Raw genomic sequence first — 138,383 nt, 5'->3', positions numbered from 1 at the left:
GCGCAAACGAGAAACCTAAAAAACGCGCAAATGAGAAACCTTATAAATGCACAAACGAGAAACCTAAAAAACGCGCAAACAAGAAACCTAAAAAACGCGCAAATGCGGAAACGCGCAAATGAGAAACCTTATAAACACGCAAACGAGAAACCTCATAAACGCGCTATTGCGTTAACGCGCAAATGCGTAAATGCGTAAATGAATAACCACGTACACGATCAAAACGTACTAATTAGAAACCACATAGACGCGCTATTGCGTAAATACGCAAACACAAGTGTGTAACCACGTAAATGCATTTGTGCATTTGTTCGTCTACGTGTTGCCCTTTTTCGTGATTACTAATCAGCGCGTTTATGTTGTTACTCTTTAACGCGTTTTTGCGTTTACATGTTTACGCGTTAAATACGTTGTTTATACAATAGAGCATTTACGTGATTTCCAATTAGCGCGTTTTGATCGTTTACGTGGTTATTCATTTGCGCATTTGCGCGTTTACGTAGTTACTCATTTACGCGTTTACGCATTTGCGCGTTAACGCAATAGCGCATTTACGTGGTTACTCATTTACACGTTTACTCATTTTTGCATTTACGTAGTTACCTATTTGCTTATTATTGCATTAAGACATAAGCGTGGTTGCGCGTTTAGGCGTTTACTTGGTTACTCATTAGTCATTAGCACGTTTTCGTAAAAAATATGTTACTTTTATAGTTTTCTTTTATCATGTACAATTATTTAAAAATTTACATTAATATTGTTTATTTATTTTTATATGTATTAAATCTTACTTCGAATCTTAAAATTATTATTTTCTTTATTTATTTTCTATTAATAATTATATTATATAATTTAATAACTGTATATCCAACACAAGTTATGGTTGAAGAAGATAGATTATCGAAAATGTTATCTTCAATGATGATTTATGTTTATTCTTTCTCTTCGATCATTAAAAAAAAAAAAAAAAATAAATAAATATATCTCAATGTTAAATATAATTAGTTTGAGCTTAATTCACATACAGTATATCAAATGTTTAAATGTGTATTTTATTAGGTATTATTTTCTTATAAGTTATATTTCAAAGTCTGATTGCGGATAATACTTAAATCTATATATATTTATGTTTCTCAGTTTATCTATTTCTGCTCATAAACAATGATCATCAGGGTTGGGATTTTATAGCACTTAAAATTGCATAAATATGCGCTATAATATGATCTTATTTATCGCTAAATATGCGTTAAAAATTTGCAATAAAAACAACAAAATATGAAAAAGAAGGAAATTTATTAATTAATCACTATTACAAATTTGAAATTATTATAGGTTTTTTCAATTTTATTTTGATGGCGTTTCGTTGCTTTAATATGTTTATTTGTTTTTAAGTGCTGAGTTCTGTTAAATTTTTTTTCACTGTTCACTTTACACTCACATAATTGACAAAATAATACATATTGTCATCTACCTTAAACACTTCTTCGCTGAACTCGGATACAACATTATTCAGTTTATACGAAAGATATGATTTAACTTTTTGCATTTTAAAACAAAGTTATTACACATAAACGGCGAAAATATAACGTAACACGTTAGTACAGGCACACGAGACGACTATATAAAATGAATTGACTGTAATACAACGTTAATAATCGCAGTAGAAATCGACAAAAAAAAAAAAAAAACCAACAAAATTAGCAGATAACAAAAATTAGAACTAAATACCTAATACGAAATTATCGTAGTATTATTATTACACCTATATATTAACGCTGTACGGCATTGCATCATTGTAATCGACCTATTTACTTAATCTATAGGTACATTTACAATTTATTTGATAATTCAATTGACAAAAATTTAAAAACAAGTTTACTAAAATATAATTTCATAAAATTTTCACAGATTTTGATTCAAAAACAGGTAAAAATGCAAAAAAGGCTCAAAAAAACTCAAAAAAAGCAGTAAAAACTAAAGAATCGTAAAATATGCAAAATAAAAGCAAAATCAAATTTTTAATTTGAGTTCTTTGTATCATGAAACACATTTTTAGATAACTCTGCTATTTTTTAAGTATCTCATAAGAAATATGCAAATACTATAAAATCCCAATGTACATAGTATAATAGTGTATAAAGCTATCATTGAAAACCCAGAGCATAAAATGGTTCATCTGAAAAAAATTCTATTAAATGAACTTGGAGTTGGTAAATCAACAATTAATAGTACTATATTGAAATACCAACGAATAAAAACCGTTTCTTCATCAAATAAAAATAAAATCAAAAAAAAAAATCGAAAAAATGATTTTGAAAAATATGGTACCTATTTAAAAGTAGGTCACAATACATCAACTTTGGCACAATTGTGAAACTCCTACATTAATACATTGATCAAAATTCTTGTGGCTGTAAATGAAGAAGAAGATCTACCAGATTTTTCACCTACATTGTTGTTCAGATAGTTGAAATCTATGGACATTTAGGTACCAAATTAAGTCGAAATAGTGCTTTAATTAAAAAAACCGATATCATTCTTTGACGGAGAAGATATTTAAAAAAAATAAAACACTATAGAGAAGATGGTCGACTTATATATTATTATTTAGATGATATGTTGACGAATGCCAGAGAAGTAAATAGCAAAGTATTAGTTAACGAAAAGCATAACATTAGCTTGAATGGCATCTTCTGAGGGACTTTCAACCGGAGCAATAAATCCTACTGGCAAGGGAAAAGTTTGATCGCTAGTCACGTCGGTTTCGAAGATGGATTTGTTCATAGAGGGTTTTAGTGCTTCGTGTCAAAAAAAAAAAAAAAACACCCAAATTTATCACGATAAGATGAAAGGGGACTCTTTTCGTTATTGGTTTGAAGGTGTTTTGCCTAAACTAAAAGAACGCTGTGATTGTAATGGACAATGCTATCCTTACCACTCAATAAAAGTGGAGAAATGCCCAACTTCAATTTGGAGAAAAAAATGATAAAATTGCATGTTTTAACAGCAAAGGAAAGACAGTAGATAACACAATGCCTGTCGTAAAGTTGTTAGATGAAGTTAAAAAAATTAAACTACAGTACTCCAATAACTATACTCGTATTATAAAAGAAATGGTTAAAGACAATAATAAAATTGTCCTCATACTACATCCTTACCAACACGAGTTCATTCTAATAGAACTCGCATGGGTTGAAATGAAAAAAACATGACGGGGTCAATAAAAAAACATTCAAACTAAAAGATGTTAAAAATTTGATAGCTAGTTGAAGGTGTAAACAAAGTTAGTCCTGATGTATGGAAACATTTTATCTGTCACATTATCAGAGAAGAAGAAAAAGCGTGGAGTTTGAAAATGTGGTCGAAGATCTCATGTTAACAGAGTCAGTCTTGCATTCTTACTGTAGGCCACAGCGACACAGATGACTATGACAAAGACTCGAATAATTGTTGAATGTGAAATTAATGAAGTAACTCACTTTCTCGAATAATTTATTTTTATTTTAAATATAAACTATAAACGAAATCCCACGTGTTTAAGGGCAAAGTTGGACTGTATGTTCGACGATTGTCCGGTGACTGTCCGTTATCGACGGCGGTCGGTACCTCTAGTTCAAGAGACGATATAATATTTAGTTAAGTGTTTATTGCGCTAGTATCGAATAATAATGATGAAGTCTTTACAATACCTATCAGACACTGACTAAATTACATTAACGTAAATTTATTTTTGTTTTTATTTGAGTGTTTATATTACTTTGACTTATATTTAATACATTATTATTCTTATCATGTAATTAGTTATTTTTCTAATTAATATTTTATTATATAAAACTATATTACCATTTATTTTTTATATTTTTTTAAAAATGTACTTGGGTTTTCATTCTTGATAATTAGGTAAGAATTTGTAATTAAGCAAAATGTAATTCTAGTTAAGCACAACAATTGACATACGCACGTATTTTAATTATTAAAGTTAAATTGTTACGTGGTTTTAAAAATAATCACGTAAAATGTACTTCATTTTTTATCAAGGTGTGCGTATCGTATTAAAATGGGTAAATGGAAAATTTTAAAAATGTCGTGTTAAAATAAAAATTATATTTAACAATTTCAATAAAATAAATTACAACAACTTAAACGTTGTAAAATTACTTTTGTGTGCAGATTTAAAATTTTTTCATATAAGTGATCAGTTCAAAAACTTCATAAGACATTATTGACATCCGCGCGGGATTCATAATTAAAAAAAATAAATATTAGTATACATTTGTTTATCCATGAAAATATTTAAAATATCTGTTTGTTCAAAATAGAAGTAAGAATCAATGTATAAAGCATCTACCCAACACTCAGTATAGTTTAATTTAATTTTTTAATAAATAAAAACATTAAATTAAAAAAAATACACTTAAATAATTAAGAGTTTATTCATACCTATACTAAATACAATGATGTTTTAATGTAGCATAATTTAAAATTGTGTCGTGTGTCTGAATATCTAAAAAAAAAAAAAAAAATCTAATGGAAACTATATAAGTCACTGTTAATTAAATACCAAATACAGTTTGCAAATCATGTCGTAGATATAATATGAAGAATGAATGGTACTCAAGTTGATTTAATAAATTATTTTATGGTTGTTATAAAAGTATCTCACGTCGTGAAATGAGATGTTTCAATGCGTCAAAACACAAGCAATTGAAAATCAAATATTATTAATTACTTCATATCAATCGTTGGCCATTAAACGTATATATACCAGTGTACTTAAAGCCACAGTACCTACAACTGCAGATAGACTTTGCAATATAATGTAATATGAATGTCTATAAACAACGATTATTTTATTACTATAGAAACTCAAAGCTTCTCGCCTGTTTGATTATCATTTTTAATTGTATTTTCACGTTAAGTTCTGCGATTTTATACGTGTTACTGCCTTACAGACCTTAAACGACGGCACTTCATCTTTACAGTGGAAAATGACATTATATGGTCCGATTGATCGACGGATTGCATTTTATGGACATTCCAGATAGATTGTACATCACTAAAAGTTCTTAATAATTGTTCTTAGTGCAGAATTCAGCCTTTGATTTCATTAGTAATTAATTAATTGAAGGTTATCACACGTTATAAACTAAAATAAAGTAAAAGTGAAATTGTTTTAAGAAAATACATTTATATGTAGATTATAATATACATTAAATGCGACGATGGGTAAAATATAAAGTACACAAAATGGAATACAACGAATACCTGTAACCTACCGGTCATAATATTATGTATATAATATAATAAATAGTACCTATACAGAAAGTCTATAAAAACCAAATACGAAATTAACTCATTGAGTAGGTCACTACGGTATGCGTGTGTGTTTAATAATAAAATAAAATATAAAATGAGTGTAGACATATCATTATTAATAGGCTTGCAGTGCAAATAGTTTAAAAGTTGTGTATACCTATATATTATAAATATATTAATATTTTTTAGTGCATAGAAAGTGATGATGATAACAAATATATTATGGCAAAAAATTTCGAGTTTCTAGAGTTATTGGTATTTTTTGATTCCAGTAAAAATGATCTAGATTTTATCAAAATCCTGTGTTAAATAATTGTTTCCGATTTTTTTTTTTTTTTTAAATCACTCGAATTTTCTTCGTTTTACAGGCAAAGTACCGACTGGATTACTAGATCCGATTTAATATGAAAAATTACACTCATTAATGAACATTGAAACGTTATTACTTGACAGACACACAAAAAATCACCATTATAAGCCAATGGACATATTGACCTATTCAGAATCTAAAATCTATATAATAGTATATTCTATATTATTGTACCTATTATTATTATTAATGTCTAGTGTCAAGTGAATCAAAATATAATTATGTTATACAAGTTATAAGATGGAACAACTATGTTTACTGTTTTTCGCCAATTATACGCATTATATTCGCTTGTATATTGTCCCAATTTTGATAAATATCATAATAAAAGTCACAATTTATTATTAAATATATGAAAAAAAGCACCGAAATTTAAATATATCTAAATTATATTTACATGATTAACACGTTTATTTCATTTAAGCACTGTCACTTGCTAGACTATTAAAAAAACCTGTAATAATATTTACCTAAATAGTTACCTATACTCTTATCTAGTTTCATCAACGTGGCGAATAGTTAATACGTTTTAATTCGTTTTTTATTAATTGTTTACACGTACGTTTTTGAGCACGTACGTTTTTAGTTTTCATCATAACAGTTTTCAACCTAAGCGACTCGTACTTATGATAATTACTATGCGGAGCTATTTCGAGCAATTCCAACTGCGTTTAAGGTTACTGTTTTGTGTCTTATTACGCGTGACACAAATATAATATTGTATAATATAGTTTGCATAATATCATCATTGGATTATCCGATTATCTAGGTGGAAAAAAAACAAAATACTGAAATAATTATATTAACTTACGTGTACGATACAACTGTTACCTCACATAAAAAAAGAAAAGACTTGGTCAATGCGCAACGGTCAAATTTACCTATACGTATATAATGATATAACAAATTTAACTACCATTTTATATTTTAGGTTATTTAACGGATTAAAAAAAAAAATTATCATTATAAAATACGTTATGTAAACAAGCCAATTATTATAATATTTTTAATACAGTTTGAAGATTATTTAACTTTAATATTAATACTAGTATAATAATATTATTACTTGAACGCAAAAATATAAACATTAAATTATTTTAAATATGTATAATTTGATTAATGACGTGCAAATGGTGAGGGATAATGGATCACCCTATACTTTTTCTGAAATGTTTCTCTATTAAGCATCTCTCTCACTTCTATATGGGCGGAAAATTAGTATGTTCTTTCAGGAAAATATTATTAGTTCAACCCTCAACGGAGAAAAAAAAATCATGTGCGCTCTTGTAATGTTCACCATAATTATAAATATTGTGTAGTAATATACTTGATTAACCTACCACCATAATAATACAGAGCCAAACTCTTCACTCAACAGACGCATACATCATTCAAACGAAGACATATCTTTTTCTTCTTATATAGTTCGATTAATTAGTAATTATTTTGTTTGTATTATTTTTCTCATTTGATTGGATTTATGTGTATTTGAATTGCACCTAGTCAATCATAAATTAACAAGTATCGTTGAAAATTTGAGTAAAAGTAAGCTGGATTTTAATCGTTTCCGTTAAAACCATAATTTTCTGGTTTTTAAAGCACACAGATAGCTGATATTAACAAATCAGGCGCTTATAAAAATATTATATGATAATAATTTGGCTACTATTGTGTAAATAATGTCCAATGATTAAAATAAGAAATGACTAGTCGCTTTAATTTACCTAATATATAAAGCAGAATAATTTTCTACGTAACTATGATATTATTATAGTAAACGATTAAACTCAAATCCATCTAACACTGTAAAATTTGTACTTAGCGTTCACTCAATTTAGTTTTCTTATTCATTTGTATTTTTTTATATATTTAAAAAAAAATATTTAACGAATAATAAGAACTAAAATGTTATGAATATGCTACTGTGGAAATGTCTACGCGTGTTAGTTACTATTGGCTATAATCATATTGTAACTAGTTATTATTATTATTATTATTATTCGCAGTTGAATAATAACTTGAATCGATCGACCCATAAAAGTCTAAACATTTATTTTGACAAAAACACAAAAAAAAAACGAACAATTCAACCATACACAGCTTAAAAAAATTAACACTTGTATAACAGGAAATATTTTGTCAAAAAACTTCACCTGTGAACTTACCGACGGTATATATTATAATTTATGTTGTTTTATAGTCGTCGAAGAATCGCTTTGGCGGTGGATCAGAAATCGTGGCGATTTGACTGCCGCTGCGCACACAATACTGAGCTGCTGCGCGTAGAACATAATATTATTATACCTAAAATAATGACGATGATAATAATAATAATAGTAATAATTTTGATGATGATGATGATGTTATCGTCGGTGTACGAGTAGGAAAAAAATTTGTTCTAGACGTGTCGAGGACAAGATGGATCGAAAATCGCTCGACTCGGCCTAGCCATAACGATAATAATAATAATAATAATTTCCTTTTTGTTATTACGACGTACCTATATCTATATGTCGTGTTATATGTGCAATGCAGCAAATACGCTGTGCGGGAAAATGGAGAGAAAGAAAGCACTGCGCACCGACCGTAGGTACACATATAATAATATAATATAATACATAAATTGCGTATAACTTATAAGTACACGTACCTATGTATATACGATATACTTTGAGGTACGTAACTAAACTCGACATGTGTGTGTGTGTGTGTGTGTGTAAGTGTGTATGATAATTTATGGTCGTTGTCCGCGTGGCGGCTGCGAAATTTATTGCCAGTGCACACCTCATAAACGGACTTATCCTGGCGTTATTTGTAACGCTGCAATCATTATTATTATTATGCACGCTGCACGCGAACGATGACCGAGCGCCGTCCGACCGTTTTACGACCAATCCGCCGTATATATATATATTATGCACGCGCGTAGTATATACAAATAGCCTTCCGGCCACGGTGACGACCGTTTCGTTTTCCGCACGACCGTTTCCTCGCAGCAGCCTTCTGCCCACACTCGTAATCGTAGTGGCTATTACGACTCGGACGAGCGACGATATCGACAGAAGACTTGTAGGAAGTTCGATCTGTTAGCTGTCTTAAGTTATTTTTTTTTATTTTTTTTTTTTATGTCGCCGTTGGCCGTACCGTGAAACTATCACGTCATACAGGTACCTAACCGTAAAAATATTATTGTATAATATGAACCAGATAGTGGAGTCTTGAACCCATGACCCGCGAGATTTGTTTTTATTCGAGTCTTGGGAATATATTTTAAGCATTCCGTGTATTTTTCAAAACATTTTTAAACGTCAAATAAGTCAGTCATGTTTTTTATTACGAACGCACTCTGAAAAATTGTTTTTTAAGAGAATAGGTGCTTACCCCCCCCCCCCCAATACAATAGACTTTAACACAACTATGACGATGGACGAGCGGATAGCGTTTTGAATTACAAGATACACTTTTCAGAAGCAGTATTTGGAATTTTGATCTGTAAAAATAAAATCTCTGATTACTTAGTTCATTAATAAAATTATAAGCATTTAAATTTCAGATGAGTATAGTATAGTAGACTAACGTTTTGCGTGGTACCCCTGTACCAGTAGTTTTAAATACATAATATATAATGTATAAGTTACTCGTCCAAAATTTGATTTGTATATTATTTAAAATTATTCCAAAAAATGTTTTGTTATAAACGAGGAATTAAAAAAAACAGTAAAAATATATTATATGTTAAATGGATCATCCTGAATATCTTGTTCACTTTGATTCCTGCGAATATCATTATTGTATCGCAACGACGAGAGTTCCAGAAACAGTGTTATTATGTTAAACTAAAACCTATAAAAAAATTAAAAAATTCATCGGACAAGTCTCCGCCATACTGTGAGGGTCGCAATCAATACGTGTTTCCAGATTGGTAATAACTGGTAGCAATTGGAAAAACTCGACTCGAAAGCATTTTGTATACATAACACATCATCTTCGCAGTTTCTACTAGCATCTAGCATTTGATCGTATATATGATGATATACTGAAGTATAATACATATTTTATCATAACAGAGTGTCAGAAACCAAACAACAGCCAAATCGTGCACTAAAAATTCCTCTGATGATGAAAGCTATCATAAATAAACATTTTACGCCACTCTACAATATTATCATACCTATTTTTAAAGTCAATTATCCAATTATCCAGTTAAGCATACATAAAAAAAAAGAAATTGTATATTATTTATAGAACAATTTATAATTAAAACATATCTACGTATCAAGTATATTTTCACATTCATGTTTATTTGTTTTTATACATATACAGTGTAGCAGAGCACATTTTAACATATTAAGTAGGTGGCATGATAGTGCCACCTAGTGAAAAAATAGTGCCACTTTGTGGTTAATGAATGTACCTCATACTCCAGGTCACAAGTAGAAAACATAAAAGATACCCGATATGGACGTAGCGAGGATAACTTCAAACTAAATTCTATTTCTTATACGAAACTTGTAAGTTTTACTATAAAATTGAAAAAGCAACAACAAAAAGGGGGGGTCATCAACTAACCCCCCCTCCCTGATTAATAAAATCCTAGCTACGCCCATGATACCCGAGGTAAGTATTTGAGCTAATCTTTATAATTTATAGTGATTGTACCACCTAGTAAATAGTTCTTAAAAAATATACTCTGCAGTGTAGGTACTTGTAAATATATAGCGATATTAGTTCAAATTTCCGAAAAAAAACTATACTTTCACACATATAAAGTGTACGAACACAGTTATATATATAGCCGTATAGGTATTGTGTACAGTCGTGCATGTATAATATGCATTTTATGTATATAAAAATTCAGAAATTATATTTGGCTTTGTTCTAAAATTACAAGAAATTTTCTTTCAATAAATTCTCAAAAATTATAATTTTGAAATTAAAGTATTGTATCTTTTTACATTAATATAACAGTTGTTTTTTCTGCATATATTGCTTATTATTATATGTCTATCCAATGATGTTAATAATGATGATGAATGGCTGTCTATAGTTAGATATTATGATATTATTATTAATATTTATTGATAATGATAAAAAATATGACCGAGTACAAATTAAGTTGCACACTATCAGTTGATCGAATCAAGCAAGAATATAAAATGCAAAGTGCAAATATAATAATATGCTGTACAACTTAATTGAACTATAATAAATTATTTTAAATACATATATATATATATTTTATTTTCATTAACTTTTAATTATAAAATTATTGCTGCTCTACAAGTCACATTATTTACATTTTAACGACATTGTATATTTTTTTAAACGGCCGATAAAACATATTCATTCAAATGTTAATTCACCGTAAAAAATATATAACTATATAATCGTATATGTGAACATATTTTACGAATAATTGTAAACATTTCTTTAATCGTATACAGCGATTAATTAAAACGATAATGTTTACTAATAAAAATGAATACCGGTTAAACATTGTTCGATAAATTATAAAAAGTAAAGATTTTATTTTAAAATCATTTTACAGGTATAGTTATTATACTTACTATAAGAGAAAAAATAACCAGCCGAGATAGAGTGACCGGATAGTGATCGTTCATCAAATTGGTTAAAAAATTCACTAAAAATAACACAGGAACCAGAATTGTTTATGTACTTTGTGAATAGGTATTAGTCATTAGGTATACTAACAAATGTTAATTAGTGATGATATCATGAGTCATGCTGTTTAATATATTCTTACTAAATATTTTCAAAAAAAAAAAAAAAAAAATTGTCTACATGACCATTATAATAATTTTTATAAATACAAACATATTATTATACGTTGAACAGTTTTATACGTTTTTGTGATAACGTCATGTCATAACTATAAATCAGTAATATTTTGATTATTGACGATAAAAATGTTTAATTTTTTTTCTTTTATATTTCCCATTCGATTTTTTACTGTATACGTATTTATTCACTGATTAGTAATCAGAAGAGTAGCAGATCATATTATGGGATAGTTCAATTTTTCACAATATACCTACAATCAAAACTTAAATGACTTATTCGTGTCATAGCTACAACTATTACAGTAGTAACTTGTAGATTAACTGATTAATCAAGATATGGTATATTATCGATATCGAAATACTCCGAAAAATGTACGTTCTGTTTAGGAATATGTAATTAAAAATGTACATTTTAATTCCAAAAAATGTAAAGGTTAAACAATTAAAACGGATATAACAAAATATTTTATAAATAATGAGGGTTTTACGTTAAAAATATCACTTCCGTTTTGATATTAAGGTAAGAAATTAGTTCATACTAAATAAAACTACATCGAGTAGCTGAAAAACAAAATTTATGTTTAGTAAGTATATTATGATATATTAAGTATACCAAGTCTGTAATATATATCACGGTCGAGAGAGATTGGGCTTGGAGTAAGTTATTTTGACAACATGTCATGATTTGTACATGAAATATTTTTTCTGTACTTGACCGGGTTCCGGTTTTTGTATTTAAAAAAAAAAAAAATAAAGGTTTAAGCTATTCAAAAAACCGGTTTATTTTCTGTTCAGTTCCACCTCTGCATTGACTTATCAGTTATAATTATTAAACAAACGATCGACATATGAAATTACCGTTATCGCGGAACAAATGCAATCAATCGAGGATGCACATATTATTCACTGTTTGAAAATATGCATCCCGTCTTTTATGACATTTTTTTATACCTTGGGAACAAAAATAACAGTTTTTAGATTTTTATAAAAAATCGTCGTGATAAAACATGCATGTAATACCACACACTAATACAGATGTACGATAATTACGAAGATGATTGAAGAAGGTGTTTGTTGCCGTTAGTTACAGTTGTCCCGTTTGGACTTACTAACAGACACTTTCTCAGATATTCCTTGAATAATGATTTAAATGTGTACACAATTTTGTTACTCACCTGAACTCTGAGTAAAATTATCAGCATTTGATAATATTATAATCTTTTTCGGACAACAAAAGGTTATTTAGGTACCTAAACATTTTGAAAATAAAATTATTATTTTTCTCGTTTAGCGCTCAAACATGTACGTTTAAAACAATTAAGCAGCAGACGCTAAGGCGAAAAAAAAAGTTATTATTAATTTGACTACGCGCTCAGTTAGCGATCGTATAATATTATGGAGTGTGCAGATCTATGTGTATCAGTACAAACTTTAAGAGACACTCTGTACTCGTTTCAAAGAATAGCGCACACTTAGTACTGTCTATATAACACTAGTACTACAGGTAGGTTAAAAATGTTGTAATTTTTTTTTTAAACTGATATACTGTGGTTAAAACTTATGTAATAGTTTTTTTTAGGTTAAAAATATTATTTAGATTTTATTTAAAATGATATATTGTCGTGCAGATAGTATATGTATAAGATATTTTTTATTAATATTTTGGCACTGGTAAAAACTTGTATGATATCATGTTTATATATTATATTCAAGTTTGTCGATTTGGTTTTCTTCTAACTGTTTTATAGTATTTTTAATAAATGTTTTTTTCTCTGATATATTTGTTGGACGATTATTCATATGAGTACTTCTTAGTTTTATATAGGTTTTTTTTTTTTTTTTGTACATATTTTAGAACATCGATTAATACAAAAATATTGAGACGAGCACAGTAGAACATGGCGTTGAATTTGGAATGAAATGCATTACAGCTAGCTGTTATTATTAGTTCACACAGTAGTTGCTGAGTGTTTTGCCCATAATAAAGGAGGTTCATTAGACTCTTTTGAAATGTGTGTTTCTAGTATATAACCAGTAAATAGTTCTATTTTTTTATTTTTTGGTTGAATAGTCATTAAGTAATCTATGAAACACTCACATCGTCCGAATTCAAAAACGGTAAGCTAAAAATATATTTTAAATATTTACTAATTTCGGTATCTTTTTTGTACTCATTACTTAGGTCAATTGTCTGTAATTTTCGCCACTAGCTTCGGATTAAGCAGAATCAACATCCTTTCAGACTAATAGAAGGCCAGCGCTAAATGAATCGCCTTCTCAAAATCAGCAAAAACTATTTTCGCTAAAAATCTAATATTACGTTTATTACATTCAAATAATATGATGTGCAAAAAAGTCTTTTTGTATGCCTATGTCTTAGTTTTTTTTATTTGGAAGTACAAAAAATAAAAATAGTAAATAATTATTACCATTTTTTAAACCGTAACTGTTAACATTTGAGTAAACAATAAACCCTTTTTTCTAAGATCTTTTTTCGTATACATATTTGGGACGCAACAAGTGTGCAGCCTTATTAGTTATTAAAGTCAAAGTGCATATTATTGTAGTAATAATATTTGTATTGTATATTTAATCGCAAACGCGCGTGTGACGTAGCAGTAGTTATATAGTCACCGTATTGGTACACGGCTAGATCGCGTAACTTTTTACCGAGTAGGTACCTACCTATACTCGGCTCACCGTAAAGTGGTGGCGTGGTACAACAGGCGTATTTTTTTTTCTTTCTACCAGTATGAATTCTTTTTCTACACTACCGGGACTTATTTGAAATAAATAGAAGACAACCTGTTTTTTCTATTTCTTTTCTTTTTTCCTCTTTTTTTTTTCGTCACTATCCGACATTGACGATCGACATCATATTGAATCGTGTGAAAACAACTGCAAGTAATAGTGCATTATAAAAACATCACATTACGTTCATTCATTGAACTAGAAAGACTAGAAAAAATTAAAAGAATATGATATATTAAACAAACCGTAATCTGCAGCGATATATAGCAACGCACGACATGTCATGTGTGTTGGAGATAGCAATTTTATTCCTATATCTGCAGTGTGTCAAATAAACGGAAAATAAAAAGTGCGGGTTTATATTTTAATAATCATAATATATTTATATATTTGTATATTTTTCAACGGTTTTAAACACACACACACACATATATATATATATGTGTGTGTATACACATATTATATTATATGTAAATATTTGTTACAACTAAAATAGTAAAAATGTAAACATAACACTTAATAAAAATATATAAATTTGAGTTGTTTTTTCTTCAATAAATTCAAATAACAATCTTAAAAATTTAATAATATTATTAAAAATTAATAATTAACAAAAATATAATAGTAAAAAAAAAAAAAAAAAATATAATAGACAACAGTATTACGAAGGCGCATAAAATTATATTGGTAACTTACACACAAGATATTATAATATCATCTTGTTTAAAAAATAAAATATGTATTATTTTACCCTTAGTCTATTCATTATAATTAAACAATATTTAATGTAATCATATTATGTTCTATTAATATCATTAGATCTGTTTAAGAAAATAGTATGTAATAATCAAAACATAATAGTATATAATATTATAATATTTATAACGTATAACAAAAATATATTTATTAAAATTAAAACGATCGTAGGTATAAGTATTATAATTATATATTATAATCTAAAACATTGCCTATATTATTTTTATTATATCTGTTAAATAAAATTAATTATATCGTTGTTTGTATTTTTACAGATTTCATATTACGTATCGTCTTTTGACTAGCTTTACGATATTTTTAAGCACTCTGCGTGTACCGTATATAGATATATGCTGGTTGGATGCTGAACACATTGTTATCATTGTTACTATTCAGATCATCTATTCATAATTATTATCGTCATCGACATACGTTTGACGATACCTACATAGTATTAGAGTATATACATTAAACGATCTATTTTTATTTATTTATTTTTTAATCATAATTATCTAATACAATTTTAAGAAATATTAAAGAATATTGCTTGAACGCAAATCATTTATCATTAAAGTTTTTTTTTTTTTTATATATATACCTATTCCGTACAGAAACACCCCAAAGCAAAAAATTTATATAATTATATAATTATATTTCGTTCATACATACTTGTATACGCACATTCGAACTTTTACGTTCTTTTTATATGTATTTATTAGAATACGAAATTTTTTTTTTATTTTTATTATTTACAGCTGAAGTATAACCAAGATTTTATAAGCCCTGTTGGTAAACACAAGTTTCGAGATAGTAAACAAAATAACAACCGAAACACACGTTTACACATATTATTATCATGTTTTTATGTATATAAAATATAATATTAATATATATATATATATATATATATATATATATAATGATAATAATAATAATTGATATTTTTTCTTTTTTCGTGTCCGCGCACAGCGCAGCATCCGATGTGATGGCGGTGGCGCAGGGGAACCGGTTAGCGAGAAAACCGTATACTATCGAACTGGAAGTTAAAAAAAATAATAATACGCGCTCACAAGTGGGAACGTGAGTATGCGCGTGCGTGTGTTAAGAGTGAAAAAAAAACAAACCGTATGTAACGATTTCATCGACCGGTTTTCGTCCTGCACATACATCCAACACACACACACACACACTGGCTGAATCTAGAGCATCCTGCTCGACGCGTTTTAAATATTATGGTAATGCGAAATGCACTATTGGCCGATAGAGAAACCGTTTTCTAATATACCTACCTCTATACACGTACAGCCGTGTCGTCGTCCAATTCGTTTTGATACCAGAGCACCACCGAGTGTGTGCAGAACGTGATATCTCTTGAGATATTCTTTTCACCCTCGTTCCCACTTCGCTAGTCCGTGTTCGGAAGCGTTTCGTCGTTCCATGTCCGACCACGAGCAGTGAAATCAAAAAAAAAATCGACTTTAAGGTTGTCGTGACGATAGTAGTGCGATACGAGCGTGCTGCCCGTGGTCGAGGTGACATTTCCGCTTTTGAACGACGCGAGAAAATCGTTTGGGTATTTTGGGCCCGATTCCCCCAGCGCAACGCAGTGCGGTGGAAACGATTCGATTTTGGTGGCGTGATGTCTTGACGGACCACGCCAATCGAAATTCTGTATAATATAATACAGTCGCTGTCGCACGACAACACTGTGTACATAAAGATACATATACTTAACTCCTGTAGGTACGAATTTTTAAATTACCTAATATTATTTCAGATTTAATTCTTTTTAATAAGTTCTGTTGTGATCGAAACAATTAAAGCGAGTGGATCGCGGTGGGTAAAAATCGAAACTATACAAATATAACATAACATCATCCATAGTCGAAATATATAGATTAGCATGACATAATATACGTATGTCGTTATGGATTCAGCATTACGAGCATACATGCCGCTGGTAATATAATATCGTCAAAAGCTAGTAATACGTGGTAAAACCTTCGAAACGTTGATGACGCGTTACATACCTATATCCAATGCGAGGTGCTAATCACGACAATATCGTATTCACCCGTTATTGCTATCACAGAACGATCACGGCCGGTTGCGGGGGACAGCGAGTTTACAAAAATTCAATATAAATCTTATACGATAACATATTATGTAGATTCTACGACACAAAATATTTACACGCGGTAATGATAAATGATAAACTATAAAAAAACAATAATAATAAAAAAACTAATAATAATAATAATAATCATAAAATCCGTATTTAAAAACTACGTATAGGTACGCACGTACCCCAATAAGAATATACTAAAACATTGTATTAAAAATTACGTTACTCGTATTAAATAATTATATGTTATTCGTTACCTCGTCGAAAACCGCGGGGAAAAAAAAATCGAGGCGACACGATGTGTGTTGCGCGTACGCGAAAAAAGAAATTTAGCTTCGCGCGATGGAGATCCGACCGCCGCGCTCGACGGACTGCAGCAGGTACACACGAGTGTTCGTCGTCGTCTGGTCAACCGGGTCTCCGACGACTGCGAACCGCGGTAACCGTGGTCGCGGTATCGGCGGCGGCGGTGTGGCGATCGCGTTGGGAAGCCGCAGAGGCGGAAGGTCAGGTGCTGTTGACGCACTCCTTTTCGGCGGTCGCGGCCGCGGTGGACACGTCGGCGGCCGTGCCCGAAGACGATTCCGTGGAACCGGCCGACGAGGCGGACGACCTGGACGAGAACTTTTCGGCCGGTGACGCGTCGCCCGGCGAACCTCGGCGGTACGGGCACGAGGCGGACGTCGTCGACTGTCGCCGACCACCGCCGCCGCCGGCCGTATGCGCTGTCCGCCCCCCTGACCGTGGCTGATGCCGCGCGCGCGACCGCGGCACGGTGGCGACCGACTGCCGTCCTCACGCCGCCGAACGATCGGATTTCCTCGTAGGACTCGTCGCCGGCCCGGGGCCGCGGGACGAGCGCCTGTTGTAGCGGCCGCGGCGACCACAGCCTGACGAGACAGCCGGTCGTCCATATCGTCGGCCCGTCGGCCTCGTGCTTCTTGAGGCGGGTGCCAGGTGGGTTGCTGCCCGAAACACCGCTCGCACAGGGGACACTTGAACGGTTTCTCCTTGTTGTGTATGTTGCGCACGTGCCGCTGCAGGTTGGACGATATGCTGAACGACCGCTCGCAGTAGTTGCACTTGTACGGCTGTTCGCCCGTGTGCGTCCGCAGGTGCCTCGTCAGGTTGGCGCTGCGCGGGAACACTTTCTGACAAAACTTGCACGAGTACCTGTCAACAAGAGCGTCGTAGTTAGTGAAACGTATTAAACCGTTTTATTTTTTTTTCCGATCGCCAGCCGATTGATCGACCCTTTTCACATCGTCCGACCGATGACTGAGCACGGGAACGTGTCGTCGAACGACATGCGTAGAGAAACGCGCAAACACGTCGACGTGTTTGTTTATTTTTTCACGCGTCAAAATCGTTCATCTCCAATTCGTAAGAGTTATTGGTGAATTCAGAGGAAAAAACAAACGAATTCTGTACCCTTTAAAATTCAGACATAGTCGGTTATTCTGCGTGCATAATACGCATAACGATTTCAGAAACTTTAAGACGTATGCATATTGCATACTCGATGAGTGTGGTCGTGAACAACTGCTATATTATAAGCTATTATAACTAGATCTGAATGATCCGATCTTTAATCTCGAAAATTACATTAAATCATAGGTAGATCAATAAATAACATAACAGTACTAGTGATAATACGTTTTAAAAACAACATAATATAATATCTTTCTGTAGACAGACCGTTGTCAAAAAATTGATAACGTCACGACGAAATGGAAATATTCATAATTCTGTGCTCAATCAAGTCGTTAAAAAGAAAAAAAACAAGCCGTGCTCAATCGGATATCACTACTGCCGTTTCCCCCTCCCCCATCTTAATACTCTCTAGTAAAGGTCTCTCTTCCTACCATCACCGCCACCTTCGAATATGTTACATAGCCACATAGGTACATCGCGTATACCGGCGTGCATCCATATTTTTCTCTTCTCGACCTCACACTCTTTTACGCGAAAGGCGTCCGAGTTCCGGTTTTCCATCGCGTCCTCGTTCTCCTAGCTTTCACACTGTGCGCCCGTCGAAAAGCTGTCACACGCACGACTGCCCGTCATCCCCCCCCCGACCTCCAAGCCCAGCCATGGCCCAAAGTGCGTGTTCTACAGTTGGTGTTATCGACTTACCTGTCTTTCGGTTTGCCGGACGTCTCTTGGAACGCTGATGATTTCTGCTGTGGAGATCTGGCTACAGGTGGAGGCAGTGGCGGCGGCGGCGGCTGTCTGACAACGTCGTAGGTGGGCGGCGGCACGTGGTGGTGCCCGTTGAGCAGTGGCGAGTTGATGAACGGATAGTGCTGCGGCGGCCTGTGGTAACCGCCGCCCGTTTGGTAACCGGTTAGCGGAGGCATCCGGGACTTGTCACCCACGGTGCCCGCCCTGTATATGGCCTCCAACATCATGGGGTGAAGCGGCTGCGGCGGGAACAGTACCGGATAGTTGACCATCCGCTGGTGGTGATGCCGTTCGTCTTCCACGGTTATGCCACCGCGGCGGTGCTGCTGTTGCTGCTGCTGTTGCTGTTGGTGGTGTTGCAGCTGATTCTGGTTCTGGTGGTGCTGGGGTGGTTGGTAGTGGCGATGGTGATGAATGTGATCATCGGTTACGATCACTTCCTTGTCGGACGACGAACACGGACTGTGCACCGCTGCTCCGCGGTCGTTGTGGTCGCTGTGATGTGACCCGTATCGCTGCAGGCCCTCGGACGGTGGTCCCGGGCTGTCGACCTGGATATCTTCGGGGGACGGCGTCCTGATGATCAGGTTCTGGTTCTCGTCTTCCATCTCGTCGCCGCGACGCGACTTCTTGTAATCCACGCGCAGGTCGAGTGGCTGATCGTTGTTGCCATTACCACTGCTTTCGTACGGTTTGAACGCGGCCGGCGACATGCGGTGCGACCGGAGCGGCGATCGTGGCGACGACGACGGCGAGCTGCCGCCGTTGCGGGATAAGTCAAACGGCATCATGTCTTCGTCGTCTTCGTCGTCATCGTTGTCGGCAGCCGAACCGTCATCGTCACGGCTACGGCGGTGGTCCAGCTGGTCGTGGTACCGACGGTGACGGTGGTGAGCCGGGTACACGGAACCCTGTTTAGGCGAAACGCACGGAACCACTGCGGGCACGGCGACCATCTTGCGCGGGTTAGAATGCTTCTCGCGCATGCTGGACGGGTCGCGCGGATGCGCTACTGATGCGACCACGGGTCGTGGGTAGTAGGTGTACCACGCCGGAGGAGACGTGTCCACCACGCTCATTACTTTGGCCACGCCGTCTACGGAAACACCGAAAAAAAATTATTAACAAATTGTCGTTTCATATGGAATTTCATGTGGTAAGTATAATGTAGAACACACAATATCGTTTTAAACACACCCGACGATTATTATTACGCGTCATTGAAGTAAGTTTGAGGGGCAAATAGTCGGAAATTCCTAATTCGACATTCCCCAAATCATTTCGATGCGCAGGTGACATTAAACTCTGTAGAATTATTGTAATATTACACACGTGTCGCAGCCGTATAGATAATTTCGTTATCGAATTTTATCAAAAGTTAGGTTAGCACGATAAAAGTGTACGAGTTATAACATAGATAGTCACGAAATAATAGTGTTTGGTGGTCTATTTTAGTTTGAAACATTTAATAATCACACGGATCAACGTCATCGCACTTCGAAACAACGCGATCCAAATCGATATTGTTTTTCCATATTTTAATACCTATATATTTCTAAACATAGACGAATGTACCACAAATGGCACGTTATGCCATCGTCGTATCGTCGTAGTCGTCTGTGGGTTGAAAATTCGAAATTTATTTTTCTGCGTATAATATATATATAAATATATAACGCCTTGTCGATACAAAAATCCGAGAACACCATCCGATTCCGGGACGAGGGGAGTAGCAAACATAATGTACCCATACGTATAATAGATAGTAGATACATTATAAAATGTAATAATATAAAACGATTTAATAAATTCACCGCTCACAACGTGATGCAATGCGGCCGCCCGGTGCACCGGTGCACTTATGCTCTCTAACACAAACACGTCTATAATTATTGCTGTCTGGACGGACTATATATATAATATAACGACGAAGACGGCGGCGACAGACGACGAGACCAACAGCAATTTTAACGAGGAGCAACGCAAAAATTCGGTCCGTGTAAACCCAGTAGCCCGTCCGAGAATTATCACATGTCGTGTTTGAAAGTACACATACGCATACGTCGTCGTCGTGTAGAGACTGGAGGTACATCATACGGTATGTACTATAACAGACGTAGGTACATGTGTTGCGTGATATTATTAAATTCGCCAAGTTTGACGGGAACAGAGACGGAGGAGGAGAAGGAGAAAAAGAAGAAAAAGAAGAAGAAGAATAATAGTAAAAAAAAAATAAATAACTACTCGTCGTCGCTCTGATTTTCTCTTCACGTGTATTATATATACACACATACACGCACATATATATAATATACATTATATTATTATTGTGGAAGAAACTTCCAATTATGTAATGTTATTTGTTATTTTTTTTCCCTGTCTGAATGCGGATTACAATTTTCATTTTGGCGTTTTTATTTTTTTCACGTCGTCAACCGCGTGGACTTTTCGCTAACGAGCGCCCCGCGACGAAACTCGTTTATCGCAATTCCAAATCGGTTTCGGTCGAGATTAAAAAAAAAAATTTAAAAAAAAAACCTTAAAATACATATATGACAATAATAATTTAACCCACGACCAAATCCCAAGTACCCGCCGAACACGTAACCAGTATATTATTATATGTTTAGGTACTCGTATATAGTAATAAGGCTGCATGTACGTAATTGTACATGCGAGTTTTTTGGCGAATCCCGACGAAAACTAGACCGCGTTGCCTCCGCGAATCCGGAATCGCTACCCTGCAGCGGTCGATCGAGACGAGATCGACATGTCGATCGATCGATCGATCGATCTACGTCTCGTTAAATCAAACCGCGTATTATTCGTTATATACGCATAATATACATTATTTATTATTTGTCGTACGAACGTTTTTATAATATTGATAATAATAATAGTAATAATAATCATATAATAACTGAACCCCGGCGACAAAGACCCTATACATAATAGTGACGATATTTTATTTTGTGCGATGGAAAAGCTTTGTAAGCATTGGCAAAACGCTTGTCGCGAGTCATACGTTGAAATATCGTAGTGTATTTGATAATCCGATTTACTGTCAAAAAAAAAAAAAAAAATTACATGGTAAAATGATTGCAGCAGGTTTGGAGGATTCTATTAAGCCTTACTATAAGAAATTTTATAGTTAGCAATGTGTGTTAAAGACATAATATACGATACATGATTGCAGCGTAGGAGCAATACGTATGACCATAAATTCTATTCGCGAACGGGGATTGACCGTCGTTTTTTGAGCGTCGTAATATCCTACTATCCCTTCAACCGACTGACCTCGAACGGTACGCTTTTTATCTCGTTTTTCAGTTGATATAGTCTCGTAATCTCCATATTATTATACTTGCAGGTATATGTGCAAAAAAGAAACCACAACTCAAAAGACATATTTTTTTATTGTTTTGCATAATATTGAGTTATTGAAACCAAACTTAACTATATAATGTACAATAGTTTTTACGCGTTGCGTCGAGTGACGCAAACAGTGATTGTCGGCGATAAACATACGAGACGCGTGTCCTCCTGTTGGTTAACATTAATTCATCGTATAATATTATGAATCCCCGCCACAAAAGTGATCCTTTACCTCGTAGAGCCGATAGAAATGATTTCGAAAATATCGTTAAAAATATCAAAGTCGGTAAACGGTTTTTGAAAGTCAAGAGTTTTAGAGACGAGCCGATATTATGTTTTGTTCGTATACATTTTGTTTAGAGTGTTTAACTACGTATACGTCCTAATAATACGATACCTAATAATAAAAATATTATGTATCTATTATACAAACCACGCACCACATCATTAATATATTACCACCGCCCAACTGCTAGGATGGTTCAACCGAGTTGAGTATATATGCGAGATATCTATTGGAAAACATCATTTTCACTAACGTATTATGTTATTGATTATAATTTATCGTACGAAAAAGACACTATCTCTCGATAAATTGCACCTCGACAATAATATCCCGTCGACGGTACTACGACATGTGTGACTGACGTGCGCACTGTATACACTGAAATATTTAACTAGAGCGGCGCGCAAGGGTATTTACATTGTATATCTATAACCTATTGACCTAACCTGCCGGATGTGCTGCTATCAGGCTGCACTATTGGCATTTTATAGCGCGCGAGACTCGTACCATAATATTAAAAAGTTGATTTGGCAATGTATTTCAATGTTGTTCTATACTTAAATTTATTCGAGTGCATTTTATCTAGTTGAAATCATCGTTCCGTATTATCCACATGATCCGACGAAATTCTTGTTGTATCGTTACATAATCGTACTATGATCGTTTATTATAATATATGAATAACTAATAATTATACTCTACCTACGATTTACTACTGAATCATAATAATCGGTAAATAATATGTGGTTGCGCGTAATAATCTCATACGTCGTGATGAAAACAAAAAAAAATAAATAAATACACACACACGCACGCAAGCGTGTTTTTGTGTGTGGGTGAAACGAATAAAGTGAAATAAACGTAGTCATATTATACTACATAGTACATAGGTATTACGCGCGTGTATATAGGTAGAGAAGCGGCAAAGACAGAAAACAAGATGAACCGAGAAACTGAAACTTTTCGACAAACCGTAAGTAAGTAGCTGCAACTGCGTCGGTACACAATGCACGTCATTTGCAAGCGCTTAAAGCAAAATTATTAAAAAAAAAATTGTAGGTACCTCAATAATTGTTTGTGATGTAAAATTACGGAAACCTGCAGTGTCTCCGTTGGAAATATCAATTTGCAAGCATCTGTGGTACGTACACAACGCGTTTGTCGAAGTCAGTTCATTGACGGTCTATATAAACGTATTATATATACCTATCCACGTAAAAAATGCAAACACCTGGCGGGTACCAATATGTATGCATATACAATCGATGAACACTTTCAAATAATCGAGAAAATCGTTCCAAACACATAATGTTCATCCGTCGCGAGTTTCGTTTGACGATTCGTCGATGTCTGCTGCAGTAGATCGCTATAGGTATCTCGTGCAGCCTACGCGACCTTCGCAACGGTATCGAAGTTAACGTTATTGCAAAAAACGAAAACGATACACGATGCGGCAAAGACCGAAAACCGAAAGGAAGAAAAAAATACCCATAGAATAGTCACTCGGAATATTGCACTGCACTTGCACAATTGTTCTGCAGGTGCTGCTGCTACTGCTGCCCGGTCGTCTATGTAATATACGAGCGGCATTGTTGTCGGACAATTATTTTTATTATTGCCTATCGTACACCGTTGCGCACGTGCTCTGAGTCAGTTATTATTTTACTAGTCGCGTCGCGCAATAATACCATCGTATTGTACACGATAAAAATATATATATATATATATATATATATATATATATTGTATAGGTTATACGACACAATAACATAATGTACTTTACTAGATGATGAACACCGTATTTAAACGCTCGGCGGCGATCGTTACTCGCGCAATAATAATTATTACATCTGTATAATATACGGTCGATATATACCCGGGTATAGGTACACTATATATGTATATAATAATATATAATAAACTGCCGACGGATTTTTTTTTTCTCGCCGACGTTTCGTAACAACACAACAGCGACGATTATTATGTTATTACGTTATATACCTATGGTCATATTATTATCATTGTTCTTTGCGTTCGCGTATATTATTATAGTATTGGGAACTAGAACGGTTTGTATTATTAATATACACCTGTGATCGTTGTTGTAGTACCTATATATAGTGGTATATGGTAGTCGTTTATTCGCAGCTGTATGTACGCAGATAATAGGTAGTATAACGGTCGATATTGTCGGTGAGAACTTCACAATTGGCATATTTTGATGATATATTTTTAGGTCAGTATTGTAACAGTCGACGGCGGTAGCAATATTATTAATTATGCGCCGAGCTCCTCGCAATGAACGATTTTGGTTTTCGTCACAGTCCCCGAGGACCGGACGAGTGTCGAAATCAGCTTGTTATTTTCTTACCCCGACGATAATATTATAATATAATGATACTCAATGAAAACTGGAAGACGTCGTCGCACACTGTCGATCGGTTTTTGTATTTTGTATTATTTTTTTTTTTTTGCGATCACGTACTCGCCTCACGTCGGACCACGTACGTTGTACGCCACGTGTAACTTTCATTTCTGAATTTGGTATAAAATGCGATCGGTCTTATACCGTAATAATAGTAATAATAATGACTATAATAATAACATGTCGTTGAAAGAACGAAGGCAGTCTTCGCCACCATTGTATATACATCTTCGCATTTCGATGCGTTTGAAGGCGAAAACAAATATCAATAATACCTACGGTATATTTACTCGATACTCGAGAAAAACGAATGCGGAAAGCGAGTGGGAATATTATACGACATCGTTCGAAGCTATTATTACTATATTTTATATATCGTTTACGTACGTGTGAAACCGTTTATTTTGTTAAAATAATAAACTATGATTGAGGATTATTTTTATTCGCACTAAAAAGAAATTTAAATTCTGTCGATACTAAAAGTCGAGTTTAAAACCATTTTGGACCAAATTTTTATTTAATAAAAAATCAAATCTATTTGGACTGTCTGATTATTTAGGTTTTTTGTTGGTCTGTACAAAAATGTCAATAATATTTTGATTGAATATTGATTGAGTGAAATTGTTACATTTAAGTGCGAACAGTACTTGTGGATGATTACAATTTTTGATGAAACAAAATCCTACCTACTAACTTTCATTGCTAATCTATAATAATGAATACATTATTATCGAAGAAAATAAAATTTTACATAAAATAGCAAACGCAACTACCTAATAATTTGACAGAGATTTATTTAAAACATTTAACAAACGTCGCACCTATACTAACTTTACAGTTCTGTTCTTACACTCGCGTGTATCATAAAATTTATAGTGATGTATGAACATGACGCGGTTGCATGTACGACGAGTACGCGTATATTATTGTGTAGACTTCAAGAATATAAAACTCCGTCCCGTCCGAGGATCGATTTTGAGAGATGAAATAGTTGTGAGCCACCATAAAATAATACTCATTTACCGTGCACACGTGTAACGTATGGTCGTACAGTATATCATATTATACGACGTATGGAGGCACGCACGCGTCCAGACCGTCTGGAGGTAGATAAAGAAGTGTATTAAAGTTATTGCGTTATCGCCACGGCAGACATCGACGGTCGGCCGCCGTTCCGATGAGTATGAAACGGATATTATTGTAATAGATTGTTCATTGACCAGGCGCTATACCTACACAATAATTTACGGCGACGTGTATATAAAAACGATAGGTACTTATATCCATAATAATATAATATAATTATTACGTGCGCCCATGTAGGCTTATATATTATATATATTTTTACTGTATATACTACTATACGTATCTTGGGCGCACAAGGGTGCATATATTTTACACGTTCCGAGATTTATTTCATGCGCACGCGTCATAACAACAATAATATTAATATAATAGTATAAAAAATGCGGAGACGATAGAAGATATTGCCGCGTTTTCTCACACTGTTTCGCAACATTTTAATGGGTGCCAGTTAAAATCGCGTAAAGTAAAAATTCTATTACTTTTATTTTTTAAACCATAGGTATAACTCCGTAAGACATTTCCCCGTCCAATACGTTTCCCCATAAGACATTTCCCCATCCAATACGAAATAACTTTCTGTCATGCCGGTGACTTGGATAAAACCAAAAAATTGTCCGATATAGTGACCATTGACCCTATATTGGGCGAAGTAGGGCTAGATATCTTGTACGTAATCTTTACGGCTTTTTGTATTTCCAAATCGATAGCTAATTCTGACGGCCGTTGACTTACTAATCAAAGCTTAATACCGGACAATTCATCTCAAAATAACATATTTTAGGGGGTCATTGACCCCAGGGAAGAGGAGTCGCGATTAAGGCCATAAAATTTATTTCTATTTCATAGCACCCTATAACTTGCGCGAACACCGCTAGTAAAAAAAATATACAAACAAATGCATTACAGTTAAAAGTGGTGGAAATTTTAAATCTAGAATCTAAATTAAATTATACATCGTAATTTCCCTATAAACTAGATAAGTTATAATCCCAAGCTATTTATAATAAATATTTTATCAAATAGCCTATAAAGATATACATTATCGATATACAATATACGTAATTCTACGTATATACGTATAGGTTTTCTTACTTTTCGCTATTAGTGTTTTCGCTGTTAAAATATTTCGCGATTTTGAATTTTGCGATTTATTTTTCGCGGTTTTCACATAGACTCCGTTTTATTAAATACGTTGTCTGCAGAACGTTATGATTTGTTTTACTCTGCAAATAGTGCACATTGTAAATCTTACATCACGTTTTGGAGGTAAGCGACGTCCTGTGGCCATCGCTCTGCAATGACCGCGTTTCGTTTTAAAAAAAAAATTGAACCGAAGTCGTCTGAGGTAACCATATATACAACATAAAGTAAAAATAATATTATAATATGACGTCGCCGTACGATATGTTGAAAACCTCACTGTAAAATAAACGTGATATTGACTTTGGACGATATATTATTGTGTAAAACGACAAAAATCAAAAACTGTACCTATTATGCAACTGAAAATCGTATAATTTCAGCTGTAAATTATTACGCTGAAGTGACGAGCAACAGATATCTTACAACACTAAAGTTCGATATTGAATCTTTCCTCTTGTATTCACATTTTGGTAGAGTTTCCGAGGAAAACAAATCAATTTCGATACTACCGTGTTAACTCACTAGTTTCACCTCTGCAGTTGACCGGAGTGTTTGCGCCGAAACAGCCACATTTACGTTTATTATAATTTATAATATATTGTAATCTCGCTAGTTGCTCGTCAATAGATACCGCAAAGATACGCACTTATAATACAATTGAATTGTCCGCGGGCTGCGTTATACCCATAATATTCAGTGCAATACACTTGTAGATGGCGGCGTCGATTGCAAAGAAATTTTCGAGGAAAACCGTAAATCATATCGGAGCGTTATCGTTCGCTCGTAACTGCCGAATCAATCGTAGCACACATACACACACACACGTATAAGCGACCGAGTTGCCTTGGGGGTTCCAAAAACCTGGGCTCTTCCGAAGACGAATGTGCAAGTATAATATTACATGAGTAGAAAATACGTATATGTACTATACGCATAATGGTTATATGTATGTGTATAACGTATGCCTACTATAAATATATTATTATTTAAATCGTATTCCAAATAATATATTAACATGTAGGTACCTACAAAACGGTCTATACGCTTCGTTTTAATTCGGATGGGTCTTTGCTGCTGCTGCTGCAGCTATATCTCGGCGGTGGCGGCGACGGCGGTGGAGAGAAACGAGAAATTTACGACCCGCTACACGACGAATCTGTTCGACATGTCATTTACATATCGTTACTTCTAAATAACAACTGTTTTGTTTTTCCATAATATAATAATAATAATAATAATCACATACATATTATTATTATACACTCCGGTCCGCCGCTGCCCGATATTAAAACGTACGATTTTCGCCCACGATTCATCCACCTGCTGTATGGCGCGTTTACGATTTATTGCTGCTTCACGTCTCCTCGCTACAGAATCCGGTACACGAATGTCTGCGTGTGTATATAATATGTTGTTGTATAATGTATATTCATACATGCCGACACCACCGATGCAGAGAGGATTCACCCACAACCGCTTCCGATCGATTGGAGATTTTCATTACGTTTTTACTACTATGTATGATAATACGTTCTTTACGGCAATCTGTTTGTGAACTCGCCGCCGCCGCCGCCGCGAGTGACGGAAACAGCGCGCGTATCGTTCCGATTGATAAACAGTACGAGATTTTACCATCATACCGTTTAATTTAATTTTTAATCTTAACCCTGTCACGTGGGCGTCGTTATATATTATATTATGATATTATAATATTGTATATCATATAAAGACGAAAGCGGTAAGCAAAACGTGTATCTCGTATTATGCACAGTCGTCGGCTAAAAGGAGAAAGAGAAACGGTCATATATTATATATGTATTTGTATACTCGCTTCTTATACCTATATGTAGGATGGTTGTAGATCAAAACTACATCATTCAGGTCACGTGGTGTATACGACGACGACCGCGACGATTTCCCGTGTGTATTGGCTACTCGTATAAAATACCGTTTAAAGATCGACGTCGATGTATAGATTGATATTATATCGATCGAAAAGGGATATAAATATACATATTGTATTATATCATGAATAATATTTCCGTTCCACTACGTGGCCGACCAACGTAGGAGAAACACATTGGGGAAATCATTTGGAATTCCGCGATTTGGAAACAATACGCATACACACCTATACGTCATGGTAAATAATATAATATATATTCACATTGTTACCTGTAAATTATTATAATAACATGCTTCTGTTTCAGACACTTTAAGCAGATTAACGCTGTTCATAGTAGGATACCTAACCAAGAATCGAAATACGAAATTTTGTTTTGCATATTTTAAGTTTTTTATCATATATTAATCGATTTCGTTACTTCCATCCTGTTTTAATAGTAGAATTGTTAAAAAATAATAATAATAATGATTTAATTGAAAACATTTTGTAATTCCGTGTAATCATGATGTACGGAGTTTAACAACCTTTGATTATATTTTTTTATTTAAATTTTTGGTCAGTTTATTTTTTTGAAACATTTTTCTTGTGATTAGAAATTGATGTCACGACAACCATGTGGCGGCGTTGTATTATACTTGTGCAATAAAATAGGAAAACACAATATTATGTTACACTTACATATAATAATATTATCATCAAAGGTTAATTAAAAAAGAAAGTCGATAATTTATTTTTGAACCAGTTTCTAGTAGGCACTATTCCAAAACATTTTATTGCTCGGAGGCTTCCCAATGTATATTATAACATTTATAACGTATATAAGTTCGCAATATGACCACATTTGTATAATATATACATATTATTGGTATCTTTGGTAGTATTTTCTTAGCATTATTAAACGGGGTTTTTATTCATTATTTGATTATTATAAGGACACTTAATTGTATTATTATTAAATATAATTAAAATCGTTAATATTACACACACACATATATGTATATATATATATTAAAACATGTATATCCAGTAAAAAACATAATAAACTTGTGTATTTTTACGTAAATAGACTTCAAACAGTGAAATTTCACTGATGTACCTATATACTCTTCTTTCTATTTTTATGAAATTTCAAATGTCTTAATTACAATTTCTCCGCGTTTCATGATTAGGACGCTCGTCAACGTGATCTCGCACGATAACACCGACTACAATAATGGCGATGGCGATGATAACAACAACAATAATAATAATTATTATTATTATCATTGTTATTACTATTATTATTATATTAAAATCATTACCGAAGTCGTCGTGGGACGAGCGATCGGTGAGTTGTGAATGAACGGTTCTCGCGGCCGTGGCGACGTGCCATCAATCTCCGGTGTGTGCCGTGCTGTCAGCTGCCCGGTGATATATAGACCTCCTACTATACCTCGTATAATATCGTTATGTGCATGCACTCCTCCGCACTAACCCTTCCACACCACCCCCGGTCATCGGACAACACAGCCGGTGTACAGCGTATACGTATATTTTTTATATTGTGTACTGTGCTCTCGTCAGCTGCCGCGGATGACCTTTTTGCGCCGACGACTAAAGCTGCGCGACCAAATACTGCAGTGCAAGTATATGACATTATAATATTATAAATATATATATATGTATGTGTGTGTGTGTGTGTGTGTGTGCGTGTGTATCTATATCCGGTATATAATACGCCGAACGAAACGAAAAGAATACTGCGGTTTTGTGTAAGTATTATACACACAATGTGGATGTGTACATCCGCCAACCCATAGGTACATATTTGTATATACCTACATATATATATATATATATATATAGGATATACGCTCATGTACGTATATTGTGTACGCCAAAACATATTATATACGTACACTCGAAGACAACAATCCCCGTTCTAATGGTCATCACCAACCGAGGTTGGCAATTTAAATTCTATTCGTCTTAATGAGACCATTCGGCGGCGTACATTACCGATCGTTTTTTTTTCTCTCGTCCATCCCCCCGTCCCCCTTACAACGCCTCTTCGCGCGTCTTATCCACAATCGCCGCCGCCACCGCCGTTGCACCTGTGTACAAAGCATACAATACATGATATTATGTACGCGTATTAACTGCGCTGCTCACGAGGTTTCAAAATCATATCGTCATCTTCGCGTTTGTTATTAAGTACACGTTGATAGTTTATAGTTGATACCAAAAAATACGATATTATAATGCCGAGAAACTTATGTGCGAAAACGTTACACAACATAGGTATATCTTACTATTAAACGCGGTCGAAACGTATTGCTTTATCATTGAATGTGTACGCTCAAAGAGGAAGAAACGCGAAGACAACGTTCCGTTTAAATCACAACATAAAAACGTATTACTAATAATAATAATAACGTGTACCTCGCACTACGTATCTATATTATTTCCGCGGTTTATAATTACACCGCAAAAACTCGTTAGAAATAACAATCGGACACTGTATTATAATACGGAATTACGAGTGTTATTATACATAATATACCAAATGTATGTATTATTATAATATACCAATTTTAACGCGTCTGACGCGCATTAAAAACAGTTTACATATTCGGATCATCGACTACGATACAATAATATGACGATGATGATGATTTTCGTCGATGATCCGCAGTCATTATTCGCGAACAAACGGAAGATCGCGGTGGATAGTCTGTTTATCCGCAACTCTCTCGCACTTAAAAATTCAAAAATCGAAAACACTGTGATAATGCATATTATAATAATCTCACATGTTAGTTACGATATCGTATCTATACCTTCCTATAAAATAATAGTAATTTATTATAAACTGCGGTCGACCACATGCGCTGTGCACACTATATACGCTCTGAACACGTATAAATATATATCTGTATATAAATTATATACAGATATATACATACATTGATGTAATGTAGGTGCGTATCACATACGACGCGTCTCGCGTTATACATACAATAATAATAAATAGTCCTGTAAATAAAAGCGCGGCGCGTTCGCGGAATTCGAAATTTCCGCACTGCACCTCCACCTCCCCGCGACGAATCCGGACCAGCCCCGGCGGGCCTATGTAGTCGCGGTCATCTCTCTTATGGTAACGTGCGTATATCGTACGGAGGCGTTGCACACGCGAGCACATAATAATTTACGCCGCGACCACAATCCGCCCGGCGAGTTCACCGCTGAAACGTTCCGTATAATGTGTACGTAATATATTATATTGTCGAGTACGCCGCTGCCGCCGGTCCATCACACTCACGAGCTTACACTGCTGCAGACGTTGCCACACGTATATTATATGCCTACTACTGCATTAAAATATATTATATTATATCTCGCGGGATTGCAGTTCTTAGTGTACACGGCACGTACACTTAGGTAAAGGTACTACTATAGGTTGGTAAATATATATATAGTCGTAATAATAATACGGATTCGACGATCACCACGGACATACTTTCGTTTTCCCTCGCGCAGAGTCGTCTAATTGGTGTGGTGATTGATTTTTTCCTTCTTCTTCTTTATCTTCTTCTCCACCGCCACCACGTCGGGTTTCGTTTATTCCTCGTCATACATATTTATTGCGCGTAAACATGTCGCGGCCCTGTACGGAGCAGCAACGCGTTGAGAAAAAGGCGACGGCGCTAATGATGCGGACGCGCGCGAGAGAACACATATAACAACATATTATACCCACACGACTTTTGCCTCTTGCGCGATTTTTTTTTTTAAATGCGTACCTACATTTAAACCGAGACGATTTTTAATTCGACACGTTGTGATGAAATCGAACGGAGGCGGCTCTATACTCCGGCGGCGATGCACAGGTGGTTTCTCCTTTACGAGATTAACTCCTCGGCCACTTAACGACTGCACAGGCACACAACAATAACGATAATAATAATATATTCTTGAATTTCACGCCACATCAATGTAATAAAATATATACGTCACAATGGATGACACTCCGCGCATATAGATCACCACTGCAGTAGCCGCATTATAATAAGTTATTATTAATAACATATACTTTTGCACCACAGTCCGGAGTACCTATAATCTATATATATATATATTATATTATCGTATCGCATGGCGTTGTCGTGAGTACGTACGCACAATATAAGGGTTGAGTAAAAGACGAATTTCGATTATAAATAAAATATGTATTAAAATATTGTGTGTGTGGTGGCTGCGAGGTCGGCGAAACCAGTTCAGAAAACCCGCAGTCATGCGTCGCAATGTGTCAGAATGCGAATCGAATCGACGTGGATAAGTTATATTATTACGTACCAATAACACATAGGTACGCGTAGTACGCACGCCGAAACAGTGCTCTTCCTAGGCGGAATTTCTTCGGACAAATTTCACGATCCAAATTTCGACGTCACGTCATTATAGTAATAATACGATACATAATATTATTTTAGGCATTATTATGTGCGTTTGACGTAGTAGTGACGTTTCGAGAGCGACCGGTGATCTACGATGACTAGGCGTCGTTAATCGCGGGTATAATATAGTGTCGCGTTGTTTAACGTTACCAATATTAACATACTTTACGGATACCGCGGTACGGCGTGAAGGTTTTTCCACCGGATTATATGTATGGATGCGACTTGGTTACGAACATTTAAAATAAAAAATGCACAAAACGGCCCACCAGGGTCGTTCGTCCGTAGTCGTATCCGTCTCCTGCAGCATATAAGATTCCCGGACGCGATGACCGTTGCGGATGTTAAAGCGATATTATTGTAGGATAAATTATATTTTATAACGTGATTGACGTTAATTTTTTCGCAACGATCTGCACTTAATGCGCATATTGTAAATTTCATATTTTAACTGAACGGTGTCTTCAGCGCGGCGTGAATCGATCATTCGTCGGCGCGGTATTAACGATGCTAATAACAATATATTATTTGTATAAATATATTAAACGGCAAGTATGATAATATTTTAAATACGTACGAGTAATAAGCACATACATACACGTTTATACACGGTAAACGAGTTTCCGAAGAGCACGCACCTATATAGAATACAAATAATATATAATAATGTTATTATTATTATTATTATCATCATCATCATCGTGTTAATCATCGTAATTATTATTATTGCATTTTATATATTATGTTTTCGTCGTTCTAATAAGCACATCGCGTCGTTGCCGTTGTTTTTCAATTCAAAGCTCCCGTCGATTTTTTTATGGGGCTACTTATATTATGTTAATACCCGAGACGCGGCCGTTGTAGTTGTTTCGTATACGTATCGTTTGTTTGTTTTCCGTTCTCCGCCAACGACGAACACGAGTTTCCTCGGCCACGCCGACAGTTATTATCATTTATTAGTACTAGGTACGCGTCCAAGTATAATTAACATAATATAATAATATGTTCGTCGTTTGCGTGTAATATCGTCTTCTTCGCTGTCATATTATTAAACAGTTAAAGGTAAATCACAGGCAGGACACGCGAATATATTGCAGCACGACCGGCGAAAGCCGCTAGTTGCCTAAAACTATTATTAACTGTATAATGTTATAACATGCGTATTCAAACGGAAAGAAAAAAATAACAAATACGTACGTTCAATTATTTCTATACGACAAAATATCGCGTTTTATTTGGTACGTAGAAGCCGCGCGCATCAATTATAGATCTGGTATATAATATTATTATTATATATTTTATTATATTATAATAAAATATGATCCGTGAAGGCGACCACCGACTGATCGCATTTCGTCTGCTGCCGATATATACGGTTACACTGCGTCAATATTATGTGCATATAATATAATAAACACATAATGATAATAATAATAATAATAAAATATCGGTGGCGATTGAACGCGAAATCCGAACGACTTTGAGAATATTATAATATGTGCGGTATATATATATATATATACCTAAGAACTACCTATTTATTTTTTTATCCGTTATGAATTAATTAAACCGGACGGGAGCGTTGTCGTTTTGATGGAAAACGAATACGATGACCACGGCAATAATAATAATTTTTATTATTATTATTATTACTACATGCGACCGACCGACGGATGGACCGGCGACGCTGCGGGTGGCTGCAGATGACTAACATCCTGCACAAGGTGAGCGTAGAGACGACGCATTATAATTACGGTGCTCGCGACCGTTTTTCTCATTATTATTAATTTTTTTTATTTTTCGTTGTTAACGTACTTGCGCATAAAGTAAAACGTTATATTTTACGCAGCGCCGCTGCCACAAACTATTTATTATACGCGTGACGTACGTGCCTCCGGTATCCGTTTTGTTGGCGCGAGCGTTCGCGTAATTTATTTCATTAACCAACGCCTACTATAACACATAATATATACACACAACGGATCTGCATATCGCACACACGTGCGTACGCTCCTCCTGCCGGTAGATCACTACAGTCGTCGTCGTTAATGCGTGTAAACCGTATGCACAGTAAACAACTATAAAATATAGCAATAGGCATGTTTTTGTGTACCTATATTATTGGTATTTTTTTTTTTTTTTTGTATTGTCGTACTCGCGTATAAAGTGACGTGTGTAATATTAGCATGTACGGTACGCGCGTGACAACCGTTCAAGTCGTTCAATAATAAGAGACGCGATGAAAATGATAGAAAAAAAGATTAATCATCGTTGATGATAATAATAAGCGATCACAGTGATTTACGGCCACTCGGTTATTCGATCGTCACGAATCGGTTGTTGAAACGCTTAAGCCAAAGTCTAATAATAATTCGTTGTCGAGATTTCGCCGCAGTAGGTTATTCCTGTATTTAACGCGTCGTCTACAACTTTTGGTTAAAAGGACGACGACGATATCTCGTCTGTGAGCAAAGCCTATCAGAGATGTATTGCGGTAATTCGAGTAAAATAAAAAAAAAACATGTAAATATATAGATGTCCGTTTTTTTCTCTTCACCACGCTAAGGTGACTCCTGTTGCAGGCACTGCGCTGTCGCACATGTCGTTACGTTTACCTATACTACGTGCAGCAGCGCGGTTACGGCCCCGCAGTAATGAAAGCGAATTATATAATTACGTATAATTATTATTTTTATTATTATTATTATTCGAGCGTCGTACGTTATAATAATAATAATCATTTTTTTTTTTTAAAAAGATACACACGATTCCCGCGAATCAGACTCTACTGCAAGATTGGCGGCGTGTCGTCGTCGTCGTAGGTCACCGCATTCTCGGGCGTTAATTAACACGGGGCGTACAATACACATTATCGTGTACGCACGCATATTATACCTGTACCTAGGTACATTGCGATGCGTAACTATCCGCGTGAACTGCGCCAGCACGGTGGCGTGTTTGTGGCATGGCCATTTCTGCAGTCTGACCCTCTACGATCGCCAGTCTCGAGAGTTTATAACATCGTTATAACATATATTATTTTCATTATCATTATTATTATACCTACGCGTATAAGTATTACGTATTGATAATAATAACGAAATTAACTTTTTTTATCTTCACATCGTAGTTGTTCCTCGATGAAATCCCGTTCTGCCGCAGCCCTGCCCCGCCCTAAAAATTCTTAAATACGCCTCGACCACGAGCGTGCGCATAATATAAGAATGATTTTTAGATATATACGGGTTTGGTATATGATAATATACCATTACAACATTATAATATTATATTATATATATTTATATAGAGGTAATATTAATGATAACAGGCGCATAATGTTATAGTGCACCGACACTGCAGCTGTATATTATACTTAAACGATGCACTTCCGCATTATCGGGTTTATTTATCGTTACAGGTAACATCATAAAAACGCACGAATTCGATTCATCTCCGAACGTCGTGTATCAATAATTATAATCATAATATTACATTATACTCTGCCGTTTTCCGTTATTTATTTTCTTTACCACTGTTCCTCCAATGCGCGCACATCGAGCCGTGCACTTTCGCAGATAATTTACCGATCTATATCTATTACTCTCGGCGGACGACGCGTAATCATCACAATATATTATTATAATATTATACACCCATGAAAAATTTAATGAAATAATATTTTAAGCACATATACCGCGGCGGCACTTGTCCCACGACCAAACGCGCATACATAATAAATTGTCGTCGCGCACAACCAGTTTTTTCTTCATATAATATAATTATGCTTATGTTTGTTTAACATGCGTGTAAAGTATAAATAATTATTGTCTCATACGTATATAAATATACACACGTCTCTCATGTTCTGTTTATCTGTATATATACTATTCATTTTTATACATTGCAGGTATAATATATGACGTGCCGTTGTATTATATTACATGAAACCGTCCGATACTCTGCAGATACAATACATTTATATACATATTTGTGTATATTATTCGGAGTAACATCATGTAGAGCAATTATTGTTATAACCTGCAGATGGAAAGTGTGAACATACGCTATACTTACTGCAATGTGTGTCTTGTCGAGTCTAACAGGTTATCTCGCAGCGCACTGGAGTGGTTATGCAACTCTACATATTCTATATATATATATTATATATACTCGTATATATATATATATACCACCCACTCAGGGACTCTTAAAAAAGCTCGATTAAACAAACTGTTGTTGCAGTTGCAGATGTAGCTAGTATATACTGGTAAACGGCCGCTGAAGTCGTAGCGCTGCACATATAATTATGTTCATTGCACATTATAATCGTGTATTATATTGTATAGCTAGGCCTTGATTTATAATCAAGATAATATTTCCGGTTATACCGAACTTTAGAGATATCCGTATGTAAAAAAAAATAAATATTTTTAATGCATATCAAATACTTAAGTTTAAATTTAATCAATAATTAATTAGTTTCAAACTATATAACTGCTTCATGCTTGAGAAAAGCATAACGTCCAGAGTAGTGAAATCTGTGCTATATTCACAATAGATAATAAGGTTGTAATTCCGTTGTTGCCTACGTTGTTATGTTATATTGAAACAAAGAAGTATCTACTATCTACGCTTTATAGGTACTTGTGTATCTCTCAAACATTGAAGTGGTGCTCTACAGTAGTGTCGATTCTTCTAGCTGCTATTATACCTAGGTATTATAAACAACACGCGCATGCTACTCACATACCATAGGTACCATAAATTATAAAGACGCATCGAATAATAATATATAGGCTATTTATTTTCCAGCGTCCGACTTCTCGCCAGTTTCGTAAACGATATTCAACGGTTATTAGTTATTAGTATACTGATCATAACGATGTTCTGCAGTAGGATTTTGTTTGCGGGACTTCGTAATGATAATAATTTATATTATGATGTTATAATATATTACGTTGTGGTGCATCGATAAATCCGTTGGATATCGATTTGCCTTCAGTCCGACGTACAGCGGGTGCACGTATCGTGGTAATTAACACGCGCTAACCGATTTGCTCCTTCGTTTATAATATTATTATACGTCATTATTCTATGATCGATAGGCATACGAGATCGTTACGATAGTCGATAATTACGTATAGGTACACGTCGACGACGCGTTGGTGTGTCCCTGCAGTATTCGTATATCAATATACAACGGCGTTGCTGCTGTTTAACCGTCGACGTGCATTTTATGCATTATAATATCGCGATTAGAATTTTAACGCCATCGCTGCCGCAGCCCTCATAATCTATATTATTAAAATTACGTATTATGCGTGTGTATGCATAAGTTCAAGTATAATATTATTAGTATCGCTATATACTCGTATTATAGTGGCACTGCAGGTTTATGAGCGCGCGGTAAAAGCGATACTCGTTGCGGACGGGCGAAATCTCTTCTGCGGCGATTTAGTTTCGAACTCGTTTTTCAGTTAAAACTCGACCGAGGACGGTCTGCCACTATATATACGAGTATATATATATATATATATATAATTACACTATTTGCGTACGTTAATAAAGTATAACATTGTATCGTTACCACGGACTTCTTCATACTAGTCGTCTACTTGTCCGCCGATCAAAGCGACACATGTGTTTTTTTACTCGCGGTGCAGGCGATAATAATTATACATATTAAACCCACTGTATTTTTTAAATGTTTTATAAGTCGTGCGTGTGGCATTGCTATTGAAGATTTTACGTGTGCCGCAATAATATCGATAAACAATCTTCCAGGACAATACCTAAATATTATTTTGAGTTATTATTATTATCGTTTCTGTAAGACCGTCGGTTCGCGATTTCTGGAGCGGCCGAAATCTATGACGTCTATACAATAATGACGTATATAATATTATATATGTACTAAATCTATGGTGCGTGTGTGTGTGTGTATGTATAATGTATAATCGGGAAATCGTTTCGGTCGATTGCACGCGATCGAGCTGTGCGACGATTATAATAATAATAATTAACATATAGCTATTTTACAAACGCCGCCTTGTAAACGCGGACTAAAAGAAAATCATTGTGAGTGCGGTTGTTCTACACACACCACACAAACAAGAGCGTAAGGCGTATTATTATTATTTTAAACCGAGCGGCGTAATAATAATAATTCATCACTTTCTAAACGATTAATTGGTTTTCGGTTTTCGGTTTTGTTTTTTTTTTTTTTTATTATTATCATTTTATTTTATTTTTTTTTTTTGCATTTCGGTCGGCGTGCAAAACAATATTTATCACAGAAGTCGACACGGCAGCACGCCGGCCAAGAGTGCACACAATTTATAGCCGTGCATGGTACCTATCACGCGCATATTATTTATTTATTTACATGTATATATGTATAAAAGTATACTGCGGCTTGTAGAGAAGACGTCGGCGGCGAGTGAGAAAGCACGATGAAAGGATTTATAACGTATATAATATAACCGTATTTTTTTCTTACGCCACGCTTGACGGACCGTGAAAACTTCGAACATTATCTCTCCGTATATCTCCGCGGCGTTGGTATATAATATACCTATGTGTACACGCGCGCATGCTTATTGTTTTTATACGCGCGATTTTTTTTTTATCATATTATCGTATTATACTCTTCTTATTCTTCTTCCACTTCTTTATCTAGGTCTTTCGATTTCGTCGTTCACCGCGTTACCTATATATTATAATATATTTTTTGTTGATAGTATAGCCAATAATAGATATAGTACAGCCGGTGGTCGGAGAGTAAAACGTAGTATATATATAGGCGAAGAGTAGACACGACGTGTATGTATAATCTCATATACGCTGCGCCGTATATTATAATATGGTTTGGATTTAGAGCGCGAATTCCTTTGGACTTTTTCGACCGCGTCATCAGATCTCCAAATGTTATAGATACGGGGAACACACAAATTTTTTTGATTTTTTTTCCACATTATAGTACATATTGATGATTCATCTAACGTAGTTCGACAGTTTTGCCGCGGGTATTATTGTTACGATATAGTATACATCTGTAATACGTAATAACAACATCATACAGTAATAAGCTACATACCAGCTATTACCTTGACAATAATATTGTATAATAATTATTTATATATATACGCGTAATATCACCGCATCCGTCCTTGAGACGATTTTCCAAAGCGTACACATCGCGCGCATAATATATGTATAAGGTATATTTCATTATACGCATAGAGGTACTGCACACAATTTGAGGATCGACCTGCCAACCTTGATTGGTCTTAAAATGGAGCAGCAGATGCGGGAAGACGGACACTCACACACATGTACGGTTAATAAATACTAACCCCAGTTCACCTTCGAGTTATTATTATTACGTTATCATTATCGTTTTGCTTTTCGTAATTATTATATTATTATAATATTATGCGTAGGTTTAATTATAATATGCGTATACATATTATAATGTGTGCGCGCGCGCTCCTTCCTCCCGGAACGGTGGCCCAAAAACGAGAGTAGGTACACACGATTTACAGCGGAGGTAACCTGTGTAATCATTCACGCGTACCTAGATAGTCATTAATATTATTATTATAAAGCGTGGTTATCATCCTCTCTTTATATAGTTCCGAACGGGTTACAATGTACGCGAATAAGTTAGATTCTACTACCTACTACTACTACTACTACTACTACTACTACTATTATACGACTTCTATGCTGTATAATATATCTATATAGGTAGGTATACACGTCCGTCTTCTCCGCGATACGTGTAATAAATCATGCATGTGATGTACGGCGTATATTATGATGTTATACGTATTATTTTTATAGATAGGTACGCGGATTATTAATCTATCGTTCTTCAATTTCGAGTATCGAATAAAATGTTGTTGTATAGAAAATATTGATAATAATAATTATGGTTCGTTGAGTTTTGGCTACCGTAGTCGTTTATACAGAAATACACCATACTGCATACGTGGAGTATTGCGAATGTAACAACTAACAAGTAGATATAAACAATGATATAAATTATATTAGTACCGGACTGGAGGCAGTTTTATTACGCAAATACATACTTCTATAACCTTTGCAGACTTATATTATATATCACGTTTTCGTGTTATTTTTTTCGTACTTATAATATTTTACGAGCGATTATGACGCGATAAGTAGGAAAGCGAGGTTTATCGGCGGCGGTGACCAAAGAGAAGAAGAATACATAATGAATTATTAAAAACTTTTTTACGAGTGAAAAAAAAATTAATTATTGCTTGCAGTTACTCGAGAAGAAATCCGTTTGCTCTGCACGTCAACGAACCATACAAATTCTATAAGCACGTCACAAATAATACCTATCGGGTCACTTTTGACGTGCTTTTTTCGAGAGCGTCGCCGAGCGCTAATCGTTTAAAAAAAAAAAACAAATGCCATTTTTCGGCCCGCAACACAATCATGTAACGACAAACAACTAAAGCTAGCATTGGATTCCGACATTTTTGTCGTCATTATTGCACGGCGGAACAAATATAAAACGACGAGGACGATTAAAATAGTTTAGAGGAATTTCTAACACTACCCCTCATCTCGATCGTGTTAATGGAAATGGAACTGTATAATAAACTCGTGTAAGAATAAAGTTTAATCCTTCTATGGCAGTTTCAACTCCTGCAGAATTTACTACTATTGTTACACCGACACTGCGACTGTAGCTTATATATATACATAGTGGTCTTATATTATATGAGAGATAATTTCTGCGCTCTCACAAATAGTTGCCAGCGTGGTTCTAGCATGAATATAATAATACACGTCGTATCCGTATATACTGTATAGGAAACGAATATGGTGTGCGCTCCAATTTTTTACACGCGATTATTCGTTTTGTTCTTTATATAGGACTAAAATTCTCTAGGTATAAGCATTTAAGTCAAATCGAATCGTAAGGTAGCGATAGGTACACATTTTTCTTTCGGAAGAATCATTCCCAAAAATGGACAAGTCAACTTGGCGTTTTCAGAAGATAAATTCAATGTTGTGTAACACCGAATACCTACGTATTATCTGTTCCACACGCGATATGTTATACATTAATCATAGTCTATTTAAATTGTCGATGTGTCGGCGGATCGTTCAAAAAACGATAACGGTAATTGAATAATATGTATAGTGTACACTACACGTATATACGAATTACGAATACCATATACCTATATAATATACTCCGCGGGTAATGAAATTTAAATAAATTAAAAAGCCATTAAGAGAGTACCACATATTGCAACCGTTTTTTTATAACAAGCAGTGCCGAAGAAAAATGTATGGAGCATCTTATAAGTATTATTACTATGCGGCAACAGATATATTAATCTAATAATTGTATACGTAACTATAAATACATAATATGGTCATTGGCGGCTATCATATTATATACTCGTATTATGCGTGTATATACATATACACGTACTTCCGAACGAGTTCTTATGGCTATTATAAAAATTCATTACTTTAAACGCCTCTTGTATTGATCTCGACGTATAATTATATTTTACTCGAGTCTACGATTTGACTCGTCATCTGTTGTAGATAATAATATGTGTACGTATACGTATCATTGTAAATGTTTTAGTATCTATAACTACTCGTATGAAATGGTCCCGTCTGCATCTATTCAAATACACCGGAACACGAAATACATCGTTGCTGAATTCAATGTTCGAATGATATAATATACAGGATACCTACAACGACAACAATAATAAAAATTATTGCGTAATACGATTAGTAATTGTAAACTAAATCGTGTTCAAAACTTTTGCCACGAAAAAATTGTGCTTTGGCAATTCGAAAAATCAATTTGGTGTGAATTCGCGTTGATGTGTAGGTACACACTACACAGTAATAATAATATTTAATGATTCGTGTTGCTTACGTAAAAACGTATTTCATAGAAATAAAATGACAAATGTTGATCGTATCGTAGGTATATCTTCAAATTTCCATAGAGTCATCTTGTCATCTGGAAGGTTGAGGTTCGACGAGTGAGTGGTCGGAAAGCTACAGCTATACTGATCTAAGTGTTTTACGATTTAAATTTTATTGTTTCGTCAAAGGTTACAACATTGCATTATTTCAAGCGTTCATTTTTATCTCTACTGCGCGTACAACAAATATAATTGACGCAGTCGTTTCTCTTGGTTTGAATTAATATGTGTAATGTATATATAGAATACGAGACTCGTCGTCGTAAAGGAAAACTGTTTTCAATTTACAATTGCAAAATTCCGTCGTGTCTTGTGCGGTGTGTTCGATTATCGCATTCGTATAAAATATAAATTTAAATGTATTGACCAATCGTGATGGCTGATGAACCAGCAAATCGATCTTTCCGGTGGACTCGCAATAACCACGATATAATCGTACAGTATTAAAGACTTTTCGACGAGGGCGAATGTCGTGATATCCCTCAAGTGTACAATATCTAACGTTTGAAAATGAATTTCGAATCGCCGACGAAAAAATTCTCGACGACGCCGCAATAATATGGGTGCCGACGATTTGGACGGTCGTCTGGTCTTACACCGGATCTGCAGCATCGAGAGCACGCGTACACGCATATACACAACTACCTGTGCGTTATATTCTGATGACGACGGATATGATGGTAATAACAGACGACACATCTGCTCACACACACATGCGGTGCACGCGCGTCAGCTGTTTCCGTCGTGAGGGCACGAGTCTCCTGCGTTCGTGTGTAATTCACGCTGAGACACACGACGAGCGAACGCCCGCCCCGGTTCGCGTCTCCTCAAACACGCCGTATGCGCGCGACTTCCACCACACGCGCCGACGACGCGACGGCGGCGTCACGACTTCGAGCACACGCCGCCGTTCGTGTGTTTTGCCCGCGCACGCGCTTTTCTATATTGTAATGTACACACACACACACACACACACTTTACACCACAATAATATAACATAATATAATAATAGTCGATACTTATATATATGTATATACCAACAGGAGGCACCTCGCTATCTGTACATATATTATGCGTATTATAACACGCGCGGACTCAGCCTCGTCCGCGGTGAAAGTGCCTCATCTCGGTCGATCATTAATAACAACAATAATATAAATAAAAACGAAAAAAAAAAATTATAATTATAATAATATAATGTGTACGGGGAACTTTGCGCCAAAAAAAAAAAAATAAAAAAATAAACCGACGCAGAACGATAATATATTATGCTATTATAGTATTTGTAAGGGATTAACTGTTACCTACTTCTAATGATATATTACGTGTCCATATGCCGTCGAGCATCTCATTATACAGTTTTATTGACGCCAGTTACAACACGGTGTACCTACAGATAGAGAAAGAGTGAGAGAGAGAGGGACCTGCAGTCTTTCGGGCTTGACGTTTTCGCGGAAGACGCGTGTAAATACCGCGGCTGTTGTTTTCCTCGATGTCTCGATACGATGTCAATGAAGTTCTTCGGGTAATTTTTTTGGTAAAGAATCGTGTAGTTATAGTAGGTATTTAATATTCCGACTATTGACATGCCGTATTGGTTATTCACCGCGATATGTTTTTAATTTTCTACACGCCACGGTGATATCGGTATACCTACCTACGATATACGGGCAAAAGTCCAACGCGCGCACACACACAATAATGGGCTATGAATAACAACAATGGTCGTTATCCGGTCGGCTACAATACGTATGCATAATACGCTCGTCCGTACGATTTACTCGGATATTCCTGTACGCAGGCATGCAGCCGGGCAAAGCGAGTGGGCGCATACGGTAAAACTATATATAATAATATTATGTATTGTGCGCGGTAGCTGCCGCGGTAAACGAAAACGATGGACAATATCATCTCGTTGTCACCGCCGCGCGCCGCTCAAGTCAGCGTTATAATAATGCACATATAATACCTTCGCGTGTACGTATACCTACAGTGGCGAGAGACATATTATTGTATATGTGAGTGCCCGTGTACGCGTACTTATATACCTATAAAGTATATATATATATATGATGGTCGGCGAACGCAATATTCAATTTCGGATAACGGTAAACGGAACTTTTTCTCTTTCTTTCTCTCTCTTTCTCTCGCCGTCTCCGCGATCGCCGACCGATTATACACGCGAGTGCACGTGAAATCCGAATGCCATTTGAATAATGTACGTCCGATATTATCACCGCGCGCTACACATATTTATACGTGTACCTACACGTGTAGGTATACCTACCCGTGTGCTGCATAGTAGACGCGTTACGTGATTTACCGATATACTTACGATAACGTATAATGCGCCAGCGGACAATTGTTATCATTATGCACGCGCCCGCGGTCTCGATGCAAATATTATACACGGGTACGCGTGTGTATGCGCGTTTCAGCGTTTGTATCGTTATAATAATACATAGCTGCACGACACGATTTCCAAAGACTGTCAGCCAAATAATTCGCATTAGGACGTCGTGTTACGGGAGGACCTGTGCGCGCACGGGTGACGAAATCTTCCGACGGAAGCCGTGCCATAACAGTAGACACGTAAAAAAACTGTAATGTTATATGGCGCGGTCGTAGCCGCAGCATACTCGCTTGCGGACGCGGTGTCAATGCTCCGGAATCCATTATGCGCTCGCGTTTCCGTGTCATCCCACCGCCGCCGCCGCCGCCGCCGCCACCGCCACCGCCACCGCCGCTCGGAATGTAAATCGTCTTTCCGAAGCTCAATATTATATTGTATCGCGCGGTTCGATCGATTTAATAATATTATTATATTATTATTGTATATGAGCAGCTCGTTATCGCACAACGTTTTCCTGCCCAGTATATACGTATACACCTATACAGTATATATATATATATATATGTATATTACCCACACCACTGCACACGACGAACGTACGATGACAATAGAAAAGAATTCGCACAATTTTCGATCGGACTTACGATATCAGCTCGGTCGAGCGCATAATATTATATATATATCTACTATAGTACATTATACTATATACTACTCTGCAATGATATCCGAGTATAAAAAACGTTCCGTAACGCTCCGCCGCGAGATGTGTAGGTACGCAAAAAACATATAGGCGCGCCGGGGATAAACCATCGGGACGATCGTGAGATTATAACTGTCTCTCGTTCGGACGTATATAGAATCGCCGCCGTCACTGAAATAACACACATACACACTCACACGTATATATTTAATACGTATGTATATGTATTATGTGTATATAATGCGTAGCGCGGGCGGCAGGGGCTCACAGCAGTGGAGGCTGACTGAACGACTGCCGCCACGGTTATCGTATGACTTCATCGCCGACCAACGATTTCGAAAGAAAAAAACCGCAAATAGGTATATCTGCTTTCTCGCCCGATGTATACCACTTCGGACTAACTGGTGTTGCGAGAAAAACAAACCCGACAAATCTCTGTGGGTTAACGGGTTGCACCGTTGTTTAACTTTGCAATTAACAAGTACCTACATAGTAAATTCACTTAAAAATTGTCTCCGACAAACAAACTGCATAAACACACAGTTTTATCCGAATAGATTTATATTTAATGGAGATCTCGGAATTACGATTTGTATAATTTACAAATTTTGTCTCTTAAAGTCTTTATAGACAGTAGACACGTATGAAAACGTCTGCAGCAATTTTATAACCAACGTTTGTGGTTATATATATATTTAAATTTATTTCGGTTAAGATTCAAAACATAAATTATAACATAAAAAAAATTTGAAATATTTAAACTCCATTATATATTGCACACCAAAGATAGTATTGTACAATACGATTAAAATCATATTGATTTATCTACTTTTTAATTTTGATGTAACAAAGACAGTAACTTATTTTCACTTTAATTTTAGATTGTCTTCTTTATCTTCGGATGACCTTCCAAGTTGATAATTACCGTCTGCTATAATCTTTCTATACACATTTATATATATGTACTATGAAGGTACTTGCCCACGCAGTGTTTGTTGAACCTCAGGAGATCGATATTCTACCGGATTAATAGTCGCGAGCAATGCTATTAGACCACGCAGATGAGGGTGATTGACAGCCGTCGATACCGGTAGAATCCTTTTGACTGGAAGAGAAAAACGCGTAAATAAAAAACCGTGTCACGGCTCACGCATTGCCATCGCCGTATCTATGTACCCACGGCTAATGGATTTTTTCGGTTTTGAAACAGATTTTGAATCGTTTTTGGCGCGCTTGTTCACCACGGTCCGGACGGTATTCGGGTCACGGACGACAATACGCGAGACGATCCTCGGCGGCCGTTGTTCGCGTCGGCTGACGCGCTTAATGATCTGCCTAAACGCATTTCAAACGACCGAAAACGATTTTAACGACGTCGCGTCGTTGCATCAGTGTATATATATATATATTATATATCATCATACTCAAACATATTTTAATAGTTTATATCTATGATGTATTGTGTCCGTTCGGTCACGACATGGACCAAACCCGTGGGGGTGCAATCGTCAGAAAAGAAAAATAATCGACGTTGCATCGCATTTATCCGACGCGAAAACTGATTGTCGAAAACATATAATGGATGAGCACGTATAACACTAAATATAATATACATTTTAACATCTTCGAGTACTTGTTTGATTTGCGTAATCATATGCCGTTATGGTCTTAATTTATTTTTATTTTGAAATACATATTATTATAGAACCATAATATTATGAAAAACATTGTAAAGTTCGTTAAATATTTAAAAAAAAAATACTAGTCCTGAATATGTAACACTATTTCAGTACGCTAAATAACCGTTTACAAATCCACAAATCACAAAAATGCAATGTTACAGAAAAAGCAAAGAAATAATAATTTTAATATATTTGGTAAATCGATAAGATCGACCTAGTTTTGAAAAAAAAAAATGACTTAAATACAAATATTGGCCTTTCCTCAACTGTAAAAAAAAAAAACGTCTGCGACATCGAAGGCCATCTCATATAATATGTGTGCTTAAGTAAGTAGGTGCACCGTGTTTGTTGAACCTTACGAGATCAATATTCCGACGGATTAATAGTCACACGCGATTGCTCGTCAAAAACGTATAATTTTTAAAATAGATGCGCGTATTATACACAATATTGTACGTACGCATTAAATTATGCATGTCCACATATATGTAATAAATTCATCGAAACGACAGTTTTTTTCAATAATGTTTTTTTTTTCAGAATGTATTCCACGCGGATCAATCACAAAGAAATAATACAAAACCGTACGTTCTGCCCCGGCCAAATATTTAAATCGTCCGAAGATTATGTAATATATAAAGCACCGATCGAGAAACGCGTCGCAATGACGATGTATATTAATATAATAATAATAACATAATACGATTTAGCCGCGTTTAATAGTCGTTGCAGTTGGAATATATATACGTATATGTATATATGTATGTATTTATATAGCTGGAAATATGTATGACGTACAATATACATTTATAACATTATACAATACGGTCGGATATAGAGAACAATAGGAAAGCAGCTGGGTGCACATATCAATTATATATATTATATATATAATATATACATAGATGCGTATGCCTACTATCAGGTTAAGGCGAACGTTTATACGCGGAAAGATATGTTTCGGCGACTACGCGGTGCGGCGCAACTTTCAGCGTCCTCGGGGCGATTGATATTCTTCGGAGATAATCGGACTACATATTAAATTGACTTAGTCGTCGGTCAGAGCGGTGTACCCATAATATTATAATACGTACCGGCTGTATAGAAGTATACCTATGCATATACACAGTGGAAGACGGGGCGGAGAAGAACGAATAAGTGAGCACAACACATACCTATTATACCTATTGCTGAAAATATACATATATATATATTGATATATGTATGTATATGATATTATACACGTACGTCGTACAGGTATGTACCGGACGGACCACGGGTGATCAGACGACCCGGAGTCTGTGCGAGTAAAATATAACATGGTGTCCCGGAGGCTCGAAACAGGTCGCGACGGGCGGAGTAATTATTTTTTATTATTTTTATTTTTTTCTGTTCGATACACAAGTTGTACGCGTACACGCGCGAGATATCGGCTAGGAGAATTTTTTTCTCTGTTTTTTTTTTTTTTTTTTTTTTTTTTCGGCAAAGATAATTTGTAATTATTTAGGCGGGTGGGTTGGCGGTGGCGTTTTTTCCGCAGGTCGACACGTCGTATTGCGAGGAACTGTATATTGCGTATTATAATATGCGTGTACACGACGATTGCTACTGCCGATACCGCGTCCGGTCTGGTCAAAAAAAGGGTTCCGCTCGCGAAAAACTTCGAAACTGGGCCACAGTACTTGCGATTAGTGATCTCTCGTCCGACCCCGCCACCACCGTTCGTGAACATTGTGATAATAGATAAAAGTATATAATATTATCATATATTATGTATATATATGCCTTAAGTCAACGGCGGAGAACGAATAATAATTTTCGACGACTTTCACCGGGACAAAATAACATCATAAATAAATAAAGTTCACGTGACGGGCGGCGGCGACGGCGTCTACCTTCTTCCGTTTTGCATGCAGTGCTCCTGACATGCGTGTTACCTAACCAACAGCCCGCGAACAAAGTCAATAGTAATACAATAATAATAATATGCAATATTTCTCTCTCCGTCGTCATCTGTTCAGAGCAGCGTTTTGTAGTTCGATTCCGTCGTACACCGTCTGAACGTAAATCAATCATATTAGGAACGATTATATTTCCACCTCTCCATCTCGGCAAACAACGCACAATTTGGCCTCGTCAATTTGAATTTTTCACACGAAAGCTGCGAAACGTTTCTACAACGTGCGCGCATCGTAATTATTTGTATAGACCATGTGACTCACGCACTCGGTGGCCAATATTAGTTCGCAATAGTAAGTGACTTATTTAGATATATACAGTATATAACTTGCATTTGAGTATGACCACGCGCTGCGGTACGTACTATGTATAAGCAAGTATATACTATATTCATATACTATGAGCGATGTCCATGTGTTCATTAATAAGTTATAGATCGGTTGATCTGACATCTGTGGAAACAAGAAAAATGACGCAAAAACAAATAAAACACCAATCGACATAATATTATTATCGTAGTTTCAGACACACGATGCGTGGGCGTTCGGTTTGTCGTTCGTCGTCTTCATCTTGTATGCACTTGAAGTAGAGTAAATATCTATAAATGTAATTTAATCGTTATATATTATACCTATATGGCTTAATGCTACCGTCATAGTAATAGTCTTGCATTCGTATAGGTACCTATCTATGGTAGCTACATAATATTATGTTGATGCATAGGCGTCAGTGTGGTGACGGTAAATACAGTGGTAAATAACAATAATAATTAACTGTTATTGTTAAGTATTTCCATGGCTTTCGGAAAACACGATTTTGCACCAAGTCAGGGTTGATTACTATTTTTCAATGTGTATGCATGATAAGTAATCACATGAAGTCGCAGTGTTATGTAATTGTACTATCATCAAACCACCAACCAAGTTAATATAACAAGTATTGTATGGTTACAGCCATTGCGTAATCAATGAATAAATTATTTTTTGTGATAACACTGCAGATAAGAGTGATAGATCCTTGTGAGATGATTTGTGATTTTTTGGCCCATCGCACTAAATTACTATATTTCGCAACGATATGCGTATATACCGCGGCGCATAAAACGTGGCCCTGGATATTGCAGGTATACTCAAACGACGCGAGAAATACAATTATTATTATTATAAACTCGTATAGATACCAGAACGAAGCGACGGTCGTTTTATGATCGGTGAGTAGACGATTAATAATAGATTACGGTTCGTATCGATACAAGTTGTAGTTGAATACATACGAGGAGAGAGTATTCCGCCGCCAACACATTTGCAGCTGGGCTGCTGTGTACAACAGTGCGATAATATTATTATAATAATATAATAAATAATATATTATACACATACACGTAAAATTATAATAACAAACACGAATAACGTTTTCTTATACTGGCATTCAATGCTAATTTAATTAAAAATGTTTAACAAGATGCACAATTGCATCATTATAATATATACCTACAATCGAATCGGATGTACAATCGCATTCTCGGGCAACAGTTCAATCCGATGGGAATAGTATAATAAAATATAATATATAACATTGTGTGTATATTATCTGCAGCAACGCGAAAGTGTGTGTTTGTATATTTCTGGGTGCATGTGTTATTACAATTCTTATGAATAATTATAGAAATGTAAAAAGTAACACGTTTACACGTACCTATAAGAGTATGCAATACTAAAACCTGCTAATTTAGATCAGAAACCCGACAACATTTTCAGTGAGTATATTTTACGACAATGATCGGGTGTGGATTAAAACGTATACTTGACATCACACTATATATTTTAATATTCAGAATCCCAAAGTGTAATATACCTTATAAACCTAGCTGTTATAATAGTTAGACAATCAGTTTTATTTTAACAAGTATTTCATTTTTTAACCAGAGCACATTTTTTGATTTTTTTTACATAGCCCCTGATTTTATATTCAATGTTAACTGCCTACCTATAATACGCGATATTATATAGTTACTGGCAAAAACAGAGATAATCACGCACGTAAAAGGTATCCACTTTATTCAATTAAAACTCACGACGATCTAATCAGTGTTTATAATTGGATTGGATGTGTACTAGATTTTATTTCATTTTTTTATAACTTTACCATCCAAAACACATACTAGTCTATATAACATTTAACGATATGATGATAATAATAGTAATAATCATATACTCGTATAATATTCGTCGGACAGATTCAAAAGTTTATTGCAAACGAAGCGTACGATTTCCAATTGACCGTATATATACACCTGCGTGTATCATATTATTATATCGTTTACTGACCCCAGGTCGTTAATAGATATTTACGTGATTATTAAAAACTTCGATTTTTTTTTTTTATAATTTATTTATTTATTATTTTTTGTTTGACGATAGATCGATCGATCGATCGTTCTCGAAACATTTACGCTTGTTGCAGTCGTGTCGAGCGCGTTATTCCTCCATCCGACGTATTATATGCATACACGCGACTACGTTAGACGTTTATATGTGATGACAATATATGCGAGCGCGTTCACGTGTGCGTGTGTGTGTGTGTGTGTGTAAGTACGACGTGTATTGGATAATAATAAAAATAAAAAAAATAAATCGCGCCGGGTCCAGAGCTGCAGGAACGTTGCCAGGCGCGTGCAGAACGCATTCCTAAACGGAGGCGCATAATAATATGTGCAACAGTGCAGCGGCCGCAGCATCCTCGCCCATCGGTGCAGTAACTGGATCGGCGGCGGTAAGTGCATTTGCATGTCATTGCACCGCTGCTGCGGCCGGCCAGACAACGGTGTATAGGCAGAAGGGGTTGACGGCGCGATTATTATTATTACTATTACCACCGCCGCCACAATATATAAATGCATAATAATATAATACGTTGACGTGCCCCAGTTCGTTGTTTACTATATATCTATATATACACGACACGAGTATCTGTACTACTGCGAGCTCAATGCCAACGGACGTTTATCCGCGTTGTTTATACGCTGTGGACGTTTATCCGCGGGCCACAGCTTTCCACATCAACAGCTGTTGCGACGTCGAGTTGGAATTCCGTTTTCTCATTTTATAATTACAACGATATTTGCGGTCGAGTACCGGGAAGATTCGATAAAATATTATATACATCGTTAAATCGTCAAATCCTTTACGCACGCTGCCGTGCACGTCCTGTAAAAAGATACCATCAAATCGCTACAATGGTATCTTACGATTTTTTACACCTATGTGACTTCTTCAAAAATTCTCTCGATTATAATAGGTGTTATCCAATGCACATGCAACATCATTATATAATCAGTACGTTGACATTTGTATTCAATACAACTTTAAACCTATATAATTTATATTGCACTTTGGCGCATCCAAAGGTTGGAAGAGTGGCCGACAAATAATAATTATTATACACACAATGAGCATAATATAACATATATAATATATATGTAATCAAATACGCTGTTTATCTACCATGCGTTTTTATCGTCGCGGTAGTAAGAAGACCAGTTCGCTTGCACGCAACATTGTAATAGTATGATGATACACAAAAAATACAAAAATGCGCCCGAGATAACAGAAATTTACTCGATTTTTAAGCTAAACTGCAATTTTAGCTCGTTCTAAAAGATAAACGTTGCAAGAGAAAATTGTATGTAGGTATATATAAAAACCTAATTACTGAGTCCCGTGCGCAAAAATGATCGTGATGTCGCACGGCGCTCAAGTTATATGTATATATTCAAAAAAAAAAAAAAAAAAAAAATAATAAACAGAAAAAATCGATCGCCGTTTTGAATTTCCTTCGAAAATATAGTTTTTATTTTTGCTGATGAACCGCGAGTGCTCGCGCCCATCACATTATCGTCGACGATCTTCACGCAATTTCACGAATCCGGCGTGCCCAGTTAATATACATTATTATATATGTGTGCGCATATTCAGATTGCTCGAGGGCAACCTAGTTTAGTACGGATACATCGCAGCAGCAACAGCAGCATCTCCCACCCACGCTCGTACACATACAATGTAATGTATAATATTATATATTGGAAGCCGATTGGTAGGTACACGAGCGCTTGTGTATGTGTGTATGTGTAATATACATATTATTATAATTTGTGTATTAAATGTATACATGTTTATTATATATATATTTTATGTGAAATAATTTACCGGCTTTGCCTCCGACCCAAAGCTGTCATACGAATAACGTTCGTTCGTGCCGCACTGGCTGCGGCAGCAGTATCATCATCTCACCGGCTGCAATTATCCCGCGCCCGTTCATTAACATATACCTACCGAAACACTGCAATCGAGTCGTTGTTGTACGTATGTACTATATTACATGTAGTCGTCATATAGTCGTCGGCGAAATATCAAACGGCGATGTGCATATATATATACAAACACACAGCGTAAATCATAGACGTGTAATAATAATTAGCTTATTAAAATTCAGACGTTACGTTTTAACCGTGAGCATAATATGTACGTACGACGTTTTCTGTAGCGCTTATTATTGCGTACGTATTCGTACGTATATGTGTATACTTACATGCGTAGTGTGCACGCGATATCATATTATTATTATTATAATACATGTCTGGCGTATAATTCGCGGGGCACAACCGCGTCATGTGCTGCACAGTCCGTCACGCGTAAAAAGTGTACATAATATATATATATCTTATACGTATCGCGCAAGATGAACCTAAAAAAACGGTTTGTACATGATACGGCGTACATTGCAATAAGTATAATAACGATTATACTGGTTTGACACTGTTTATGGTGTAATATTTCACGAGCCCGTTAACGCAACACGATCCCACTCTCATCGAACCCGCGTCTGTTTGTACCCATATAATATGTACTAATATTAAATATACATATATATATATATATATATATATATATATAATATGTGTGTACGCGTGTATTTAATTTAATAAGTATAATACAAAAGATTAAAAATTCGTTGCGTTTGCACTTGGCGGCAGTAATTTTTGCATTAGAATAATTATTATAATATTCATGAATCGCGGCCAATAATGAATGCCGAAAGTGCACTTCTACTCATTTCTTAAGTACCACAATGATTTATCGCATTCTAAAAGTTGAGAATATATATAAAGATATAATATATATTATATAGGTATTTGGTGCACCTAACCTGCAGCAATGGTAACTTATTTGTATTATTCCTTTGTATTACTTGATTAGTAATATAGTCATAACTGCGTATTATATGCTCGAGAAGAACAATGTAATATTTATCGATTTTATAGAAACGCGTAGGTGTACTTACGCGTATTTACTGATTATGTATTTTATAGTGACACAATTGTTTTTAAGAACTAAGGAAATAAAAATATATACTCTATAGTACATAAATATCACGTTTTTTTTTTTTTTTAATATACCTGTTATTTAAATTGGTACAAACGAACAATTATTAAGTTATGAACCTTTTAAAATGTATGTAATAATATGAACTGCGCAAATTATAATGCTTGTAATATGGGTCCTATAATATATTTTTAAACTACGAAAAAAAAATACGAGCAGTTTATAAATAATCATAATATTATATGCTATAGGTAACAACCGATATTAAATCGGTAACATTTTTTTCAAAACGATAATGTGAAAAATAAGTATCAACCAAATTATTATGATAGACGGGAGGAAGAAACTGGCCATAATGATTCGTTATGGCAACATATAGAAACTCGAGTGCATATATAAACGCGCATGCAAGTGTGAGTGTGTGTATGTATGTGTGTGTGTGTATTGAAATATACATGATAAGTTCGGTTTCAACAACGAGGTGTAAAGCAGTTACGATGATGAAAAAAATAATAGAAACAACTAGGATACGATCTCGTAGCATTTTAGGAAATTTATTTATATAATACACTAATAGAACGTGTGACCGATGAGCCCCTAGGTTATTGATAATATTTTAATAACAGCATTATGATAATGACTATGAAAGGACCATAATTTTAACGTTAATTCTTTTAGCCTGAAGTATCCTACATAATATCGTATAGGTATATAATGCGTTTGTATTCTGTAGACTCACAGCATTCATAATATACCTATACATAAAATCGATTTTATGTTTTTGTGTGTTTTGCATACCTGATTAGTAGATCATCTACAGACCGCCGTGGTCTGAGGCTGTGTCTTCGCAGCAACCTCCAAGGAGCAGGAATAAAAATACGAAATATCTGCGTTTATCTGCAATCATAAACATAAAAATCAAGTGTTGGCCATATAAATACGAACGTGTGGTATAATATATAAAGCGATTAAACTACTTCAGTTAAACGAAATTATAATACCAGCTAATCAAATAATTGAAGATCTGTGTATAATATATAGTATTAAAAACGCTATCATGTTACGTCGTGGTGGGAATAATGTCATGAGTATTAAACTACTAACAAGATAGACATATACACTAAAAATGTAGTAAATGTGTACATTTAAAGCAAACAATATGCATCAATACAAAGAAAATTAGTAAATATATTTATGTTTTTAATAGTTTCTATATTGTTTTTAATCATATTTTATAGAAATATTATATAACGAAAATAATTAAAAAGCTTAAATTAAAAAATATTTTCATTTATTTGTATTTTTACTTTGCCCTTGATAATTGTTAAAACTCATAGTGTATATAAGAACATATCTACACTTTGACATTAACAAAAGTTTGTTGTAATACGAGTAAAAAATGTGTCGGAAATGGAAAAAAAGGCATTTCCTTTTTGACTTTTTTAGTAAATAATGATTTAACAACATTTTTTTTTATAGGCAATCAAATTTTCAGAAACATAAGTAATTATGAAGTGTATAAAGAATATAATTTAAGAAAATTGTTAATACTATTGATAAAATAAAATATATTATAATCATCCAAATATGCATAATTATTTAATTATTGTATAGCCGAGTTACAAGAACAATAAAATTATTGAAAATCTAGTGAATTAATAATCGGTTAACAATTTTTTTTTTTTAATTTGTCAAATTTTTTTTAAATTTTCACGTGTAAAAAAAAATCAAATATCGTGCCCATAAAATAGGTTATTCAAATTTAAACGCCGCAGACATTTCAAACCCCACAATATGTGATGGCACGTTATGAATAAGATTATTATTATATTTTTAATTACACGGTTATGTATTATCTGTACAAATATTGGCGTAACTATAGCTGAGCTGTCGATCGGAGTTTTGCCGATTGCACAGCTACGGTGGGCAAATTTGTAAACGTTTAAATAAGAGCCAGTATATTTTTAAATATATATTTATATGTATTGATTTGTGACCCGATTCTGTGGCCGGTGTTATGACAATAAGAATGTGTTCGCCACGCGCAAATCGACTGGGTCGAAAGTGGATCCGACGACGCGTAACGGCGTAGAGAATATTGTTGTTTTTAATTAGATTAAAAAGAAAAATAATAGCGATAAAAGAATAAAAAAAAAAACGCGAGCAAAACAATAATAAATAGCGATCGACAATAATAATAGTAATAAGATCAGTGAAACCCATTCGATATATGATATATACCTGCGTTTGCGCATAAGTGTGCGTCATGAGTGTATGTATGTGTCGTCTCTCAGAGAATCTGCTTTCGCTACGCGCACGTCGTTGTAATTCGCTTGACCGTTTAATCGATCCAATTTTGGACACTACTACGACAACGACGTCGAAAAATTTCACTTTGCATAGAAAGTAGATGTTAAAATAAAAAAAAAATAAAAAAATAATAATAATAATCAAATAATCAAACAAAAATTATATTGACGGAACGTCGGTAGTTTCAAGGCGCGGAGGCGATACGGTTATATTATAAAATAATGATAATAATTTTAATATTACCCACGCGGGTAAATTATTATTATTATTTTGACTACTGCTGCGGCAGACGAGTGCGCATATTAATACGAACACGATCACAGTGTGTAGAATATAATATTTTTAATTCTTGTTATAATATGTATTTAATAGGTATCCTTTAATAATTATCATTACGAACCGACTAGAGAGACGATCGCGCACTTCAGTCGTCGTCGTCGTCGTTGTCGTCGTTGTCAATTGCCGGAGATTAATGTACATTGTACACGTTCGATGACCGCGGAGACGACCAAGAACGCGCCAATACGACGTATTAATTGGTTATTAACGTGACATCGGCACTGCGGATGACGTTTCGGTGGCATAGCTTTTATTATTATTATTTTTTTTTCTTCACAATATCGTAGTTGCTGTTATTATTATTGTCATTAACGCAATTCAAGCTATACTAATGTACAATATATTATTAATTATTATTATATGTTCATCGCGAGAAGAAAACGTCTGCGACGGCGGCGACATTTTTAATATGACGTTGACACTTCTCCGACCATCGAAATACGTAATGCGATGCGATCCTACTAGATTATACGGTAATTATATGATACTCGTGAGAACGCGTATAATATACTATGATAATATGTATACTTTCAATACATATTATGATTAATGTTAAATTATTTATTGAATATTTATGTTTGTAGTGTGTGATTGGGACACTTCTAATGCGCTAAAATCATACACTTGTATGACACGACTTTTTCGATTTTTTTACTTGACTGACGTCGTCTACGATAAAAATGATTAGAAAACATTGTATAGTCGCGTGTAGCTATGCCCAAAACGCGTTACAGTTCAGTAAACTCATCGAACGGTCCACAAGAATAAGCTGATGATGAGTTTTGTACATAACTTTGTAAAGATTATATATATTAAATTTAATTGATTGATAAGTAAACATTATCGTTCTCACGTATGTCTCGCCTATTCTATGAAAATCTTGATTTTATCTAATAAATATATTCGTCGTTGACCGTTGGGCCAAATTTACATTGATTTTTTTTTCTGGCACATCTTACTTCCCAATATACCTTTATTACAAGTATTGTTTATAAATATATGATCGGACCAATATTTAATTACAATAATAATTAGACCTGTACCTATTTGTAAGTTGTAGGTTAGCTTTTTAAGTCATCGCGCGTAATCAACAAAAAAAAAAAATAAATAGGTTCGAACATGCATAGGTACACTTATATACGGATCCATAACGTTAAACCTTCCGCTGGTCGGAAATGTGATATATATTGAATTGCTAGTGATAGAGTGCAGATAACATCGGCAAGTGTAACAGTAAGAGTATTTTTCGAATTTCATTTGGATCCTCGTCAGTCTGCAAAAGACATGTTTCATCTGCCTACATATTATACTCGTACGTTCAACAGTCGCGGTGTCCAGATATATATTATATAGGCAATAGATACGAGTTATACGATATATATATATATTATGTATAATAATATGTAGATGCCGCTCAGCCGTCGCAGTCTTATATACCGTGACTTAATTACATTCGCACTGGGTGGCGGTCGACGAAAGATCGGTAGGTATTAGAGTGAACATTTTTTTTTATTAAAAAAAAAAACCACCGCTACTGCTGCGTAAATCTTCCATCGCGCTATCGTATTTCTCGTAATCCAATACCACGCACGTTATATGGGTCATGAGATAAATATTATACATACCTTCCTATACCAAAATCTGCGTAATAACACGTTTCGTGTACTCATTATATTATTATAATACACATATAGCATGGTATAAGACGGGTGATTCACAGTGGATGCTAATGTATTTTTCCATTACTTGCGCGCGCCCATGATACGAATATGCGTGTGTGTGTGTGTGCTCGCGCGCGTGAATGTTAACCGTTCGTGTCCGCGTACGTGATCCAATATATAATAATATATAATACGAATTCGCTGCCGTTGCTGCCGTTGCTGCTGTTCCTGCTGCTGCTGCTGCTGCTGATGCTCATTATATATTATGCGCATCATATATTATATGCTATCGGTGACCACGCGGTAGTAAAAAATAATAATAAATAAATAAAATAAAAAATCCCAACAGAAATATCATATAATATATGTGTGTATATATATATATATGCAGGTACCTATCTAACGCGCGTGATGTAGCAGACCAGTATCTACCTATATATATAATACGTACATAAGTAGACTTATAGCTAATTGATGTTGACGGGGCCCCATCATCGGCTTTCATTAACTTTTTTTCCGGCGGTTAGATTTATCGGCGTAAAAACAGAATCTAATCGATTATAGTGCCATCGACGCATTTTAAAGTTTATGTAGGTATTCATATATACATTATACACTCGTAAATAGGTACATAGATTATACCTAACAACACAATATTTTGTCGCTAATTCACATGCTATTCTGGCTTTGTGAAATGTTTAATAGGTAACCATGTATAATATATCAGATTCTAAGGTCTACAGTGCTCGAATTCTCAGCTTTACAGTAGAACCATGATTGCACGCGTGGTTAATAAATAATAATCATACTAATTATTTATGTACGGCGGCAGTCAAAAAAATCGATTACCGCGCCAAAGACCGTACCCCAGAAAATCATGAATGGTACAGTATATGAAATAGATACTCACATAACGATATATACGTGTGCTTGAATGGGCCAGTTGCATATAAATATTGCAATAACTATAACATACCGCAGATTGAACGACACTAATATATGACAGTCGACGTATACGAGTAAAATAATAGTGCTATAGCTATAACGCTATAAGTAATTGATGCGATAATTTATCGATAGTAATATAAATCTATAAAGTATACAAAGTTATAGGTACAATACGGTAGGTATATGCATATTTATAGGTGTCGTGTATCTCTGCAGTATTATATAATATTATATATAAATATATATAATAAGTATAACGCACTTAAAAGTAAAATTTTTTAGATATATTATTATGCATATGTTTATAAACTGTAGCAAGCGAAAACGGACGACTTTCTTTAAAACGCAACTGCAGGCAAAACATATGAATAGGTATATATAAATATATAAGTACCTACAACACGTTTTTCTCCGATAACAATCGTAAATTTACGTTTTTGCGCACGCGTTTGTATTTGTGTGTTAGCATATTTTTTTGTTTTAATTAAAAATATCATTGAGAAATCATAATTAATCATTTAATACTTACATATTCCTATTATGTGATTATACGAGACGATAAAGTAAAAATATTTACACAATCATCGCATACGTTATAATGTTGCTCGTCATAATATAATGTGTATTATCTGTAAACGGTTAATGGCACATATAATAATATTAATGTAATAAAACATTTAGTTTTCGATATCAATTTTCAATCAATAGTGCATAAATATTATTTAGACAACATCTTTCATTCGTTTAAGGTAATGCATTGATACGTCATCTTCCCAAGGCCATGATCGAACCATAGTCTGTTCTAAGATACGAAATATTTTGAGAGGCGACTGGTGTCATTTTTTTTTCGTTACTGCAAAGTACTTATATTATATATTAAATATATAATTACTATTACGTAACGCGACAAGACGTGTTATTTTTTGTAGATAGTTAATATAATGTATACAGCTTAGTCTAGTTTTAAGCTGCATCTGTTATGAAAAGAAGAGGTGCTGGAAACTTAAACGCCCACAACTCTGAACTGAAACGGATGCAGAATTAAAAAAACATTGTTGAAATTAATAAAAATTTGGTGACTGAAAATTCTTTAAAATAAAAATTGAGTTTTTGATACTTCATAAGTATACTATGCGCGTATGAACCTATTCCTTCAGTGAGGAATAATATACTGTTTAAACACAAACACATAGATGATTATAAAAAAAATGTATACACTTCTGTATCTGTACTTACTTAATAGTTTATATTGTTATTTATAAAATATGCAATAAGAATAAACATTTATGGGTTTTATTTTATAACTTAAATTTAATTGAATAATAAAGTAATTTATAAATTTATTATTTATATTCGTTGATAATAAAAACCATATGTCGTTGTGTGCGTATATAACATAGATACCTACCTAATATACCTATGTACCTACCTTTTTTTTTTACCTAGATTAATGTAAGACATAGGTTTAAAATTTTGCGAAGAAAATATATATAAACATAATTATTGTTCACCTTCAATAAGACGATGTACGCAACAGTTATGTACATGTATACATGAATATATGTATATAATATATTAAAAGTAAATTACACAATATAGTGTATCAAAATTTTAAAGACTTTAAAATGTCCTGCACTGCAGCATTAGTGCTACGAATTTTTTGTAAATATTTAATTTTATCACAATCATATACGTTTGATCTATTGTTCGATCATGCTCAAGTTCTTGTTGAAGATACATATATAATTATATAATTATATATATATATATATATATATATTATTCAGGAAAAATAAGTTAAGTTTAATTATAACATTACAATATTCAAAACATTTTTTTCTATTTTATATTTATCAAACTGTTGGCAATAATTTTTAAGTTCATAGCTATTTATATACATATAGGTACGCGTAAGTATCTGTCTTTAATTGAAAATATTTAATATTTTTTTATTATTTAATATACATAAATTTTTATTTTGAAAACATTTGACTTAATATTTATATTCACTAAAAACTATTAATGTATAATATTATCATTCTTACAAGAATGCGCGAAAAAATCGTATAAAATATTCTCATACCGGCTAAGCAAGCATAACAAATAATAATGAAGAAATTCACTTCGTGCAAACAATAATCGTATTAAGTATTAATCATTATAAATATTATAATAGCAGAGGTTTTAATAGTTATAGAGAGGAAGAGAAAAAACTTAAATGCAATATAATATATTGTTTGCTATAGTAGGAAAGTCGCGGAATCAATGTCTGCATAATAATAGGTAAAGGTACTTAGGATATATTACTATGTGTATTGGACATAGCAAACCTTGTTGAAGCTTAGATTTTATAAACTCTATTTTACAATAATAATTTATGATATGTTTGACATATAATAAGAATCGTTGCTGATGCATAATATTATAATACATATATATATATATATATGTGTGTGTGTGTGTGTGTGTGTGTGTGTGTGTGTATAAATGTATACCGTATAGGTATGAGTTCATACAACGTATAAGTAGGTACGTACGTGCGTTCATTCTATTAGTCGTCCATTAGCATAGCGCCCGGATTGATCCTATTATGATATAACTCTAACACTATAAAGGGGCCAACGACCAGCAAAAAATATGAACAAAAGCACGGATTCGATGTAAATGTGTATATTTATACATACGATCATCTCTCTATCTGTCTCTATCTCTCTTTTCCCTCTCTCTCTCTCTCTCTCTCTGTCTCTCTGAACACCTATTCGAAATAAGTAAATTGGATCAAAGATGAATGGACCGGACATCGATCGATCAAACATGCAGGTGAAACTGAAAGTCGCGATGCCGATCGATCGGTTGCCCGTTTTATGCTAATATTTTTTGGTTCGATGCCTCGTGCATTCGTGTATTCACGTTTATAATATTTTAATACCGGTAGCTCGATCTCCATCTCGAATACCTACGCCCCTGTCAAAATATAGTGAAAACTAGTCCCTGGCGAAAACTGACGTATATATTTACCAGTGTAATATAAACACCTATATATTATATTATAACCGATGCGTCCAGTAAACACAATAATATAAAAATGATATAAATTAATATAAGTATATAATCTATGCACACACGCCTGTATAGAATAAATATTAAATTGATAGTAATAATAATAATAATAATGACATCGCAACGAATTTGTCCTATAGCCGTGAAACATAATATTATAATATATTATACTCATACGATTCGGATTAAATGAGAAAAGTCGGGCTTGTTATAATAATAACATGAGTACCTACATCATACGGTGTTGTTATTGTAATAACTCACAAATAATGATTATTTTAATGTTGTATTAGGTCGTGGACCTGCGCGTGCTATAGTCCCGTGTAATGTACTATATAGGTAGGTATGTAATATAATATTATTATTCGCGACAACCATCACCGCAGCCAAATAATAATAATAATGTCATCTTGACGCTGTTAATATAATAATTATAATTTATGATATCTTATTTATTTTTATTAGTTTATAAATCGTATAAAGAAAACTATATACAAGTAAAATATATCGTTCAACTCGAGTGTATATACGCGAAGTATAATTGCATGCACCCGGTCGGGACCAGTTTTCGGGAATCTCATTTGAATATCAATGACAATAATATTTTCGCTGTTATTTTAATATTTATTTATTTTTATTTTTTTTTACTCTAATTGGCTGTGAAATTACGACCGCCCGCGGAATCATCTGTACAATAACACAATGATGATACGTGTAACTGTTTAACTATCACAGCTGCAGTGTAATGTGTGTTTAAATGTGCGAATACCGTAATAATATGCAACATGTATATAGGCACACAATGCTAAGATCACGCTATATGGTGGTGCACGTGTCCACGTGCGTTAAAGTCAAGTACGAACACGATTATTGCTGTACGTCCAATAGACATTGTCTACACATAATCGCGTACCACCGATATATATTATGTGTTATAACAATAATAATAATAATAATAATAATAATATGCAATAATGCTCGTAAAGACAACAGTGACGGCCTGCAGACGTATAATACATATAATATATCATATACATTACAGTACTCGTCGGACATGTGCGATACACATACCACATCATTATTTTTATTGATATTGCATGGTACCTATTCGTATTAGGTACACACATACGACGTATAGAGCTACAGTACCTACCGAACACATTCATATTAGTCATTACGTACAAAACGGCAATATACATCACTACATTATAATGTATAATGTATAATATTATCCGACTAAACCTATAATATAGTAACAATAATTATTATTGTTATTATTATTATTATTATTATTATTATTAACATCGCGAATGAACATCGTGTAGGTAAGCAAAACTTTCGACACGTCTAATGATGATATAATGATAATAGTAGTAATAACACAAGTGCAAAACGTCCGCGCGATTCGATTTGATACAGTTTGCGAAACATTCCTTTCGTCCAATTAAGGCGAAAGCGAAATAATTTGCTGCCGTCTCGTCGGTTTACGAGGTTTTTACAAAATAAAATCACTATATATGTTTACGTTGTAGGTATACATATATATTACGATCTGTATCATATAGGTATTATATACCTATACCGCTGTAACTAATCGATGTACCTATATTTTGTGTTTTCGTACGCTGAACGACGTCGAATACATAAAATATATGCATATTAAATACACCGCGCTGTAGCATATCATTAATACTATATGATATGATTTCGTAAAGAATATCATTATGTATATATGTTTGTACATATATATTACTTTACACAATTTATAGAGTACGTATTTACGCGGGTGATCTATATTTAACCATAGGCTAAATTAAAATTGAACGAGTAATTTTTTGTTTTGTTTAAAAAAAAAAGCATAAGTTATTTGTATGATTTGAAGCATATAATGTCATAATAGTTTATAATCACTAATCAGCTAATACTTATTATGGTCTATAATCCCAGCTCAATCTGCCTACTAACCACTAATTTCAACTCATTATAGAGGTATTTTTATTGATATCTATTATCACGCTAACTTATTTTTTATATGTAAAAAAAGAAATTGTAATACCTAATAAAAATTACATTTTATATTAATTATTTTATCCCGAGTAGAAATATAGTATGCTTAGTCGCATAAAAAAAAAAAAACTAAGCAATAAATATTTTTATAGGTACATATTTTTCATAAAATTATAAGATTTTAAATTAAAAAATATTTTTTGAAATAATATATATACTTTTCTTATTATTTCAGCATATTTAATATTGGATGATTAATACACAAGCTTTTTTTATTTAAAGAATTTAAAATTTAGATGGTTTTATCGAAAAAACAAGAGGTTATACATATTATACCTCCCATCAAATCTTTAAATATTATTATATTATTCAAAAAAAAAAAAAAAAAAACAGTTATTAAAAATCCTGTATCAATAAATCAATAGTTTTTGAAAAAATATTTTCATCCCGATTATGTAAAATCAAAATTACAGATTTCCATCAAAATAAATAATAACCCGGTATGATAAAAAATAGTCAGTATATCATAGCTATATCGTGTGTTAATTTATATTTAAATGAACCACTCTGTACCTATATTAAGTTGCACTGAATATGTTAACAACAATTGCGGATTACATAATATAATAATATTGCTAAATTATATTGGCAAAAGATTTTGAGGTACCTATATATATTTATTCTTTACTTTTTTCTTTTTTCCTTCAATAATAGTTATTACGAAATTATTAACGATTGCGGATACTATCTATATAACAAAAGAACAAGTCGTAACCAGGAAAACCCTCGTTTTTCATTCGTTTTGTGCCGTACCTAAACAACCGCGATGGGCAAACAATATGTATATAATAGACGTGGTGACGTAACGGAACCAATCTGTAACACTTTCGATTTCGTCGATTTCAATTTTGTTTTTTTACACATTTTTATTTCCTTCACGCGTCCTACCTCTTACCGCGACGTTATATATACACATGCATTATAATACGTGTATAGTACATATTACATACAATAATATATATTTTAATATATATATACTATGTGTATATACTTTTTATGCATAACGTTTAGTTGTATCTATATAACTATTACTCGATTTTCATGCAAATCGGTTGTGATGTCACAGGTAACGTAGACTAGGTTGATAATTATTGTGTGTATGTATTTTTTTTTTTTTTGATTCGCAAGGCGGTGTATAATTACGATTTACGGTAATGCGAAAAAAAAATTATGAAGTATTCGTCCGCAATATCTCAAAAACCACGTGGTTATTGCACATTTGCACGTGTGGTTACAGCTTTAGCTGTTGTTTCGGAATGATTTTTTATTTGCCTTTGTAATAAAATAAACGCACGCTATATACTTATCGGTTTCTTTTATTTTTTTCATCGAAACGATTTTTTTTTTCTGACATCACCTTGTCCAGTCATGACAATAATACAACGGCCGTCCACTAACCAAATATATAGGTTTAGTGTTTATAATGTTGTTCAGTGCAATCCATCGGTAGCATGTATATATATTTTATATATATATATATATTATAATATAGGAAAAAATAATGCACGGTATACCTATACATATTGGTACCTACGTATTCTGTGACCTAAAAATTACCATCCTGTGAATTGGTAATACGCTTTTGAAAATGGAATATTATCTCGTAAAAATTAGAATCGAATATTATTACATTGTTATTATAGTGTTGTTATTATTATTATTATTATTCCTCTCTTTCGGTCACCGTCTCGAATGTCTTATTTTTTTCGTTTCCAGTACGCCTGACGCATATTACAGGTATATTGGAAATATTCTGCGGCACGTATGCATGTATACATATGTCGGTACGTACCGTATGAATAAACTAATTTTCCTAGTATGACATAATGACTTAACACATATATATTATTATTATTATTATTCTAGCCAAATATAACGTGTTCTGAAAGATGAATAGACCCTGACAAAAGAATTAGACTGTTATACTCATTATTGTCTTAAGCATCATATTCTATACTTGTTGAGCTGACAGGTCTTTTGTGGACACGGATTCATCGCGTTTATATTTCACTTTAGACGTACGTACCTATATAAATGCTCGGAGTTTAGACTCTATAAACTCTTACAATTACTTTATTATTTCTTTGAAGTTTGAACGACCCAAAGATTAACGTTCGAAACACTCGATGACGTATATTACAAGACTTGATTGTTTTATTTTTTTTTATCATTATTAAAAATCATTACCACAATAAATACAATTTTTGTAATCAGCTATTATTTATATAACATCATAATTCATGATATACCCAATGCGGAACGTTACAGTAATCTTTTAACGGTACAGGTGTAAGTGACAATTTGCTACAAAAATAATACACTATAATCTTTTATACCGTCTCATAATGATATTTTTATAATGTTTATGACTTAACCTTAATTTTAGGCTTTATGCGTAATTCATTGTTTATATTAAAATTCGTTCTCATCCGCTGTAAATTATATAGGTATTTACAGTATTGTATTAGTGAGAAAACACACAAAATATGTTATAGGTATATTATACACAACTCTAAAACATTAATATAATATGCGTTTACTTTAGTATTTCACAATATAGTTTTTACTTTTTGACGACTTAAATTCACATGCGCAGCGCAATCCCCGAACAATATTCAAAAAGTAAATATCTAAATACACATCATTAGTGTTATTATTTTTCTTATTAATAGAATTTACGAGACAACGACGTGGAAATTATCCACTCGCCACACGTTGCGGGAGAATAAATTATATTTAAATTAAAGAAGAGCTTCTGACGTCGCGGGCGGGTTGGGTGCTGATATCGGATTAGCCATTGTTTCGTGCGTTGCCCAGGAGGTATTTAATAAATATGTATATACACACGTATAATCGGAACTCGCGATAACCATCGCATGGTCAGTAATTTTCTATGATAAAAAATAGTTTTAGGTAAATTATTTATACCTAAATAATATTTTTCTCTTCACTCAGAGACAGAGGAAAATGTCGAAAAACGTTCCGATCGTTAGCGCATAATAATAATATTACTATTAATTTATAGTATATATTCGTTCCGGATCGACACGAAATGATTATTGCGCAAATTATTGTTGTAGATAGATACTATTATTTGGACGAATTTCGAAACGGCGGCCAACGGAATAGGTTCACAACGAGTAATCGATTGGGCAACCACAATAACTGCTGTAGAGACGGCGAAAATGTTCCCCTGAGAGAGACGTCATAATGTTATTCTAATACACTTACCTACTTGTTGCTACAGTTACGCGACGTATTAATAACGGGCGATCATTAACCCCGATCGGTCTCGACGATGATAGGGGCACACCGCGACTGCAACCAAGAACAATGCCTCGTTTGTAATCGCGGTACATAATTATATTAAAGACACGTTACACTGTATTTATTTCATAATTTATTATTGTTTATTTGTATATAGATACTAGTTATAATGGCTTTATTCAATGGGTATAATATAATATAATCTAGTAAAGCGATATAATACTATGTATGCACCATACAGGCACGCGACGGACCATCGTGTTCATTAAGTCTTTATTTTTTTTTCACCCATTCATTTTATAACAATAATGGAATATCATAATATTATTATCATGTAAGTTTGGTCCGCGAAAATCGTGAAACCCGATTCGGTCACGTATAGCACACACGTACTGTACCGTACGGCCGCCAATGAACCCTCCCCCTTCCCCGGATGCGCTAATGTTTTTTAATAATGTATCATTTTTATTTTTCACTCTATACCTATGAGCCCGACCTGACCTAACCTATGCCTAGATGTACATTTCGTCTCCTTCCGCGTTGCTTGTACCTACGTACGCGCGCTAGATGGACATGCTGGCATTTTATATAAAAAAATAATAATATAAACAATGCCGCGCGCTAGCCGATCTCGGAGCAAAGTCGGACGAGAAACGTGCCGTTTGGGAGCGGCCGTGCGGAAAAAATCGAGTCCTGTTGCACAACCGCGGGAGATATCGCATATTATTATACACAATGCTGGTTTATGTTATTATAATACACGAGACGCGAAGAACAATATTTTCGTGAAGAATTTATAAATGTGACCGAAAATGTCGCGGTAAGTCGGTATTGTTCTTTGTGTGCAGCGACGTATATATAGAGTCGCGCGTCGGATTATATACCTACCTACGTGTTACGAAACAGAGTTTGCTTTTTTTCGGCTTCTTCAATACGCTTGCGGTTTTTATTCTTATTCTTATTCTTATTCTTATTATTATTATTTTTTTTTTGTATGGGATGTGTAACGAAAAAAGTAATCAATCATTCGTGACACAAAAGAACCGCGTGAATAAGAATGGAGACAACGGGGAACAATAACGATTGGGAAAAGTGAATTCGGATGAGAAAACTCGGTCAACGAAACAAAAAGTGATGGGGAACGAGAGAAAAACCTCGACAATGTATATAATAATAAAGTACCGATTATGCGCGTTTTCCTTAAAAATAGTCTCATTAAATTTTATTACCTATAGGCTATAGGTATAGGTGCGTTTATAAAGTTTTAATCTATTTACTGCTTATAGGTTTATATTTATTAAATACTCTAAATTATGAATTGATTTTTGTGATTAAATAAACAACTCGGTGGTTGTAATATTATTATTTATACTTATAGTAATATTGCTTTTATTTATAGTGTATTAAAATTGTTCATCTCAATACACTCAATACACGCGTATCTTGAGCATTAGCTCTCATCAGCTATCTTAATCATTATATATTATTTTAAAGATATTTAATTTAATATGGTAGGTATATTTTATTGAATATCTACGTATGGAAGTATTTTATATTTTTATTAGATTGCTCTTTTAGTAAAAGAAATTAGTAGCAATAATTACATGATACACTATAATATGGTTTAATTCGAATGAACATTTAATTTATCGAAATAGGGTCTGTTATGTATTTTATTTAATAGATTAATTATTTAAATAATTTAAATATATATATATATATAATTTAATATTTGTCAAATCACGCTTTATACCTTTTTATTTTAAAATTATATGTCATAAAATAAAAAATAATAGGAATAAATACATTACAATTAATATTAATTTATATAATTCTGATTTAGCAAATTTATCCTTGATAAATAAAATGTTATTTATAGAACTATAACAACAGGATTATTATGCATATCATACTATTATATTTTTTATATATAATATAAAGTTATAAAAGGTATTAATTTAAAATGTAATTAATTATAAATGGGCATACTTATAGAAAACAAGGTACTATAAAAAACGCTAATTATTTTAGTTATACCTATTTAAAATTATATTTTTATAATATATAATATATATATATATTTTTTTTTTTCTTATAAAATATTTTTATTATACAAACTATAAAGCAGTTTACAATAAGTATAAGTAATGTAAATTATTATATGATCGTTGAAGATGTCTGAAGTTAAGAGGCTACCCATTGGTAGTAGGTACACTAGGTATACTTACTTCGTATAATATATATAATAAATATAACTAAATAGTTGTCAATAAAATATTTAATTTTAAATACCTAAAGATAAAATATATAAACCTAAATTGAAGTATTTTATTAGTTTAATCATTTATTAGTAAAAATATTAATTTTTTTGTTGTTTTAAATTTTTAAACAGATGTGAATATCTGCTTGAATTAAAAAAGGAATTCCCAGTATAGTTATTTTATATCTCAAAAAAAAAAAAAAAACTTGCAAATTTATTTTATTTTTCTGTATAATGTATTTAATTTTTAATTTTTAAATAAAAGAATATTTTTTAATCTGGTCATATACCAAGTCTATAGTTGTGCGATTCCTAACCACAAATTATCGCCTACCTATTAATATTTAAGTACCTAACGGCTGATAGATGAAAAATAATATTCTAACCTGATGATCGGTCGAGTGTCGGCGGAGCAGCGGGTGCGGCAGCGGCGGAGTCGTTGTTATCCTCACGCGGAATACACTTGGACACTTCAAAAGTTTAAACGGCCGTCACGTAACAGTAAATTATTTAACATCATCTTCGGCGCGGCCACATCGCAGTGTACTTGCACAAAAACACCGAACGTTTATTTTTTCCTCGCCGATCGATCGACAATAAAAACCAAAAAACGAGATGCGTATACCTACTATACAAATATACGCGTATAAGAGCAAACCGCGAACTGCAAACAAACAAAAAAACCGAATCGCACGGAAACGATGTATCGACGATTGCTGTACGACGACGACGACGACGAGGAGGAGGTTAAAATAAAAAAAAAAATAAATAAATAAACAAATCGAATAAAATTTTAAAAACTTAATTGTTATTTCGCATAAAATTCACACGCGGTCGTCGAACGAAACAACAGCATTGAGCCCGCCGTGAGGTTTACGCGATCACTGCGCGCGAGCGGTGTCCGACGATCTGCCGACGGTCGGCCGAAATATATAATATTATTGTTCGCGATTACTGCCTACAACACTATTATTATCATTACGATAATAATATTAATATTATTGCGATCGTCGTGTCGCGCGCCGTGTGCGTTTGTGCGCGGTGTGTGTGTGCAGCCGCGACGAGAGAGTGTTGTTCGCGTATCGGATGCGTCTGTTCCACTGCCGGGCCGGAGGACAACCCAGTTTCGCCCGGCGCGTCTTCGTCGACCGCCGCTGCCACCGCCACCGTTACCGACGAGTTCCCCCCACCGGCGGCCGGTCTCGCCCGTCCGTCCGTTCGACCGTTCGTCTGCGTCCGTCGTCCACCGCGCCGGCCGGAGCGATCCCACTCGTACCGCGAAAATATAACGTTAGCGGCGGCGGCGGCGGCGGCGTGGCGCGCGCGGTCAGTTACAGCATTACAATAATAAGAATAAGAAGAATGATAACGTACCTGTGCGTATAATACGCGAGCGAGAGCGCACGCACGCGGTATAGACCGCAACGAACGGCCGAGGTACCGCCGCCGCAGTACACTTTTGCTTTCCGCGCTCGGGTGACACGCGACTCATCTCTCTCGCTCGCACGGTGGCCCAGTTACCGGGACGGGAGGAGGAGGAGGAGGAGGCGGTGTAGGAGTAACGGCGGTGGGCGCGAGCGGGGTGGCGGCGGAGAAGACGGCGGGGCGTGGCCGTTAAACAGCGAGCGGGGCGAAACGGGGCGGCGCCCGGATGGCCCGGCGGTGGGGCACGGTGACGGGTTGGCCGCGGCGCGCCGACGCCGTAGCGCCCGCGAATTCTGCGACCGCGGTGGCGCGGCATCGGCGTAGTGTCGGTGGTGCGCGCCGGGGAAGAGGAAGCCCCCCGAAGGACGACTGCGACGCTTCGCGCTCGGCAGTGCGCCGTCGACGCCGGTCGCGCGAGCTCGTGTGTCGTTGTCACGATGTTGTGCTCTCGCGGCGCGTGTGCGCCTATTTCTTGAATCACACCGATAATAATAATAATAATAATAGTAATATTATTATAGGCATTGGATAGGTACTGTGTTGTGTAACTTTTATAGTTGTTCGCGACGAAGCACCGATAGGCTCATCGAATAATAATATTAAATAATATATTAATACCGTTCGCGGATGTTATAATCCGCTCTTATAGTATGATAGATACCTACTATACGAAATCGGTCGTTCAGCGAAGTTTCTGCGAGTGAGACTTTCGTGAGCTTTAGGCGACTATTGTTATTTGAACGACAAACGATCATTACCTGTGTATTAAAAAATAATGAAAATTTAATAATTTAATAATATTATGTATAGAATTGAAAAGCACTTAAATATTTGTAGAAAATGAGTAGGTATACTTTACTCGAGCATTCCATGTGTACATCAATATATTTATAAAATAATGCGTATAAATGTACAAAAATAAAAATATGTTCTATACGCAACTACGTATATAGTAAGTACCTGCAGATACCTATCTATGTATACTATAAATATGCGTAGTCTACCTATTACTTATGTATACTTACATTCTACTGCTATAATAAATGACCTATCACGGATTCATAAGTTTTATTATTTACCTACGATTAACTGTATAAAATATGTATCTCCTCTAATTGTCTACGACATTTTTTCAACGATTTACCGCATTACCTACTCTAGTTGAACATTGATTAAAATTATATATTATTTTAACATTTTAATAGTAAGCTATGTATAGTGTATAATATAACTGTAAGTAGTTTGAATGTTAAAGTAATAGTTGGTTATTTTAAAAACTTTTGTTTGACATAAAATAACGTTATCGTTGTTATCATTATAAATATAATAGTAATATAAATAATTTTTATACAATTATACATGGTGTTTTTTTGTAATATTGTATGTTCCACAAGTTTGATATCAATATGCATTTATTATATATGTATATTATATTGAAATGGATATATGATTTAAATTATACAATTTTATTTTAAGAAGTACAATATCTTTGAGATAATTCCAATTTAATGGCACATAATATATTTCTTATAATAAATAACTGCAGAGGTTGAAAATAAACACATTTATATTTATTGATTAGTCACAACTCACGAAGATATCTTGGGGTATATTGGACTCAAGTGTACTACTAATTGTTGTTAGCTACTTAAATTACGTTTTAAAAATATAAACAAATACAATACTAATATAATATTAGCCTAATATTTATCTGTTTTACAAAAATTACATGCTAATAATATGTTCATAATGTATATTAGTAACTATATTTTAATATTTATAATGTATTTTTAGTTATAAATATTATAAATATATATATATTATAGATTTACAGTAGGTAAGTATACAATTATGTATAGCAATTATGCGCCAATTATATATACGTATTATATTTATTGTTAAATTAATTCACACATTTTTAATAAATATTATTATGTAGGTAGGTTATTATTATGTGCGGCTAAAATAAATTATAAATGCTATAAATATTAATTTAAATAGTTTTAAACGTTTGTTGTATTTTTAAATTTCAAAATAAGTATACATTTTCACTGCATATTAGATATACTTTCTTCTGATATATTTATACATTTTTTTTTTTTTTTTAATCGGATATTAACGTATACTGTAATACAAAAGCAGAGAATTCGTGAAAAATGTAGTACGTAATAATTAGTATTAGGTACTATACTTATTGATTAAAAATATTGTGTTTGTGTTAGTTGATTCATATAAAGTCTCAATTTCTGGAGGTATTTCAAGAAACTATAAAATTAGTTTCTCTTCTTATTTTGTTGCATTTTAATAGTATTTTTAGTGATAAATAGTTATATTGTTGACCTGATTGCTGATTAATCTTACGTCTAATAATTAAGCATAATTTAATTGATAATTATATTCTACATAGCAGGTATAGCTCTGATTATTCAACTTTTCTACCAAATTGTTCACCGTTTTTGTTTCTGCACATTCTTATTTTGGCATATTTCTTTGTCTGAATTTTGAATCTTTAAGTAATTTGAATAGTTTGACATTTTCTGTTCCTGATTTAATAATTAATATATTTTTTATTCATTGTAAATATGTAATTGCTCAATCGCTTCACCATATTTTCAATATTTCACTGTTACCTATATTTGCCGTTTGTCCATATGATTGGAAAACCAGTTTAGTTTCACCAATATTCAAGTGACCAGATCTATCTAATATTATAAATGCTGGAAAATATCAATGATTTCCATAATGCAAAAAATAATTGAAAAGTTTGTACATTAATGCTATTTTCCAATCTTATTCTAAAATAGTATTATTCGCAAACGATCTGATTATATTATTATCATTTATTTATTTTATATAGAACACTATTTAAATGCCCTTTCTAGTTGTTGAAACGTTAATGAATTATCCTTTAATGAAAGCAAGTGTACATTTTTTTTTCGCATAGATTTAATACTTATTATTTTCATATTTTATTTAGATAATTGTAAATATTTTAATATTAATGTCATTTGTTGAAATAATTGCATAAGAAGTTCAAAATTTAGGAGTTTTATTTGATAGTAAAATAATTTTTAAAATTCATCACCTATACTCATCATGACATATTTACTGAGAATAAAGCAACGAAACTATTAAGAGTTATGATGAACAGTTGTAAAACTTTAGAATATTTTAATGGATTACATAATGATCAGTTTACCTAACTGTTTTAATATAATATCTGGGCTAACTTAAATTATTTATCATTAATGTATTTTTCTTATTTAGAAGGTTAAAAAAGATTATTGGAAATTGTCCAGCATACATTTTAATGTTTCTTTTGTTTTAATTTACATATTATTTATTTTAGTATAATTAATCAGGAATCAGAAATCTATTTATTATGCATTTCATGTATTTCATTATAATATGCCATAAAAGTATATTTTTGTTTAATGTGTTTCAATGAAAATCAATTTTGTTGTAATTGATTTCTTATTATTTATAAGTATAAAAATTGTATATGCTTTGAACACCATAGATCTTTTTTAATATTTTTTGTAAAAGTATAATTGTATATAATATCTAACCTTTTAAATCTTAAAATTGTATCAATTCTTACTTTAAAATTAAAATTTAATAAATTTCTATTTTATTGATTATTGTATATTACAGTGTTGATTATAATTTATTCATTATTGAATATTTATTATTTAATCGTTAAAATAATAATAAATTATTTCAGTATTATTTCAGACCACAGTTAATTAAATACCTAGTTGTGCAAATTAAGTCATAAAAATGTTATATTTCATTACACATAGTTTGAATTTAAACAATATTATATTTGTATATGTGATAAAATGTAATGATATAGAGTAGGCGTAGGTAAACTCTATATGAATAATATACTTTTATTTATTTTAATAATTTAAATATTAAATTTATTGCTTGTACATCCGCATGTTTAATATGAATATAGTAACTTCGTAAAATTATTATTGAGTATTTGATTTCATCAAAAATATATTTTATAATTTTGTACAACATTATAATATGTATATTAATATAAGTAAGCGTAATTTTGTTTATTATAGTTATACATAATTATGTGTTTATGTCGCATCCATATTACGTAATTATACGTTTCGCGAAATGGATTAAGTTTATATCCATTTCGTGAAACGGAAATGCTTTTTTTCCACTTCGCTATACGAACAACAATTGATGAAGTGGATACTATTAATACCTAAACTACACATTACGGAATTATAATTTTGTCATATGGAAAAACACTTAGCGTGACAATATTTATAATTATATTTTTTATTATTTTGAACATAGTACAGAATTATAAATATTGATTATGAATATCATAATGAATTAATAATTATAAAAATTATTAATTATGAATATAATGAACCATGAAAATTATGAATTTTGAACTATTTATATTTATTATTTATTTAAACATCGAATAAAATTAAATAAATATTGTGATATCGAGAGTTGGATTTTAAATTGGCCTTAAAACAAGCACACTTGTTTTAGACATTTGTTTTTAAAATACATCTAAAAAAAAAAGCCGTACAATCACACGTTATAAATGTGACATATATACTATATAGATGCATTATGTACTATTATAGGTTAGAATAATTAAGTGAATGAACTAGATTATTTATTAAATACTATGCTTCGTTACAAATGAAAATTGTCAATAAAGCTAAAATCGTGTAGGTATACCTATAGGTTGACGAATGCCTAATAATAATAATCAACTAGTAATAGAAGAAAAAATTCGTATTTATTATTATTCGAGATAAAAGAGTAATAATATATTATAATAAAAGCATAATTATTTATCATATAGTTAGCATTGTGCTCCATATTGGTGTCGGATATTTAACTATTTGTGGGGAGAGGTGACAGTTCTATGAAAAAAACTTAACTTATATCAACTACGTATGAAGAAATGTTTTTTAAGCTATTCATAATGTCTTGAAAAATAAAAATAAAAGGTCACGATCTGATCAAGAAAATCTATATACTAGTTATGATGCATAATATATACATAGAAAATGAATGTATACAAATAATAAATATATCTATAACTATGTGAATACTTATGTTAGTCTAAACGAAATCGGGTCGCGTGACGATGATAATAATTTTTGTAACTATACAACTCGATAAACAAAGTAACCAAAATAAGGCATACATATAGAAGCCATTTTGAAAATAATTTATAGCACATACCTACGAGGGACTAAAAAATCACTCGTTTTGTTGACTCCCCCAACCAGAATACAGCTGTACTGCTCAAAACCTATCGTGATCAATGTCGCTATATATTTATATATTTATTATGTTATGTATAATAATAATATTGGTTTATTGGAACAAATCCATCCTACCACAATAATATGAAATATACTGCCATATAAAAACATGTTGTACTGCAACGTATAGTTCGTGTAAACTTATATTATTTCGTGATTTATCTATTTTTCTGTTATTGGACTTTCTATACATTATTATGTTTATATAAATACCTACCTACACATGAAACACGGAATAAAAACATATACCAGCTAGCTGCTGGTACCTACCTATAAATACTTATCTAGTGCAATTGAATCCACAACATGTACACTCATAGATCAGGAAATCACGCGTTTATCCGTATAACATATCTTCAATAGGTACCTATGTATAATAAATATAATATTTATAGTATATAATATAATTCATATGCCCTAAAATTGAAAACGGTTTAAAGATCAAAACGATTTTACATTTTTACTGTGTTCAGTGGATATCGAGAAAGAGTGCTGCAGCAGCGGTGAGACAGAGGCAGTTATAGCGGTTAGCTGACAGCTATGACTTATTCTATTCTAACTAAATGTATGTATTTATTATATTGTACACATATAATATTATGCAACAAACAGTTTTCTAAACGATTTCTTAAGAAAACATTATGGATATTAAAAATGAAGAACGCGGAGTAATCGCAATAAAATGAGTGCACACATTTGGCAGTCAAGATGTGATTTTTAAATATCATTTTGATGTATTGAAGTGTAAATAAATATGTCGATAAGGCGTTTGATCAGTCAAATGTTTAATCTACTCTCCAATAAAATACATTCTGTAAAAATTGTTTCGTTTTTCATGTTCAAACCTTCACATGACTGTCATGACTACAATATATGCGTGTACACCGTCTTCAAAATACATGCGAACACGCAGTCTCCAATAATTATCAACGTTCGTTTGGAAGTTCACAAACTCAATAAATTCAATAGTTAATGAACAAACAAATTATATTGATATTTTTAATGAACTTATCAATTTACAATGTACAAAAATTCATGACTAATGTTCATAATAACTAATAGGCATTAGGCATTAAATATATTTTTCTGTGTAACTAAATAATATCTTATGTCCTTACGGGCCGTATAGTAATATGCGAGTATATAATATAATATGTAAATAAAAGAAGACTGAGAAATATTAATTTACTGGAAACGTTTTGAAGTAAAAAATAATAAATAATTCGCGAAAAATTCGTGTATACCAATTAATAAACTATAATCGGTCGGCTTTTATCGGTTTTGTAATATTAAATAACAACTGCAACTGTCGGAAGCAAATGATCTACATAAAATCTATTAAATATAAACACCGCGAATAAGGAAGTCATGCATTAACCGTATCTAAGTATATTAAATCAGTTATCGTCATACTATTTCATGTATCTACATAATATTTTTAGTTTTTATACCCATTATACATGTTAGTTTGACGGCGCTACGGTTAATATTGTTATCATACAAATAAGTCTGGATGAATATTGTAGCAATGCGATTATCAAAATCATTTGTTGACCACAACATTTTAATGTATAATTTAGTTTACACAGAAGACCTATTTATGTATTTTTTGTTTATTATTATTAGGTTTCTGTTATTCTCTTCAATTTGTAATGGTTGAATATATTGTAATAATCTGTAGTTTATTATTTTGATAAATTTGTGATGACGATAAATAATAATAGACCCGCACAATACTTGATGTAACGTGATTTAAACAGGTTTTTTTTTAACGATTTACTAAATTACTAGGCTTCTATAATTTTTTTTTGCGTTATTTAATCCTTGGTGATATAGCTGTTTGTCAAAAGTATAGTTCAAAAATATTAAATTATAGATTGGTAACTATATATTAAAATTAATAGAAAAGTATTACAACTAAGAAATATATATATATATATAAAATTATTAACATTAATAATACCATGATGTGTCTATATGTAATTGGCACGCAACAGTCAACTTAATATTAAATAAATAACTTTATTTTTTAAGAGTACGCTACACCCGCATGTAGTATCTCCGTCTTACAAGCGTAAAGCATATAGTAAGAACTGTTCGATCTGAAAAATCCATTTAACTCTTTCATATTTAATATTACGGTGAATTTAGTTATTATCAAATTTAAAAGTAAGAATATAAGCTATTATATAAATAGCTTTATTTATATTTTTATTTTAACGTGAGTTATGAACATTTTTTTAATGTACAAACAATTTATATTTTTAAAATGCTCGTAACTCACTTTAAAATAAAAATTTAAAAATTCTTCAGAGAATCATTAGGAAATATTCCTACTTTTAAATTTTATAATAGATAAATTCACTGTAATATTAAATATGACAAAGTGAAGTGAATTATTCAAATCCAAAAATTAGTTATATTTAGCACTTGTAACACGGAGATATCACATTCGGGTGTAGCGTCTTCTTAAGTAAGAATATTAACATAAACTATTGTACGTACTACGTATAAAATTATTGACTAGAATATAATAATTAAAATACATTTTTATCAGGTTCTTTAAATATAATATATATGTATATATTTTATTTAATATGCAGTGTACCTACTCTCGATTATCTGTGGGCGGATTAACTGTAGTCTTCCGCGGAATCAGTCCAAAAATAAAATTTCATTATATATACATATGCTACATATTATGTAGATCTATTATTTTTTATTATAAAATTAAAATTTTTTTCATAATATTATATGAATTTTTAAATAAAAATAAAACATGCTCTAATTTAATTTTTCTTATAAATACGCTATTTAAAACTACATGATTTAATTTTTTAATAATTTGCATTTAGTAATTTGTATTAATAACCAAATATGTAAGTAATTTCTAAAGAATTTATCATTTGTCAAAATTATAACTTAAAATTCTATAAAAAAAAAAAATTGTGTTTATATATTTTTAATACTTTTATATAGATATAAGAATAACTTTTGCGGAATCTTGTATTTGATTTTCGAGATTTTTTACCTTGCTAATAATTTTCAAATAACTTTTTATCAGCATGTTTTTAGATTCAAAAACTAATAAAAAACCTTTTCTCAATTTTTAGGTATTAAAGCAAAAATAATTCATAAATATCTATAAACACACAATAATTTGTTAGTTTTCGTAAATTTTATCAATTTTATCAATATTCTTACTTTAAATGGTTGTAAAAAAAATTAGTGACTATAGATATTTGTGATTTTTTTTAATAACAAATCACAAATTTTTATGAATTTTTTCGGTACTGATGACTCTGCGTCATATATTCTATTACGATTAGGCTTTTGATACAGCATGCAAGCTACACAGTAATGATTATTATCTTTAATGGAACTTGCCAAACATTTTTAAAATGTTTATGCCCATGCAATTTCAAATATAGTAAATAATAAAATATTTAACTATACTATGAATTATAAATATACTATCAGTAATAATAATGTCTATATGATGATCTTCACGTCTTAGTGAAAACTATTGAATTTAGTCGAAAACCGTTTAGAGAAATGATTAGAGCTGTCAATAAATTTGTAGAACATAAATTAAATAGTGCTACGTATATATAGTTGTCATTTAAATGTATTAAATTTGGTGATGCTACAGTCGTAGGAATAATTCGTGTACACGAACCGTTTCGTAGAATTTATGGTATGTTAAATTATTTATAAAATAATGTAATCCGCATACTATATTGATCGACACATAACGTATCGATAATCGATGATCGATCGTATTAGTATTAACGATCGAAGTTTTTAATGATATCGTAAACTCTATTATCGACAAATACCTATGATATTAATATATTACAGACTATATGCAATATGCATAAGAGCTGTCGGCTAAAGTGTAAAATATATTAAAATTGATTTCTTTTTTTTTCTAATTCTATATAATCTTCTGAACACCGGATATGAATTGATGTATAAACCAGCCTTCATATATCCTGCGTACCTACTGTGTTAGCTATAATATCAATGACATATTATTTAGTGTTTAGGTGAATACATGTTCGCGATTGGGATATTAAAATGCGATAAAACGATCAATCTAATCTATCCATTAAATATTATATATATAAATATATATTGGGGACAACATAAGAGTCCCATCAGCTTATACCCGAAACCGATATTAAAAATGTGGAATAGACAGTTTAAGAGAAATCTATTATTTGTTTGTTTTCGATATTAATGTCAGACTTTACCTACTTCTGTAATAAATATGATATATTTTCGCATTTAAAATAATATACAACTTATTGGTGCCGTGTTATTGCTGTATAATTACATTTTACAGTAAGTCTGTTAAATTTGTCTATGAAGATTTTCGTGTACGTGCAAAATTCGTCAAAAAAAGTCACATTCCTGCTGACATTCGAAGGTTATCATCAGGACTCAAGGGTGATTTTTAAAGGAAAGTATGGTATACCGTAAAAATAGATGTATTAACAAACCTACACAATGCCGCGGAAATACATAATGCTTTATATCAATATTTAACAGTATAATATAAATTCATTAAATAATTTAAAAATAGTATAACACAATATTAATTATCTACAATGATATTATTTAAAAAAGAACTAAATAAAGTCTCAATTGAGGTACCTATAATAGTGCTCTTGTAGATATAGTCATGACTATATAAATAGATAAATTAAATAATAATTATTTAATATGATGGACTTTGAGTGACTCTGTGCCTAAATAATTTATAATATATTATATATTTGAAAAGTTATGCTATGTAATCGTTTAAAATTTAAATATTGTAAATCAACTTTAAAATATTTAAATACGCAAAGCTCTAAGTAACCGAAATTGCTTACTTCAGAATTTTATTATTGTATGTTACAAATATGTATTTTTTTATTATGAGCTGAGGTAAGTAAAAAAAAAAAAATTTTTCAATTTTAAAAATGTGTGCCTATTTATATAATATTGTTTTTACGATACCGAATACACGATTCTTTTGGATATGATATAACATTATAATATATTAATATTATATAAAATTATAGATACGCACTGAACCTATTTTCTGCACACATATATAATTATAATGCATAATGAAATGCGAGTGCATCATACGAACATCTCGTATGTAAATTATTGTTATAATTTTATAGCGTGATTTAATATATTATCATATTTTATACGGGTATACCTACGTAGGTATATGCACTCTGATATGATAATATGAATATGCAATTGAACAGGTATGTTAAAAAGTAAAACATTTATTTTAGTACAAATGGCGATAGTACTTATTGTCAAAATAAAAATTATGTGCTTGGCCGTTTGGTCCGTTTCCGAATGATATACAATATATATTATATTAAGCCATTTAAACAGTAGATACGTGCAGCAATATAGATATAGTTACATAATAATATATTATATATTATTATACATGAATATATATTAAACACTCACTACTGATGCAACTATATTATCATTATCATAATTTAGCACCAACCTCCATCGGCTGTTCGGTGTACATGTCAATATATAACATAGGTATAAATATAATAAATTATGATAATGTGTATAGTTTTCATTAAATAGCAAAACAATTAGAAACGTCATTGCCTGTATGACGTTATCTATACTCTTATAAAAGTTATGCATTTACGAACATATTATATTTATGACTTTTTGCAGAATATAACTCTGAGCTCATACGTGTTATTATCATAAAATTCGCATGCGCATGTGTATATAGATAAGAATCGCCGATGGTTTCGATTCGCTGATGCTGCTCACAAATCGCGTACATACATAATTATTATCATTATATTGTGTTCGACAAAGAGTATTGCTAAGGTATATATTATTTCATAATAAACCCGAGAACGTCGATTCGCATAAAATCTGAAGACCACGTCGGCGATTACGGGTTATACGAATTAAACGATATTATAATATTATATATTATACGCATTTACGATATACGCGTAGATGTAGATGTAGATGCGTAAACATGAATATATTTTTATCGTACGACAGCGATCGAAACGAAATACGTACAATAATAGCAATAATAATAATATAATAACATTATAATGCGAACTAAAACGCGTTTATTCGGTTCCGGTCGTGGAAGTACATATAATATATTATTATATTTATAACGTATATTATGCAAGTACCTATGCGCGTCTCTGATATACATATAATAATATTCTAATAAGGTATACCTATCACATACGATTTTATATGTATAGTTATATATATACCATGTAGGGCGCGCGACTGCATATAATATATATTATAGGTACCTAAGGTACCTATATATGAAGTAGATAATCAATATTATATTAAAGTCACTGGCTAAACGGTATAAACGGTAGTTGAAATAATAAATTGCGGCGTTTATTATTCGAATAGGTTACGGTTAACGTCGTCATCGTTGGTACCTATTGCTCCCCATTAAAATATGCATATATGATATACGTATATATATATATATATTTGTATTTACGCATAAAATATAATATCAATATACGCCCCTCGTATCTTATACGCGCACGCGTGTTATACCTATACATATATAAATATCGGTACGCGATTATTGCGTGGGTGGTCCGCGTGCGGATAAGAGCGGTCGACTGTAATAACCGTTACCGTGGACGACATAATATTATTATTAAACAATATAGAACATAATATACGTATACACGTACACTGTATATATACATATTTATACCGGGCACTATATATATGATATTATTATGTACACAACATTCGGTATAGGTATTCGAACAATAATTAAAAGTCGCGCGCCCGAAAGGTCATTAGGATATAATATACTATCGTATGACCGTACAATCGCCGCATACCTCCTATACTAGCTATACTACACACACACACACACACACACACACATTCGTATATCGTACCTATATAGTATATACATATCATATCAAATATTATTATACTTTATGTTTTATATACTGCCGCGGCGGCGAAGTATATTCGTATTATATAGTGCTGATGATGAACTTTGTGTCGGGCGAAGTGCATATTATGCACACCACCGTCGACGGGCGGCGAACCGGCGCGACGTGACCGGCTGTGACGAGATAATTTCACGTTGTGGGCACCTCATACGTCGCGTATACCTACATTATACCCGGTAAATGTTATATTAAGTGTAATAATGTTGCTCGTTCGAGTATAACCCACTACGCGACGGCCAATATCGTCTACACACAGGCCGTGTCGGCCGACACCATCGTCGGTCATCTCTCGGACAGAGTAAAAAGCGTTGATTTCGTATCGCGCACGGTATTATATATTATATAATATATAGTACCGCGGGCGGGCGGGCGGGCAGCATTATATAGACGCGGTCGGTCGTATCGAGACACTGCGCCAGAGCGTTGGACTCCTCGCAAAATAACACCTACAGCTCGTATTATAATATACTACAGTAAAAGTTATTATCCGGAATACTACCGTCCCGGACGTAGGTATTACACATTTCGATACGGTGGTGAAACGTTTCGCGTCGTCGTCAAACTAAAACCACTCCGTCGTGACAATACTATAGTATAATAATGACATTGTATACATCATATTATTATTATATATACGTTCTCGACGTTCTCATATTGGATCTACGCGCTCGACTATTATCATACAGATGTGTACATTAATTATATATATATATATATATGTGTGTGTGTGTAGTGTATATGCGAGTGATTAATAATACAAGCTATATACATTGCCGGTATACATTATATTATACCACCTTTATACTTATACACCACCGCCGACGATGCCGCCGTATATTTTTTCGCCGATGAGTTGTGACGACTGGTCCGACCAGACCGACTGGTTACGGGCACCATGCACATATATAATAACATAGGTATACCTACGCCGCCGCCGCCGCCGCCGACATCATGTGAAATTTGTTTTTTATTTCGAACGATCGACCGCGCTGCCGCCGCGACTTACGAATATAATACATTGTGTGGTGTATACAACATTATATTATTATAGATACGAGCACGCGAGTTTAAATCGGATCTGCAGCAGTATCACTTATATATAAATGAGTATTTATTATGTATGCACACGGTTTTCTAAATAGGATCGGCCGCCCAATATCATTATAATCGTTTCGATGCGACAACGACGACGACCCGGAGTGCAGTGTTTTTATAGGTAGGCAGGTAGGTAGATTTTGTGTTTAAATACATTAAACGCATTCGTATTTCCATACCTCGTAACACATTGCATTATGCACAGTATACGGAGTCACTTAATCCAATTATAACACTTTCCGCCGCCGCCGTCATCTTCCCGCTGCAGTCGGCGCCGCGGCTATTATACGTGCGAACACCCAAACCGTCATACTTGAGATGTAATATATACCACGCGTGCCTTGAACGATTGCCGGTGGTGAGACGCCGCGTATCGACCGATTTTTCGCGCACGTACAACGCACTTTGACACACGTGGCTTCTATAATTTCCGTATACATATAAGTATAATAATATATACCGTGTGTTATAATATGTGTAACGTACAACTGGATTGTTTAGCGCCGCGTCGGCAAATGCAAATTGCATTTATAATATTATAATATTTATACTGTATCATTAAAAACGCAGCGATATCGTTTAAACTGCATATTTGTATAACGGCAACTACGCGCGTATAATATTATATATATTATATGCATTTGCGGTACGCGCCCAATTATAATTCGCTTTGCAGTTTTGATTTTTGGGACAGCCGCCAGGACTAGCAATGAGTTCACCACTTGCAATATAATTTAGTCGCAGACGTGTGTATACATAATAATAATAATATTGTATGGGTATGCGTTATATATTATTGTGAGGTATGAGGCGGGTGTGAGTGTATGCATTATAAGAGATATCATACTATATATTATATAGGTATAGGTACGAGTACCTATATTTTCTGACGCTCACGACCGCCGTTGTCGCCTCTGCAACGGTAGACATCGCGATCCATACGATATAAATCCAGTGCGAAAAACTCGACAAAAGATATTATAATATCATATAATATATATCATGTCATTGTGTACCGGGTACATTATTATTATTATATACGGTCGTCGTGTAGATCCAGTGGGTGTATATGCATAACGCGTAACCGTACGTTATTTATGCACACTTAGGCAGTGCGTTAGGAGACGTTTTAACAAATTATTTTTACGCCCACCGTGTGATTATTATTTCACAGCGTCGGTGTCCACTGCAGTATACGTTACACACGTAGAAACGCTGGGACTTTGAATTTAACGGGTCTCTTCATTATGATGGTTGCAGGTAGTGTCACATAATATACCCATTATGACCTATTATAAATTTATAGCGAATCGCAAGATTATTGCCTGTTGAAAATCATTAAATTATATAATATATACATTAATCAATTTAATAGGTATGTATAATATACCTATTAAATACATTTGGTACAATGAATATTTGCGTTTTTATATCATTCGTACAAACGCGACGAGGGAGTTTTAGATCTTTGAACGTTTTTCCGATTCATACCCATAATCATATCGTATATACTAGTTCTGAGTAAATAAAATATCGTAATCTTTAATATAACTGAATTTAATTAAAAATATATGCATGGTCGCTAACTATATACGGTGGATTATAAGCTATGCATATCTCGTTACTATTTACCAAATCGACGTATAAAAAATAAGTACATAGTGATTATTGCGAAGGAAGATTAAAATGCCATCTCAGACATACACACACACATACACACACCTCAGTTACACCTCTGGCCGTTCGAGTGAAATTGGTACAAATATATGAAATATATTCGACTATATAATTAAAAACTAGTTTATATATAAGACGTGTCTATAATAACTGTATGATTTAAACGTAATATACTCGTAGTTATTCATAGTTTACCGAACTGGTTTACTGTTGGTGTGGATAGCTAAAAATCAACTACTTAGTCTATTTTTTCGTTTCTTTTTCTTTTTAATTAGTATGCATAATTAATACTAATACGCCATCTATATATACGCAGCACCAGTACATAATTATATAATATAGAATCGTTTAAATTTGAACTCAATAACTATGTGCAGTAATAATCGAGTGAAAAAAACTAGTGAAAACAAAATATTTTGTTGTTGTTTTTTGTGCAATGTTATGAAATATAATATTGTAATATTAAATAGATGTGTTTGAGGTAAACACGACATTATGAATTTGACTATTTCACGTAAATATAGAAAACTAAAGGGTTATTATAATGACTGTAGATCATAATCAGATTATATATAATTTTATCCACAGATATATGTATACAATTATATTGTATGTATATCTGTGATTATATCAAATGATTTAACCACTCACTTACCGGACTTATTTGTTAAACTGTGCTTTTCACCTATATATACCTATATAGGTATAGTATTGCTCAGAGTTATATTCGCTATATTTTTAGACTTTTTAGTGTTGTATAGAATATGATATGATGGTTACTGCGCAGACAAACATTTAAATATTGGATTACGTTAAATTTCAAAGTACGCACATTATATCAAATTTTTAATGGTGAAAAATTCGATACCTGTTATTTATGCTTATGATTAAAATGCGATCAAGTGGGATAAAAAATTTATACGTGTATCTATAATAATAATACATTCATTAATCTAGATAGTTGATTAAAATGATGATGCTCAAAAGTCATTTTTTTCTAAATCTGTTTTTCACTGTACAGATAATATACATCAGCGTACACACTAAAACTATAAGTAGTACCTATTTTAATATCCGATTTCCATTTATAATTATTTTATCGTGTATAATATTTGGATAAAATACTACTAACTTATATCGATCGCGTCTATCTTCATCTGCGCCACTACAAACGCACAAAACTTAAGTATCCATTTCGTGAAGTAGTGAAAATATTGATAAGTTGTATGTACGAGTATCTATAAGTAAGTTTGACATGCAAGGAAATACTAAAATGAGTATCATAATCCCGTCTGATAAAATCACACACACATATATATATATATACAATAATAGATAATTAACTAGCATAACATTTGGAAGTCAACAGCCATATTATATGCGTGGTAGACGGTAGTCAATGTTTAAATTAATTATTGTCATCATTTCTTTTTGTTATAAAAATAATATAAATTAAAATGTTAGTGATTTAATATTATATTTATTATAAAATATTATTAAATGTACAATAACATTTTTAAATACGTGTGATGAATGTATATTCTATAGCGGACTGGGCCACTGAAGTACTGTGCATTTGCACAGTGGGCTGGTGTTATATTATATCCATCGGACTCATATAAAATAACCCAACACGTGTAAACACTGTATAAAAAATATTTGTATAGACAGATATTATTTGTAAATACTATGTATTAAATTCAATGTTATACAAGTTTAATTCCCTGCGTATTACGTAATAATATGTTAGTCTATATATTATATTGTATATTGCTGTGCTATCAACGGTCAACCGCCACCGAAGAATAGTCAGCATTTATACTAAGAAGTTTAGCACTTAAAATATATTTAAGTATTAGTATTTAGTCACAAATCTACTAATATATTATTAAATATTAATATTTAATATACATTATACCTTTATAAAATAACAATTTGATAATAAATTCAAACTGATAAAGTAATAAAAACAAAAACATTGACTACCACACATATGGATTTCGGTTTCTTAATCATACTGCATAATATATAATCAGTTAGCTATCTAGTATTACATTTATATAACATAAAATACATTTTGATTTGATCAAATTCTCAAATTTTAATTTAAAAAAAAAAAAAGAAGAAGAAGACTATTTTGAATATTAACTATGGGAAATTTTAATGAAACGATTAAAAAGTAAAATTTATGATCAATTAATAACGATTTGTAAGTTAAAATAATCGCAAACTTAAATCAATATGGTTATATATACTCGTATATCTATATAAATTAATGTTTTTGCAATTTATAGAGTTATCATAATTTGTAAGCAGCTATGAAATATGTCTATATAGTATTATTTTGTACATTACTAAATATATATTAAAATATATTATACATATAACTCTAAATAATGAAGTAGCAAACTGGTATTTCAGTATATTATAAAAAAAAAGAAATAATAAAAAAGAAATATTTAACTAATGGATGTAAACGAAAGAAACAAATATGGAAAAATATAATTCAAAAAATACCGTGTTATTTGAATATTATCGACAGAATGAAATATTTTATAATATATTATAATTTATATTATATTATAAATTTGATTTTATATACCGTTGATACTACGATGCTGACAATTAATTGCATCCGATTCAATATCATTATTATTCGAGGTCATGTACCTTAAACTTACTAATATTTGACTATGTGATTTTCTTCACATTATACAATTTAAAACGACTGCACATTTTCACATGCACATCAAAATTCGAAAAATGACTCTTGCATGGTATTGGTAATTTGCCAATAATACTTAAAATAAACAAGAGAAACCTTAACGTAATAATATCACATTAATTTGTAATTGAATTTATATAGGTACTATTCCTGTTTTGTGCTTCTAATTTTTTTTTGCTATAAATACGTTTGCGTATAAACATTACTCATATTATATATATTTCACCCGAGTTGTTTCGGCTACTATTATTTATTTACCCGCGAATTTGTATAAGTATTCGACGTGAAAATATAAATCAAAAGAATCATCATAATAAATTATTATTTATTGCTATCGTGTAGGTATATAATACATTAATACCCCTACATAAAATGATTTTTAGTAACATTGAAATATTTTAAATAAAAGCAAAAAAGAAATGAAATATATTACTTTTTTTTTTTTAATACGTGTTATTGACTTCATTACAATATTATTTAATTTTTTTTCAATAACCTGTATACGAGCGGACAATTCGAATTATTCGGCGCTTATTGTTCTGTGATCAGAATGATTAATTGACCGCGGATTATCAATAGTTATATTTTCATCTTGAAATTCAACCGGGATCTATAATAGGTATAAGCGAGTTTCAAAAACGAATATTATTAAAACAGCTTAATAACTAATTACTCGTTTTAGAATGATTATTTAAACGATTTTGATTTAAATGCGACTCCGCGTAGGAGTATCATAAAGTATAAACTGCAGCGAGTGGAAGCGTATCTATATATATAATATTTAAATTTTTAACGTAACGTTATATACAATATTATGTTCAAATAAACGTATTTTAATTATTTATGAGTAGGTACCCGAATAACTTTAATTTTATCGCAAAATTATTTATTAGATTCGTATATATTCCAATTACGTGTAATAATTATTATTGTATTTAATTTAATCAAAAGCAATTTTATAAAAGTCGTTTGGTTTTAAATCAAATATAAAACGTTAACCGTTAATCATTAAAAAATAAATGATGAAAGATTTTCTAAAATATTATTGAATGGTCATTAGTAATTACTATTTTAAAGAAATTTAAAAATTTCACTGATTTTTTCGTATTTGAATTTATATTTATTGTATAGTAAATATAAAATCTAATTGGTTCAGTATGTTTTGAATTTAATACTTTTTAGCTATTTTATTTTTTATTTCAAAGATTGAATATTAATTTTGACTTTTAAGATCAGTGTTAAGATATTTACTATATAATAATATCATTTAAATATCTTGAAAACCTGCACAACATTTTGCAAATCTTAAAAATATCAGTTTTTAAAAATATTTTTTTTTTTTTTTCAATTATTAGGAATATTTGAGAGACAGTGATTTATTTGTAAAGAAGTTAAAGCCTCATATTTATGTTTTAGGATAGTTGATAGCAAAAAAAGAAAAGACAACTTTTAGTCTAAGTTTGCCCATTATTCTAAGCATCTTTGAATATTTTTATTTAGATTAAAATTTATGTTTAAAAATTTGTGCTTCAAAATATTGTGGTATTCATTTAAAATAAATAACATTTTATAATTTTTAAACACTTCTTAATAGCATAACAAATGTTGTATTTAATTAAATCAATATTGACTATGTTTGAATATTTCAAAAACCTTTTTTAAATAAATTTGATTAACATAATTGCTTGGCGAACTGTCTCTATAGATAGTAAGGTCCTATTTAGGAAGCTTTTTTTTTATACATCATAATTATACATTGTGGTGCGTATAGTTTTTAGATTATAGATATTTTAGAACCTAACCTAGCAGCTGTCTATATTATAATCATATTTGTAAAACATACGATAAGCTGATTTAAAGCCGAAAGACTATATATACCTATACTATACAATTTTTTAATAGAATATTATAATATGCATATTTATTTTAAATTTCAGAATACTAATAAAGAGAGTGTAATTAATCCAGTCAGTTAATTGCAGAGCCAGTATTTTGAAGGCAATCAATATAACAACCTTAAAATAAATAATAATAATAATATTTGTCATTTAACTATCTGTCTATGAATAGTAACTACTATAGCTACCTACTACGTATATTATATAATAACTAATGCGTTCTATTACGTAGGTATATAACATATTAAATTTAGTAGTAATAGCAAAATTTGTTATGAGTTTTACATTTTTACATCATAGTAAATTAAATTTATGTTATGATTTTACAACAGTTGCAGGTTTACGATCGATTATTATAATAACTGCCAAAATCGTAAAATCCTTAAATAAATAGTAACATAATCGATTTAACAAATAAAATAAATAAATATTAATTCGTGATATAAGTTTGTTATATTAATCAACGACACTATTAAATTACTTTTAAGAAAATATAAAATAAATAACATAATTAAGTGTGTCGTATGTACTTACATATATTCTTTTTTTCTTGTAGATTGTGATCAAGCACTTTTTTATCAGCCGTTTTTCCAATACTACGCACATACCAGGCGGAGTCTTGGGACGAAGTTTCGACATGAAATTATCCATCCAATTCTTAGTTTGTAGTATTCCCGTCCCCCGATCTTTCAAATTTACATATTTTCGCTCCTTTTTGTAGACGTAAACCCAAACCTCGGATATCGGCACGCGGAGTACCGCGTTGGGTGCCGGATCAGGATCTTCCCATATATGATTAAATGGCCACATAAAAAATTTATCACAACAGCCGCGTATGGCTGTATTATTATGTAAAACGTAAAATATAGTTTTAGAATATTTTATTAAATCAAGCGTTTGTTGGTTTGTTTGTTTATTAACGTGGTTTTATACATATAAATAAACCATAGTGATACGCGTGAAAATAATTATTACGAACAAAATTAAAATTCAGTTATGAATATAAAAACATATGGTTTATATTTATATAACTGAAAGTTATATATAATATTATAAACATAGTTACTAATGGCTAATATATGTTCACTTGTACAGTTGAGATGTCTTACGCTGCAATCTCGTAGGTTTATTTTTGTACGATGATCGATCGATTAAAAAGGTTTCCGATATTTTCGGAGGAGCCACAAAATCTTAATCTTCATCGGCAGCGAGTTTGCGTATTATAACAGTATATATTATTATGTATACCTAATATAAATAGACGATGAGTGGTAGAAAAGGATTAAAAAAAAAAAAAAAATAAAACACCAACAAAATATGATTATGGTGCGTACTTATGGTAATTTATTTTATACTAAACGAATCAGATTATGTTTGAGATTATAATAATATATAAGCGTGAAGTCGTTATTTTCGCTGTATAATTGTATGGTATCAGATTTTGGAAACGCGCTGCTGTAGTTGAATAATTACATTGGTTGATCGATGTATAGTGTTAAGTATTTGAAAGTCACCAGTCTTCGTGTAATGTACTACTATTATCGTCACACAATAATTAATAGCTCTCAACAAGACAACATCCATCGTTGCTTTTGTGCATATGTTGCGATAATAGTAGTATTCATGTTTTCGTATGATACACAGGATTTTTTTTTTGGTTTTAATATAGAAAAATGTTTAGGAAGTGATTTATATAGCCCTAGTAAGAAAGGAAAACTTCAAGTGAAACTATTGAATCTACCGGAGAATACATGCTTTACATAAACGCCAATTTACTTTTTTTTAAGTATACGCAACTCGTGCGTGCGACAAAGTGATGACTTTTTGGTATTTCGTCAGGATGTTTATAAACGTTTTTTGGTTTTAAATTCAGAATAGATTAAATTAGTTTTGTCGAAGACAATATAGAAATATTTGAAAAATTTAAAACTGTAAATGATTTTTAAAAAAAACCGTCGAAAAATAAAATATATAAAAAAACTGACACTACCTTTTTTCAATAGAAAATCGTATGTTCGTTACTGTTGTCCTATACTATTGCTAATACCACGTATTATTCCCAAGCTCCAAATACTTTTTTAATATTCCATAATATTTAAATACGTTGTGTATAATAACAAATATGAAATTGACTTTGCGTAAACAATATTGTAATAAAAGCATTAATCTAGATGCGATACTGAGAATAAAGTTCTTTAAAATCATATATCTAAAAACATAAATTAAAAGAATTTTGTTAATTTTTATGTTTATATTTTATATACGTTGATGTTTTACATATACATATATATAAATATAATTATAGTAAATTATGGTGCATATTATAATATTACCGTGTTTATAACCGTTAAAATGCTTATATTATTATATTTTATTTTAATTACTGCGATTAAATACAATATTATATAGTAGTATAGTACCTAACTATAAAAAAAAAATAATTAAAATGTATTATAAATTATTACATTATTATTAAATCAGTCATAATCTATTATTTTATTTTGTTTTTTTATAATAAATACAGACACGTGGTTAAATGTATTTTATTTATTAATTATAACTGATGTGGTTTTACATACTACAATACTCGTATGTATATCGTGACGTATTTAAAATCTAATAGATGTAAGTTATTTAATCAGGTCAATGGTAAAACATAGATTTTAATTATAGAGGAAGTATACTATGATTTAATACACTGTAGATTGGACGTTATAGGTAAGTATAATATTAAGATTTTTAAGTTTCTGACCAATCAATATTTAAGATACTAAACTAAACTAAGAATTTATAATAGGTGTGAAAAGTGAAAAAATTACACTCTTTACATGTTATTTATTCGATATTAACAGTTTTACACTTATTTATATAAACGTATATTGTATTATGTGTTAGATATTATCTATAATCTATATATAATTGAATTATTAAGTAAGCAATGATGTAATAAGTATCCACTTTTATTATTAATATAAAGTATAAATATAATTAGGCTAATTAAAATTATATATGTATACATTATCATAGCTGTAAACTATAGGTTATGATATGATACATAAGAAATAAGAAAAGACAGAAAGTGGTTCTTCAACGGCGATATCTCGGTATGGCCACTGTGTACCTACAACACTACGCAATTCTAATAAAATGATTATGTTTTAATAATTGGGTGTATTTTGATTTATTAGTAGGAAATATCGGCGTATACGATAAAATGGCGTCCAACGTAGGGCAAAAACCCACGACCCCGAGATTAAAAGTCATACTTATATCTACATTAGTATAATATGGAACCAGAATGCCTTTGAAGCGTGGTCGAAGGAAACTTATTATATTAGGTATATAGATATCTATCCAGGAAAAGATTTCTAATGGATAAGTTTTCCGTAGTAGGATGGTCTAAACATTTGTACAGGAGATTTGTATGTCAAGAAAAAAGACACATTTGATTTATATACCTAAAACATTTATCAATATAATTAATATACTTAAAATAATACTTTCTTCGTAAAACTGGCTGTTAATAATTATAAATTTGAGTTCGCTCGTGTTGGTGGCGAATGTCGAACTTACTACCGTATGGTGTTATTTTAATGTCAAATAGTAAATACTAATTCGGACAAAGTCAAATAGTATCGAATGTGTTTTTTTTTTTTTTTTTTTTTTTTAGTGGTTAATATTTTATGTAAGTATAGAATGTTACAAATTTGACAGCGTTTTCTATAGTTGACAGTGATTACAACACTTATTTACTTTTATCATTTCAGTATAACGATTGACGACGACAGCTCGATTATAATAATTAATTATTATTAAAATGTGTATTTTATTTTTTTACTACTGCTGATGTCATCCTTTATTATACTTAAATATATGTATTTTTATCGATTAATATGTAGGGTAAATACATACTCATAAAAACGTAATATTATTTTAATTATTATGTATACATGCAATATATTTATGTTTTTTAGATACGTGAAACTTACAACACTAGACAGTACAAATATTTTAATATCAAAATATACAGCAATAATTGTAATAATAAAAATAATAGTAAAAATGATAAATAGTCCTTGAAATTGTTTTAAATCGCCTCTAGCTGTTGGATATTCTGCTGTATAGCGATTCAAAGAAGCGGATGCATGAGTAAAAGAATGTGTCCCGAGTGTGCCCAGCATAATATTATAATTATATTATATCGTTATTACCATTTATCCCACGGATTTCGATATTCCCTTAATAATATTTGCAATAAATCAAACGCATTTTTCGCAATGTGTACGTATTAAATGCATGACATAAGTTATAACCGTAAATCTTACATTATATAATTGTGTGACGTTTATTATATAAAAAATTCAATTTTCAAAAACGCTCCGCTGTAGCGGCGGCAGTGGCGTTAATGAATACGCCGTTATTATCAATCTAAACCGCAGCGGCGCAGCGTCAATTTGAAACACTTGTTTAACGCGTTAATGGAAGAGCATTTGTCTCGGGCGTGATGACGTTATATATATATGCGTGGACACACACACACACATACATACATGTTAAATAACGTATAAACATATATACACTGCACATCACGTGAATGAGTACGAAAAATAATAATTGGTGCGTGCGGTAATATTAATATATTACAACTTATAACACATAATATTATAGTGAAGTGCAGTCCAGGCGTGGGTAGATGACGGATTGAGAGCACGCCGGTGAGATAGAGATCGAGAAAAAAGCAAAACAGACGACGCAACGAGTCAGTTCTTAGGATAAAGCCATATTATATTTTATACTTGTGTATATATACATACATACATATACGTATTATTGATTGATACATTTCCAAATGGACTGTGGTAAAATAATTACGTCACAGACTAATTTTTTTTTTTTTTCGTCGAGTCAAATGTTAATTAAGATCGGACCGAGAACGCGACCGTAGGCAGAACGTTTACGACTACTAGCACCTGCGGTATATACGTATTATATAAAATATAGGTGTGCTATTCATCAAATGACCGTCTTCGTCGTTGTGTGTTCCAATTGAAAATGACATATATATATATATATATACATATAGTTCCTACATATATATTAGGTACTATATATTATTACAGTGAGTAGAGATCGAAATAGGGAAAACCATAGACAAGAGACGCCTAAATTATAAGACTATTGCGACGTGTTTGATAGATTTAAATATTAAAAACAATAGATTTAAGTAACTCATCGCCGCGTATCTGTATATTATAAACGGCTAAGGAAATTATGAACAGATGAGATGATTATTCAAAGTATCGAAGTTTGATGTGCAAAACACATTCGCATGATATTTTATTATGCGTATCGATTATTTGAACATTATTATGGAAATCGCTTGGGGTAAGGCCTATAGAATTATCCATAATGGATTCAAATCAGTAATTAAAAAATTAAATACCATACCAAACCCAATTATAGAGACACGATTTTATCTGTAGCTTTTTGATAATCTAATACGTAGATACTTTGTTTCACTCGTCGCACAAGTACTACGTCCTTGTGTTTGATAATCCGAGCTTTATCGTGCTAGTTAGTATGGTACGGGTGACAATGCATAGAATAATTCTATATTTACTCATAATCGCGACACTCGTGAGCACATAATATTATTTTCGTCGCGCATATTCATGTAATATACATTACGTATTATTTATGTATAATATTATACCTATACGATCAATTATAATTTGATTAAATATTCAAAATGTGCGTGTATATCACACACCCGCGCGCATATTATGCATGTGTATAATATATACACAGAAGTACCTACAGAACGGTTTAATAACAATCGTACGTACACGTCTTATACGCATACAAATAATAATAATATTATAATGTAAACTTACACGGTCATTATTATTGTAGGTATACAATATGTTTAATACGAAATATGCGGCGGCAACCCGTGTAACTCATTTATTCTACAAACGCCTGAAACATGATTATGCAAATGCGCTCGTCGAGCTCCCGTGCACTCGGCGGGTTATTAACGATTGTTCTTGTAGTATTATTACACGCGGTGGCGTCCGGGAAACCCTTTTCGAACGTACCTACATGCACAACATAATATACGGCCTATAGAGTTGATATGTAAAGTATACGCAGGTAAGCGCGTTGAATACCAGACTCGCGTATGTGTAATACACGCTGTGCCCTCGAACTATATCATAATATAATATAATATAATATATATATATATATAAAGAGACGTAACTATATAATATACCTCATATTGTGTACGTTGTGTATGCTCTAGTATCTACATGTATACACTTCTATCAAAATATAGGTATACAGTAAATTATTATAAACGACCTTTCTTCGGCAGTTGCTGCAAAGGGTCAGTACCACGCACGTATCCCATATGTATAACTTTATTATATATATTTATGTATGTGTGTGTGTGACGTACTACCTGTAAATAGATGACTATAATAATATTATAAGCATAGTGCATACATTATATTATATTATATGCTTATAATATTAAGCACATGTAACGCGAATTCAAATATATAGGTACAAGTTCGTTTCTATTGTTTCGGCCGTATATCACACCGCAGGCGCTGCAGTTGTTATGTTTTGTAATTTGATTTTTCGTCGATTTTTCCCGAACGATTTCAACATAATCCGCTAGTCGTGTACATAACTATAAATAGATTACACTTATAATGGATACATAATTTATCACGCGCACCGGATCCGATGCACAAGACATGAAATACTGGGAGTTCACCTATTGCGCTTAAAATTACTATTTTGTGTAACGATTGCCCTCTATATATTTTACGGCCGATAGACCGATTGCGCTCAAAATATTCTGAAATATGTTATGAAAACTTATTAGTTAGTTATAATAAGGTATATAATAAATTAATATACACATCGATTATAGTTAAATTTTAAAAGCACCGTTTCATTTTCTTCAGATAATAAATTTTAAGGACATGATTTAACTGTACACCTCCACTTAATTCCATTTTTTGATTTAGTACATTTTTGAAATTTAAAATCATCGAGAAGAAACAAAAATTTACCTTTTTCACTAAGAGCTTTCTTAAAACAATCCATATTGTAATTTCAAACAACTCAAACTAATACTAAATTAAAAAATATAAGAAATAGCGAAATCATATTATTATATCGATACTATTATAAATTTATTATAACCAGTCACTTAAACCAGTAATCAATTAATCAATAAATAAGTTTTTAATGTTTAAGTATTTTTGTGTCTATATTGCTTATGTCGATGTTGATGGAATTAGATTGAACAATATTTTCATATCTGAAAATAGGCAAATTTAATACAAACGCAATTGGTACACTGACCCTAAACAAAAATGTTGTTTTAGGCGCATTTGGTCCATGCCCTAAGTACCTGTTTGTGTACTAGCGGGCATGATCGTTTTCAACCAAAAACGTACCATTCTTTTTTCGGCCGATTCACTTTTCGACCAAATTTAAAAAAAAACACCTATTCCCTTTTCAACCAAAATAAAATTTTATATAATATATGTTGAAAAATAAAATAATTGGTAGATATAATTATATGATTTTGAAAATGATTAAAAATATAAGTTGTAAAAATGTAAAATAAAATGTGGAAAATTATTTTAAATATAAGAATATCTATGTACTAAAACCATTTTTATGTTAATATGTATCAGTAAGTAATATGTATAATATTATATAAAAAAATAAAATTTAAACCACATTAGTAGGTTTGTGACTTATTAACATAAAAATGATTTTAACATATAGATATTTTTATATTTTAAATAACTTTCCACATTTTATTTTTCATTTTATGCATTTTATACTTTTAATAATTTTCTAAATTATATAATTATACAATTTCCCTAATTTTACAAAAAAATATATACCAATTATTTTATTTTTTTACATTCATTTCATAAAATTTTGTTTTGGTCGAAAAGGGAAGAGTACGATTTTGGTCAAAAAGGGAATCGGTGTTTTTTTTAAATTTGGTCAAAAAGTGAAAAGAGAAAGGTAAATTTTTGGTCGAAAACAGTCTCGCCCGCATTATTATACAATTTGTGTACCACAATATTCCTGCTGTGTATTTGTTATGCACATTTTAAATACCTACAATTTTTAGGTAACTTAAATATAATTATTCATTTAAGCTGCATATATTATTATATTTATTTTTATTTCATGTAGTACTTACAATATTTTCTATTCTCGTTAAACGATATTTTACTGCAGAAAATATCATATTATCCATACGCAGTATGTCGAGCCGCTGTTAGTTTCTTTGGCTGTAATGAGAAAAGTTCGTCCGAAGGCAAAACGGCTGTAACAGTGGGTACAATGTTTTATTCATTAATGTGATATCTCATAAGTTGTAATAATATGTGACTTTCACAATTATTTTTATTTTTTTAAAAATCTAACAAGTTCAATTTATTATTGACAGATGACAATATATTTATAATATATTGATTTTATTGTAGAACCCGATGCTACTGTGTGGCTTATGCAATCGATAAAAATAGTATCCTTTGATTTGAGTAGTATAACTAATGCAATGCATGGCATTGTACCTATGTATAAATTGATTTAAAGATATTAAAGGTTATAATATAATATAAAATCATACGATCGTTTAAAAAAATGTCATTGAAATAACATTATCTGATTTATTATAAATTATAATGTATATTACTTTCGAATCGATAAGACACAATTGTCGTCTCAATACAATGCTACCCCACCTAAGCACAGAACAGTCCGACTGCACTTAACACATTATTAACTGTAGAACATTCATTTTTAATTAATACAAATTAATAATATTCTTATATTATATCGTATCAGAATTTATATCTGCTTCTTATGCATACCTATAATATACGTATATGAAATAAATATAGGTAAATAAATAACTCGTTAAGTGAAAAGAACGGTTTTCCTTGCTAATCAATATTGATAATTATTTCGATAAATATTGCCGCAAATCGCGTCTTTTAAAAAAACAGTTATTTATCGTATTTTTATTTCAACTAATGCAGATGAATGAAATACGCTTAAATATAATCGAATCGTTTATCAGCTGTATAACACGATAGTCGGACCTGCAGTAATAATGGTGCAGGCAGCGAGTAGGTTTTTCCAAAACTAAAGGGTGGGAAGTAAAAATTAGTATACATAACATATTATTATAAAACGCGCACAGAATATATATGTATATATATAATATGTGTGTGTGTGTGTTATATGCATATGGAAGTATATTATATGACGTTATCGTTTAACATAAATCCTTAGGATTATTTGTGCGGTCCAAAGCAGTTATATTTTATTCTTTGCCGCCGTTGGTGAATGTGCACAACATAATATTAGTAGGTATAATATACATACGTACACACACTAGTGCGACGCATATATTGTAATGAGATGGCAACACAACAAGAGAGAAACTCGAATGCTAATCGGACGCGGATAATAATGTGTAATGTTTTAACGTGCCAAAGTGTAATCAGACTATCCCATTTCCAGAGCAAATAAATATCGAACAGGCCGCATGGGTGGCGGTATCGCGTGTATTTGTGAATGAAATACATATATTATTATATTATCGTATAAGCATTATTTTTATTATTATTATTAGTATTACTATTATTAATTTCGTTCCACGTAGGCGTCACGGTAATAAGTCATCTACGTCCGGAGGTTCGTAAATATGTCGAGTACGCGACTCGTTGGTAGGTATGAGTGCAAACAACCTATTTATAGATTTTACCTTTGTTGGAGGAAAACACAAAAAATGCTTTACGTCGGTCATGCACACAATTGTTTTTCCAATAATTATGAGATAATGTTTGCTGTTTCAATAATTTTTATATATTTCAGGTATAAAAATTATTGGAAACGTTTTATTTTAAAATATAATACCTGCGTGTAATAATGGCTGTGTTTGTAATTGTTTAAAAATCGACGTAATAGTATCTTAAACGAGTTTAACGCAATAAAACACGATAATAATAATTTATACCATAGGTGTAATGTTCTAATACAATTGTAGTGAACTAATTAGTTTATATTATAATACGACGAGTGCTATTCAAAAATTCGTTATAATATCATTAAACTACACACCATTATATTGTATGTTTAAAATAAATTCCATTTCAGTGCTAAAAAATTCAATTTTATGAGATATAAATTTTATTTTTTTTTTATTATAAGGTCATTATTATCGATGTGTAATCACATAGGTATCTGTTTTGATGGGAATAAAAAACAGGGTTCGTTTTATATAGTTTTCCGCTTTGAACAGATCATGGATTCAATCCTTTTTGCTATATTTTATAATTGTACTTAAATACCTACCGAACTATGTTACGGGAGGTATAGTCCATATTATACTCTAAAATAACTAATAAGAATGTATTGAGTATTAGCACCCTCTGGGCTTTCTCGCGTCACCACGTAATGCGTCAGAAGTATGCAAATTAAATCGTGAATGTCGAAATACTTTAACAGGCTTATAAAAACATTAAAATCTTTTTCCCTTGTAAAAATTCTGTCTTGTGGTTATTGTGGTATTAGTAATTCAGTAGCGTGCGAATAACGAGTGGTTTGAAAACATTAGAAACTATAGAAATGGATGACGAAAAATAACATGATTTTACACATTATTAAAATGTGTTGACGACATTTCCTCTTAACATTATACAAACATTCGGTATATGTACGGGTTATTCTTTACATAAAGTTTAATTTATCGGACGCGGCCATAATACAATCGTTATTATAGTTACAAACCAGCCATTGCAGCAATATGTAAATACACACAACACATTTATTATCAAGTTCACGCGAATGCGATTGTAATAAATTTCGTGTTTTATTTCGTTTTCGTGCTTTATCTCGCTCTCTCTCTATCTCTCTTCAGCTCCGTTTCGCTTCCGACCACAACAGTCCGTTTCTATAACACGACGCCGCGGTCGTCGGGTCAGATGTCAACGTTTCCGTGTATACATATAACATTAATATTATAACGTCTGCTCGCAGGTGCAACTGCAGTAGGTATAGATATAATTACTATAATACGTGAGCCGACGAATAAAAGGGTTAACGCATGTGTAATATGTTAACACATTATTCGCCGTGTGCGCGCATAGGAAGTGACAACCGCCCCACGTCGACCTTGCAGTCCGTTTTTTTTTTTATATACATACCTGTAACCATGTACATACCTAAATACACACATACACATATACTTGCATTATAATATTGCCGACCGCCATAAATTATGATAATCTTCTAGAAACCGGAACTGACGCTGCGCTTTAAATATAATATAGGTACCTATATATATATATATATATAATTATATGTACATATTATAAATACTGCTGCTGCAAGTACACGATGACGGAGTATTATATGCATGTATATAAAAATATTATACATATAATAATTATCAAGTACAGGCGCACTAGTACCTACAAATAAATTAGTGAAATTCGAATTATAGTTGTATTACCTATATTTATACGTCATACTACATCCGTCCGCATCGCTTATCGAGGTATTGTTGTTATATTATATTGTTGGTTGTTACTTGTTGGCTTTTGCTATTATAATAATATTGTTATATTAGTATAATATGTTATGCGAACTGCAGATTAACTATAGTGATTTTATACCAACTCAAGGACTGATAAGACACATTTTTTATCTTGGAAAATATAAGATTGAAATACGTCGCATGTAGTTATACCTATTGGCTATTATTAATATGTATAAGTAAAAAAGAAACATAAATATTAAACATTATAGTATTATATTGTAGCCATCAACAAAAAGCATAATTTGTGATATTACAGTATAGATACGTATAATGTGTACTTATTAGTTTGAACAATATGGTAAAGTGATAAATCTTAAATATTAAAAGTATCTGGATGTATACAAGTTTATCAATAAAGTCTAAAAATTAGTAATAAAAACAGACTAGTTACTAAGACAAACGCCGCACTGAAAATTAAAACCATCAGAGAGTCAACTATTTACGTAATAGGGTATAACATACAAAAGTGATTCGTTTATTCACAAAATTATTCAACAATAAATCGTAGGTGTAATGGTATATTATGTGATGTACATATACATTTATAATGTATACGTTTTTAAAAATATATCGAATTGCAGTTAGATCGCGCATAATGTATAATTTGATTTCTCGTCAACACATTTATGTCGGCGATATTATCTGTATTAAATGCATAACGTGCTAATAGGTTTCAAATACATCTGTTAATTCAGTATGTCCACGAATCGATTTCCAAAACAGGTATATGCATCAATGCATGCCATATACTATCATATTATAATGCATTGACGATGCAGTCATTGGCGTGTGAGAATATTAAACTCACAAAATACTAGAGGCTGTTATATAATATGTAAATATGTTATTTACATTATATCATTACATAATTTATAAAGTATACTATTTATTTATACTAAAATCAAATATTCAATACTAAAAATATATAAATTGATGAGATTATAGTCACCATAAACATTTAATCACTAGTAGATTTCACACAGATGTCATATTTTGTAAGTTCATATTTAATGGAGCATTTCTATATTGTTGTATACTGTATAAAGTCAGCATATGATATGTCATTAGAATGTGTGATAACTGATAAAATATACGTATATTATATGAGTACACAAATTATTACATTATGATATTATGTTATATTGATAGGTATACCTAAAATTCTATTATATGAAGTAGTGGCGTTGATGGTTCTAGACACAATATAAGGTGAAGGCTTCCTTAAACATAGCTATTAAATTATTAAAGAATAATGCTAGATGCTAGAAGCTAATTAAAAAATAATATAATAACACAATAATATAGTAGGTAATATATACTTGAAACAATGAACTTTTCCAGAATCTTTGAGTAATTTTTCAATGTTTTTTTCTGACGTCATAGTAAAAACACTGTGGCTTTCCACTTTGAGCTACTTAGCACGAGACTTAAACAAGCCACCTATTCTATATTAATTGCATTATATTGTGGCCATTTGATCTGGTTAAAAGGAATCGTGTCATATTATATAGCAGCAGCCCCGTGTACATCAGGTGTATTGATATTATTATATCATAAAATATTCAAGCAACAAATGCGAAATGATTTGTTTTCTTGCCGCGACTAATAATAACGAATCGATTGTACGCTTCATCCGTGGTTTAAGTCTCAGGCGTTCAAGTCGCCAGTGTAACAAGTTTGCTGTATTTTGGCCGATGAAAAATGAGTTGTTTTGCCAAGATCATTAAGTAGACAATATTTTTCACGGAGTTTCTGCGGTTAAACGGACTTTAAATTTATTCTAATGGAAATAACAAATATAAATATATGTATGTATGAATGTGTGTGTGTGTGTGTGTGTGTGTGTGTGTCTGTATGTTGAGAAAAAAGTTATATAAAAAATATTGTATGACAGTGTTGACATTAACTATCGTGAATAGAGAAAAAACGTATTATTGATGACACGTGGAAAAACGAGTTTTTATACATTCATGATACATACGTTTATGCGCGTCAGTGTAATAATTATATTGTGCATCGCAAAGGACTGCTGCACTATAGTCTTTAAGATTGATCTTTCGCGTTCTGAACACTGTGTATAAAAATATATTACATTTTTATACGCGAATATAGGTACCTACATTATATAAAATTAATAACGTATTTCTCGAATCGAGAAAAGTATTGCAAACCCGAAGCGATAATCCGTATAGGCATGTATATAAGCGTCTTAATATACATATTTTGTGTACATAACTCAAGTGGGTACTCAATGTCATCGCCTACTCTCGATATTTTGAAATGCCAATTTAACAGTTTTATACAAATTCCAAACCATATTTTACATATAATTAAGCCTAAGCGCATATAAACGCGTTAAAGAGTGGCATTAAAAATACTGTTAATTTTAATTTTCTTATACAATAAATTTGTTCTGTATGTCCAGAAAATTATATTTTAAATAAATCAAGTATCTATAAATGAATATTAAATACCTAGTACCTACCTTGATTTACTAACAAATAACAAGTCCAAAATACACGTGTTAACTACAAAAATAAATTTATACATATATTATCGATAATGCATAAATTTATTTCGATTTTAATTATTTTATATTATGTTATGAACAACTGTAAATATGCGTTATTTTAATTATTAAAATTTGTTTTGATTAAAAAAATATACATCACAGGTGAATTTAAATCAGTTGTTTTTTTTTTCAATTGAGTGGTGAACGGGCCGAGAACGTATAATAGTTAATACGCGTGCTCCAGTCACCAAAATACTTCGTTTGCCTAACACAACGATCAACCTGTGTGTAATTATGTGTTTAAATGTATATAGCACTCAACAAGAACTGGACAGGTTCACCTAGAAAATCCTATGCTATTATATATGGGTGGTGTGTGTATGTGTGTATATAGTATATATATGTAAGTGTGTGTAAACTTAAAGTTTGAGACAAATACGTAACTCCAAATATAATAAATGGTAACTCTATATTACTGTAATAAATAATATTGTATAATAATTGATAATAATTACGGCTCTTTTTGACCCAACGGATAAAACTATAATAATAAACATAATAAAAACTCACAAGATTGTCGACGCGTTTTTTCGTAGACGAAAAATAAAGTTCCAGCGCGGCGATTCGCGCCAGTACAAAAAATAGTGTAACGTCTCCTCTTCGCCGAGTAGTGGTGGACCTCGCGTTCGCCATACCGGTGGAGTTATATGTTTTTTTTAACGAGATCTCGGAGACTCGACCTCGGAGTGTAATATTAATGTACTAGACATCAGGGTTACCTTATTCAAGTAAAGTACAATGTTATACTGTTATAAATATAACATATATTGGGTTTAACAGATAATTTGTAATTAATATATATATATATATATATAGAATATGGGTTACCACTTACCGACCCGGGTAGATTTGACAAGCCGTGAGTGAGGATTGAGGATGGCCGCACGGATCGTTGAGGAGTCTTCTTCACCGTATGTCTCTGCTCCGTGTCGTACACTCCTACTCTTTACGTATTGGTAATAGTTATATACCTTAGACTGCCGCCTAAAAGCCTTAGGTGAGCAGTCGGCCCCGATTGCCATTCCTCACACTCGGCATTTTAGCAATGTGTGCCCTACCTAAGGAATAATGTACGATGTCGATGGGCGGCAACCGTTACAATAGTATAATAAAAATTAACGTGCTGATTAGCACACAAAAGAATATAAAAAGACATCGATTTGTGCATAAAAAATATCCCAGCACTTTTTGGACTTCACGCGACGATGTACAGCAGAAGACAAATCGGACGGCTGTGTTAAAACTGCGACATAGGCTAGCCGGCAGCAGCATATAACGTACTGATAAAATTCGCATAATAAATATGAGATTATATTATAATTCATAAACATAATTAAAATACAAAAATTTAATAAACAATATTATAAAAAAATTAAATAATTGTGTGTATGTGTGTGTGTGCGTATGTCGATCGGCGGCGGCGATGATCGTGAATTTCGACTTATTTATAAATTGTTATACCATATTATTTAATTGCGAGCGTTGGCGTACACAAGTGGATTTTATTTAAATTTAGAAAAATTTACTTATTTTTTGATGACAACAAAAGTGTGTCGTTGTTTACTTGATCAGTGTAAGATTTCTATTGAACGATGTCAATTTAACCTTTTTGGGTTGCATAATTATTAACTAAAGCCACATTACATTTAATATTTCTTCGAGTCTATTTTTCATTAATTTTTCAAATATTTGGGCGAGTGATTAAGTAATTGTTTATACTTTATATTTTATAATAAAAAAAGATCAGTTAAGTTTATAAAAAAAATTATATAATTTAGTCTTTAAAATATTATAATTTTCTCAGAGTATTATTTTTTATTGACATTATTAATTTTACCGTAGGTACTTTTTTTTTTTAATAATATCTATAACTTGAAAAACAAAAATACTAAATTAATTAATGTATTCGTATTAATTAGGATATCATAAATGTCTAAAAAAAATTTTAATGCTAATTAATAGATATTGTTAATTTATTTTTTTGAATTTTCGTACTGATTTAAATCTCTTGAAAAATTATATTTGACCAGTAGAAATATAATACTATACGTATACATGTTATGGCTAAATTAAAAGATATGTGAGCGTTTTAAATAGATTTGTGTAGAATTATTACTCTTTCACATAATGTATAATATTAATAGCTATAGTATACATATTATAATTTATAAACATATCTTAGTCGGTGGTATTAAAATCTACTTTTGTCAATATATTTATACTGTGATTATATAATAAGTAATATAAATAAGAATTAAATTATGAATACCTCTTTTATGATTGACTTGTAATGGAAACACAACGTGACTAAGTAATAGCACTAATAATAATAAAATCATGAGTATCTAATAGATATAATAGAACGATTACGGGACTTAAAATTAAAATAACGCATGTAAATAAAAAAAAATATTTACATATAATATGTATACACTATATAAGTTAGAACTTAAACTCTTCTTATAAATATTAATAGAATCCATTTCAAAACGGCATTTTTTTTAACTTTTATAATATTTTTATAAATTATTCTTTTTTATTCTAACAATAAACGAATTATAAAACGTGAATTATAATTATTATTCACGAATCTCTGATTAAAAGACTTTACAAAAACATATTAGGTCATCATCATATTTTTTCTCTGTTATTTTTTGTTTATAATTTGTGTATAATATTTAACTCAGTCACCAAAGTGTTTTAAAATTCACATAATACATTTTTTTATAAACAAAAGTTTCACATTAAATCTTTTTTTAAATTAAGATAAGCGTAGCCTATTACGAAAATAGATTCGAATAATTTGTTTGGCTGTAATTGCAAGGTCCCCAGTGAATTTTGCTAATGTAATCTAACTTTAAAAACAACCGATATTACGATATCAATTATGATTAACAATAAAATCTTTAGACATAAATTTTTATGTTATTTGTTATAAATACATAGGTAAGTACTCAAATTTGGTTTAAGGCTATACATAATATGTTAACATTGTCCAGCTAACGTTGACATTATTTAAGTGTTAACATTGTCGGTAACGGCCGTAACATAATAATTATATTGCTTATAACTTATAAGCTACCTATGTACGTATTAGTTAGGTATATGTACGCTGACAGAGATTGCGCCAAAAACAAAATACCTACCGGACGCGTATTTACAGTATCCAATTATATAATAGGTACATATAAGACAATCGAACTCGATAAATACGGTGTTTACGCGATCGAATCGAAGATACGCCACTGCAAGCCGCGGCAGTACTTAATACATTTATACGTGTACAAGCGGACTCGTATATCATTATATTCCGCGTACAGCTGTACAGTGTGAGAGATTGTGTTCGGCCGACCGGGGAGTGTAAAAAAACATATTCTTTCGCGCTGGAAAACGAGACGTGCGACAGCGTTTAGCGATTGATGAACCCGCACGGCGATGTAATAAAAAAAAAAAAAAAAAAAATGAAAACTGTGCGAGAGAACGAGATTACGAGACGGCGGCGACGATCTCAGAAAAAAGCGATCGCTCGTGCTTGTGTATGTTTGTGTGCAACAGTATTTACGCGCTTCAAAGGGTCGTCGTGGCGGTCTTAACGGTCGTTTAATGGTGACTGATATACGTCGCCGTCGCCGCTAAAGAGCCAGTCCGTGCGGTTTTTGCGCTGCGGCCCATGTACGTCTAAATCACGACGAAAATGTCTCAATCTGGATCACACGCCGATGATAATTTACGATTTATATACGCGCACGGCACTACCAAAACGGGCTAGTCCAGGTCCTTATAGGTTCCGCCGCGCGAAATGTCTCAATTCTCGATCACGTAAACGACTATTATTATTATTATTATTACTACTATTATGCCCAGCGAAACAGCTGCTGCTGACAAGACAAACTGCAACGCGATTTGAAGACGACGGCGATGATGACCGTTCGAGATTTTTCTATCGTCCGTTTTTTTTTTGCTTTCGGTTTTCTTCTTCTCTCTCTCTCTCGCTCTTCTAATTTTTCTTACCGATTTCCAGGGTCCATAGGTACTTTAAATTTTATTCTTTTTCTCATTAGTATTATTATTAACGACAATGAGCCGCGTTAATTGTCTTTTGTCTCGCGACATCAAGTTAATAGGTCACGCGGTGCACAACATAATATATTATTATATTATACCTGTGCGACATAGATTCGTTCCGTATTAGCCGCAGACAATGTGATGTGCGCGGTTTTCCCATTGCTGCAGTCTCGCGCGACCCATCCTCTCTCGACGATATTATAATATATACTTTTCGTATTATACCGGAAAACGTCGAACGGTGACCGCGCGACGCACGTGAAATATATTATAATACTACTTTAGTTGCATACCCGCCTTATACCACCAGCACGTATTCAATGCAATTATACAACAATGCGTCCGAGTTTTTTCGCACTCTAATTAACACCACCATATACCTAGATGTCTGCGGAGGCGTATTTATAGTCATTTAGAAAACAATACGGTTACGACGATAATACTATATAATGACGATGATTATCGAACCGGAAAATGGCGTTGGCGACGAGAAATCTGCAGCAGTAGATAGTCCAGTGAACGATGATGACGCCGATTCGTCGGCGCGTATCCTGAGGTGACGACAAATATTACTATATGGCATAATTTTAATATTATTATCGATGATATCGAGTCCAGCAAATATTTTTTGTTTGTACCTTTAAAATTATTATACCAAACCATTTTCGATTAAAAATAATTTTAAGTGTTCTACATGATTTTACGAATTATAGTATTGTATACATGAATATATGCTCACGACTTCACGTAAAATGTATGTTAAGTGTTCGGTATTATACTTTATTTTATTTCCAATATACAAATAAACATCTTCAGCGTGCTACAATATATGCAAACTAGTGTGTATACAGTATACACTTTACGTATACCTAAACTTAATGAGTATATAATTATAATTATATGGAATATAATAATAATATGTATCTTACCTACAACTGACACCCGCGAAGGTCTCGTTGCTTGTATATCATATAATTATAGTCATACAAAAACTCAACTGAATAAGCACGACCGGTATATGATATAACCGCTGCACTTTTTAGTGGCATTGAAAAATTTCCAATTATTGCACTTTTCAACGTCGATACCGCAATTGAAATATTAATTATACACACACACACACGTTTGTAAGTATATATACTTTAAGTGTATAAGTACGACGTGGCGACGAATCATTGAATGAAGTACAGCAAGTTCAATATAAGTTTAATAATATACAGTGCAGGTGACAGGTTACCCAAACCGAGTATTATTATAACAAATATACCAGCAATATTAAAATAATACTATATGTATTTGTGTCGCATGTACACCTATTATTAAACAGCGCTAAGTTTAATGTATACGTATAGTAACTGTGCGCGTAAGTGCTAAAAATATTATTTATATGTATAACTATAGGTTTTTTTTAATACATTATTTGATTTATACATGGTATACTAAATAATACATATTATATTAATTATAGTGTTCAGAGTTATGTTGTGTACCTATTGTATATTGTACACGGCTATTTTTGTTTTAACGAATAGGAAGAATTTTTCTCCGCAAAAAATAATATTATAAATACAGAAGCCGGGCTTACTCCACCTATCCATTATAAATCACGTTTAATGAAAAATAATTGAAGGTTTTTTGTTCTTCATTTCAATCAAATATGTATGCATTTTGCGCAACAATGAATACTTTATACTATAATGCAGTTCGCGTTATTGAATGGCTCACAATAATAGATACCACATAAAGAAATTTAATTTTTGTGCACAACAATAAAATATGTACATAATATTATACTAATATGAATTAAAGTATTACTTAATCGAATACTTAATCGGTAATCTTAAGTTTAATATCAACATCAATAAAAGTTAAATAATAATACGATAATTATGTTTGAAAACCTTGAGTCGAATACCTAATTACACGTTAGAAGATCTTAGTAATAATCTAAATATATCCGTAACCCACTCATAGTTATTAAGCATTTGTATAAATGTTCGATATTATTGAAAATAGATACTAAAACAGTATATATTAACATAACACTTACAATATGTAAATATGCCCAAAAAATTACCTAAAAATAGAGATTTCGAGATAATTGTTTTTTACTCACACAACATTAAATATAATTATAAATTTAAAATGTATATATTACTATTATTATGATGGTGCATTTTATAATTTAGTTTAAATAATAATATTATGTCTGTAAACCATTCGTTTGAATAAAAAGTTGGATGCTGCACGACTCTGTGTATAATGTGACCACAAGAGGAGTCAACCTTCATGGAGTTTCGGATTACATAATTTGTCACACTTGATGTTAATGTTATACGAGGTGAGTTCTTATGGAAGAATTTTTACAATTTATAAAATTAATTGAGTCCAAGACGATTTTTCTCGCAAAATCAAAGTGGTTTTCACCATTGCTAGTTGCATATATGCATTGTACAGGTATAACGTTACCCGTACACCCGGATAATATATAGTGTTAAACGTTATAAATAATATAAGTATATAAGACGACTATAGATGTATATTAATACCATATAATTGTGCACGCAAAATTATTTGTGCTATTATATTTTTCACATAATTATTGTTTGAAAATAAAAAAAAAAATTAAATAAACGATTCTTATAGGTACCAAAAAGGTAATAGAGTTAATAATTATTTTATGTTTTTCAAGTTAATCAACGTTATCTATCACAATTAGCAAGAGTGCCCTGGAATTTATAGAGTATTTTCACATTGAAATAAAAGGTAATTTAGCACGTCTTAAAGTAATCTTACTGGCGTTCAATTGACGAAGAATATAAACATAATATATATATATATATATTATGATTATACGACTGATATGAACTGTGTAATTGGATCAGAAATGCATATTGAATTTACCGAAAAATAAATATATAAAAAATAATTACATATTTTGAAGAGTTTTACGGGGGCGACAAGATTCCAAGCTCGATTTTCGTTTCTCGTTTAGTTTTTTCCAGTTGATACATAGTCAAGAGAAAAATGCACAAATCCAAATTATAAAGAATTTGTTATTCATATACATGCATCGAATGAATTTTAAAAGCTCATTGACTTATTTTTAATTATCGTTATATTTATTGCACAATATAATTAACAAATTGGCACATTAAATTTTGGATAATTGCGTTTATAACTAAGTTAAACATCGTAATATTACAATCTGAAACAGCTAGTTTTTGGAGTATGAATAAAAAGTTAAAGGTTTGAATTTTTTTATGACTAATCCAAATGCACCAAAACCACGATTTGACGACTTAAACAATGTTTCTTTAATCTCAATGCATTATCGACCGGTTTTTTAGGCATGGTCAAATTAAATGAGTAAAGTATTCTCAGATATTGTGATGTTGTTATCCCATGGTCACGGAGTAATGAGACCAGAACGTTCGTTGGCTAGGGTCGAGTGGTTTTAAAAATTGGTTCAGATAATCCATATATTTTTCCAGAAAAAAGTGAACAAACTGCAATTCACTAATGATAAACTGGATAATAGTCGATTGTTTTATGTCTGAAAATTATTTCCATACACTCCGTCGTCAAATAATTCTATGTCTTATCGCAAACCATTAGTCATCGTGACGTCCAAATTGTTTTAATATCATAAACCTGACGATAAATCGAGTATTTATTAAATATCAAAGTCATCCCTGAACATCGAAACGTGACCAATAATATGGGTGTATATCGATTCCGCCGGCTACTATTTATCCCTCCCTTGTAAATGTACTATACATGATTCAGAAATTTTCGGAAAGTATTACTACATCCAGCCAACATTTGACCACATTGTTCGCATTAAGATTAAATATTAATATTAATAGTTATTATTTTTTTTTTCATAAAAATTAAAAGTTTTATACTACTTTAAATAGAAATTTAATAATATTTATTGTTGATTAATTTTGTCATAACAATAAAAATATTTTTATAATTAAATACTACAAATTTGTTATTTATTTATTCATAGGAGGCAAAATTCATTTTTTTTATTTTTATGGTGACGTAAACTAAAAAAGTTTGGGAATCGCTGCATTATATTTTAAACATATATACAATGAAGGGGGGGATAAACAGTGTCCGGCGAAATCGATGTGTAAATATTATTAACAGTAGCTGGAAAAATGAATAGCCGGCAAAATCGATACAAACCTTTTTCTTAAACAGGTAGTTTCGGCGGAATTAATAATTCCCCAATAATATGTTTTATCCGTAAAATGTTAAACGATACTAATAACGGAAAAGCTCAATATTACGTATTTAACTCGAGTATGACAGGAACGGAATTTCACGATCGTCGTTAGTTTCTGTAAGTCATTTTTAATGAATAAAAAAATGTCATTATTGTGCATCATAACCTCTACGTATTTGATTACATGAAAATTGTATTGATAATACTATTAGATAGGTATCTGTTTACCTATTATATATATATATGATATTAATAAATTACCATCATATTATTCAACTAAGGCTTGGAACTTTATGTCATTGCATATTTGTAACATGTTGATATATAACACACGTTTAGTTCAATACGAATATACTTTATAAACCATAATAATTATAGATTCCATTAAAAAAAAAAAAAAAAATAAATAAATAAATAAAATAATGTATTGCATATTTTTGCATTATCACAATAAATAATAATAAATAGGCATAATATAGGTACCAATAGTATTTAGATTTAATTTGTGTTAAATTTAATTTGAACTTTTTACCGGATGTCATAAAAAATTGCAAGTTTTATGTTCCTAGTTCGAATCTCCATTTTAAAACTTGTACAAAGTTAGTAATTTATACATTTATACACCTACTCTATCCGTTTATGTTGTAATTCGGTATAATCAATACAATTTGAATTATTGATATATTTTAATTCAAATGATATACTTCGAACGCACCTATAATATATATGTTAAAGAATAAATGAACTGTATGTATAATAATACATCTACATGATGTCTGTTGAATTCATATAAATTATAAATACCTATATATATATATATATATATTGTTAGGTCATTTGGCCCTTCCGTGACGACGTCTACATAAAGCAATATACAAATAATGAATACCTAATACAAAATTTAAAAAAAAAACCCTCCGTTGCTAACCTCATGTCCACTTGTTGTTGGCATCGAATAACATGCTGTAGACATCGTACATTTTTTTAACATTATAATTGCCCACCAAAAAAATATCAATCGGTCAGTTGGAATAATTATTAGAACCACATGCTATCACGCAAGTATAAGATAAAAATTATTATTCCATACATGACATAATATCGTATGTACTGTTACTCAATATTATAATAACTGTATAAATCTATGCTTATCAAGTATCATATAATTTTAGCACTTTGCCATGACATTCTCAATGTTTTTTTATTATATTTTATGTAGGTACTACACACCAGGCATAACACAGAATATTATTGTTTAAATATTTAATTGGGTGATACAAGAAAATAAATAATAATTATTGTTATTACTATAATTATTATAATACTTGAAAATTTCACTCTTCTTGAAATATTAAAAAATATTTTTTTTTTTCTTTTAAACGTGTCTGGTTATAGATTAAAAATAATAAATTGATTATATACAGAAAATATTTATAATGAATAACTTATATTTAGTCGGTCTCAAGCGTGTTAAAAAGCTGTGTTCAAATTTTTTATATCATAGATTTGTAATTTATATTCTACATAATATTTTCTATGCTTCATATAATAAACCTGCAACTTATCAAAATGTTCACTTGAAAGTTAATAAAACTATAAACTTTTAGATACAATAATTTTTTATTTTTCATTAAAATAAAATATTTCAGGAAAACAAATTTCATGAAATTTTAAAACCCTACTTATACACATAATACAAATATTTTAGTTTATCGTTAATATAAATTATTTCCAAAAAACTTTAAATTACTTGCCACAACCAACAACCTATTAACAATTTTTATTCTTAATACAAATAGACAACCTATCTTTTAGAACACAATACGATTTTTTTGAAAACGTTTATTTAACAATGAACAGTTGATGGAAGAACCCTTAGTATAGTTCTCAGGATAAAATTGTTTTATTTTTGTTTGTAAAACAGCCCACAATTTCATTATAACACATCAAAGACCATTCAAGAAAAGTATTAATTTTTTTCAAGACAGTATAGGTAATGGTATCAACATAATTTAATATAAATTTCTTTCGTGTTATTTTGGTTTTAAATTAAACATTCATTACCATTATTTTTAGTTATTATATTACTCTTATAACGTCAAAAAATTAAAATTAAATTATTACAAAATCAAAATAATACGATAATCATTATTTTTGTGTGGTAGTCAATTCTGTCTATTTAAAGTACCTCTTAAATACAACATACGCGGAAACGGAATTTGTATAAATAATTTCGTTTTTCGCTTTTGAGATAATATTTAATATAGTTTATAAAACACATTAACTGAATAGTAAATAGTTTATCGTAAATTTAATCAATGTGTTTCAAACTATCAACAGTAAAGATCGAAACTTCGAGTAATACAACACGTAAAACAAATTTAAAATGAAATACTGTGAGAATTATTACCTACTTATATTTCTCCAAAAAAATGTGTGAAGTAAAAACTAGTTCAACAATTCAACATGCATCGTAATTTTGAAAATATAGAGTTTACATAATAGCCAAAAAATCCAAGTTATATGCTAGTTATTATTCACATAGATTACAGAATAATTAAATTAAGTTAATCATAAAATATAATAATTAATAACTATGTATTGCTATTAATTTCGAAAACAGTGTTTCATACGAAATTTAAATATAATTATATCATATATAACTAATTATTATGCAAACTATTACTTATAAATTTAAAAACCCTAGAACTTATCTTAAGTCTTATTTCGAATTTCACAATAACCTACTAATAACATGATAATACTATCTTTTATTCAAGTAATATTTTATACGTAGTGATATACCAATTATAAAAAATACCAAATGGTCGTATCAAATATGGATAGATTACATTATTATAATATGTGTACGTTTCAGTACCTTGAGTGAAAACCTGTTAAGTATTTATTATAAATAAATAAGTAATAAATTATTAATTTATTCACTTGCATTAAAAATTAATTGAACGAATTTTAATAAATAGTTTAAAATATATAAACATGTATTCATTATAATAATAACTTAAGTATATTCAAATGTAATGATATATAATAACGGTCTCGAGGTTTGTGATTGTCAATAAATTTTATAGTTATAGGTATCGTACTTAACTAATGATGTAACTTTTAATTTTAATATGACTACCCATACTTTTTAAATTTACATATCGATATTTTTTCCGAGTACCTGGCAAATTTAATAAAATGTTTATATATTGGTTTTATCTCAATGGAATTTTAAAAGATATGACGGTTGAATATAATAAATATATGTATGTAGGTTATTATAAACAACAATACTTTAACATGCTTTTAATAATCACAAAAAAATAATTTGTAAAATATATTATAGAAAGTTCATATACATAAATGAGTGAATACTAATAGATTAATGCAAATCCTACGAAAGTATTCACAATTAAATTTGAATATTGTCAATAAATATAATACTTCTAGCTTACATAACATGTTTAGTGTTATAAGCGTGTTTAAACTAAATTATACACATGGGCAATAGAAAATGGCTATGAAAAGACGAAAAAAATTATGCCTACTGCGATAAAAGTTCATTACATTGAATAAAGAATAAAAACTTCAAAAGTTGCAGTCTTTATGCATTGTCCGTTTATACAATTTCATCTCATAAATACCAACATAAAATTTAATTAAAAATATAAAATAATTCTAAAGCGTTGTCAATTTTTGTTAATGAGAAACAATATTTTAACCACTTGAACGCCTGACTCTCGTGTATCTATATAGAGTATTTATTTTTTTTCGTTATTTTGTTATGATTGAAACACGTCAATGCTAAATAAAAGCACATTAACACTAATATTTTTCATAGAATATTATATTATATAGGTATAGTGTTGGTCTTAAAAATATTATGTATTTAAATTTCTTAAGATCATTTTGTCGAACGTGACCAGATTACCAACAAGTATTTACTAAACGTAGTTAACTACATAAAATTATTTTTAATAGGTATATAAAACATTAACTAAATCGATAAATCAATAAATGTAGGTTTTGTAGGGCACAAATTTGGATAGAAACAAAATACGAAGTTATCCACAATGTATATCCATTATTATAAACTGCGATACCTATGCCTATTATGTATTTTATAACTGGTTCAAAAATGTTATACTAAAAACAATTGCACAACGCATTAATGTGCTTTGTTAATAAATTGTCTTCGTATTAAATATATTATATATAATGTATTAAACGTGTGCAGATCTCTTGAATACACCCACTAATTGAAACCTGCAGGGGAAAGTGTATACGGGTTTCGTGCTGGACCACTATAACGTATTTACGCATTTACCTACTTGTTTTAGATTTTGAGCCAAAGAGAGAAATCAATTTCTGGTTTTATGTACTCATACAGTAAATTATTGTTAGTATACAGCTTTTTCTGCGCATACACACTGGATCAGACGCGTTGATCCATAATAAAGTTGTATAATAAACCTTTAGTTTTGTCACCCTCACAACTATCCACTATGTCTAACAATATTTTTTTGTAAAATCTCGACTAGCAAGTGTTTATTACGATTAATTATTTAAAATTAAATTAAAAAAGGTGTATACAATAAAAATACACTTCACCAACCCGTCGGTATGAATGAAACGACGCCACTGACTATATTACCTACTCAGTCTAAATGCATAAATTTGTCTAGTCTATATTATTATAATGTATTCGTACATTTTAGGCGCAGGTATTTTGTTTTTATGTGGAAATATCCTGTAAAAATAGTAATAACGGTCATAATAAAAATGCCTAAGACAAAATGCTCGTCATCTACGACTTACACGCCTTATTTAGCCTTGTGCCTTGTTATTGTAAAAAAATTATAATGTAATATCATACCAAGGTGTATACTGCTGCAGAATGCTACCCATTGTCATTCTATACTATTCTTATAATAGTTATTTGGTAAAAACGGGAGTTTTTTTTTACCCATAATGTCTTACAATAATATCTGCCAAATAATTCAAACCCATAACTGAGAAAAATTATAAAATGATTATAATCGGTCTGGTCTAATACTATCACACGTTATTTCTACAAATATATTATTATAAATATGTATATATTATTCGCTGCGTTTAGCATGCACTATTGTTGATATTATATATTATGTTGATTCGTTCCTGTGATTTGGTGATAAAATATTCGTTTTTATTTTTTCTTAGTTTTTTTCGATAGTAATTAATAATGTGGTTAAAATGATCAATAAGTAAAATTCAGTTTAATATCCAGAAACTATTGATCAATGCTTAATAAATTTTCCAGGAATGAAGAATATTAAAAGATAAAATATGTTATTAGTTTTGAATTTTAATCATCAATGTTATTCTCGTGTGAATTGGATAACTTAAAGTTTGGAAACAGTTTCCCTTAATTATGCTATAACATTGCTACTAGTATTATAATCATTATAATTATGTATATAATGCCTTCAATCCTAGCTTGATCCATTAGAGATTTATGACTTACAGGAAATTTATACACCAGTATTACTTTGCTCTTTATACAGTTGTGAAATAAATTTGCATATTAACTAAATTTGTTATTATAATTTATAATGTAACAAGCATTATAGATATATGGATTATATGATATGGAATAGAGATTTATTTTAAGTACTGTAAAAATGATTTTTATGCATAATTGATAATTATTACTGATAAATATTTATTTTTTTGACTTATTATCATTGTAAATAGATTTAGATCCGAAGCTGCGTTTATATTATTTGATATTTCATTATATATTTAACCCTACTTATTTCGACCAATAAATAAAAAATTTGAAAAAACTCGTGTTTGTAATGTTTAATTTACTATAGAATCACTATTATGATTTATATGGTTAAAATAATAAAAAACAGAGCTGATAATTTTTATCATAATAATGATTATACGAAAAAGTATAGTTGTATAACTTTAAGTGAAAAATGTATTGGGTGGGTGATGACACTATAATACATTATTGACTATAGACAAACTATACGTTTTTTATTCACTTAATTGTATTTTTAATTTTTCAATATTGCGAATATCGTGTTTTATTTTTTTGTTTTTAACTCGTAAATATAATAATAAAAAATAGCTAAAAATTAATACGTCTCGTGGATTCGACCGGTTGATAGAATTAAAACGACCTGCCTCGGTTACACTACTGCGATCTTACATCAAGTGGAATTCCCTGTACAAATGAGTGCAAGCCAGCGGGCAACGATTTACGGTTTAGACTATATATTATCATCGTAATATGCATCCGGGGGCGATTGTGCCGCCGACGCGTTTACGATGTATATAGTCGTCCGAGTGCGTTATGTTTATAGAAAGTCCGAGATTAGGTGAGTTTTTCGTTTTTTTATATAGCACGCTCGGGCAAGAGATACGAAAAAAAAAACCTACCGAGCTTATTAACGCGAGAAAGCGGCGACGGTTCACAGTCGTAGGCAATGTCGGTACACTCACGAGGGGAAAAAAAGAGAAACAATACATATAAACACAACGTATTATTATTATTTAGAGAACATTGCACACATACACACTCATATACATATGGGTAGGTACTGTAACGCGAGCGTATATCGTATATTTTATGTACTATGCGGAAAGAAAAAAAAACAATAGTTTTCTGAGGGAAAACGGTACGAGCAGAGCAATAATATAGTGATAGTATAGTGTGTTAGCGTGGTGGCTGTAATAATGAGAAGAAAAACAAAATAAATATAACAGTCGACTCGATCGGATGGAGGATAAATACTATATTCTATACTTTTTCTTTCACCTTCACTTCACGTAATTTTAACGTTCGTATTTAAATCCGTTTATATTCGAATAGATCAGTACATTTTTATATATTATATATAGTGCGAATATATAGATGTGTACTTACAACGTAAAAGTACATATATTATCTACCTGGCTACCTGCAATACGAAAAAAATTAAAATAAAATAGTGATTAAAGTGTCCGGATTTATATGCACCAAAAAAATTATTGAACATCAACGACTTTAGTACATCAGAAACATGCATATTATGTTTATTCATAAAAATGAAATTATGTGTAAAAATGACACTGTACAAAACTCGGTATATAATTTAATTGGTTTGAAATTTTTCGCAAAACGTTAACTCGAAAATTATTGATATAAAAACACTAAAAACACATTAAGACCAAAAAAAAAAAAAAAAATAAAACGTGTACTAATAGTATAACGAATATACCTATCGTGTTTTTAAAATCTCGTGTGCTGCGCTGTTAAAACACCGAACTAACGTGTTCCTATTAGAATATCATACAGATTGACAAAAAAAAAAAAAAAAATGCAGATACACGCGTATACCTACATGCAGTATACGTGTAAATAAGGCTTTATACAAAACGTTGTACGAGGTGCGCGCCTAACAGTTTATAATAATAATAATAATACTCAACAGTCGTAAAATATAACCCCCGTACGCCTACTATATACGTGCAGTTTGTTGGATAAACACACCACACGCATAGCGCGTTAAGTGCAATTTACACACTCTTCGTTTCATGTTTCGTTCGAAGATTTTATCTCATCGCATTTCGTCGGCGAGAAGTCAAAATTGTATTTGTATAAATTTCAAAATCAGAAATCGTTTTCAACGTTTATTAGGAATATACCTATGATTAGAGATGAATTAACGATTTTAGCACCCTTTTTTCTCTAAAAAAAAAAAAAAATCGTCTGGAGGAGGTTGATCAATTTTTGCACATACATCGATGATTTACTTAAATCATTAGATAAAAAAAGCTTAACCCAATAATATCTTATTTTTTCTTGATAATATTTTGGTAGTGTAGTGCAGCGCCCTCTTTACAATTTGTCACCCGGGGCGATCGCCCTTCCCTTTTTGCCCCCTTAATACGCTCACGCCTACGATATAGAGTTCTCGTTGTGTGCAACCTGAGGATTCGGCACTCAAAAATACGCGGTACGAAATATTTTTCTATGACTACTAATGTTCGTATTTCTTAAAAAAATTTTTTTGGTCCAGAGTTAGGTTAGGTTAGCGCGCGCGGAAATCTCGTGGAAACCGTCGTGTGGCACCGGCTGCGTGATGCTGCAGTAACGGCGTAACGACACGCGATCAAATCTGTAGCAAACAGTCGCAGTTTTGGGGCTCGTGACGACATTTTTATGATAACAATAACGCGATACTCGTACGCGTCACCCGGCCAGTTTACGATGAGCGTGCGGATATACATATTATTATACGCATTTACAATTTATATACTTACGTGCACGCATCGCGTCGTCGTAACATACGCCTGTTGTACACGTGCGAGCTGCGACGCAATCGCGCCGTGGATCTGCGGCTGGCGTGTGCGCTTGTCGTTTTTCGCCGCTGTTGCTGTATAGAACGACTCGTTCGCACGCGCACAACGCGACGTCGGTCCACCACTTGTGGATATCGTCCTGTTAAAAAAGGAGATTTTCGTGTCAAACACGGCGGCGGTGGCGACGACCGGATCGAGGAAAAACCGTGGTCGTTGTTGGACTCGTGTTGGCAGTCGTGTCTTCCATAATATTATAATATTATGCGCGCACGTTGACAATAATAATATATAATATATATATATATATATATAGTCACACGGATTATAGGACATCACCCCGTTGCCCCAACACTCGATAAAATAATATATACCACGGTAACATGTGATCGTCATGGGTGGACGGACCATGGTCCGTGTTAAAGAAGATCTTTTTTTTTTCGATTCACCGCATCTGTCAAATCGTTTTGATAAATCCAATAAATTCCGTTTCAAATGATTTCAATATTATTATTATTATTATTATTATTATTTTATTACTATTGTCGCGTATCTAAAAATAATGATATTTTTCGTTTTGTGTTTTTTAGTCTTTATTCTATATCAGTCGTCGTGTCCACATCGCACAACCTTAATCATCGACCATCGCTCTTGGGTAACTAAATAGTATGTTCTCAGATCACGCTTCAATACATTGCAGCAAGTCCTATGCGTGTATAGTATGTATTTAATATTACATTCATACAGTGCGTGCGTACACAACCACTACTATGGTGTATCGTTTCTAACGATTAGAGTTATCCCTTTTTTGAGCGACGTCGTGTTTTCTTGGCCCCGACAAACACTGAACTGGACGTTTTTTATCCTGTTGCGATCTCGCCGTGTTTCTACTTTATTACACTACGATATGCGTTAAGGAATTAAAACGATAGTATTATTATATTGAACCTTAACTTACGGTTATAAAATATTATAGGTAAATAAAATAGTATAAAATTAACTGTAAATGTTGACATGATGTGGGTGCTAGTCGTTATTCTTTACAGCTGTTTTTTATAGTCTTCAATTTGAAAGCTTATTTTATCTTAGGCCATGGGTTACCGATTTATCTTAAACCGTTTTGAACACATATCATTTAACAGATAAACATTATCTACAAAATAACATTTCACGATTTTTAGAGATATTTGTTATTTGTGGCAAAATTATTTGTTACATTTTTTTTTTTTTTTTAAACATATAATATGGTTACCCAAGTGGCAAGAACAAGTGGTAAGGTACACTGCGGTGACAACGAATTTACGAAACGGAAAAAAAAACAATAGGAGAAATCTTCTCTTTCTTTCACACTTCAATCGATCTGCAGTTATACGAGATGTGGCATCGTCGTGATTATTACCAGCACTCGTTTATATTTACAATATGCGTCTGATGATATTCCAATGGACGAATTATATATTATCATACCAATACTATACTATAAGTATGCAGTTCGCTATTCTCCCACCTTCACCTACACTACAACAGATCGTTTTGGCGTCATTTATAATACGTGAGTACCCGCATGAGGACTGTATGTCATCTTGCAATGATAATTTTTTTCGTTAGAATGCTGATGGGGACTATGGAAACGAGCGAACATCTCGTCTGAGATGTGGTTACCCGGTCGACGGTCGTCAATTGTAATTCGTTATTATTATATTACACAATTACAGACATGACAAATTTAATTTAATTATTCAGATGTTCGATGAATATCTTATGCCCTCCGCATATAATATAATATTATGAAATAATAATAATTATAAAGTTTTTTCATTATACCTATAGGCTACAGGTACACATATTCATGCTATGCGGGTGAAATAACATTATATAGTCTATAGATCATTCATAATTCGATCGACGTCAAATATTATTATAATAAAATAGTTTCGTAAGTCATAACTCATAAGTCATAATATGTTCAATTATTAAATGTAGCTGTCAATGCCGTATTCGTTTTTGCTATACATTTTTTTCGTTTTAAAAATGTGACCCGAGTACTGAACAAATCTGCTGACTATTCTAGCAAAACTTATAGTCTATCATTACAATATATACTATTTCTGTGTGAATCTCAATTCTTAGTGAAGCTTGTACAACAAAAGCCATTTACGGGTACGTTATACAACCTTCTACAAAATAATTCACGAATATAAATGACAATATGAAATATAGTATGGTGTATTAACATAATATAATTTCTATTATACGACTTGAAACATTGGACGTCTGTTCTAAACAACTTTCTAATATTGCAAGTATACTAAATGTTGAGAAATTATTATGTCCTTTTCTTGAACGTACGAGGAAGCATGGAACTGCCATTAATTTCTATAGACTAAAGCAATTATAAACGATATTATAAAGAGTGAACTATTTGTTATAATTATTTTGCACTGATAAAATAATCGAATCGTTGAAAATAATAATGCGAATAAATTGTAAACTTAAAAACCATATTATTATATTTTTATATTTCCGGATTTTGTCTAGTCGTTTTTTATCAGATTTATTTTTTCATACGAGAACTACTGTTTTCCACAATATTAATCAAACATAAGTGATATTTTTTTTAAACGTAATGACTAATGATACATCTATTCAAGACAAAGTCCGAATGAGCAGTTTTTGGGTCTCGTGTGGAATTTGGTTGGAGGTCTATAGGATATGACAAAAGGATCCATTGCTGTATAGAGCAGTATAATATTAGAAATCGGATCTGTACCAATGCAAAAGTAAAAATCAACTCAACAACGTATTCACAATATTGATATTGTCCAACTGTTTAATTCGTCGCAAATCGCGTTGTACTACGATAAAAATATAGCATGTGCGATCGGAAGGCTGTTAAATCTTTTTCGGCATCGATATTGAGTCAAACGATTCGCCGCACATTGTTTTACACACAACGGACCTTTACCAGCTTACACACACGTAATATTATATATTTTTTATACGCATACGTAATATCGTTAATATGCGTGGCGGCGCTATCGTTATTGCGGAGACAATCCGCGGTTCACGATCCGGTCGATAGAATATCTAACGTACCTACGATAATATTATAATACGCATATTATCATTATTATTATTATTATTATTATTTCGTTCTCGTACTATAGCCCTTTACTCGCATCGAGTGCGCTTGCAGTGCGCTACAATATCAGTTGCAGAACATAAACACTGCCGCCGCCATCGGTTCATTATAATATACGCACTCGCGGCGGCCACGTATTATATTATACCTGGCAGTGAACGGATATTTTTTTATATTCTTTTTTTTTTTTTACACATACATTATTTTATTACATACGCGTGTACCCCTAAGGTCTGAGGACAATATTATACTGCACTTTTATGTACGGGTTTATGATTGTGTGTATATTATGCACGCGTGTGTGTATGCCTAGGTAATAATATTGCGCTCGTCGGCCGACGAAACAATTGCTCACAATTATTAAAAGACCGTCGCGCTCGGCATTGTGTCGCCCCGGTACGCTACAGCGGGGGCGCACGCTCGCGTGCAAAGTCCGAGCAAACGCATAGGTCGTATAATAATAATAATACGAACAACAAGCACGTTACTATTATAAATAGACGATAGCCGGTGTAATGACAAAACAGTGCGTATTCGTTGTACTCTACGCGTTTTTAAACAATAATAATATAATATACGATTTACGTAATATTATATCATGTGTGCGCACACAATACCATAAAATATATAACATGTTCTTGAAGCGCCTCCCATCGTTATTTTCCCAAAACGTCCATATTAAACGCGCATATTAAAACTAACAGTAAAAATACGATTGAAAACGATAATTAATCATTATCGCCGTCGATACCTATATCTATTAACTTTTTTTCTACGGTCACCATTTGATGATCTCTATAAATTAAATAAGATAGTACTTAGGTACTCGGCGAACTACACTCTTTTATATTGTTTACATCAATACTTGCAACTCAGAAACTTTTTACGCATATTTTTTCTAACCACGATATCCTAATCATGTGAACTACTGTTGCCAGTGTGATCACGCGTATCTCCATCACGGTATAAAGCGATTTATGTCATTATATAAAATAAATATAATAATTCACACGGAAATTTACGCAATGATTGCATAATATACTAAATAACTAACAAAAATGATTTTCGAAATTGAGTGGTTGAGCTAGGTAAAAAATTATTGTGTGCAGTTGACATTAGTGTAACCTCCTTTAATTTTATATTCTTAAGTTTATATATATATATATCTAAAAATTGTTCAATGATAGGTAGGTACTTTATCTGCGTACACACTTGTAACATTTGCGCATAATGTAATGTAAACGCGTTACGCGTAACAGAAATAGATGTATGAACGTATAAAGACATAACACCATGGCGTAACAAAAGTTGATACGCGACGAAGTTACATCGCGTTCCACGAGTTGTTAAAAAATTCAAGTAGCATCAAAAGATTGTTGCTTGGTGGGGTTACAAATTGTGCGTCTACGATAATTAATTTTTTTTACTATTGAAATGGTCCTATTGTGAAGGAAATTGATTTTTATAATTGTGGACATTAAACAGTAAATTGTTAAGGACAATTAAAAAAAAAAAAATTAATGATGATTTACTGTTTTTATTCTTATCGAAATCAAAATTTGAATTATAAAATAACCTATCTAATTTTATTTTTTTAAGTAAAAGATAGTATATTAAATATTTCAACTTTTTATTGGTTTTATAGCGCGCAGCTATGAGAAACGTTATGAAGAAATACGTTTTAAAATTAAATAGTAGACTAAAATAATATAGCTTTTTAAAGTTTTTTTTTCCCCCATTGTATATATTATAGGTGTATTATACATTTATACACGGTACTAATCTAAGATTTATAGTTACTAGTTGAATCATAAAAGTTGTTTGTAATTATTTGTTTAATAGTATTATAATTTTATAATCATTTACTGTTATGGATTATAAAGTGTAATTTAAAAAAATGACTAATTCTGGCAAACCATTTATTTAAACTATTTCAATATAATGTCTTTATATATAATATGTATATGTATATATTTATTTATGTTCAAGCCTCACAGTTACATATTATATGGTTGATGATTAAATATTTTAGTATCCATACGACCATACATATCATTAACAATCCATTTGTACCTATAACTTATTTCTTACGAGATTATCTTTCTAGCTTCTAAAAAATACGATGACAGAACCTGTTTTTTTTAAATTGAAATAAGATATAAAAACTTATATGAATAATACGAAATATCGATTAAAAATTATACAATAATCACATATCGGCACTTATTTTATATAACTGAGATTATCAACTTCAATTATTTTCTTAAACAGATTGTAGTGATTAATAGCATATATTTGTTTTTCGTATAGACAGTAAAAATAATACAACTATAATCGTATATTTAATTGTAGCACCTATCTATATTATATATCAAACAAAAAAAAATAAAATACTGAACATTAAAAAAAAATGATCTATTAGTTTAAAAATATCTAATCTAGAAAAATAATCAATTGTCTATCTTGTGATTTTGTGATATAAACGACTCACGTCGATACGAATTGTTTTATAATTTAAATATAAATATCTCGTGCCAAAAAATGCGACATATTTAAGCTTTTTCAGTTAATAATTATAGGTTATAAATAGGTAGGTTAGTATATATATACAATCGTGGTGACTTGTCGGAATCACGTAAAATTAAAATTAAGCGTCAAAAATATTTCTTATTTTTTTATTTGTTCAATTATTGATAATAATATAATATATATATTATATATAATGTATTAATATGATTTATAGATACCTTCATTGGTTTCTCATATCTAAACACTGTAGACGTTGATTTCTAAACAGGTTTTAGATAATTATTTTAGTCGCCATCGTGTTCATTCGTATTATTACTGTTGGAGATGTGGAGTCCCATCTTCAAAATAGTCTGTTAAAAGTCTATATATGCGACAGGAACAAATATAACAACACGATGCTCGTAAAAAAGTATAAATAACAAAATTAAACCTTGCCCCGCCTCGGCTGATTTTGATGCAATTAACTTTATGATCAGAAGTGTACACGAGTCGTGGACCACATAAAGTGTGCAATTTCAATGAATTAATGTGTTCGATTCTTACCCGAGTTTAAATTAAGAAGCCTTAAAGACATATTTAAATTAGATGTAAGTACAAAGTTAAATACCTTGGACATGGTTATGATCGGATTTTGTAATAGTTGTTAACATTATATACATTATACGCGTATTACCAATATTTTTATTTACGAAAGATAAAATTGCAGCGGTGCAATTTAAATTCGTTACAGTGGTATTACAGCAGGTGGGATGGTAATCATATTTTAGGTATACAATATAAGTAGCCGCCGACTAGTGACGAATTTCATTTTTGTGAATAAAAATACAAAAGAATATTAATGTATAACAGCGTAACCTTTGATTGGCAATCGAGTTAAAAATTGTAATGATTATATACACCAACAAACTAGTTATATATTCCAATTTAAAATCCAAGCCAATTTAAAAACGATTTAAATTCAGAAGTATTTATAATATGATTGTACTCAAGTGTACATATATAAATATTTCACTTAAGAAGATTATGTTTTACATAAATTATAATTGCTAGCTGTATTCATCATAGCATAAACAAAAAAATTAAGGTCATCATGTTCAGATGATGCTTGTGAATTAAAAAACTATAGTCGCACAGTTGTATCTTGTTTGCGCGTAGGTACAGATACGAGTATACGATAAGCTCAAAAACCGTCGATAAATTCTTACAGAGCAAAAGTATTTATTTTATTTTTTTCTCCCCATTTCTTGGCACCGGCCCATGAAAATTTACTAATTATTACAATTCGAATTATGAACACATATCGTGTTATGCTTATAAGTGTGTACGCGTGTTTGTGTATGGGTGTGTGTAATACACATATTGTACAGCGTCGTATATCATATGTTATAATATTGTATTTAGTGTTCAGATTCCAAGATTGCCCGTAAACGCGAAAATACAACGTCGAACGATTGCAGCTGTTGCTGATAGAAATCTTAGCGGTAGTCTTAAGACCGAGTAGCCGAATAGGTAGCAGCGCGAGTGTCAAAACCGAACGAAGGACACATTGCGCATTTACGCGTTTCGGCATTCGTCGGAAAAAAAATAAAAAACACAATTTCACGCGCAAACATACGCGTATATATTATATTTATTAACGTTATTGTTAACGCGGTGCTGTTTTGTTACATTTTATGAAATATGTAGAACAGATGCAGGTACAATACATATATTGTATAACAGCGGTAATAATTTAATGCCAACGTTATTAAACTGATCAAACCGTTATTCGTGTCGGATTTTTGTATTATTGTACACCGAACGCATGTATGGCGATGTATAGGTACGAATAGTTATATCGCACGTATCATGTACCTATATATAAGTTATACAGCATACTTTCCGCGACGCGCACGCACGATGACAAGGAGTAAAACATAATAATATTTTCGGAGCATGAAGAAGCATTCGGTCTTTACGCGGAATCCGCGGATCAAACACAATAGCGTTTTCACGCGATCCGCAGTTGATATCCGTTTTTTGTGCTTTTCGAAAATATAACACTCTAGGTGCGCATATAGTTGTCTACATAATAATGTATATACAGTCCATTGTCATCGATGTCATTTTTTGTTCTCCTGCCGTGAAATCCAATTAAGCTCGCCGGATAAACGCTTCTCTTCCAGCGATTGTGATAAATGATAAAATAAAAAATAATCCATGTATATATATACATCTGCCGCTGACCGTGCAATCTGCCGTGCGTTTCCCACCACAAACGATCGGGCGGTGGCCACAGGAGATGAGGAAAAAAACAGTATTTCTCTTTAAAATGCCTCTTTATAGACGTACAGTATACGCAGTGGATTCACGATCCGTTATTACAAATCTGCGGGGAAAAAAAATAAAAAAAATAATGGTATAGACAACGAAACAATGACCCAAACGTGTTCGCACTTTGACGTTTTAACCAGTCATCGAGTACGGAAATCGCGGGAGAGAAATCGTATCAAATCCGTTCTTTTTATAAATAATATTGTTTTCAGACGCCACAGTTAGGTATAATATGCGCATCGACATGCGATAAAGATATACCAGCTACTATATAACCCACCCGCGCGTGAATATCGCATAATAACAATAATATTTTACGTAAGTTTACAACGCACGTCCTATACTGAAAATATATTACATAGTGGAGGTGATTGTGGTAGCGACAACAGAGTTGGTGAGACACACACATGTTGCACAAATAATAATAATAATAATAATACTACACATAAATTGTTATACTCATTGAAATTTGAAATGCATAAATCAACACCATAGTTGTGTGACGGGTAGGGCGACTGGGGTGGCAGCAATATTGTAGTCGTACATAGGGAGAGTTAGATGTACTGCGAGAATATAAAGAACCCGGGAGGCAGGCAGGTATAGCCGGTATAATATTGCGCTTTATAGGTAGATATCATGCGTGCGATAATTTTATGATCTGGTTTCGTTTCTGCTGCGATTTGATGCGCGCAAATGTAAGTACACTGGTGTGTGCCCTATTATATATCATACCGGCTGCTATGACAAACTCGTTCCGATTACAGAAATATGTGCAACACTCTGTGGAGAGTGCAGAGTGTAGGTGTGATACATTTTACGTGTGCAGGTGATTTAAAATTATGGTATTAATAAGTTCTTACGGAATTTAAGGGCTATTAAATAAAATTTGTCCCGATGCAGTATGCAGATAGTTTGTTTATTGCAGTATTTCAAACGACCTGCAAATAGTATAAGAATTATTCTTTTTGTTAGAAATTGTTATGAAGGTAATGATTTTTTTTATATGTATTTCGATAGGACAGAAATTTAAAATATGAACCTTATAGGTGTGCAATTAAGAATATGAGAATTTCAAACGTACTATTACATAAAGATCACTCTATGTATTATAATTTATGCATTTACACAAAACGACACACATTCAATGAATAATTAAAATAAAACCAAAGCAGTTATCAATTTCAGCAGATATTTGAGTACAACCGATATGCCATTAACCGGTGACAGGTCCAAGAGAACCGATTTGGAGGTTTGAACGGGCGAACACATCGCATAAATGGAAGAAAGTACCTTAATTAAATACCTGTATAAATAAATTATCATTAAAACACAAATCAATTTTATTAAAAACTGTAACCAGCGGTATGAGCAATCTTTTACTGCTTAATAACCATGTATAAATATATTACGTACATTCCATATAATATTATGTCTTATTGCTCACGTAATAATGTATGCGGAACAGTAATTTGGACGTGTGCCCTACTGTGTGAATTTCGAACAAGTGCGTACGTATTTACTGGAAACTTTAAAATAATGATTTTGATTATTACAACTATAATATCGATACAAAGCGATCCTTCAAATAAAATTGACCAAACTAGTTTTTTAATTTCTTTAACAACAGCCTAAAACTATTTTTGTTGTGTACCTATATGTTGTTTACGTAAATTATTTCAATATTCGATGTGCACTTTTCAGACAAAACATTCTGCTGTTGAATTCTGAATAATATATATTTATATTATAAGCGATTTTACGTTTAAAAAAAAATATACATTTATTGATATGATTAAAAAAAAATAGTCAACGTCAAGGCAGCTCTATTGTCACGTACAGTTTTCTATGAGGAAGTGTATGAAATACACTTTGAAAGTTCAATCGACATTTATTTTTTTCGCATTCGCTAATGGCTATCAGTTATCACTCTAAAGCTATTATATAGTCAGTTCAAGTCGGCCGGTCACTATATTTATATATACAATATATATTATATTACATCGATGAATCCCGGTGTCGGCGCGTCGTCGTCCGGTAGACGCATAATGATAATATATGAGGCCAGGGCCGGTCGGGCGTAAATGGCAATAACGTTATAGTGCATTAAGAAAAAAAAAGTGAAACCGCCTACGAGCGCGACATTATCGTCGAAATAGTCGTCGTTGAGTGTAAAAAAATTTATATAGAGCAGTAAAGCGCGTGTAAAACAGTTGTAGCAATACATAGGCAATAATACACATATATAATAATTTATAGTTTACACTGTACGACGACGTCGTCGTCGTCGCCGGTCGTTTTCGGAACGGCACTGCCGCGCGGTCGAGGAGAGTCGCGGACCGGTCCGCGACCGCGAGAACTGCTGCTGTCTGCCGTACGATTCTGAACGTCGCGTCAGATTCGGACCTTATTTTAAACACGTGTTTTATGACTTGATTGCGGCCTGTTTAATGACCTGCAACAAAGACGACGACCGGGAAAAGAAATGCGTACGGGATCTCGTTTCGCTCGATTTTTTTCTTATTATTTTCTTTTTTTTTTTTTTTTATTCGTTTTTACCAACGCTCTCCCGTACGTACGCGGTAGTCGATGATATACAGTGCGTATGTCGCATCACATAGTACGCATCATAAAATACGTACATACTTCACAGTGGAGTGCTGATCTCGTTTTTGACGAGTAGCGAAGATAATATCTGAGGTATCCCTCCCTTCTAATGACTTGTTACTCAACTATACCTGAATTGTAGAGAAAATATTTATTATAAATTATTATCACAGACAAAATTAATTATATATAATATATAATAAAAGTTGATATGTAAAAAAACGCTTAATCATTAAATTTGTATTAATATTTTATTTAATACAATTTAACAACTAATATTGAAACGTATATAATTATATAGGTAGTTAATTAAACCAATAAACCTTGACAGTTTTATTTAAATAAAAAAGATTTTTTTATGAATAATGACGCCGGTGCATATTTATCTAATTAATATGTCAGATGCAGTAGCGTAATCGTCTGAGCGTATAATTTTTATCTTGCAATATCGCATTTGTAATTCATAACCTATTGGCCAAGCAGTGCTCGCTTAGAATAGCAAGGAGTAATGTAGGGGTTTGTTCCCCATACATGGCGGCATTATTTTAATAGAGCTATCAACCGTATTAGTTATTTATCTTAGTGAGTATCCTCAGTGAATGATATATTATCTTTAGTAAGTAAATAGTGGATTTCACATGGATTTTGAGATTAGTGATAGCAACAACCTAACCTAACCCATACCACAGAATGACATAATAATAATAAATTATCTATGTAAATAACTTTGTGATTATATCACAACCATGGTGTAGACTAAAGTGTACCGTTCTAAACTTTGTGAAATGTACATTATTTACACAAATCAATCAAGCATGCTAGCAGATAAACAACATATATACCAAAAGAAACTCAAAATTCAAATATTTGTATAGGTATCTAATTATTTTAATCGTAATGATCTTGTTCTAATAGCAGTGCATAGAAACATATTTTATATTATGTTTGAAAACTTATATTAAACGGCTCTTGATATACTATTTACTGAAATATCGAGCTTTCTGAAAATTTTTTTCATGAATGATCGAAAAAAAAAGGAAAATTTAATATATATATATATCATTTTTAGAGGTAAATAATTGTATAAATATATTTTTATATATTTATATATTCTACATAGATATATAAACTGTATTATTATCATTATAATTTAGTTTAGTTTAAGTTGTTACTCAAAGGGGCAGTTGTTTCAAAATTACTTTTTTAATCCATCACTGATATATTATATATATATATTTATATACATAAGGACAAATTACTGTCTGCAACAACAGACTTTTCAGGGTGGCGATAGTGCCCAGCCATAAGCCAGTAATTAGACGAGTAAGTTCTTGTATTCTACATGTTAATAATAAACATAAGTCAAATTACTATAGCCAAGTTATTCGCTTTAAATATCTTATGATAAATATAATACACATCAAGATAAAATAAAGTATAGTTATAAAGGTGCACCAAGACCTTAGAATTTAGATTGAAAAACAATCACACGTTTACCACGAAAGTAACGATATCATAATAAAATTAAACTTTAATATTTTTAATGTATATATCAATCGTGATAAATCAGTAAAACAGCCGACGACTGGCGATAAAGCGTAGAACGTAGTACGAAATTATAATAACAATTGCTTCCTATTTACGCAACATAAGTATAATATAAAATAACGTAATATGGAGTATAGAGGCTTAAGTCGAGTTGATTTACTTTGACGATAACTTACTGTGATCGAGGAGGAGTCTTACCGTAGAGGAGACTTAACCTGAAACGGCACACTACAATATTATTGTTATATAACCACGCAGTGGTTGATACTGGTTATATGCTATCACTGTCTAGTGCCTAATGCCCATGCAATACGACTGACCATAATAATAGTAATACGATTCATTGTAGGCCGCGACTATTAACGAGACGAGCCATTGTCCTCGCGTATACTATGTTTTATTATTATTCTCGGGGATATTTTATTATTATTATATTATATATATTTTTTTGTCATTCGCTCGAGCTTTATCATTTACCTCCGTCAGAAATTATATGTATATACCTATATGTTATATGTACGCCTGACGACGCCATCCGTTCTTGTCGCTGTATTTGGTCTGAAACACTGTCTGCAACATGTCCTCTTCGCCTTCGCCCGCCGCCACTGCAGTCCCGCTCGCGCGATAATGTGGAAAAACGCGTTCTTGTGGACTTTTTAGCGACGCGACTAAACACGTGTTCTCTTCACGCCTCGTTTCCGGTTTCATCGTGGTGTATACACCTATACATTAAACACATATTCGAGTGTATACGATAATAATATATAGTCGCAAGTACGACCCACCCAGTAATATATATATATATATATATAATATAGGTACATATAAATATTGTGTATAACAAGGCGCGTGATGGTGTCAGAATAGCTTAACTCTAAAAAATTGTTTCATTAAAAAATAAAATCTTACGAAAAAAATATTTCTTTTATGTATATTTAATACTATATACTATATAGCCACTAGGTGGTAATGATGTTATTACTGTACAGCTCCAAAGTAATGAACGTATGGTGCAGCCATATATATTGATTATAAAACGTAATAAAGATGCACAAGTCGATTTCTACGCATTTCCATCGCGAGGCTTAATGCGTGTAATTATTCAGCCTACGAGACCATCTGCACAGTATCTCAATCAATTCAATAAAAAAGTCGACAAAAATGTTTTCAATAACCTATTTGGCTTATTATCGAGTTTATTAACTGCCAAATGTACGACCACAGTTCACAATAAGACATATACTATGAAACTTCATACGTATTTTTATGAATTTTGTCATAGCAGAATAAAGACGTTCAACACTGAGTAACTCATATGCAAATTTTCACGAATTGGCTTAATTTAATCGTTATACAACTTATTAGTACACATTGCCCCAGTGTCAAGTTTAGATTTAACAATCATATTTGAACGAATTAACTACGATTTAACAAATCTCAACGGTATAAGTATACTTCAATTCCTACAAATGGATTAAATAATATCGTAAAATATGTATAATGCCTATAATAATTATATGCACCCATTTTATGCGGTCACTACACTCTGTGTTTTAAATATCCATTTATTTTTTGAATATAATTATTGCTTTCTTCGAAAAATTGTCTGTCCCATAACTATACGCCTGTAACGACCATTACCTAATTGACAAAAATACGACGTTTATGAAATGTGTCCGTCGGAACAATGTCACAGCTATCAGCTGACCTCTGCGTTGTCTGTCTGTATTGTAGTGATAATACTTAATAATATAATATATATATATACATATGCATGATACTCCGAACTTCCTCGACGTCCGTTGAACACGACGGTGAAAAAAAAACAAAATCGTTCCGATCGGCTGAGCCGTGTTTTACCTTAAGAGTATACGAATAATCTAAATTACAGAATTTGATTATTATATTTATATACTCTTCATCGAATGTACCTATATATATATATATATATATTTATTATATTGTATTGTACGCGAACAATACGATATCATATCGTATTATATTTTGATCACCCATTTCGTTTCTATGTTATACACCGATCGGTCATCGTCCGTAGGAAAAATCCGAGTAAAAAAATCTAGAAAACCGCTTATAGCCGCGCATTCAATACCTGAATAAAAAAATCCAGAAAACCGCTTAAAGCCACGCATATAGTAATAATAATAATAATATAATGTTATGACGTGACATGAAGTCGCCGCCGTCAGTCTGAGGGCGATGACGCGATAGAAGCTTGTATATATAATATATATATATATAGATAAATAATAATATTTTCCCG

The 138,383-nt window shown here is 32.0% G+C and overlaps 1 protein-coding gene and 1 pseudogene across 1 annotated transcript; both read right to left on the bottom strand.

The window, feature by feature from the left end:
* Positions 1-17,228: 17,228 nt before the first annotated feature.
* On the bottom strand, positions 17,229-73,030 carry LOC112594370 (annotated as a pseudogene).
* A 19,576-nt stretch (positions 73,031-92,606) lies between these two features.
* LOC112594464 lies at positions 92,607-93,909 on the bottom strand. The gene is made up of 2 exons (XM_025339257.1): positions 93,634-93,909; positions 92,607-92,681 (listed from the first exon to the last, which is right to left on the bottom strand). The coding sequence occupies exons 1-2, from the start codon at positions 93,907-93,909 to the stop codon at positions 92,607-92,609; spliced, it is 351 nt and encodes a 116-aa protein (XP_025195042.1).
* Between the last annotated feature and the right edge of the window lie 44,474 nt (positions 93,910-138,383).

This window comes from Melanaphis sacchari, unplaced genomic scaffold, assembly GCF_002803265.2.
Source record: "Melanaphis sacchari strain LSU unplaced genomic scaffold, SCAv2.0 Contig22_pilon_pilon, whole genome shotgun sequence".
NCBI lineage: Eukaryota > Metazoa > Arthropoda > Insecta > Hemiptera > Aphididae > Melanaphis > Melanaphis sacchari.
Note: the sequence above shows the minus strand (reverse complement) of the source record. Positions and strands in the feature narration are given on the sequence as shown.

What these genes read in the sequence shown, in the direction of transcription:
- LOC112594464 (XM_025339257.1), bottom strand. Translation starts at nt 93,909, where the DNA reads ATGTGGCCATTTAATCATATATGGGAAGATCCTGATCCGGCACCCAAC. An exon ending in ACAAGAAAAAAAGAATATAT is followed by an intron (nt 92,682 to 93,633) that starts GTAAGTACATAC and finishes AAATATTCAAAG; the next exon opens with ATGCTTAGAATAATGGGCAA.